This window comes from Oncorhynchus kisutch, linkage group LG4 (genome assembly GCF_002021735.2).
Source record: "Oncorhynchus kisutch isolate 150728-3 linkage group LG4, Okis_V2, whole genome shotgun sequence".
NCBI classification, from domain to species: Eukaryota; Metazoa; Chordata; class Actinopteri; order Salmoniformes; family Salmonidae; genus Oncorhynchus; species Oncorhynchus kisutch.
The window spans coordinates 22,313,130-22,457,308 of NC_034177.2; the positions used below are offsets into that span (position 1 = coordinate 22,313,130).

Sequence of the window (144,179 nt, forward strand, 5' to 3'; positions counted from 1 at the left end):
GCAGTCGTCCTGTCCCCTTTGCAGAAAAGCATTACCAAAGAATGATGTTTCCACCTCCATGCTTCACGGTTGGTATGGTGTTCTTGGTTGTACTCATCCTTCTTCTTCCTCCAAACTTGGCAAGTGGAGTTTAGACCAAAAAGCTCTATTTTTGTCTCATCAGACCACATGACCTTCTCCCATTCCTCCTCTGGATCATCCAGATGGTCATTGGCAAACTTCAGACAGGCCTGGACATGCGCTGGCTTGAGCAGGGGGACCTTGCGTGCGCTGCAGGATTTTAATCCATGACGGCGTAGTGTGTTACTAATGGTTCTCTTTGAGACTGTGGTCCCAGCTCTCTTCAGGTCATTGACCAGGTCCTGCCGTGTAGTTCTGGGCTGATCCCTCACCTTCCTCATGATCATTGATTCCCCACAAGGTGAGATCTTGCATGGAGCCCCAGACCGAGGGTGATTGACCGTCATCTTGAACTTCTTCCATTTTCTAATAATTGCGCCAACAGTTGTTGCCTTCTCACCAAGCTGCTTGCCTATTGTCCTGTAGCCCATCCCAGCCTTGTGCAGGTCTACACAGCTCTCTGGTCTAGGCCATTGTGGAGAGGTTGGAGTCTGTCTGATTGAGTGTGTGGACAGGTGTCTTTTATACAGGTAACGAGTTCAAACAGGTGCAGTTAATAGAGGTAATGAGTGGAGAACAGAAGGGCTTCTTAAAGAAAAACTAACAGGTCTGTGAGAGCTGGAATTCTTACTGGTTAGTAGGTGATCAAATACTTATTTCATACAATAAAATGCAAATTAATTACTTAACAATCATACAATGTGATTTTCTGGATTTTTGTTTTAGCATCCGTCTCTCACAGTTGAAGTGCACCTATGCTAAAAATTACAGACCTCTACATGCTTTGTAAGTAGGAAACACTGCCAATTTAGCAGGTTATCAAATACTTGTTCTCCCCACTGTATTTACAGATAACGATGTGCAAGTAGAAACAAATCATACTGGTTTGCACAAGAGCAGAAAAGCAAAAACAAAATGGGGATGAGGTAGGTAGTTGGTTGGATGGGCTATTTACAGATTGGCTGTGTACAGCTGCAGCGATCGGTAAGCTGCTCTGACAGCTGACGCTTAAAGTTAGTGAGGGAGATATACGTGTAAGTCTCCAACTTCAGTGATTTTTGCAATTCGTTGCAGTCATTGGCAGCAGAGAACTGGAAGGAAAGGCGGCCAAAGTTGGTTTTGGCTTTGGGGATGACCAGTGAAATATACCTACTGGAGCGCGTACTACAGGTGGGTATTGTTATGGTGACCAGTGAGCTGAGATAAGGTGGAGATTTACCTAGCAAAGACTTATAGATGACCTGGAGCCAGTGGGTTTGGCGACGAATATGTTGCGAGAACCAGCCAACGAGACCATTCAGGTCACAGTGGTGGGTAGTATATGAGGCTTTGGTGACAAAATGGATGGCACTGTGATAGACTGCATCCAATTGGCTGAGTAGAGTGTTGGAGGCTATTTTGTAAATTACATCGCCAAAGTCAAGGATCGGTAGGATAGTCAGTTTTACAAGGGTATGTTTGGCAGCATGAGTGAAGGGGTCTTTGTTGCGAGATTGATAGTTGATTCTAGATGTAACTTTGGATTGGACATGCTTAATGTGAGTCTGAAAGGAGTTTTTACAGTCTAACCAGGCACCTAGGTATTTGTAGTTGTCCACATATTCACATTGTCCAAAGAAGGATCCAGATGTATACAGAAGGGTGTCGTCTAAGTAGAGGTGGATCAGAGAATCACCAGCAGTAAGAACGACATCATTGATGTATACAGAGTAAAGAGTCGGCCTGAGAATTGAACCCTATGGCACCCCCATAGAGACTGCCAGAGGTCCTGACAACAGGCCCTCCGATTTGACACACTGAACTCTATCTGAGAAGTAGTTGGTGAACCAGGCGAGGCAGTCATTTGAGAAACCAAGACTATTGAGTCTGCCGATAAGAATGCGGTGATTGACAGAGTCGAAAGTCTTGGCCAGGTCGATGAAGACTGCTGCACAGTACTGTCTTTGATCGATGGCGGTTATGGTATTGTTTAGGACCTTGAGCGTGGCTGAGTGCACCCATGCCCAGTTCTGAAACCAGATTGCATAGCAGAGAAGGTACGGTGGGATTTGAAATGGTCGGAGATCTGTAAATTAACTTGAATTTCAAAGATTTTAGAAAGGCAGGGCAGGATGGATATAGGTCTATAACAGTTTGGGTCTAGAGTGTCAACCCCTTTGAAGAGGGGGATGACCATGGCAGCTTTCCAATCTTTGGGGATCTCAGACGATACGAAAGAGATGTTGAACAGGCTAGTAATAGGGGTTGCAACAATTTTTGCAGATCATTTTAGAAAGAGAGGGTCCAGATTGTCTAGCCCAGCAGGGGGTGCTCAGATGTTGGCCGAGGTAGGGGTAGCCAGGTGGAAAGCATGGCCAGCCATGGAAAAATGCTTATTGAAATGTTCGTAGATTTATCTGTGGTGACAGTGTTTCCTATCCTAACTATCCAGTGCAGTTAGCAGCTGGGAGGAGATGCTCTTGTTCTCCATGGACTTTACATTGTCTCAAACCTTTTTGGAATTAGTGCTACAGGAAGCAAATTTCTGTTTGAAAAAGCTAGCCTTAGCTTTCTTAACTGACTGTGTGTATATTGGTTCCTGTCTTCCCTGAAAAGTAGGATATTGCGGGGGCTATTCAAATCCAATTTATTTATATAGCCCTTTGTACATCAGCTGATATCTCAAAGTGCTATACAGAAACCCAGCCTAAAACCCCAAACAGCAAGCAATGCAGGTGTAGAAGCACGTATTCAATGCTAATGCAGAACGCCACAGGATGTTGTTGTGCTGGTCAAGGGCAGTCAAGTCTGGGGTGAACCAAGGGCTATATATGTTCTTAGTTCTACATTTTTTAAATGGGACATGCTTATTAAGATGGAGAGGAAATAACTTTTGAAGAGCAACCAGGCATCCTTTACTGAAGGGATGAGGTCAATATCATTCCAGGATACCTGGGCCAGGTCGATTAGAAAGTGTTTTAGGGAGCGTTTGACAGTGATGAGGGGTGGTCGTTTGACCACGGACCCATTACGCACGCAGGCAAAGAGCCAGTGATCGCTGAGATCCTGGTTGAAGACAGCAGAGGTCTATTTAGAGGGCAAGTTGGTCAGGATGATATCTAAGAGGGAGCCCATGGTGTCGGATTTAGGGTTGTACCTGGTAGGTTCCTTGGTCATTTGTGTGAGATTGAGGGCATCTAGCTTAGATTGTAGGATGGCCGGGGTGTTAACCATGTCCCACTTTAGGTCACCTAACAGTACGAACTCTGAAGATAGATGGGGCAATCATTTCACATATGGTGTCCAGGGCACAGTTGGGGGCTGAAGGGGGTCTATAACAAGCGGCAACGATGAGAAACTTGTTTCTGGAAAGGTGGATTTTTAACAGTAGAAGCTCGAATTGTTTGGGCACAGACATGGATAGTATGACAGAACTCTGCAGGCTATCTCTGCAGTAGATTGAAACTCACTCCCTTTGGCAGTTCTACCTTGTCGGAAAATGTTATAGTTTGGGTTGGACATTTTTGGTGGCCTTCCTAAGCCAGGATTCAGACACAGCTAAGACATACGGGTTGGCGGAGTGTTGGCGGAGGAGGCTTCTAATTTTAACATGCATGAAACCAATGCTTTTAAAGTTACAGAGGTCAACAAATGAGAGCGCCTGGGGTATGGGAGTGATGATGGGGGCTGCAGGACCTGGATTAACCTCTACATCACCAGAGGAACAGAGGAGGAGTAGGATAAGAGTACGGCTAAAGGCTAGAAGAACTGGTCGTCTAGTGCATTCGGCACAAAGAGTAAAAGGAGCAGGTTTCTGGGCGCAGAAGAAGAGATTCAAGGCATAATGTACAGACAAGGGTATTGTAGGATGTGAGTAGTGGCGATGAGAGAGGTTTTGTCTCTAGATACACCATTTAAGCCAGGTGCGGTCACCGCATGTGTGGGGGGTGGAACATAAGGGCTAGCTAAGGAATATTGAGCAGGGCTGGAGTCTCTACAGTGAAATAAGATTAAATTACTAACCAAAACAGCAATAGACAAGGCATATTGACATTAGGGGGAGGCATTTGTAGCTGAGTAATCATAGGGTCCATTGAGTAGCTAGGTGAGCTGGAGGCACGGCGATTCAGACAGCTAGAAGGACGGGGCTAGCAGCAGGCTAGCAGATGGGCCTCAGGGGGATGTCGCAATGGGAGAGTCTGTTGAAACCCCCTTGGATGGTTACGTCGGCAGACCGGTCGTGATGGATCAGCGGGTCTCCTTGTCGGCAGCAAAGGGTCCAGGCCAATTGGGAAAAGCGGTATTGAAGCACAGAAATTATCTGATGGATTTCTTTGGCTAGCCAGGAGATGGGCCTAGCTCCAGGCTAGCTCCAGGCTAACTGGTGTTTGCTTAGGGACAGAAACCCCATCGGACGGTTACGTCGGTAGACCAGTCGTGATGGATCAGCGGGGCTACGTTTCGGCAGCAAAGGGTCCAGGCCAATTGGCAAAAGAGGTCATTGAAGCCCAGGAATTGCTTGATGGATCTCTTCAGCTAGCCGGGAGATGGGCCTACTTCGAGGCTAGCTCCAGGTTTACTGGTGCTTGCTTCGGGACAGAGATATTAGCCAGGAGTAGCCACTGCGATAGCAGCTAACTAGCTGCGATGATCCAAAGTAAAGGTTCAGAGCTTGCAGTAGGAATCCGGAGATGTGGTAGAGAAAAGCAGTCCGATATGCTCTGGGTTGATATCGAGCTGTGCAGGCTGGCAGGAGTTGACCGGGCTGAGGCTGGCAGATGTCCGAGTTAACGGTGATGACTGCCTGCAGTGGCTAACTGACTACTAGCTAGTAGCTAGTTTGCTGGCTAGCTTCTGAAGGGGGTTCTGGTTCTAAAGTGTATAAATTAGCAGATCCATACCACATTGGGTGAGGTGGGTTGCAGAAGAGTATGTTCAGTCCGTAGATGGAAAATTTGATTTAAAAATATAAAAAATATATACAAAGAAAATTGATATATACAAGGGACTGGACAAGACAATCAAAACAGACATCCCACTGCTACGCCGCCTTGGTTTTTTCACGCAAAACAGCCACAACTGCGGCAGGTAGTCTAGTGGTTAGAGTGTTGGACTAGTAGCCAGAAGGTTGCAAGATTGAATCCCCGAGCTGACAAGGTAAAAAATGTCTGTCGTTCTGCCCTGTGAACAAGGCAGTGAATCCACTGTTCCTAGGCTGTCATTGAAAATAAGAATTTGTTCTTAACTGACTTTCCTAGTTAGGTAGAGAAACTGAAAATGAACTGTTACTGAAAGTGTCCATGATTGATTCTTTGAATGAAGAGATGGAGATAAAACAGCTTTTTGCAGCTCGTTCCAGTACCAAGCTGCAGCGAACTGAAAAGAGTGACCCAGGGATGTGTGTGCTTTGGGGACTTTTAACATAATGTGACTGGCAGAACGGGTGTTGTTTGTGGAGGATGAGGGCTGCAGTAGGTATCTCAGATAGGTAGGAGTGAGGGCTAAAAGGGTTTTATAAATAAGCATCAACCAGTGGGTCTTGTGACGGGTATACAGAGATGACCAGTTTACAGAGGAGTATAGAGTGCAGTGGTGTGTCCTATTAGGAGCATTGGTGGCAAATCTGATGGATAAATAGTAAAGAACATCTAGCCGCTCGGGATCATCCTTACCTGCCGATCTATAAATTACGTCTCCGTAATCTAGCATGGGTAGTAGAATGGTCATCTGAATCAGGGTTAGTTTGGCAGCTGGGGTGAAAGAGGATCGATTACGATAGAGGAAACCAAGTCAAGATTTAAGCCTGCAGCTTTGATATGTGCTGTCTAGCCATACTCCCAAGTACTTGTATGAGGTGACTACCTCAAGCTCTAAACCCTCAGAGGTAGTAATCACACAGGTGGGGAGTCAATAAAAATAGCAGCACAACATTGCTTAGTATTTTTATTTATGTATTTTATTTCACCTTTATTTAACCAGGTAGGCTAGTTGAGAACACCTTTATTTAACCAGGTAGGCTAGTTGAGAACACCTTTATTTAACCAGGTAGGCTAGTTGAGAACACCTTTATTTAACCAGGTAGGCTAGTTGAGAACACCTTTATTTAACCAGGTAGGCTAGTTGAGAACACCTTTATTTAACCAGGTAGGCTAGTTGAGAACACCTTTATTTAACCAGGTAGGCTAGTTGAGAACAAGTTCTCATTTGCAACTGCGACCTGGCCAAGATAAAGCAAAGCAGTGTGAACAGACAACACAGAGTTACACATGGAGTAAACAATTAACAAGTCAATAACACAGTAGAAAAAAAGAAAAAGTATCAAAAGCAATGGTGACATAATTAAGGTTGCAGTGACACATCCATAACCTGAGCAGAAACCAGATTGCATACCAGAGAGAATACAGAGAGAGAACTGCTCCTTAAAGCAAATAACCTTGCCCTTAACCTGAGTGCACTTATTTCTCATTTGCCTGAACAAGAGCCAGTCAACCTGAGTATGCATATGCCGATCCTTTCGCCAAATGGAATTCTTGAGGTGGAGTAACTCTTTTTAACAATACCACTGAAAATATAAAAAAAGAAGGTCCATGCGTCTTCGAAGCTGATTCTATACCAATTTACAGAGGCCAGGTCATGAAGGAAGGCTTTGCTCCTAAAAATGTTTTGCAAGCGTATGACAAATCAGGACAGGTCATTTCACTGAGCAGCCATTACGAAAACAGGCTGTAAAAGAGTGATCACTAAGGTCATAGTTTTAAACGTTTAGAAATCTCACAGTAACAACTTTGCTGTTTCTTTTTTTTTTACGTCTGCTACATTACTGCAGACATGGAAATCTCAGACATCCGATTGGCCAGCGATAGGCCTATAGAGCACTTGATTTGCTCTCCGGGCCCACCGGGAAGGCTGATTTTGAACCTTCAGACACATAAAATGGGAACACTTCACCTACCCGGTGCGCAGTGCACCTGAATTGGGTGGACCTACTGCGAAAAGTGTAATACTTTTTTTTTTTTAATAGGAATGCAAGGCTTTATCGTTGGGTTTTTTACAGAAATATTTAGTGATCGACTAGGAATGCCTTGGAGATTGACAAGTCGATTGTGATTGACCAGTTGATGACCACTGATGTAGTTCTCTGTCTAGGAGTTTTTAGTTTCAAGGTTGTGACCGTTAACTTTAAATGGGACTTCTGTTTAAAACAAAAATTGGTGAATGTAAATATTTTGTAGATTTTGATTTAGATGCTTCCTATTGGGCATACCTCCATGGTTACCAGGCTGTCGACACACAATGGCCAACATCTCCTCAGTGACAGCTGCTTGGCAAATACCACCCTGTAATGAAAAAGAGGAGAGAAAGAAGACAAACATATTGCTTGAGAGAAACTTGGCTGGAGGTCAGAGCCATAGCCAGGGCAGGGCACCTTGACTAGTCTGAAGTATTGGAATTTCATGATCTGACCACTCAAGACTTCTAGTCATTAGGCATTCAAATTGTTTAGCCTACTTTGAATGGGGTAGAGGAATTGTCTTCTGCACAGCAGGTTGACACAAAAAAAACATATGGAACTGGTGGGATTGTTCATTATATTCATTCTAACAGTATGTACAGTATACAACAGTATTCTCCCCTTTCACTTTCAAGAAATATATTTTGTCATCAATAATTAATAATTGCATTTTGAAGTAAGACAAACTATCTTGAAAACCGAAGTGAAACCTGTTGATTCATGTCTGTAGTGACAGGTAGATGAAGTTGGGGGGATGAAGTGATGCACAGAGGGGCCTTGGATCCTGCTTTGTATAATAGGAATGAATGACATTAGTGAGACTCAGACTGTTATGAGGATTTTGTTCTCAATGTTCATAAACTGAACTTCACTTAAATTACTCTGTCTATTACTTAAGAATTTGTAAGGTTCTTATTGAAATGAAATATGCAGAGGCCAGTTTACAATAGTCAGTAAGGTTTATTTACGAGAGCGCTGCTGTACATATACAAAGACATTCCCCTTTTATAACTTTCTCTTACCCTACACACATACATACACACCAACATAGGGATTTTCTCATGAGTCTCACCACAGTTTATTACCACTCAGCTGACAGTTCCAGTCTCCCCCAGATATGAGTGCTCTGGAGGGGCTCTCCCTGTCTTATCTAATCTCCCCAGAGTTACAGCCAGGTTGGTTCAAACATAGCGTAATGCCCCTCTTCGTTCTCTTTCGACACACACATACATTCCTTTCTTCCTAGGTCTAAGCTACATAACCCCTTCCTAATGAACAAATATTATTTATCATTATAGAAAGACAGGGTAGAATTCTGTTAGTTATAATTCTACGTTAAATGTGTACATCATTTAGTCATTATTCATAATAATCATAACACAGACAAAAGGCTCTTTTCAGCCACAGGCTAATACAGGAGAATAGTTTGGTTGTGAAGGAAACCTCTGCTTCTCACCAACGGGCAAAGTCCTCCTTGTTTTCCCCTCCTCGGCCCTAGGGTCCTTCAGTTTTTATTCAAATGCTAATCTAGAGGAGGAAAAAAACACTTGGCCCTACTAGGCATCAGTTCTAGTGTCCTCCCTGACTGGCTGGTAATCATCCTAAGGCCCTTTCAGGGTAAAACAAAAATAGGGGGAAAAGATGCTATAGGTTTAAGCCAATCAGTGTCCGTTTTATGGAACATCAACTGCTAAATGCTTTGGAATGGAATGAAGCGAGGAGAGGACAGGAGTCACATTCTTTGAAGGAGCATTGTGAGGACGCTAGGGTTCTGACATCTCAATGTTAAGTCCCAACTCAGACCATGCCAGGGTCCCAGTCAGCCTATACCAAGGTCCCAGGCAGGCAATTTAATGATCAACTACAATCACACACCTGATAGGCTATGGATAGGACCAGGAGTGTTTCTTCCACATGTAAACTAACCAGGAAAAACTCTGGGACCTAGTTTTAGCCTTTGATAATAATTCTTAACTAGTTGTCCTGGTCACTTAAGTCTCTCATTAAAAAGTACGCCATAGGGCACACTGATTCTGCTATGTTCACATCCCTACATACAGCGGACCATATGGCATGCAAATACCTTGAAACAGTTTGATAAAGTGAACATTTCAAACACAGCGGACCGTTTTTTTCCTTGAGGACCCAACATCGGCACATTTTGCCGCTCAAGGCCCCCACACCAGTCCATTTATTCCTTGAGGCCCCGATTATTAGCCAGATATTTATAATTTTGTGCAAAAAAACTAGTTAGACAGGCCCACTAGGCAAACAATTATCCAGCCTATCTGGTGTTTCGGTCTGCCCCTGCCAGACTGTAATATTTGCTATAAAGTGCACTATTTATCTATAAGCTATGGCTCACCAAAGGGGTGGAAGCCAAGTCAGTCCAGCTCCTGCAGCAGCTTAGAAACAAACATTGTTTTTGGAGAGAGTTTATTATTAGTAAGTTTCATATTCATAACCGTAGACATAGTAATGCATCTGCCACCTGTAGACATAAAATGTAGGAATGCATCTGGTTGGTCAGTCTGATCACACAGCCATGAAAGCCAGTCCTCTCCCGTCCTTGTCAGCCGGGTCCAGAGCATGATTGATTGATTACACTTGGAAGACCAGTGGCCAGGGAGATAGGAGTAATTAAGCCTGCTAATAGGGTGTGACTAATGAAGATGAGAGATCATTCTAGAGAGCCTTTCACTACTTAACAATGGCATTCTCTGTCTGCTCCTCTTCTTTTTGGGTGCCTTTGTGATAACGGACGTGTTTCCACTCCATCAATTACTTCTTGGGCTGTAAATCCAGACAGAGAGTGTGTCTCAATAGAACAGAGAACAGAACGGCCATTGAGTATCAAAAACAGCATGTTCACCATTGCCAGCCTTTGATTTCCCCCGGATACCCTCAAGCGTGTTATATCTTTTTTTTTATGCTAGATGTTGATAAAGATTAAACATCTTTTTCATATTGTGTCACATTGGAGGGAGTCAGTTTCTTAGATTGTGTTGTTCCTCTTCCAAATAGGCTTGTATAATGCCCATCCGCTCTCTCTCTCCCCTATCCTGCTCCCCTCACAGTCCAGCCACAGGAGGAAGGAGACAGGTGAGTAATAGAAAGCAGGGTGTTATTATTATTGTGGAGAGGAACTTCAATCTCTCCACAATAAAAAGTGCCGACATTTGTTGTCAGGTCGTGTATGTTCCCATCAATGTTTGAACAATGAATACTAATGGCACTATGCACTCAGATAGGCTGTTTTTCACAGAAAGGATGAGTGAGTGAGAGAGAGGTAGAGAGAGAGAGAGACAGAGGACCAATGGTGTGCCACCCCCTCTCCTTTATTCTTTATCCATGCATATCTCTGAGTCTGCCAATGGTCATTTATAACCTATTAGAGATCAATAGGGATCTCTGATAGGTTCAACGGTTGGGCTAAAGGATTACACAGCAGCCATTCTCAGTCTGTTGCTGTTGCACATGACATTATTGATTTGATTTATAACAGTGATGAAACACTCACCACATAGAAACATCCCAACCAAGCTACTGTACTAGTACTGTGCTGATTCTGTATACAGTGCATTCAGAAAGTACTCAGACCCCTTGACTTTTTCCACATTTTGTTATGTTACAGCCTTATTCTAAAATTGATTCAATTAGTTTTTTCTCATCAATCTGTACACAATACCCCATAATGACAAAGCAAAAAAGAATCCCTGAAATATCACTTTACATAAGTATTCAGACCCTTTACTCAGTACTTTGTTGAAGCACCTTTGGCAGCGACGACAGCCTTGAGTCTTCTTGGGTATGACGCTACAAGCTTGGCACACCTGTATTTGGGGAGTTTCTCCTATTCTTCTCTGCAGATCCTCTCAAGCTCTGTCAGGTTGCATTAGAAGCATTGCTGCACAGCTATTTTCAGATCTCTCCTGAGATGTTTGATCGTGTTCAAGTCTGGGCTCTGACTGGGCACTCAAGGACATTCAGAGACTTGTCCCGAAGCCACTCCTGCATCTTGGCTGTGTGCTTAGGGTCGTTGTCCTGTTGGAAGGTGAACCTTTGCCCCAGTCTAAGGTCCTGAGCGCTCTGGAGCAGGTTTTCATCAAGGATCTCTCTGTATATTGCTCTGTTAATCTTTGCCTCGATCCTGACTAGTCTTCCAGTCACTGCTGCTGAAAAACATCCCAACAGCATGATGCTGCCACCACCATGCTTCATCGTAGTGATGGTGGCAGGTTTCCTCCAGACGTGACGCTTGGAATTCAGGCCAAAGAGTTCAATCTTGGTTTCTTCAGACCAGAGAATCTTGTTTCTCATGGTCTGAGAGCCTTTATGTGCCTTTTGGCAAACTCCTAGTGGGCTGTTGTTCCTTTTACTGATGAGTGGCTTCCGTCTGGCCACTCTAACATAAAGGCCTGATTTGTGGAGTACTGCAGAGATGGTTGTCCTTCTGGAAGGTTCTCCCATCTCCACAGAGGAACTCTGGAGCTCTGTCAGTGACCATCAGGTTTTTGGTCACCTCACTGACCAAAGCCCTTCTCCCTCGATTGCTCAGTTTGGCCGTGCAGCCAGATCTAGGAAGAGTCTTGGTGGTTCCAAACTTCTTCCATTGATGAATGATGGAGGCCACTGTGACAATCCTGTTTCTGAGCTCTACGGACAATTCCTTTGACCTCATGACTTTTGCTCTGACATGCACTGTCGACTGTGGAACCTTATATAGTTATTTGTACTCTGATTGAATGACAGGAATCTTTCATATCCATCATATATCCTCTTCGGATCCCTGTGGATATGAAATGGTAAGTTTAGGCGGAGGACAGACATCAATGTTCATTATGATGAGATGCATGACCTTCGAGTGTTTCTAAAAATCCATGCCAGACCAGTAATACGGTGTCTTTGATGTGAATAGAGTTTTATGGTGAATCCATCCCGTTTCCTGTTTCCCCTTCCGTCTGACAGTACAGCGTGTTCTCTCTCTATGATTTCATCTGAAAGGTGTGAAAGTGGATAGTACCCTATGCTGACGCACGGCAACACCTCGCTTGTGAAACTACCGAAAGTTGTTTTCTAGATAGTATCCTCTCAGAAATCTTATTTTGTCACTCAATGTTTGTGTGTGCCTGTGCTATGTTCTCTCCTTTTCTTAATATAATTTCTCCACATTTTACCCAACATCTGACCAAATACCTTTCTTTGGCCTTCATGGAAACCTAATATCTTAGCTGTGATCACCGTCAGTCATTGTCATTCTCCAGCTTGTAGGGAAGTGGTTCCTGAACTTTTTCACTATTGTCACGTTTACATTGCCTTCAGAAAGTATTCATACACCTTATATTATTCCACATTTTGATGTGTTACAGCCTGAATTAAAACTGTATTCAAAAAAGAATAATCTCACCCATCTACACACAATAGTCCATAATGGAAAAGTGAAAACATGTTTTTTGACATTTTTGCTAATTTATTGAAAATGAAATACAGATATTGAATTTACATAAATATTCACAACCCTGAATCAATACTTTGTAGAAGCACCTTTGACAGTGATTACAGCTGTGAGTCAGCTCCATTTTTTTCTTTATGCTGAAAGACTCCCCAATCCCTAATGATGAAAAGCATACCCATAACATGATGGAGCCACCACTATGCTTGAACATTTGGAGAGTGGTACACTGTAATTGGATTTGCCCCAAACATAGCTCTTTCTATTCAGGACAAAAAGTTCATTTTTCTCAATTTTTGCAGTATTACTTTCGTGCCATGTTGCAAACAGGATGTATGCTTTGGAATATTTTGTATTCAGTACAGGTTTTCTTCTTTTCACTCTGTCAATTAGGTTAGTAATGTGTAGTAACTACAATGTTGTTGATCCATCATCAGTGTTTCCTATCATAGCTAATAAACTCTAACTGTTTTAAAGACACCATTGGCCTCATGGTGAAATCCCTGTGCAGTTTCCTTCTTCTCCGGCAACTGCTTTAGGAAGGATGCCTGTGATTTTGTACTGACTGGGTGTATTGATTCACCATCCAAAGTGTAATCTGTACCTTCACCATGCTCTAAAGGATTTTCAATCCCTTTGTGAGGCGTTGGAAAACCTCCCTGGTCTTTGTGGTTGAATCTGTGTTTGAAATGCACTGCTCGACTGAGGGACCTTACAGATAATTTTATGTATTTGGTACAGAGATGAGATATTTTGCTTATAAAAAATCAACACTTATTGTACACAGAGTGAGTCCATGCAACTTATTATGTGACTTGTTAAGCAAAATTTTACTCTTGAACATATTTAGGCTTGCCATAACAAAGGGGTTGAATACTTATTGACCCAAGATATTTAAGCCTTTCATTTTTAATCAATTAGTAAACATTTGAAAATAAGAATTGCACTAAACGTAATACATGTTAAATTCAGGCTGTAACACAACAAAATGTGGTACAAGTCAAGTGGTGAGAATACTTTCTGAAGGCACTTGTATTTCTATGGGCACAAGCACTGTCAACGAGACAAACTTTTCACACCCCTCTTGTTGGCGGTGAGAATTCTGCAGGTTTAAAGCTTATTTCCTGCAATTCCATACATTTTGCCATGGTGTGGAAATGTTTTTAATTTTTTTTCTTCATTTTAAAGCTAATTTAAAGTTAATTTCCTGCAATTATACAACATTTGTCATTGGGTGGAGAGAACATTTCGCATATTATTCTGACATTTCACATTCTTTAAAATATTGGTGATCCTAACTGAATTAAGACAGGGAATTTTTACTAGGACTAAATGTCAGGAATTGTGAAAAACTGAGTTTAAATGTAGTTGGCTAAGGTGTATGTAAACTTCCGACTTCGACTGTATAATTTAATATGGTCAATGTAATTTATTAAACATACTGTTGACACGTAGGCTATGGTGTAATGGAATGTTTTGCCTCGTGTGGTAGGCTTTGTGGGTTTTGAGACTCTTATGTAGGAGTCATAACCGGCCTTAAAATAACGCAATATATGTCACAACAGGTCTAAATATGTGTCATGACAATGTTATGACCATATTACAGTTAATGACAAGTTATGTCAGCGGTTATGACATATTATGATGTGTTGTGACACTGAGTGTCAAGTAAAGTGTTACCATTCATTCTACTATTACAACTTTCAAGAGTGGTACCAAAATTACAGCTTCAGGCGAGTACTATCGCAGACATTCCGGTGGTTACCCCTCTAAACACTGGGTTTATACCCGGTCCCACCCCCTCCTCAGGACAGTTATAATACCTAGTCACAGTGTCATACGACTGTTATACAAACACACAGCTACTAGGACTGGACAGACTGACGCCCTGAGCCCATCCCCCCCCTCGGCCCCAGCAGTTGGCTCGGTCTGGCCATATAACCTACTGCTGGAGGGAGAGGGATGGAGAGGAGGAGGAAGGGAGCAGCAGCTGTATTTACCCTGAACACCGCAGTAGACAATGTGACAGGGTGGTTACGTGAGCCATAGTAATGTGTTCCACTGAATTACAGTCAGGGGAAACCAGGGAGAGAGGAGAGGTCACTCAGAGAAGAAGGGGAGAGGAGACTAAAGAATAACAGCAGTATGGCTGCTCTGATGCCTGAGGTTTCAGGATACTGTTCTTCAGCTATTATGGCAAATAGATTACTGTGCACCAACAGTGACCTCTTGACGATTATTGTCACAACAACTGAACACCATACTTTATACATTACTTTATTAATGACCTTATAATTTGCTAGTGTCCTTTGCACTGTGTCCTTTGCAGTGACATGCTATATATGACACATTTACTGTAAAGAGCTTACATTATGCTATGATGTATTATGACAGCATTCCTACAGTATTCTTGAAAGGCACCGTGCCCTTTAATCATCTGTATAGCGTAGTGATTCAGCATATAGCAGGGTTGGGTTCTAAAGTGCAGAGTGATCTGATAAAGGACAGGAATGCCAGGTAAGGTCCATTAGGGTGGATGTGTTATGCTGCATATCCTGTCTTTGACACACTGGCTCTGCTCTACTCTACTCTGGCACCAAGGCTGGCTGCTGTTGATTTCCAGAGGTAGAACAACTCCTCTCAGAGAGTGAGAGAGAGGCAGCAGCTTCTCTCCTCTTTTCCTCTCGTCTCCTCTCTTCTCTTCACTGCTCCGTACCCCAGAGATCTCCCTCCAACAGGCCGGGTATCCCACCTCTTCAAAGGCTGTTAATTGCATTGTTAAAAATGTGTGGGATGACTCATCTGTCAAGGGGACCACACCTCTCTTGTCTCCTGTCATGTCCTGACCAGGCCTGTCCATCGGGCCCCTGGGAGCCGCGGTGCTCTGGCTGGTGCATGGCCCTGTTCACTGCAGACTGTACTACACCTACCTTGACTAACAAGAGGCCATGTCCTGTCACACTGTTGGCAGAAGGGGAGGGATGGGAGACCTTTGAGATTCCATCCACATTAGAGTATACAGTCCACAGAGTCCTGAAATGTGGAAGTGGAATCCCTGCATAGCGCACAGAGCACTGTAAGTATAGTGCTCTTCCAGTGACATATTTACCATATTTGGGGAGTCTATAGAGCAAGACCACAAACAAGAAAGGAAGAATACTGCCCAATGGGCACACCACGCCATTTAAACTTGGATAATTGGGTATTACATTATATATACAAAAGCATTTGAACACCCCTTCAAATATGTGGATTCGGCTTATTTCAACCACACCCGTTGCTGATAGGTGTATAAAATCGAGCACACAGGCATGCAATCTCCAAAAACAAACATTGGCATTAGAATTGCCTTACTGAAGAGCTCAGTGACTTTCAACGTGGCACCATCATAGGATGTCACCTTTCCAACAAGTCAGTTTGTCAAATTTCTGCCCTGCTAGAGCTACCCCAGTCAACTGTAAGTGCTGTTATTGTGAAGTGGAAACATCTAGGAGCAACAACAGCTCAGCCGCGTAGTGGTAGGCCACACAAGCTCACAGAACGGGACTGAGTGCTGAAGCTCATAGAACGTAAAAATTGTCTGTCCTCGGAAGCAACACTCACAACCAAGTCCAAACTGCCTTTGGAAGCAACGTCAGCACAAGAACTGTTCGTCGGGAGCATCATGAAATAGGTTTCCATGGCCGAGCAGCAATGCCAAGCGCAATGCCAAGAGGCTGGAGTGGTGTAAAGCTTCCCACCGTTGGACTCTGGAGCAGTGGAAATGCGTTCTCTGGAGTGATGAATCACACTTAACCATCTGGTAAAATCTGGGTTTGGCGGAAGCCAGGAGAACGCTACCTGCCCAAATGAACGGTGCCAACTGTCTAGTTTGGTGGAGGAGGAATAATGGTCTGGGGCAAATTTTTATGGTTCGGGCTAGGCCACTTAGTTCCAGTGAAGGGAAATCTTAACATTACAGCATACAATGACATTATCAACGATTCTTTGTGGCAACAAAGTTTGGGGAAGGCCCTTTCCTGTTTCAGCATGACAATCCCCCCATGCACAAAGCGAGGTCCATACAGAAATGGTTTGTCGAGATCGGTGTGGTAGAACTTGACTGGCCTGCACAGAGCCCTGACCTCAACCCCATCGAACACCTTTGGGATGAATTGGAACTCCGACTGCGAGCCAGGCCTAATCTCTCAACATCAGTACCTGACCTCAATATAAACTATTGTGGCTTAATGGAAGCAAGTCCCCGCACCAATGTTCTAACATCTAGTGTAATGTCTTCCCAGAAGAGTTGAGGCTGTTATAGCAGCAAAGGGGGGACCAACTCCATATTAATGCCCATGATTATGGAATGAAATGTTCGACGAGCATACTTTTGGTCAAGTAGTGCACTTGGTTGAGACTTTGATCAATAAGACTACAACCTATATTCACCCACTCAAAAATACAGCCAAAAGTTAGTTGAATTTCCAATGTGGTATCACTATGCTTCCAACAAATGTCTATCACTGCACTTTCAACCATTTAAAAGCACAGCTAAGTTCAAATGGGAATACAACATCAGATATTTTGTTTATTCATACAACAGATGAATATGTTATCACTATGCTTAATCTAATAGAAGAACCAAATGACTTGGATGGATTGCAGTTGAGATTACATTATAAGTGCAATGTGCAGGTGACTAATGTTGTTCGAGATTCTGCACAGATTATTACAGGAATTGTGAAGATCTCCACAGACCTGTAACCACCTAGGCATGCTCTCTTGAACATGCACACTTTATATGGTTTCATAAGACATTTAGAGTTACAGTAACCTCGAAATGTGGCCATGGATGGATGGTTACTCATTTTAAAATAGAATGTTACATTAGTTTGTAAAATAGCCTTAACCTTAGGCTTTTTACTGTATTACAGAAGTAATATTGAAGTGTGTTTGGTTGACAATGCAAGCAAATATCAACAATTAAAGGAGATGTAACTACTGCTTGGATAGTTCCATCTGAGACACTGGCTTAATCCCATTCTTAAATTTGTATTTTAGGTTGAGTTGGAAACATGAATCCAACATATAAATGGTTAACTTGTCGACAAGTAAATAAGCTATTGTATTTCAAAAGTGATATTGAATTATGTTTGTTTTCAATGCAACCAAATATCAACATTTGAAGGAGATGCATCTTCTGCTTGGATACTTCCATCCGTGTCTTAAATTCCAGTTTCTATATAAATGAATAATTGATGTTGGATTCAGGTCTCCATCTCAACCCAAAAAAATTGAATTGAATGAACAGGGCTAAATCAAATCAAAGTTTAAATGCAAGTCCTATTCTTCAACTTTGATTTTTGGTTGAAATGACGATGTGAATCCAACACATCAATTATTAAGTTGAAGATAAGCTGTAATTAAAGTAAGTAGCACATATGGAACTATCCAAGCAGAAGATTCATCTCCTTCAAATGTTGATATTTGGTTGCGTTGACAACTAAACACAATTCAATATTACTAAATATCATTACATTGGAAATCAACCAGAGCTAAAAACCCAAGGCCTACTCTTAAAAAAAAGTTGCTATCTAGAACCTTAAAGGGTTCTTCGGCTGTCCCCATAGGAGAACCCTTTAATGAACCATTTTTGGTTCCAGGTAGAACCCTTTTGGTTTCCACAAAGAAGCCTTTCCACAGAGTGTTCTACATGGAACAAAAAAGGGTTCAACCTGGAACCAAAAAGGGTTCTCCTATAGGGACAGCCAAAGAAGCTGTCCCTATAGGAAGTGTTTTTTTGTATTGTCTATTGTTAGTTGATTTCTGAGTTAAATTGAAACTATAGCTGTTGATGACTTTGCAAATGATATGAGTGATAAAGTATGGCCACATTTCATTCGCTCTGATAAACCTACCCTTAGGAATGACTTCACTAGAAACAGGGAATCTATTTCGTTTTTAAGTGGAGATCTCTCAATAATCATTCTCACTATAGCACATTGGTAATAGTCAGTGACAAATATCCTATCTAAGCTGGGCTTGGTTAAATCCCTGGATGGAAGACCAAATGGATAGCTGTAGATAGATCAATTCTCCAGTAGGAGGTGCTGCCCGGTCTATCATTTTTGTCTGGTAATGGATATAATGTTGAAAATCTGACATTGTTCTAAAGGTAAATTTGACATATTTTATTCAAGATTTGTCTATGTTGAAATTTGGTTACCATGATGACATAACCCTGTGGTTGAAATTTCACCCTCAAACAACTATTTTCAAATCCAATGTTTTTTCCACGTAGATTCCATAATACATTTACAAATTACATTGGTGATAACTGATGACTTCCATGCTCTTTGTACAGTATTCCTCTCGGGGTAGAACATCAGGCTACACTTCTTCAGGTTGTGCTTTCTATAAGAGGACGCATCAAACCCCCACTGGGCCCTGTTCACACGCTGAGTCTGTGGCTGACATGACTGCCTCCAAAATATATTTCTTCCATGTGGTGTGAGGCTTGAAACAACTCCCTCCTCCATTCCCTCCCTCCCTCCTCCCTTCTGCCCACTTCACATCTCCCCTCTCCCGCTCTTTCACCAGTGAACATGGTTTACATAACATGATTCCCCCTCAGGAGAAAATGGAAACAGCAATGCAAACAATGACAACAAAGTGTCCTACTTTGAAAGGCAGTGCAGCAAAGAGTGACTAAACCCTGTGCTGTTGACGTGTGAACACTGTTCTCCCCTGGCATGCTGTTCCTCTACTCAGCTGCAGGAGATGTGTACTTGAAGATAATCTCTCAAGGATTAGCAAAAATGAAAGAGTTTTATATTGTACTTTGTTGTGTGTGAGTGTGCGTGCATGGGATTGTGCGCATGCGAGTGTGTGCATGCATGCATGTGTGTGAGAGAGAGCGTGTATATGCATTTTTGTGAGAGAGAGCGCGTGTAAGACAGAGTGTGACATCCAGCACAAACTTTGTTGTTTCAGCACTGCTCTGGGAGGTCACCTCTGATTTTACAGCTTCATTTCTCGCATAGTTCCTTCCCACACTTGGCACGTTTACTGCCAGACAGACAGACAGATGACATTACCCCAGAGTAATGCACAGACAGAGATCCTGGGCTGTCGAGCCCTGGGCTTACCTATACCCGGCAGCTCCAGACTCCTGTTATGTAAATTTGACAATCTTAAGGAGCCAGGCTTCCCATTGAACCTGGGTGGAGCGTGTCACAGCATGTTTCTGTGGAAATGCTATGTTAGCTCCTACATTCCCCTCTCTCAAGCTGTCATTACACAGTAGGCTATACAGTAAGTAATGTTGAGAATTTTCTCAGCAGGTTTACATAAAATGATTCACTTAACCGTAACAAATTATGAAAGAAAATATAAAATATGAAATGATCCACTGAACATGTAGCTATGTAACTATACTGTTATATGGGATTAGATTAGGAGAGAGCATAGAAATACATCACTTTTTGAAGATCACAGTAGTATCTGAGATAAGTAAAGTTCAGGCAAGGGAGACGCTGATGACTCGCCAGTTTCTCATTAACTCATTTGGATATGACCACTGACTAAGGTAAGTTCCAACAGAATCCCTCCCATGTAAACAGTCCTGGTGTGTCCTGAGGTCAGGTTGCCTGTATTGTAGAGGGGGAGGGTCCTGTAGAAAGGAGTGAGCTCAGTCCCAGCAGCAGCAGCGATCAGGTCTTATTTATTACACTGGCCTCTGAGTTATAGTGGAGCAATAGCTGAATAAGGAAGTGCTGCCACCATCAATCTGTGTATTTGTGTAAACACAGAGACTCCGTGTACAGCTTCTGCTTCTGCAACTAGAGCCCTGTCTATGAATTTGAAGGGGTTCTATTTCAAGTCTGAGAGGCAGCAGCCTCTCTTTGTTAGTGATGGCTGTTAACAGTCTGATGACCTTGAGATAGAAGCTGTTTTTGGTTCCCAGCTTTGATGCACCTGTACTGACTTCACCTTCTGGATGGTAGCGGGGTGAACAGACAGTGGCTTGGTTGGTTGTTGTCCTTGGTGATCTTTTTGGCCTTCCTGTGACATTGGGTGCTGTAGGTGTCCTATAGTTTGGCCCCGGTGATGCGAGAGCCCTGCGGTTGTGGGCGCTGCAGTTGCCATACCAGGAGGTAATATAGCCCGACAAGATGCTCTCAATTGTGCATCTGTAAAAGTTTGTCAGGGTTTTAGGTGACAAGACACATTTCTTGAGGTTGAAGAGGCGCTGTTGCGCCTTTTTCACCACACTGTCTGTGTGAGGTGAACCATTTCAGTTTGTCCGAGATGTGCCGAGGAACTTATAACTTTCCACTTTCTTCACTGCTGTCCAGTCAATGTGGATAGGGGAGTGCTCCCTCTGCTGTTTTCTGAAGTCCACGATCATCTCCTTTGATTTGTTGATGTTAAGTGAGAGGTTGTTTTTCCTGACACCACATTCCGAGAACCCTCACCTCCTCCCTGTAGGCTGTCTTGTCGTTGTTGGTACTCACGTCAGCCATGGAGAAGGAGAGGGAGGAAACACAGCCCTTAGTAGCGGGCCATGTTGGTGGCACTGTATTATCCTCAAAGCGGGCAAAGAAGATGTTTAGTTTATCTGGAAGTAAGACGTCAGTGTCTGTGACGTGGCTGGTTTTCCCTTTGTAATCCGTGATTGCATGTAGACCCTGCCACATACTTCTTGTGTCTGAGCTGTTGAATTGCGACTCCACTTTGTCCCTATACCGACATTTCGTCCTGTTTGATTGCCTTGTGGACGGAAAAACGACACTTTTTGTATTCAGCCATATTCTCAGTCATCTTTCCATGGTTAAATGCGATGGTTCGCGCTTTCAGTTTTACGCGAATGCTGCCATCTATCCTGTCACGTCCTGACCTTAGTTCCTTTTTTATGTCTCTATTTTAGTTTGGTCAGGGTGTGAGTTGGGGTGGGCTTTCTATGTTTTTGTTCTATGTGTTTGGCCTGGTATGGTTCCCAATCAGAGGCAGCTGTCAATCGTTGTCTCTGATTGAGAACCATACTTAGGCAGCCTGTTTTCCCACTATGGTTTGTGGGTAGTAACAGCGTGGTAACAAGGAGCAGAGGGTTTTGGACTCCTGGACTTGGGAGGAGATACTAGACGGTAAGGGACCCTGGGCACAGGCTGGGGAATATCGCCGCCCTAAGGAAGAACTGGAGGCAGCGAAAGCTGAGCAGCAGCGATATGAGGTAAGACAGCGCAACAGGCACAAGAGGCAGCCCCCCAATTGTTGGGGGGGAGGGACACGGGGAGATTGGCGGAGTCAGGTAATAGACCTGAGCCAACTCCCCGTACTTACCAGGAGAGGCGTGGTACTGGTCAGGCACCGTGTTATGCGGTAAAGCGCACGATGTCGCCAGTGCGCGCTCATAGCACGGAGCGCTATAGGCCAGCCCCCCGTAAGTGCCATGCGAGAGTGGGCATCCAGCCAGGGCGTTTTGTGCCAGCTCAGCATGTTTGGTGTCCGGTACGCCGTTTCGGCCCAGGGTATCCCTCTGCTCTGCCCGTGCCGGGCGAATGTGGACATTGAGAGGTGCGAGTGGTATGCACCAGATCTTGTAGGTCTCCCCAGCCTGGTGGGTCCTGTGGCAGCCCCACGCACCAGGCTGTCTCTCCATCTCCTCCCTCCAGGTTCTCCCGCCTGTCCGGCGCTTCCAGAGTTTCCCTCCTGTCCAGAGCCGCCCGTCAGTCAGGAGCCGCCCGTCAGTCAGGAGCTGTCAGGAGCCGCCCGTCAGTCAGGAGCTGCCAGAGCCGCCCGTCAGTCAGGAGCTGCCAGAGCCGCCCGTCAGTCAGGAGCTGCCAGAGCCGCCCGTCAGTCAGGAGCTGCCAGAGCCGCCCTTCAGTCAGGCGCTGCCAGAGCCGCCCTTCACTCCGGCGCTGCCAGAGTCGCCCGCCTATTCGGGGCCCGATGTAAGAGTCCCCAGTCCGGGGTCGCCGGCGGGGATCGCCGCTCCAAAGGCGCCACCTAAGTAGGCCAAGACTAAGGTGGAGTGGGGTCCACGTCTCGCGCCGGAGCCACCACCATGGACAGATGCCCACCCAGACCCTCCCCTATGAGTTTAGGTTTGCCGGCCGGAGTCCGCACCTTTGGGGAGGGTACTGTCACGTCCTGACCTTAGTTACTTTTTTTAAGTCTCTATTTTAGTTTGGTCAGGGAGTAAGTTGGGGTGGGCATTCTATGTTTTTGTTCTATATGTTATAGTTCTATGTGTTTGGCCTGGTATGGTTCCCAATCAGAGGCAGCTGTCAATCGTTGTCTCTGAGAACTATACTTAGGCAGCCTGTTTTCCCACTATGGTTTGTGGGTAGTTGTTTTCTGTGTCTGTTTTCACCATACAGAACTGTTTCGATTTTCGTTGTTTCACGTTTGTTATTTTGTGTTCAGTTGTAATACATTTAACATGGACACGTACCACGTTGCATATTGGTCTGATCCTTCCCATTCCTGTTCCTCAGATGAAGAAGATCGTTACATATCCACGGTTTCTGGTTAGGGTAGGTTTTAATAGTCACTAAGGGTAGGCACATTTTGGAGTGGCCTTTTACTGTTCCCAGCATAAGGTGCATCTGTCTAATGATCATGCTGTTTAATCAGATTCCTGATATGCCACACCTGTCAGGTGGATTAATTATCGTGGCAAAGGAGAAATTCTCACTAACATTTGAGAGAAATCATCTTTTTGTGTGTTTGGAACATTTCTGGGATCTTTTATTTCAGCTCATGAAACATGGGGCCAACACTTTACATTTGTTGTTCAATATATATATAGATTGTAAACATTAGTGGGGCATACTGGGCCGAGTATCAAACCTTGGGGAACCCCTTTATGTAACTAAAGGAACTCAGATTTGACCCCATCTACCTTGATGGCCTGAGTTCTGTCAATTATGAAACCATCGGCAAGCATCAGTACCCAACCCTATTGAGGATAGCTTATTCAACAGAAAAACATGGACTACAGTATCAAAAGATTTTAACAAGCTACAAAATAGGCAGCACAATTCTTTCTATCATCTAAGGCATTTGCAATTTAATTTGCAACAACAATGGTAGCCGTAGTGGTGCTTAACTGGCTGGCCAAGACCGGTATGACTACCATTTCTTTCAAATAGGAAACCAGGAATAGGAAATATGAAGCCAAACAGGAAGCCAGAGATAAAATGCTGATTTAAAAGCATTACATAACTTTTTCAGTAATGATGGAGTCTAAAACTACTTGCTTAGGCAGGGAAATAGAGGAATTACCAAGCTTCAGTGAATTAACATTTTTCCAGAATTTAGAGGGATCACTAACAGAGCATTTTTTGGGGGGGTTCTGTGGTTCGTATTGACCAGCAGGGATGTTCCTGTCCCACCGCGCACTAGCGACTTCTGTGGCGGGCCTGGCACAATACACGCTGACATGGTTGCCAGGTGTACAGTGTTTCCTCTGACCCATTGGTGCGGCTGGCTTCCAAGTTAAGAGGGCATTGTGTCAAGAAGCAGTGCAGCTTGGCTGGGGTTGTGTTTCGGAGGATGCATAGCTCTTGACCTGTAACTACCTATTGGATAACACGAAATAATAACAAAAATAATAAAACCTCTCGAGCCAGCTAAGGCATCCCTGGTTTCTTCGGCAGTGGCACACGGACCCGACTTCACCAACCAAAACAACAAACAACAAAACTCCCTGATGCTTCCAATATTGGTGTCAGCATTCTGTGAGGACAGACACTGGGAGAGGGGAAGCAAGTACAGGGACTGAATATTTTATAAATAACAGACATGAAACAAAACACGGGCGCCTGGACAAGGGAAACATAACGACATTAATGCTGACATGGGGATCAAATTGAGGAATAGACAGATATAAAGGAGGCAATCAACAAAGTGATGGAGTCCAGGTGAGTTCAATGAAGTGCTGATGTGCGTACCGATGGTGACAGGTGTGCGTAATGATGGGCAGCCTGGCACCCTCAAGTGCCAGAGAGGGGGAGCAGGAACAGGCGTGACAGATACGCCATTTCTACCCTGTTTGCAGCTCAAATTGTCAGGATTTGCCCAGGATTGTTCAGGTTTTGGTCACTAGATGCCCCCATTGTGCTTTTTTGACCCTTTTGTTTTTCCCTTGTTCTAGTTATTAGTTGCACCCGTGCCTCATTTCCCTTGAATGTATTTAAACCCTTAGTGTTCCTTAGTTCTTTGCTCTGTGTTTGTATGTTAGCACCCAGCCATTCTGTGAACTTTTGTTTCTCTAGTTGGATTTTCTTGAGGTACTCTGGTTTTGTTCTTGTTTATTTTTGATTATTCTTTTGAGGTTTGTTTTTTGCCCCTGCTGTTCTTACCACTTTGTGGATTTTCCTTGTGTCTTGGAGGATATACATTTTTTCTCTTGGAATTACTTTTGACGTTGTGGATTTATATTTTTGCCTGAAGATTTTTTTCTTTATTAAATCACCGTCTCTAGTACTGATGTGTCTGCCTCATCTTCTGGGTTCTGCCGACTATTAGTGGCTCAGTTTCTAAGTGACTGTTTCTCACATCGGAGACCTGAGTTCATAACCAGGTCCTGACACAAATCAATAATAAAATGTAAATCCTCAAACGGTATTGATGTGGGATCTAAAAGTGTGATAGACAACAAACTGAGGGGTGTTGCTTATGGGAAGAAAAAAAACATTTTATGCCTTATACAAGCTGGTTGGCATCTCCTCCTCAAACAACAACATCACTGCTCAGTTATGTTGGGAACAGGACTTGGGTGTATCTCTCACTGCAGTACAGTGGGATGCAACATGGAAAAGCACAAAATCGAGGTTGGTACACCAATGCATCTGTTATGGAAATGTCCAGCCGTCAAAAGACTTTGGACTGAGGTAGGTGATATGTTGAATTTGAATGTACAGTATGTTAGTATGTAGGGTGGACAATATCTAACCTAGAACCACGCAACATACAGTATCATTGCACTGGCCTTCCATTCAGTCAAAACAACAAATGGAAAAACCTAAGCCTGTAACAAATAGGAACATCCATTAAGTCATCCAGAAGCATCCTACTAATTCAATTTCCCAGGGAAGGGGGAGACCCTTTCGTGGAGGGATCCCTGCAGAACACTGGCCAGTCGTTTATGGAGAGACGACATGGCGGCAACACACCCATCAGGTCAGAGTGGTGTCCAGCTACTGGAGTAGAAGAGAAAGTAGGTGGATGTTTTATTTAGTTATATTGAACTTTTATTTACCTAGGCAAGTCAGGTGATGTGGATTCCCCAGTAGCTTGTGTAAGTTCACTACTTGTTTGCTAAGAGTAGCCACTTCACCTCTGCGAGCAAACAGTTGCTACATTGAAAGTCCGGGGGGACCACGTTATCTGGGAATAAAACAAAATATCACAGCTCCTGCAGCATTGAAACTGTTTGTTAGCGACCTCCATTTCAAACTTTAGGCTAACTGTGCTTCTGAGTCTCTTTTCTTGACAGGAATTTACAAAAAAACAACAACATGCATGTCAATCTCTCATGACTCAAAGTGGAGGAGAGATTGACTGCATCACTACTTGTTTTTGTCAGAGGTATTGATGTATTGAAAGTACCAAACTGTCTGTTTCAATCAGTTAAAACACAGCACAGAATCCCATACATACCCCACTGAAACAAGACATGCTACCAGTGGTCTCTTCACAGTCCCCAAGTCCAGAACAGAGGCTAAGAAACGCACAGTACTATATATAGCAATGACTACATGGAACTCTCTCCCACCTCAGGTAACTCAAGCTAGCAATAAAATCTGATAAAACCCCCCAGATAAAACAACTCACAGCACAATGTGAGAGAGAGACACATACACATTATTCTTAGTAATGTAATAATGGAGCAATGTACATATGATGCACAATGTTTTGTATAATGTAATGTTTTATTTCTGACCCTGGGAAGAGTAGCTGCTGCCTTGGCAACAGCTGATGGGGATCTTAATAAAATACTAAATGTTATTATATTTATAAAAGTTATTACATGAATTAACCAGTGTTACTACATACACCATTATTACAGGGACTAATTAATACATTCAGCTTAAATTGAATAAATTCAACTAGAGACCTGGCTCAGCTCACATGTTGTTAATTCTCATGGCTGCTATACATGATTTATAATAGGGGAGGGCAACAGTTGTGTCCTGGATGGAATATTTGATTGTCTTTATGATGTTTGGTTCTGAATTCCAGCTCAAGCTTAAAGTCCATGGATTGTTGAAAGAGATTTAGTGTTGGGGAAGCTATTCTGAAAATATAGTTTTCCAAGGTACCAATTACTTCACACTGGAAGAATTAAGCTACACTAAAGCTACCCTTCAGAAAAATATAGTTTATTAACTAAAGATACATTGAAAAAGTAGTTATCTACATCCAAACTACTTTGTGAAAAATGATCATATGCAAATCTAAAATGTCATATAATACAAATAGCAAAAACGCTCTCGAGTCCCTTGTTAACAGGATGTGTTGAGTCTATTAAACACAAACCTGTTTCAAGTGAAAATTACGCAGGTATTATGCTAACAAAGAAAGGAAATTCTTGCCTACAATTTTGGAAGAAAAACCAAAAACCTAAAAGGGTTCTTTGGCTGTCCCCATAGGAGAACCGTGAAGAACCCTTTCGGAACCCTTTTTTCTAAGAATGTAGACCCATCTTAACTTTTTGCAAAAAAGTAATTTATTAGTAATTCCAGTGGTTTTCTACACCGCTACATGGCAAAATAGTAATTAACTACTGAAAACACTAACTATATTTGAATTTAGTTCAACTACCACCAAGCTACTGCAAAATGGAGTATAGTTACTAGTGGAGCTAAATGTACAGTAGCTCACTACTCCCTATCACTAGAAAGACTACACAATGGTATTTCCAAGTGGCTTTACAACCTTACACAACTTGCTTCTCCCCCCCCCCCCCCCTTAATTTGACCTCTTATACTTTCTCCAGAATTTGTGAGCCATTGTGAATGCGGTAGCTAGCAAATTTTACAACACAACACTATCTATGTTGTAGCCTACTGTTCAGTGTAGGGTTTGTTGTAATTGTAGTTTTGTCCTCAACTGTTCCTGTTTGTATGCTCTATGCCAGTAGTGCAGTCAGGCCAGTCCTAGTCTGCTGCTCTCTGCTCCACAATGACAACACCAACCACCCCTTACACACAATATTGCTGCAGCCAATCCTCAGCTTGACGTTTAACCTCTCAACTCCCAGGTGTATCCAAGGCACTCACTGAGAGAAGGTCAATAGACTTTCTGCAGAACATGTCTGCATACTAAGCAGTGAGTGCAGCAGACCACTGACAATCCCATCGCTGGGGAGTGAGATTCGCTGTTCAAAGTGTTTATTTAGTTTTACACAGACTTATAGGGCTAATGGAATTTATTGATTTCACATGTCTCTCTTAATCAGTGTTAAATAAAATATGAGATTGTGGAGTATCTGACAAGCCCTGATCTATGTTTGGCATTAGAGGGAGGAGTGAGTGTGTGAAAGGCTCTCGGTCTTCTTAATGTACACGGACCAAAAATATAAACGCAACATGGAACAAAGATTTTACTGAGTTACATTTCATCTAAGGAAATCAGTCAATTGAAATAAATAAATAAAGCCCTAATCTATAGATTTTGCAGGCCTGGGAATACCGATACGCATCTGTTGGTCACAGATACCTTTAAAAAAATAAAAAACGTTTGCATCATGCAGTGCATCTCTTTCGCATAGAGTTGATCAGGCTGTTGATTGTGGAATGTTGTCCAATTCCTCTTCAATGACTGTTCGAAGTTGCTGGATATTGACGGAAACAGTGAAATGCTGTCGTACATGTTGATCCAGAGCATCCCAAACGTGCTCAATGGGTGACATTTCTGGTGAGTACGCAGACCATGAAAGGAACTCTGACATTTTCCGCTTCCAGGAATTGTGTATATATTTGTATTCAGCTTAAATTATTATCTCACCGGCATGCATTGTTTCCCCACTCAATTGTGTATGTTCATGACATTTCTGGGAAGCTGCCAAACTAGGTTATTAGCCTGACTGTACGTACAGTATAGCCCACAGTATGGTGGTCATCAACAGTGTGGCTCACAGTATATGTCAGATCCTTGTACTTGTACATTTACAGTAGGGCAATTGAGAGATACTGCCTGAAAAATCGTGTAAACTTTCTCTAACAGTTGCCTGTGCGGCTTGTCTTTCAGTTGCTCTAAATTTTGGACAAAATATCCACAGGAAAGTATTGCTTAACCAACTTTTTAGGGAGCTGGTAGGTATGGTTTGATTAGGCACCGAGGTAAAGTTGGTTTTATATTGGATATTTGGTTTTCTCTCATCTATAGCTATTGAACCAAGCATTCCATGAACAATGAGTTGGCAGGTAGCCTAGTGGTTAGAGCGTTGGACTTATAACTGAAATGTTACAAGATCAAATCCCCAAGCCGACAAAGTAAAAAATATGTTATTCTGAAGAAGGCAGTTTACCCATTGTTCCTAGCCTGTCATTTAAAAAAAAAACTGTTCTAAACTGACTTGCCCAGTTAAAGGTAAAAAATCAGGAGAGGATGGAGAACACCCCAAAAAATGAGCATTTTTTATTTTTTTTGGTAGATTTAAATCCTAATAAACATTTAAAAAAGGTGTTGCTTGTTCTCCATCCTACTCTGATATGCCTACCAGCTCTCTAAAAAGTCAGGTAAACAATACTTACCTGTGGATATTTTGTAAAAAATGTAGAGCAGCTGAAGGACAAACCGCACAGACAAACGGTATGTGCGGTTTGTAATTTTATTCAACATTCTGGCTTGTAAGGAACATTTTACATGATTTTGCAGGCAGTATATACAGTTGAAGTCAGAAGTTTACATAAACCTAAGCCAACTACATTTAAACTCAGTTTTTCACAATTCCTGACATTTAATCCTAGTAGAAATTCCCTGTCAGTTAGGATCACCACTTTATTTTTAGAATGTTAGAATAATAGTAGAAAGAATTATTTCTTTCAGCTTTTATTTCTTTCATCACATTCCCAGTGGGTCAGAAGATTACATACACTCAGTTAGTACTTGGTAGCATTGCCTTGAAAATTGTTTAACTTGGGTCAAACGTTTTAGGTAGCCTTCCACAAGCTTCCCATAATAAGTTGGGTGAATTTTGGCCCATTCCTCTTGACAGAGCTGGTGGAACGGAGTCAGGTTTGTAGGCCTCCTTGCTCGCACACGCTTTTCAGTTCTGCCCACACATTTTCTATAGGATTGATGTCAGGGCTATGTGATGGCCACTCCAATACCTTGACTTTGTTGTCCTTAAGCCATTTTGCTTAAGTACGATCTTTGTCTCCATGTGCAGTTGCGAACTGTGGTCTGGCTTTTTAATGGTGGTTTTGGAGCAGTGGCTTCTTCCTTGCGGAGTGGCCTTTCAAGGTATGTTGAAATGTGACTCGTTTTACTGTGGGTATAGATACTTTTGTACCTGTTTCCTCCAGCATCTTCACAAGGTCCTTTGCTGTTGTTCTGGGATTGATTTGCACTTTTCGCACCAAAGTACGTTCATCTCTAGGAGACAGAACGCAACTCCTTCCTGAGCGGTATGACGGCTGCGTGGTCCCATGGTGTTTAAACTTGCATACTATTGTTTGTACAGATTAACTTTGTACCTTCAGGCGTTTGGAAACTGCTCCCAAGGATGAACCAGACCTGTGGAGGTCTACAATTTCTTCTCTGAGGTCTTGGCTGATTTATTTTTATTTTCCCATGATGTCAAGCAAAGAGGGACTGTGTTTGAAGGTAGGCCTTGAAATACATCCACAGGTACACCTCCAATTGACTCAAATGATGTCAATTAGCCTATCAGAAGCTTCTAAAACCAAGACATCAGTTTCTGGAATTTTCCAAGCTGTTTAAAGGCACTTAGTGTATGTAATCTTCTGACTCACTGGAATTGTGATACAGTGAATTATAAGTGAAATAATCTGTCTGTAAACAATTGTTGGAGAAATGACTTGTGTCATGTACAAAGTACATGTCCTAACCGACCTGCCAAAACCATAGTTTGTTAACAAGATATTTGTGGAGTGGTTGAAAAACCTAAGTGTATGTATACTTCCGACTTCAACTCTACCAATGAATTGGGTATGACAGGCTGATTAATCAGACTAGGTGACACCCAGAGTTCTAAAGCTGGGATTGTTCATGTTCAAGTCTTATGAACAGAATCATTTCAGAAGAGATTTACTAGATGTCAAACGAAGTTCTCCTATGCCAATTATCTCAAATGGATTCATGGTAACACTAAAGGACAGGATTGACATGAATGAATGTACCCATATAATTGCACCTTGAGGGATAATACATATTTATTGTTAGCAGTAGCTCAACTCAAATCAAAGTGTATTGGTCAAATACACATGGTTAGTGGATGTTAATGTGAGTGTAGCGAAACGTTTGTGCTTCTAGTTCCGACAGTGCAATAATATCTAACAAGTAATCTAACAATTCCCCAACAACTACCTAACACACACAAATCTAAAGAGATGAATATGTACATATAAATATATGGATGAGCGATGGCCGAGTGGCATAGGAAAGGTGCAATAGATGGTATAATGGTATACTGTATGTACAGTAGACGTTATACATTATGTACATATGATATGAGCAATGTAAGAAAGGCAAACATTATGAAAGTGGCATTATTTAAAGAGGCATTAGTTAAAGTGACAAGTGATCCATTCATTAAAGTGGCCAGTGGTTGGGTCTCAATGTAGGCAGCAGCCTCTCTGAGTTAGTGATTGCTGTTTAGCGGTCTGATGGCCTTGAGATAGAAGCTGTTGTTCAGTCTCTCGGTCCCAGCTTTGATGCACCTGTACTGACCTAGCCTTCTGGATGGTAGAGGTGTGAACAGGCAGTGGCTCGTGTGGTGGTTGTCCTTTTTGGCCTTCCTGTGACATCGGGTGCTGTAGGTGTCATGGAGGGTAGGTAGTGTGCAGTCTGCACCACCCTCTAGAGAGCCTTGCGGTTGAGGGCGGTGCAGTTGCCGTACCAGGCTGTGATACAGCCCGACAGGATGCTCTTGATTGTGCATCTGTAAAAGTTTGTTAGGGTTTTGGGTGACAAGCCAAATTTCTTCAGCTTCCTGAGGTTGAAGAGGCACTGTTGCGCCTTCTTCACCACACTGTCTGTGTGTGTGGACCATTGAAGTTTGTCTGTGATGTGTACGCTGAGGAATTTAAAACTTTCGTCCTTCTCCACTGCTGTTTCTTCGATGTGGATAGGGGAGTGCTCCCTCTACTGTTTCCTGAAGTTCACAAGCATCTCTTTTATTTTGTTGACATTGACTGAGAGGTTGTTTTCCTGATACCAAACACAGAGTGCCCTCACCTCCTCCCTGTAGGCTGTTTCTTGTTGTTGGTAATCAAGCCCACTGCTGTTGTGTTGTCTGCAAACTTGATGATTGACTTAGAGGCGTGCATAGACACGCAGTCGTGAGTGAACAGGGAGTACAGGAGAGGGCTAAGCACGCACCCTTGTAGGGCCCCAGTGTTGAGGGTCAGTGAAGTGGAGATGTTGTTTCCTACCTTCACCACCTGGGGGCGGCCCATCAAAGTCCAGGCCCCATTTGCACAAGGCGGGTTGAGAGGATACTATGGTCTTGAACGCTGAGCTGTAGTCAATGAACAGCAGTCTTACATAGGTTGTCCAGATGGGATAGGGCAGTGTGATGGCGATTGCTTTGTCTGTGGACCTGTTGGGGCAGTAATGAAACTGAAGTGGGTCTAGGGTGGCCGATAAGGTGGAGGTGATATGATCCTTGACTAGTCTCTCAAAGCACTTCTTGATGACAGAAGTGAGTGCTACGGGGCAGTAGTCATTTAGTTCAGTTATCTTTGCCTTCTTGGGTACAGGAACAATGGTGGCCATCTTGAAGCATGTGGGGACAGTAGACTGGGATAGGGAGAGATTGAATATATCCGTAAACATACCAGCCACCAGGACGCGGTAAGGGATGCCGTCTGGGCCGGCAGCCTTGTGAGGGTTAACACGTTTAAATGTCTTACTCGCGTTGGCCATGGAGAAAGGAGAGCCCACAGTCCTTGATAGCCAGTTGGTCTGCGCATGCTCTGAGGACGTGGCTAGGGATGCCGTCTAGGCCAGCAATCTTGCAGGGTTAACACGTTTAAATGTTTTACTCACATCGGCCACGTAGAAGGGGGGGGGGGTGCAGTCCTTGTTAGCGGTCTGCGACAATGGCACTGTATTATCCTCAAAGTGGGAAAGAGGGTGTTTAGTTTGTCTGGAAGTGTGTCATTGGTGTCCGTGACGTGGCTGGTTTTATTTTTGTAGTGATTTCCTGTAGACCCTGCCATATACCTCTGGCTGTATTATCGGTGGGGATGTACTGTAGCATGTAGTCATTGAGCAAATGCAATGCCAAAGCATAAGTATTCTGTTAGAAAACATGAAAGGACACTGAAACAAGGCATTTTGTGTTCCCTTCTCTGAACAGTGAGAAAGGTTGTTGATATTTATTTATTCAAAACAGTAGGCATTCATTGCATTTTGAAATCCTGTGAAGTTTAGCAAGACTTAAGTGTTGCTTGAGGGTTTTCTGAACTGGGAAGAGAGGGGTGGATATGCTAAAATATACATAAGTGAAGATCCAGGATTGCTCAATTATGAAGCAGCTTATGAAAACACCTGTAACAACTCTGATGCTGCATTTCAATTAGAGAGCAACCTCCCTGTGAATGCTAACATGCTATTAGGGCCATACACAGAACATTTCATGTAGCAGTTTGGAAGTACGCAGCCTGAAAGTAGTTAGGTATAGACTTTATTATATGGTAACACTTGTAGTCAGGAGTAAATTTGTGTGGGGGTTACAAGGGACGTCCTGGTGCAGTGCCACCATCTCAGGATGGAAAACAGCATATAGTGTGAATTGATTACATGGAAAATCAACTAGTTTTATGAACAGTGCCATCCCAATCTAACATGCAGGACAAGCCCACATCCTTGGACACATAAATTAATAAATGAAAAAGGAATGTGATATTTGCAGTCTCTTGTAAAACCCTAAGGAAATTAAAGTATGTGTTGGAGGGAGGGTGATCTTGGATGATATTGGATATCAGCGATGATGATGGGCAGCAGGTGGTCTGTCCAGACGGCTGAGAGGCAGGTGGGATCGTCTCCTGGCAGAAGACTCACCTTCCACCTGCCCAGAGGACTTGCTACGCTGCCTGGCGATGCCTGCCTGTGCCCTTCATTGGCTGCCTTTTGGAACTCCTCCTAAAGCTTCTGGGCTGACAGCCACACAGGCAGATTAGAGGTGAGGGTAAATGTGTCTGTAATGAGCTAAAAACAGAGTTGCAACAACCTTGTGGACATACTGTCACTCTGAGTGTCAGGTTGAGAGATTGGTGAGTGGGTTGGTGTTATTATTTGGACGGGTATAAGGATGAGTGGATATCTAGATCAAATATTCCCATTTCCACTACTTAAAAAGTGGCCGGGGACAATACTTCTGTTTTTAAACTTTCCTTTCAGCAAAAAAAAAATTCTGTGAAATCTACAGTTTGCATTTATTTTCCGAGGGGCCATGACTGAGCTGGAAATATCTCTGTTGTGGTCCGCTTCCACACCTGTCACTCCCAGCCTAATGGGTCATGCTAATAGCTTCTCGCTGTAGCAGAGCAAACGTTACAGGATAAGACCCTTGTATCCCGGGAAAGAGAGGGTTGCAAGGCAAACAGAAATAGAACTCTAAATAATTGATTTAGGCAGACAACATATTCAGCAGAGCGAGGTTTATTGTTACTGTTGCCTTCACCGGGCTAGCTTTAGGGTCTTTATATTGGTGCTCATGAAGGAGGGATTCTATATACAAGTGAAAATACAGAATGGGTCATTTGATGCAGCATACTGCAAGTGTGTTTTGAATCCTAAAGTAAAATAAAAAATATCGACCGAACTGTGCTTCCAAAAAACCTTGCATTAAATAATGAATCTTAGCTTTCAAGAGAACATATTTCTTGCATTGTTGTTGCTACAGCCAGTGAAGTGGACACCTTCTTCGACTACTTGGCTGACTTGGCTGTGCCTATTACCTCTTCTATTAACGTTCTCATCAGACTAACCACATCAGAAAAAGGATGAAATTCCGGAATAAATCCCCACTGCTCTTAATCTAACTCTAATTACGATCATAAGATGATTTTGTCTACTTCAAAGCCCTCTGGAATGTCTGCATTAGAGGTGTGACAAATCAGGACGGCAGGCTGAGGCACTCAATTAATCCCCGTCCCTGTACTTATGGAACCAACCAGTAGTCAATGTAAATGAAAAAGTAATTTATTCAAACATTTTAACAGAGTGAATTTATGACAAACCTTTCTACCAGTATTAGGCACAAGGAATTCAGTTCACAAGGAGGCCTTATTACAGTCCTTGAAGGCACCCCCCACATGGAAAAGTAACTGTAGTTTAAAAGTGAGTCTTTATCATTTAAAAAAAAATCCCCCCTCCTACGGGGCTTCTGAAGAAAAAGGTTGTAGCTTCTGGGCGGCTATCATTCCACAAATAAACTCCAGATATAAACCAAATTCACCCCTGGAAAAATCCCAATATCAAAGCTTAGTACCCTCATTGACATATTATCAAATGTATAATGCCAAGGTTGTATAACTAAAACACACATCAACCACAATGTACCCAGTGGGTACAGATGCAATTTCAACATCTAGTTTTGATTTTAAATTTAGTTGAGTTGTCAACAAATGTGAATTCAACTTGAAATCAACAAGAAATGTCACCATGTCCATTGGATTTAGATTAAAAGGTGGGTGAAAAAAAAGACAATTCCCCTACGTTGATTACTTTTTGCTAATCCAAATCAGTTTTCCATGTTTCCAATGTAATCACATTTAATTTGGGGGTTGAAATGACATGGAAACAATCTTAATTAAACCAGTGAGTAATGGGTATCTTTTCATACCTTCAAGAAATGCTTCAATGATAAGAGCAAATTGTGCTGTGGTGTTGACAGGAGTCCCAGGCTGAATTGTTTCATAGATAAAGTAAATACAGTACAACTGCTTATACTTTAACATGTACTTCCCCTGAAAGTTAGATGATACGTGTTGTGTTTCTTTGATATACAGTATCTCATTGTTTTAAAGAGTTGACTTGCAATGTAGTGTAGGGCTGCTTGTTGGATCTGAGTGTCTGCTGAGGCTCATTAACAGTGTGTGCTGAGAGCCTACAGCAAAGCGCTAACAAACAGTACCACATTTTATGATGGAAGGGATAGTGTTCCTGCTTACTGTAGTTAATTAATTGTAATTTACAAAAAACAATCACCCCTTAAGACTACATCGTCTGGGTTCAAAGCTGGAATGATCTAATAGGGGATCCCTCAAATAATAAGACATTTAAAAATGGCCTCAGTTAGAAATATTGAGCAATAATACCCAAATCGGTTGTCTGTCTATAAAGGGTCTGTTTCTCTCCATGGTCATGAATAAGACGGTTAGGAAGCATGGTATGGATGTCTCCTTGTGATGTGAGGGAGAGGATCCAGCAAATGGCATCCCTCTTGGAGGACCTTGTGATCTGCCGTTGGACCCCTTAGATAATCTGGTACAGTCTTTACCTCCGATGGGGTGTTTGGAGTAACAGCTAGCGACGGGCGACTCCGGCGGAACCAAACCCTTCACTCGCTTGACACATCTCGTTGGTCTACAGGCAGGCAAGCCCCAGCAAGCCTCTGCTAGTCACTATGGCCGGAAACATGTGACATCTGTGAACAGAGAGGCGGATGGATACACAGTGAAACCAAAGTCTCATGTCTCAGAGGCAAAACACTAAAATAGACAAAACAGCGCCAATGAGGAATACAGACTCAACACAACTTATTCGTTTATTCAGATCCCCATTAGAAGCAGCTATTCTTCCACAGATACACTGATAGACAAGAACGGTCACACAAATGTAAAATACAACGATATACAAACAATACAACTAAATAATGTGTAGACTGTTAGTGTGTGCATAATTTCAGTCCCTATTGTGCCATGAGATGTTTTATCCATTTTTAATGGTCATTTTGCTTGAGTAATTGGAGATGGAAGGGAGTTCCATGCAATCATGGCTCTGTATAGTAAATACTGTGTGTTGGCATGAATTCGTTTTGGACTTGGACTGTGAAGAGACCCCTGGTGGCATTTATTGTGGGGTCTATATGGGTGTCTGAGCTGTATGTTATTTGATTATGCAGACAATCTGGAATTTCCATCACAGTAATATTTCTCATAAAAACTAGGAGAAGCAGTTCATCTCTCGTCAACCCTCAGGGCTCCTTAGTGGCGCAGCGGTCTAAGGCACTGCTTCTCAGTGAAAGCGATGTCATTACAGTCCCTGGTTTGAATCCAGACTGAATCACATCTGGCCATGATAGGGAGTCCCATAGGGCGGGGCACAATTGACCCAGCGTCGTCCAGGTTTGGCCAGGGTACGCCGTGATTGTAAATAAGATACATGTAAATAAGAATTTGTTCTTAACTGACTTGCCTAGTCAAATAAAGCAGAAATGTCTGGCATGCATGTTGTTAATGTTAGTTCTGTATGTGCAATTAAACCCCCTGTAGGTTTAAGTCCTTAGATCACAATATCTACTAAGCTAACGTATGGAAATGTTATAAGTTGTTCATAAAATGTGTCATTTAGCCATTTGATTTAGAATTTTTTAGGACCTATGTAGGTATCAAAAAAACATTTAACATTGAATATAGCCTTAAAAAAAACTGGAATATCCTATGCTTCACGGAATTGTGGCTGAATGACGACATGGATATTCAGCTAGAAGGATACACTCTGCACCGGCAGGATAGAACAGCACACTCTGGTAAGACGAGGGAGGGGGGCGGTCTGTGCATATTTGTAAACAACAGCTGGTGCACGAAATCTAAGGAAGTCTCTAGATTTTGCTCGCCAGAAGTTGAGTATATTGTGATAAACTGCAGGCCACACTACTTGCCTAGAGAGTTCTCCGCTATACTTTTCGTGGCTGTTTATTTACCACCACAGACAGATGCTGGCACTAAGACCGCACTCAGTCAGCTGTATAAGGAAATAAGCAAACAGGAAACCACTCACCCAGAGGCGGCGCTCCTAGTGGCAGGGAAACTTAAATCAGTTCTACCAAATCTCTATCAACATGTTAAATGTGCAACCAGAGGGAAAAAATTATAGATCACCTGTACTCCACACACAGAGACGCGTACAAAGCTCTCCCTCGCCCTCCAGTTGGTAAATCCGACCACAACTTTATCCTCCTGATTCCTGCTTACAAGCAAAAATGAAAGCAGGATGCATCAGTGACTCGGTCTATAAAAAAATGGTCAGATGAAGCAGATGCTAAACTACAGGACTGCTTTGATATCACAGACTAGAACATGTTCCGGGATTCTTCCAATGACATTGAGGAATACATCACATCAGTCACTGGCTTTATCAATAAGTGCATTGAGAACATTGTCCCCACAGTGACTGTACGTACATACCCCAACCAGAAGCCATGGATAACACGCAACATTCGCACTGAGCTAAAGGGTAGAGCTGCCGCTTTCAAGGTGCGGGACTCTAACCCGGAAGCTTACAAGAAATCCCGCTATGCCCTGCGACGAACCATCAAACAGGCAAAGCGTCAATACAGGGCTAAGATTGAATCATACTTCACCGGCTCTGACGCACGTCGGATGTGGCAGGGCTTGCAAACTATTACACACTACAGAGGGAAGCACAGCCGCGAGCTGCCCAGTGACACGAGCCTACCAGACGAGCTAAATCACTTCTATGCTTGCTTCGAGGCAAGCAACGCTGAGGCATGCATGAGAGCATCAGCTGTTCAGGACGACTGTGTGATCACGCTCTCTGTAGCCGATGTGAGAAAGACCTTTAAACAGGTCAACATACACAAGGCTGCGGGGCATGACGGATTACCAGGACGTGTGCTCTGGGCATGTGCTGACCAACTGGCAGGTTTCTTCACTGACATTTTCAACATGTCCTTGATTGAGTCTGTAACATGCTTCAAGCAGACCACCATAGTCCCTATGCCCAAGAACACAAAGGCAACCTGCCTAAATGACTACAGACCCATAGCACTCACCTCCGTAGCCATGAAGTGCTTTGAAATGATGGTAATGGCTCACATCAACACCATTATCCTAGCTCATCGTTCAACACCATAGTACCCTCAAAGCTCATCACTAAGCTAAGGATCCTGGGACTAAACACCTCCCTCTGCAACTGGATCCTGAACTTCCTGACAGGCCACCCCCAGGTGGTGAGGGTAGGTAGCAACACATCTGCCACGCTGATCCTCAACACTGGAGCTCCCCAGGGGTGCGTACTCAGTCCCCTCCTGTACTCCCTGTTCACCCACGACTGCATGGCCAAGCACGACTCCAACACCATCATTAAGTTTGCTGACGACACAACAGTGGTAGGCCTGATCACCGACAACGACGAGACAGCCTATAGGGAGGAGGTCAGAGACCTGGCCGGGTGGTGCCAGAATAACAACCTATCCCTCAATGTAACCAAGACTAAGGAGATGATTGTGGACTACAGGAAAAGGAGCACAGAGCACATCCCCATTCTAATCGAAGCCTATTCCCCCTCAGGAAACTAAAAAGATTTGTCATGGGTCCTGAGATCCTCAAAAGGTTCTACAGCTGCAACATCGAGAGCATCACTGCCTGGTACGGCAATTGCTCGGCCTGCGGGCGCAAGGCACTTCAGAGGGTAGTGCGTACTGCCCAGTACATCACTGGGGCAAAGCTGCCTGCCATCCAGGACCTCTACACCAGGCGGTGTCAGAGGAAGGCCCTAAAAAGCCACAGACTGTTCTCTCTACTACCGCATGGCAAGCGGTACCGGAGTGCCAAATCTAGGACAAAAAGGCTTCTCAACAGTTTTTAACCCAAGCCATAAGACTCCTGAACAGGTAACCAATGGTTACCCAGACTATTTGCATTGTGTGTGTCCCCCCAACCCCTCTTTTACTCTGCTACTACTCTCTGTTAATCTAATATGCATAGTCACTTTAACTATACCTACATGTACATTCTACCTCAATAAGCCTGACTAACAGGTGTCTGTATTTAGCCTTGCTACTCTTTTTTTCAAATGTCTTTCTACTGTTGTTTTTTATTTCTTTACTTACCCACACACACCTTTTTTTGGCACCATTGGTTAGAGCCTGTAAGTAAGCATTTCACTGTAAGGTTTACACCTGTTGTATTCGGCGCACGTGACAAATAAACTTTGATTTGATTTACTGTTAGAGCCCATAGAAACGCATTGAATAATTCATAAATAGCAAAACACAGTAAAATAAATAAATAATACGGAACAAGATTTTGAAGTGTCTGTCCTATATCCGAGAGATATAATAAAACTCAGGTTTGGTCACATTATTTTTGCCTCATTTTACCCCATATGCACTTTTCGCAATTTTTACAGCCAGGTCCTGGGTTACCTTCAGATGAATCCCCTGAAGCTTGTGTGCGTCGTAGAGCAGATCAACCAACATCTTCATGCATCTTTTGCCTGCTTACCTCGGTTTATTTAAATAAAAAAAATAAAAAACCTTGCCGATGACAAGCATACCCATAACATGATGAAGCCACCACCATGCTTGGAAATATGAAAAGTTGTACTCAGTGATTTTACCCAAACATAAGGTTTTGTATTCAGAACATAAAATGAATTTCTTTGCCACATGTTTTGCATTTTTACTTTAGTGCCCTATTGCAAACAAGATGCATGTTTTGGAATATTTTTATTCTGTACAGGCTTCCTTTTCACGCTGTCATTTCGGTTAGTATAGTTTAGAAATTACAATGTTGTTAATCCATTCTCCATTTTGTCATATCCCAGGCCAATTTTACTCTAACTGTTTCCTTCCTATTCGGTAACTGAGTTAGGAAGGACACCTGCATCTTTGTAGTGACTGGGTGTATTGATCCACCATCCAAAGTGTAATTCATAACTTCATGCTCAAAAGGGATATTCAATGTCTGCATACATTTTTAGCTGCCCTTTGTGAGGCATTGGAAGACCTCCCTGGTCTTTGTGTTTGATACTCACTGCTCGACTGAGGAACCCTACAGATAATTGTATGTGTGGGGTACATACAGTTGAAGTCGGAAGTTTACATACACTTAGGTTGGAGTCATTAAAACTCGTTTTTCAACAACTCCACAAATTTCTTGTTAACAAACTAGAGTTTTGGCAAGTCGGTTCGGACATCTACTTCGTGCATGACACAAGTAATTTTACCAACCATTGTTAACAGACAGATTATTTCACTTACAATTCACTGTATCACAATTCCAGTGGGTCAGACGTTTACATGCACTAAGTTGACTGTGTCTTTAAATAGCTTGGAGGTTACAGGTTTTTGTTCCAGCCCTTTACCAACACCTCATTCAACTAATTGTGGTCTAAATGTAAGACTTTCACACAGTGCAATCCCCCAGAAGTCACATCTGTATTTTAGAATGAGCGTCATAAATTACAATGACCTGAACAATCTGCATGACAAACAATAACCTGGATGAATCTATTTCTATATCAAATAAAAGTTTATTGGTCACGTCACAGATTAGCAGATGTTATAGCTGGTGCAGCGAAATGCTTATGCTTCTAGCTCCAGCAGTGCAGTAAGTATCTAACATTGTGATGTTGCACACCCCTGAAACAAATCCTGCGATATGGTGATTGTCCTGGTGGCTGGGGGGTTCTCAAGTTCTTTACATCTGCCCAGGTGTCAGGGTAGGATATCCTTCAACCTGGAACAAGCACAGATAAGAGGGGAGATATTAACCTCACTGCTCAAATTCCAGTGCTGGTTCAAGTTGCTGAAGCCACAACAACCTCTTAATGTGCAATTGTTTTGTCAAGTTTTGCATATTTATACACTTGATCAAGTTGTTTACATTAAGAGTAGTAAAATAACTTATCCTCTAATTTTAACTAGTAAAGACAAACCCAACGGTACAACACAATATCGTAAGAGAAAGTCAGCAAACGTTAGGTAAACAGACTCAACAGAATGCACAAAATAACTTAGATTAGATTGAACACAATTGGCTGCATTTACATTTTTCCATCAGATGTTGAAATGTCTTACCTCCAAATGAGTTAAGCATAACTCTTTCCTCCTGCTAAGCCAATTGCGTGAAATGCCAATCAGGTGCCCTCTTTAGTCCCTGAAAACAAATGGGAAAACTAATTTGCCACATGTCTTTAGCTGGCTAGCAAATTAGCCAATTCATGATAAAAAAATAAAAAATCTGTCTGGGTCTTTACAATTAACACTACTGAATCTACGATTAGTGTTAATTTCCGGTCACAACTTGTAGACTTGTTTACGTGCTGCTGTGCGGTTTGTTGCTCACCTTACTTTGCTACCTGCCAACTTCACTGTTTCTATTTTTTAATTACTGTTTATATTTGAATTTCTTCTCCTTGCTCGACTTTTTTCATTCCATTTTTTTCCACCCCGGACTCTTTATCTGGACGTGGTTCGTCAGGACCTTCACCAGCCGAAGCGAAGTAATAACATTAACATGATGCTTTCTAATTGCAGTCGCTGTACTCATAATATACAGGAGAACGATCACCTTATGGCGAAGATAGCTGTGCTGCAAGCCCAGCTTCAGAAGCAATCGTTAGGCAAGGGCAATTTCAGTGTAGGAAAGGATGAAACAGCGTCTGTGCCACCAGTAAGTACAGATAGTAGTATAAACCCCTCACACAGTCCCCACAGCCGGACAATGTTCTCATGGCTTCTGGAAGGAAATGCTGTAGGAACGCTCAACCGGTGTCGCTCATTCAGCCAACAGAAACTTTCAACAGGTTCTCCCCATTAAGCAGTGGGTCGGAGTCAGAGGCCGAGCCTTCTCTTGTCTCTATTTCTCCCTCTTAGCTCTGACAAATTGAAAACCCTAGTCATTGGCGACTCCATTACCCGCAGTATTAGACATAAAATGAATCATCCAGCGATCATAACATTTTTACTAGGGGGCAGGGCTGTCGACATTAAGGCTAATCTGAAGATGGTGCTGGCTAAAGCTAAAACTGGCGAGTGTAGCGTGTATAGGGTTTAGAGGTCGACCGATTAACCGGAATGGCCGATTTAATTAGGGCCGATTTCAAGTTTTCATAACAATCGGAAAATGATATTTTTGGGCGACGATTTGACTTTTTTTTTACACCTTTATTTAATCTTTATTTAACTAGGCAAGTCATTTAAGAACACATTCTTACTTCAATGACGGCCTAGGAACGGTGGGTTAACTGCCTCGTTCAGGGGCAGAAAGACAGATTTTCACCTTGTCAGCTAGGGGAACCAATCTTGCAACCTTATAGTTAACTAGTCCAACGCAATAACGACCTGCCTCTCTCTCGCTGCACTCCACAAGGAGACTGCCTGTTACGCAAATGCAGTAAGCCAAGGTAAGTTGCTAGCTAGCATTAAACTTATCTTATAAAAAACCATCAATCATAATCACTAGTTAACTACACATGGTTGATGATATTACTAGATATTATCTAGCGTGTCCTGTGTTGCATATAATCTTACTGAGCATACAAGCATACAAGTATCTAAGTATCTGACTAAGCGGTGCTAGGCAGAAGCAGGCGCGTAAACATTCATTCAAACAGCACTTCCATGCGTTTTGCCAGCAGCTCTTTGTTGTGCGTCAAGCATTGCGCTGTTTATGACTTCAAACCTATCAAATCCCGAGATGTGGCTGGGGTGACCGAAGTGAAATGGCTGGCTAGTTAGCGCGCGCTAATAGCGTTTCAAACTTCACTAGCTCTGAGCGGGTGGTTGTTTCCCTTGCTCTGCATGGGTAATGCTGCATCGAAGTGGTGGCTGTTGTCGTTGTGTTGCTGGTTCGAGCCCATGGAGGAGCGAGGAGAGGGACGGAAGCTATACTGTTACACTGGCAATACTAAAGTGCCTATTAGAACATCCAATAGTCAAAGGTATATGAAATACAAAATGATATAGAGAGAAATAGTCCTAAAATAACTACAACCTAAAACTTCTTACCTGGGAATATTGAAGACTCATGTTAAAAGGAACCACCAGCTTTCATATGTTCTCATGTTCTGAGCAAGGAACTGAAACGTTAGCTTTCTTACATAGCACATATTGCACTTTTACGTTCTTCTCCAACACTTTGTTTTTGCATTATTTTAACCAAATTGAACATGTTTCATTATCTACTTGAGGCTAAATAAATTTGATTGATGTATTATATTAAGTTAAAATAAGTGTTAATTCAGTATTGTTGAAATTGTCATTATTACAAATACTTTTTTTTTAATCGGCCGATTAATCGATATCGGCCCCTTTGGCCCTCCAATAATCGGTATCGGTGTTGAAAAATCATAATCGGTCGACCTCTAATAGGGTTATTGTTATCCAAGTCGGCACCAACGATGTTAGGATGAAACCGTCAGGTCACCAAGCGCAACATAGCTTCAGCATGTAAATCAGCTAGAAAGATGTGTCGGCATCGAGTAATTGTCTCTGGCCCCCTCCCAGTTAGGGGGAGTGATAAGCTCTACAGCAGAGTTTCACAACTCAATCGCTGGTTGAGAACTGTTTTCTGCCCCTCCCAAAAGATGGAATTTGTAGATAATTGGTCCTCTTTCTGGGACTCACCCACAAACAGGACAAAGCCTGGCCTGTTGAGGAGTGAAGGACTCCATCATAGCTGGAGGGGTGTTTTCATCTTATCTACGAACATAGACAGGGCTCTAACTCCCCTAGCTCTACAATGATATAGGGTGCAGGCCAGGCAGCAGGTTGTTAGCCAGCCTGCCAGCTTAGTGGAGTCTGCCACTTGCACAGTCAGCGTAGTCAGCTCAGCTATCCCCATTGAGACTGTCTGTGCCTCGACCTAGGTTGGGCAAAACTAAACACGGCGGTGTTCGCCTTAGCAATCTTTACTGGAATAAATACCTTCTCCATTCCTGCCATGATTGAAAGAGATTGTGATACCTCACATCTCATAATAGGGCTACTTAATGTTAGATCTCTCACTTCCAAGGCAGTTATAGTCAATGAACTAATGGCTGATCATAATCTTGATGTGATTGGCCTGACTGAAACATACAGTAGTGACCATATCCCCCACACATCCCGCAAAGGCAGAGGTGTTGCTAACATTTACGATAGCAAATTTCAATTTACAAAAAAAACTGAAATGTTCGTCTTTTGTGCTTCTAGTCATGAAATCTATGCAGCCTACTCAATCACTTTTTATAGCTACTGTTTACACGCCTCCTGGGCCATATACAGCGTTCCTCACTGAATTCCCTGAATTCCTATCGGACCTTGTAGTAATAACAGATAATATTCTAATCTTTGGTGACTTTAATATTCACATGGAAAAGTCCACAGACCCACTACAAAAGGCTTTCGGAGCCATCATCGACTCAGTGGGTTTTGTCCAACATGTCTCCGGACCTACTCACTGCCACAGTCATACTTTGGACCTAGTTTTGTTAACTGGAATAAATGTTGTGGCTCTTAATGTTTTTCCTCATAATCCTGGACTATCGGACCACCATTTTATTACGTTTGCAATCGCAACAAATAATCTGCTCAGATCCCAACCAAGGATCATCAAAATTCGTACTATAAAATCTCGGACAACCCAAAGATTCCTAGATGCCCTTCCAGACTCCCTCCACCTACTCAAGGACGTCAAAGTACAAAAATCAGTTAACCACCTGAGGAACTCAATTGAACCTTGCACAATACCCTAGATGCAGTCGCACCCCTAAAAACATGTGTCATAAGAAACTAGCTCCCTGATATACAGAAAATACCCGAGCTCTGAAGAAAGCTTCCAGAAAATTGGAACGGAAATGGCTCTACACCAAATTGGAAGTCTTCCAACTAGCTTGGAAAGACAGGACCGTGCAGTACCAACTTAATCGAGGAAAATAAGAACAATCCAAAATGTATTTTTGATATTGTTGCAAAGCTAACTAAAAAGCAGCATTCCCCAAGAGAGGATGGCTTTCACTTCAACAGTGATTAATTCATGAACTTCTTTGATGAAAAGATCATGATCATTAGAATGCAAATTACGGACTCCTCTTTAAATCTTGATATACCTCCAAAGCTCAGTTGTCCTGAGTCTGCACAACTCTGCCAGGATCTAGGATCAAGGGAGACACTCAATTTTTTAGTACTATATATCTTGACACATTGATGAAAATAATCATGGCCTCTAAACCTTCAAGCTGCATACTGGACCCTATTTCAACTAAACTACTGAAAGAGCTGCTTCCTGTGCTTGGCCCTCCTATGTTGAACATAATAAACGGCTCTCAATCCACCGGATGTGTACTAAACTCACTAAAAGTGGCAGTAGTAAAGCCTCTCTTGAAAAAGCCAAACCTTGACCCAGAAAATATTTTAAAAACTATCGGCCTATATCGAATCTCCCATACCTCTCAAAACATTTTGAAAAAGCTGTTGCGCAGCAACTCACTGCCTTCCTGAAGACTAACAATGTATTCTTAATGCTTCAGTCTGGTTTAAGACCCCATTATAGCACTGAGACTGCACTTCTGAAGGTGGTAAATTACCTTTTAATGGCGTCAGACTGAGGCTCTGCATCTGTCCCGTGCTCCTAGACCTTAGTGCTGCTTTTGACACCATCGATCACCACATTCTTTTGGAAAGATTGGAAACGCAAAATGGTCTACACAGACAAGTTCTGGCCTGGTTTAAATCTTATCTGTTGGAAAGGTATCAGTTTGTCTCTGTGGATGGTTTGTCTTCTGACAAATCAACTGTCAATTTCGGTGTTCCTCAAGGCTCCGTTTTAGGACCACTATTGTTGTCACTATATATTTTACCTCTTGGTGATGTAATTTGAAAACATAATGTTAATTTTCACTGCTATTCGGATGTCATACAGCTGTACATTTTGATGAAACATGGTGAAGCCCCAAAATTGCCCTCCCTGGAAGCCTCTGTTTCAGACATAAGGAAGTGGATGGCGGCAAATGTTCTACTTTTAAACTCAGACAAAACATATATGCTTGTTCTAGGTCCCAAGAAACAAAGAGATCTTCTGTTGAATCTGACAATTAATCTTGATGGTTGTACAGTCGTCTCAAATAAAACTGTGAAGGACCTCTGCATTACACTGAACCCTGAACTTTCTTTTGAAGAACATATCAAGACTGTTTCAAGGACAGCTTTTGTCCAACTACGTAACATTGCAAAAATCTGAAACTTTCTGTCCAGAAATGACGCAGAAAAACTTATCCATGCTTTGTCACTTCTAGGTTAGACTACTGAAATGCTCTACTCTCCGGCTACCCGGAAAAAGCACGAAATAAACTCCAGTTAGTGCTTAACACGGCTGCTAGAATCTTGACTAGAACCCCAAAATTTGATCATATTACTCCAGTGCTAGGCTCTCTACACTGGCTTCCTGTTAAGGCAAGGGCTGATTTCAAGATTTTACTGCTAACCTACAAAGCATTACATGGGCTTGCTCCTACCCATCTTTCCGATTTGGTCCTGCCGTACATACCTACCCGTACACTACGCTACGGTCACAAGACACAGGCCTCCTTACTGTCCCTAGAATTTCTAAGCAAACAGCTGGAGGCAGGGCTTTCTCCTATAGAGCTCCATTTTTATGGAATGGTCTGCCTACCCATGTGAGAGACGCAGACTCGTTCTCAACCTTTAAGTCTTTATTGAAGACTCATCTCTTCAGTAGGTCCTGTGATTGAGTGTAGTCTGGCCCGCCCAGAAGTGTGAAGGTGAACGGAAAGGCACTGGAGCAAGGAACCACCCTTGCTGTCTCACCTGGCCGGTCCCCCTTTCTCCACCCCTATTACAGGGCCTGAGTCACTGGCTTACTGGTGATCTTCCTGTCCGGGTTGGCGCCCCCCCTTGGGTTGTGCCGTGGCGGAGATCTTTGTGGGCTATACTCGGCCTTGTCTCAGGATGGTAAGTTGGTGGTTGAAGATATCCCTCTAGTGGTGTGGGGGCTGTGCTTTGGCAAAGTGGGTGGGGTTATATCCTTCCTGTTTGGCCCTGTCCGGTGGTATCATCGGATGGGGCCACAGTGTCTCCTGACCCCTCCTGTCTCAGCCTCCAGTATTTATGCTGCAGTAGTTTGTAGTGGGGGGCTAGGGTCATTCTGTTATATCTGGAGTATTTCTCCTGTCTTATCCAGTGTCCTGTGTGAATTTAAGTATGTTCACTCTTTTTCTCTCTTTCTTTCTCTCTCGGAGGAACTGAGCCCTAGGACAATGCCTCAGACCTACCTGTCCTGATGACTCTTTGCTGTCCCCAGTCCACCTGGCCGTGCTGCTGCTCCAGTTTAAACTGTTCTGCCTGCGGCTATGGAACCCTGACCAGACCTGCTGTTTTCAAATCTCTACAGACAGCAGGAGCGGTAGAGATACTCTGAATGATTGGCTATGAAAAGCCAACTGACATTTACTCCTGAGGTGCTGATCTGTTGCACCCTCGACAGCCACTGTGATTATTATTATTTGACCCTGCTGGTCATTTATGAACATTTGAACATCTTGGCCATGTTCTGTTATCTCCACCCGGCACAGCCAGAAGAGGACTGGCCACCCCTCAAAGCCTGGTTCCTCTCTAGGTTTCTTCCTAGCTACCGTGCTTCTACACCTGCATTGCTTCTACATTGCTTGCTGTTTGGGGTTTTAGGCTGGGTTTCTGTACAGCACTTTGTGACATCAGCTGATGTAAGAAGGGCTATATAAATAAATTGGATTAAATTAGATTGATTAGTTAGTTTAGTTGTTCATCATAGCTTTCACGTCTGACATGTCCGAGATTCTTTTTAACACGTAAATTCAGATGGAGACACTTGCTTCGCCCTCATGTTGGTGCTAGCAAGCAGGCTAGGTATAAGCCAATCCAGTAGGATCTGGAAATTATATTGAGCTTCGATTGGTTAATAGCAAAAGGATGTCGGAGTATTTGCATAAATTTCAGCTTTCCCCCAACTATGGCCCCGCCCTGTTTATGTCCCTCTCCCATTTTCGCCGCTCGCGTCGTCCAACAGTTCCATCGCCCACTTCGCTTCAGTCATTAAAAATGGGCTTCTGTTATTTCATCGTCCCCAACACGGATCTTGGGTTAGCTAGCTTGGCAACAGGCTGATAAACACCAGTGACTCAACATTGGAAATAATATGAAATAATTTTAACATTAACATAATTTGGTGAATAAATGTTTTACAGTTGGAAGTGTTATTACTTATCCTTTTGGATTTCTCTCTCCAACGAGGGGACTTATGTCCGCCAGCAAGCAGGAGGATGAATACAAACTCGACAACCCAACCTTCATCAAATATACAAGCCCTTATTAAGATAGAAGGGGTGAGGGTAGTCACTAGTTACCACAGCCACAAAGTATGAGTTTCAGCTGAACCCCACCTAGTTCTACAATATATTTACCTTTTCAATGCACTCACTGTTCCAAAATGTGACTGACCAGTTCAAATCAGTCTTATGTAGCAACATTTGAAATTGAATAAAAGTAGAGACTCAGAGATACACAATGGTATAGCATACACTGCAATTAGGAACAATGGGCAAGTAATTCTGCTTTGAAAGTTGATCAACTTGTAAACTCACTTTTGAGAAAAGGACCAACTGGGAGTTCTCGCTTGTCTACACCCATTCAGCATTGTTCACACCCTCTTAAACCAGCCACACCCATCTCTTTAAGGATTCACAGTGAGTAGTGTAGTAAAGACTAAGACTAAAAAGGTAATAGTAGCCTACAATAAGGAACAAATCCAGGTAAACAGTGTCCAGATAAATATTATAGACACTTACCCAGAGACAATTGTATAAATTGATGGGTTATGTGAAATAAATGCTATAACCCCCAGCCACACTCAGTGGTAAAAAAAACAACTAAACTGTCAAGAGTAAAATCATAAATCACTTCAAATTCCTTATATTAAACCAGACGGCACAATTCCATTTATTGGAGTGTGCCCCTGGCTCTCGTCAAACACTCAAGACAATTTACAAAAAAAGCATGTGTTTAGTGAGTGGGCCAGATCAGAGTTCTCTTGATAAGTGTGAATTTGACAATTTCTATCAAAATGTAACAAGTAGTTTGGGTGTCAAGGAAAATGTATTGAGTAAAAATAATTTTCTTTATGAATGTAGTGAAGTAAAAGTAGCCCCAAAAAATATAGAAAAAAGTAAAGTAGTGTACAGGTACCACAAAAAAGTACTTTAATAAAAATACTTCACCCCACTGCCCAAATTCTTTCACACCAGTACATTTACATACTTTATAAACTGTTACACATGCACTTTTCACAGTATTCCATACATAAGTTAAGGCCATGCAACCTGAGTGAGTTACTCATGTACAGTACATAAAGATGCATGCGCCAAATATTTCTGTAAATGACAGTTGATACGGTCACACAATATTGTTGTGGTATGTTACGACCACACATACCAATATTTTGCTAAGTGGGTGGTCTCTACAGACGGTGAAAACTGTGCAGCCAAATGGTTACTTGCATAGTAGCAATATCAGAAATAGACATTTATATTAACACTATCAGTGATTGATGAGGTAGTTATATGTATACAATCAGGGGTAAAGTGGGTGAGCAGCAGGATAAAAACATTTAATATTAGCAGCAACGTATGTGTTAGGAGAGAGTCATGTTAAGAGGCACTGCAGATAGTGCTGATGACTGGTCCGTGCAAACCACGCATGAACAAGAGAATGTATATTTTGGAGAGCCTGTTTCAGTCTTGCCCTTGACTTTGGTGCAGGGCATGTGATGTCCATGGCTTCTTCGTCGCAAAACTCCCTGATCTTGTTAAAAATATACATTTGTCTAGCTGTGTCCAGTCCAGGTGGTGATTTTATAGGCAGACTATCTATGTGAGGAAGGATGCGCAGAAGCTTAAACATGTTCCCGACCTCCCGAAAACCCCTTGGTGACAACACCAGGAACCAGAGCATTGAAGCTGTAAAACAGGGAATAACAAAAATCAGAAGACATTACAACCCTGCACAAGATCAATTCACCTCCCAAGTATTGATAAGAATAACCTTAATGAAAATATTTTTTTACCTGATGTGCTGGAACTGCTTGCTCTGTGGCAGCAGACTGAAGTACGGAGTCAGGTGTTGTTGCCAGCCATAGCTTTCCACCAGCACCGTACCATCCTCCAGTCCAACCAGCTGTGAGATGTTGACCCGTCACAGTGTTGTCCTTCACAACACTAGAAATCTCAGACATTGTTCACTCTGGTCTTTCTGAAGCGCCGCTTGATAAGGCCGAAGCACCAGTCGGGGGGAAAACTTGGTGAGATTTGGTAACTGTATGACTGGTGGATTAGAGTCAGGCGTATTCTACTGATTGATGCTGAAAGACAAATTCCAGATAAATATTTTAGCCTTATTATATAGATGCGAAATGGTATTCTGAGATATCACTACACAGTTCATACAGGGAATGTTAGCTACTGTAACTAGCCAGCCATCTAACATCAGCTGGCTAGCTAACAGCAAGCAATACAAACCGATTGCCATAGCTAGCTAAAGTTAACCCAATAGGTTCCATGTTAGCTAGCTAACATAAGGCTATAACTAGCCATGCGGAATGGCATTCTGAGAACTACACTAACGTTACACACACACACACACGTTAATGTTAGCTGGGTACTGGACTTCCTGACGGGCCGCACCCAGGTGGTGAGGGTAGGCAACAACATTTCCACCCCGCTGATCCTCAACACTGGGGCCCCACAAGGGTGCGTTCTGAGCCCTCTCCTGTACTCCCTGTTCACCCACGACTGCGTGGCCACGCACGCCTCCAACTCAATCATCAAGTTTGCGGACGACACAACAGTGGTAGGCTTGATTACCAACAACGACGAGACGGCCTACAGGGAGGAGGTGAGGGCCCTCGGAGTGTGGTGTCAGGAAAATAACCTCACACTCAACGTCAACAAAACTAAGGAGATGATTGTGGACTTCAGGAAACAGCAGAGGGAACACCCCCCTATCCACATTGATGGGACAGTAGTGGAGAGGGTAGTAAGTTAAGTTCCTTGGCGTACACATCACAGACAAACTGAATTGGTCCACCCACACAGACAACATGTCGAGCCCACTTGTTATCTCAGCTAATCATGGCTAGCGGGAAGGTTGCAGTCTTTCTGTGGCTAAACCAACTAGGCTCGTAATTTAACAACCTCAGGAGGATGAAGAAATTCGGCTTGTCACCAAAAGCACTCACAAACTTGTACAGATGCACAATCGAGAGCATCCTGTCGGGCTGTATCACCGCATGGTACGGCAACTGCTCCGCCCACAACCGTAAGGCTCTCCAGAGGGTAGTGAGGTCTGCACAATGCATCACCAGGGGCAAACTACCTGCCCTCCAGGACACCTACACCACCCGATGTCACAGGAAGGCCATAAAGATCATCAAGGACAACAACCACCCGAGCCACTGCCTGTTCACCCCGCTATCATCCAGAAGGCGAGGTCAGTACAGGTGCTTCAAAGCTGGGACCGAGAGACTGAAAAACAGCTTCTATCTCAAGGCCATCAGACTATTAAACAGCCACCACTAACATTGAGTGGCTGCTGCCAACACACTGACTCAACTCCAGCCACTTTAATAATGGGAATTGATGGGAAATGTAAAATATATCACAAGCCACTTTAAACAATGCTACCTAATATAATGTTTACATACCCTACATTATTCATCTCATATGTATATGTATATACTGTACTCTATATCATCTACTGCATCTTTATGAAATACATGTATCACTAGCCACTTTAACTATGCCACTTTGTTTACATACTCATATGTATATAATGCACTCAATACCATCTACTGTATCTTGCCTATGCCGCTCTGTACCATCACTCACTCATCTTTATGTACATATTCTTATCCCCTTACACTTGTGTCTATAAGGTAGTAGTTTTGGAATTGTTAGCTAGATTCCTTGTTGGTTATTACTGCATTGTCGGAACTAGAAGCACAAGCATTTCGCTACACTCGCACTAACATCTGCTAACCATGTGTATGTGACAAGTAAAATTTGATTTGATTTAGCTAGCCACTTAACCTCAGCTGACGTTAGCTACCTAACAGCAAGCTTTAACTTGGTCTTTTGTTTAGTCACATTAACTAGCTAAAATATGAAATATAATCCCAATCCAATGAGTAACGTTACTAGCAATACAAACCAATTGTCATAGCAAGCTAAAGTTAACAATGAAACTAACGTTATTTGGTTAGCAAGCCAGCCATCGAACTTCAGCTGGCTAGCTAACAGCAAGCTTTAGCCTGCAATGAAAATGTTAACAAAATTAGAAACATATAATTTCTGAATCTGTAGCTAGATTCTTACCTGTATACACATGGATGAAATCTTCATGGCAGACTACAACCCCTGTGTTTCTGTTTAGTTTACACAGCTTGTTTGGCCGGTTGTGTTCCACCGATTTCAAAACGTGTTATTTTCAGAGACAGCATTGCATGGCACGATCGTCATCCAGAATTTTTTCCCCACTGGCCTTTGTCGATAGCATCTGATAAATTCAGGGCAGCAATGTTGAGAGCAGCAGCAAAATATTTGCAGTTCTCCGTGGTTAAAGTTCTATCTTTCGAAAACTGCATTACGAGCAGCTCATTGTATAGACAAGATGCAACACTGCAGACCAATCCACACTCATCACTCAGCATGTCGAGCCCACTTGTTATCTCAGCTAATCATGGCTAGCGGGAAGGTTGCAGTCTTTCTGTGGCTAAACCAACTAGGCTCATAATTTAACAATTTTATTCATATTTAGAGATTACATAGTTTGATATTAAAAAGGCACATGAAAGTTCACATGTTCCAGAAGGCATTTTATGGCTGGCACTCGCATTGACTTTGTTTTCCTAAGAGGTATAATAACTTTGGACATGTTTGTTCCTATCAAAGTGTATGCCTTATTTTCTGTATATCGTGTTGTTTCTACTGTAGCATAACCAAATGTATGCATATATGGAGCATAATATATTTAGTTTTAAGTACTGGTGAAAAATGATGCGTTCCAATTCTTGCATAGATTGTAATGGATGTGTGTAAAATACTTTGACAGTTGTACTAACCCAAAGCTGTTCGCCAGCTACGTGTGGCACCTTGTTTGTTGACATTATACCATGCATTCTGGGTGTCACGTAAACATCTCAGACCAAAGATATTATAACAAATTCATGTGAAGGGACGGTTCACTCATCTTTGAATGAAAGGAAAGGAATGATCGTAGACACACCCTCTTCAACATGGATACTGCAAACAGACGAAATTCATGTCTTATCTTAAGTTGACACGGGGAAGAAAAAAAAAAGTGACATGTTAGATTTCTTTAATGATTTTGATCAATGTTGAGCTCACCCGTGATGTGATTCATTGTAAATAGTAATTGCCATTAGCCAATTCATATTATGGTTTGTCAGCCGAAAGTTACCCAAAGATGACCGTTGTGTTAAGTAAATCTTTCCTCAGATAACACTAAGAATAATGCAGCATACATTTTCCGGTTTGGATGATTGTGTTCTGCGGACACAGCTTCTGAGGATGTCTGAACATTGCATGCATCCAAATATAAACTGGTCACATTTAGGACATTACGTTTCGAAACAATGTTCTAAATAAGCGTTCTAATCACACAAGTTTGAGAGTATGCTGCAGGGACCACTGTATAATGAACACACCCGTGTTAACGACATTGCTAACCTTAAATTAAGGCCAAAAAGCAAATTGTTTTATGAATGTTTACGATATAGCCAATTCTGACTGTGGCAACCAGGGGAGAGAGCTGAATGTTGCGAGGCTTTCTGGCAAATGTAGGAAACTGCAAAGGCAGAGGAAGCTTGGGGAGAGGATTGCACAATCTTGGAGGATAAAGGAAAATGCTGTTTTATAAAAATAAACGGTAAGATATTAAGTGATTTAGCGGGTGTATTTTCACTACAGTACATGTAACGATGCTTGTAATGTATTAAATAAAATAAGAATATTTTCCTATAAATATCTGCAATCAAACAATTTCAGAGCACACCGGTGTACTGGCTATCCAGATATCTAGGAGAAGGATAAATCTACAGAAAGTATGGAGGGCTGTTATTTTCATGTCATTCAAATCTGTTCGCACACAAGAATAAAGCCATAAGGTTTCCCTCACGTTGGCATATTCATTGGAAAACAGCAGCATGTTACGGATCTGACTTTTCTGCTGCAATTCTAATTACCGCAACGCGTCCAGCTCTGTCTGAATGTATGTTGTTGTTATGTTGTAATTTAAAACGGAGTAAAATTAAAATATCCTGAAAAAATAAATGGATGTTATAATAGATGTTTTCAAATGATAAATTATTAACCGAATATTCATGTATAAAAATGAAAAATTGGTGGAAAAAGTGTCCATGACTGATGTTCTCATCCTACGCAACATTTGGACTGTTTACACAGAGAATTTTAAATAACGTTTGATTTTGAATGAAGCAGCAAATCTGCCAGTACCTTCAAGATGGCTACCAGGTAAGCAGATCTTTATATTTCTCCAGTTAAAAGTTAAACAATCTCGTCAGACTGCGTACACCACAGTATTGATTATCATTACCGATACAGGTAGTTTCTCACATTTAGACAAATGTTACGTTTTTAAATCTATGAAAATATAATTCATTAATGTCTAATTATGTACATTGAGTGATAAAAATGTGCTTAGTCATCATGTCTTCTCCATTGTTAGCAAAACATGCTACGGTTCCTCATCCTCCGCAACGCCATTCTCACTTACCACTGCAATTTAAGGCTAGTTGTGGTAGAGAGAACTTCTGTTTCGGTAATGAGAATTGAATCATACAGACTATTTAATATATATAATGAACTATTAAATTGAAATATTATTTACTAACTGTTGATATTTTTCTTTATGTCCTGTTTAATTGCAGACAATCAGCAAGTGACAAAAAGAAAGCTTTACTGTAGGCTGACAAAATTCAGAGAAAGCTAACACCAACCCAGAACTGCTGGAAGAGTACAGAAAGAAGACAAGAGAGGTTAGGGGATGGAGAAGTTACAGCAAGAGTAATTAGCATATAGGCCTACAGGAAGCCTATGCCCTCACAGTGTCTATAAGAAGTCAATACCCTACAGTGTTTAGAAGTCTACACATGCACGCGCACACATCCACCACACACAGAATTAGTAAGCCATTTAGATACTATAGGATGTCCACACAGTCTGTAAGCCATTCAGTCACTACTATAGGATGTACACACACGTCAGTAAGCCATTCAGTCTTCACTATAAGATGACGTGTCCATAACAGTACAATTTCCCCCATGTTTTGAGACATGCTCCTTTCATGCTTCCTTTCCATTTCTAGATATCAAAAGAAAAATGGTAAAATCAAGAAAACTCCAGATCTGACAAAGCAGCAACATAAATGAAGCACAGTGGCGGGAAAACTCAAGAGGTATTACAGAAAAAACATCTAAAAGCTGTATTGGACATAATACCATCAAGCGAGGAAGACGATACACTTCAACATGTTCAAGAGGCAAAATTAAGTTATTCAAAGTCTTCAAGAAGACAGCCTCCTCAAGAGAACTGCCATTCTCACCTCAGCAGGTAAATGTCCCTGCCATCAACTCAACTCAACTCCTAAAAGAAGAGACACAAGCACCAAGAAACTCACCCAGAAAGAAGAACCGAAGAAAGAAAACAATCCAAATTGAGGTCAGTTACGCTACACAGAAAAGCTGCTGGAGAAGACCAAAGAGATTGTCAACCTAAAGAAAATACTTGAGATGATGGCCAAGAGGAAGCAGGTAATTGACAACATGGAAGGCAGATAGGTCCAGAAGAAAACTACAAAGAGAGGTCATCAGAGAACATTATACAATAACAGCCAGAGAAGACTAATGCGCAAACTCATTAGCCGCTTCCTTCATCAAGATGAAGTCTCCACTGTAATAAATGGGAATCCAGAGAAATTCGGAAAAGAGCCAGATATTCCGTAAGAGAGCCCTGACAGACACTATGGCAAATCTTCATAGAAGTCTGAGAATCCAAGGCACAACCTTTCCAAGGCTCTACTTGCACATCATCATCATCTGCACATCTATCACTCCAGTGTTAATGCTAAATTGTAATTATTTCACCTCTATGGCCAATTTATTGCCTTACCTCCCTAATCTTCTACATTTGCACACACTGTACATAGATTTTTCTATTGTGTTATTGACTGTACGTTTGTTTGTGTAACTCTTGTTTTTGTCGCATTACTTTGCTTTATCTTGGCCAGGTTGCAGTTGTAAATGAGAACTTGTTCTCAACTGGCCTACCTGGTTAAATGATGGTGCAATAAAAAATAACAATCTTTAAACTTAAGCCACTTTGGATTGGCCAGCAAAGAGTCAGACAGAAACATGTGCTTGCAAAACGCATGAAAACTTTGGCTTAAAGATAAAGAAGCTGCACCAGAGCTTGGGGTCATAGAAACGTCATCCCAAGGGACTCTGTACAGCCCAGTGTGTGTAGTGATATGTGCTCTAATGTTTTTGTATGTGTTTATGTGTTTTGTTTTTAGCCTGTTATGTACTTTTGAAGCACTGCAAAATGAAATGGATTTAAGTTCAATCCATGGTTGTGCCAATATCTAATTTTCTACATTAACATGTCATGTTTTTAACTATACCTCAGTCTTAGTATCATTACCAAAATCAACCTCATTTCCGAACCCGTGTCCATTTAATGTTAATTTAATGAATGGAAAACTTTGCTTTCAAATGCATATGCAGAATCTATACGTTACGTTCTTTCAGGCTTGCCACATTTTGAAAGTATGTCAGGTGTCAATGAAATGTCAAAAATATTAGGTTGAAGATTGAGGAAGGTGTTGATGTAATGAGAGAAGTCAGTCAAAATAAAATAAACATAATAATTTAAAAAATATATATTATTTCAGAGTTTCAAGTAACAAATCTATTTTTTTTTTTATGTGAAAATGTATTAGCTTTCCTAATGGTCTTGATGTTTTCAGACCGTTCATGTAATGAGATTAAGGACTTGTTTTGGAAAATATGTCCAAAAAGGTGTTAAATTGTCAGTAAATGTTTTAAAAATTTATGCTCAAACACTTCAGACCTTGATATTAATGCCTAAAAAGGAAATTTGTTGATGCATGTCTTTAAAGATTTCATGTTTGAAATAAAATGAAATGTTAAATCGGCTTGGCAGATTAATTAGGGCCGATTTCAAGTTCTCTTAAATCGGAAATCAGCATTTTTGGACACCGATTACGAGGAGACTGCGTGGCAGGCTGACCACCTGTTATGAGAGTGCAGCAAGGAGCAAAGGTAAGTTGCTAGCTAGCATTAAACTTATAAAAAACAATCTTAACATAATCACTAGTTAAACTAGTAATATCAACTATCTTTAGTTAACTAGCTTGTCCTGTGTTGCAAATAATCAATGTGGTGCCTGTTAATTTTATCATCGAATCACAGCCTACTTCCATCTTCACCAAACAGGTGATGATTTAACAAAAGCGCATTCGTGAAAAAAGTGCAATCATTGCACCAATGTACCTAACCATAAATGCCTTTCTTAAAATCAATACACAAGTATATATTTTTAAACCTGCATATTTGTAAAAGACTCATGTTAGCAGGCTCGTAAGCATTCATTCAAACAGCACTTTCCTGCGTTTCCCAGCATCTATTCGCAATGCTTGAAGCGCAGCTCTGATTATGACTTCAAGCCTATCAACTCCCGAGATTAGGCTGGCAATACTATAGTGCCTATAAGAATATCCAGTAGTCAAAGGTATATGAAATACAAAAAATGGTATATAGTAATAGTCCTATAATAACTACAACCTAAAACTTAACTGGAAATATTGAAGACTCGTGTTAAAAAGGAACCATCAGCTTTCATATGTTCTCATGTTCTGAGCAAGGAACTTAAACGTTTGCTGGCACATTGTACATTTACTTTCTTCTCCAACATTTTTTTGCCTTATTTAAACCAAATTGAACATGATTTATTATTTATTTGAGACTAAATTGATTTTATTAATGTATTAAAATAAGTGTTCATTCAGTATTGTTGTAATTGTCATGAAAAGGGAAAAACATTTATGTTTATAAAACGGCCGATTAATCGGAACTGGCTTTTTTTGGTCCTCCAATAATTCGGTATCGGCGTTGAAAAATCATAATTGGTCGACCTCTAGTGACATTAACAAGCTATTTAGAAATGCATAGTCTTTCATTGTATGTAGCAATGTCACAGAATTGAATACAATTTTAGACAAAGCCTTTTAATTAAAATAGGCATTTATGTACTCAAATTAGTCTTGCAAGTAAATCAAATACTAACGTCCGTTTGGGTATGCGAATAACTGCCCAATAACTGCCCATCCCTTCTTAAACAGCGTCTAACAAGAGACTACGATGAGTTTAGCTTTTTCTGTTGATGAAATAGGTTAAAGCATTTTAGAGGATAATATTTATGAATAATCCTGCAGATTTAACCTTCAAAGTTAGTAGACTGTCAGACGCTGGACTGCATTCCTTTACATTCTAAATGAGTAAAAGGCGGAGGACAGGCAATTACCTTTTAACATGTTCTGCATCAGCCTACTATTGTGTAAGGCTCTCAGACAATATGGAACATGCCCTGGAAGTTGGTACCAATAAGGTTTGCTTAACAAGTCTCAATGCTTTGTATTTTTAACATCTCTGCACATCCTGCTTTCACACCCCACACAGTGTGGAAGAAAGGGAATTTTCTTTAAATAAGAAACAATAGCGGATTTGGCATATCACCGGTTCATGATAATTGTATGATGAAGGATCTCAGCCTCCTATTACAGTGTAATGGCTCATGATATCCTTATCTGGACACCGGTCTAGACTGGAGCAGAATGAACATAGCTCTGCTGCATAATGCGATAAGGTTTGAAATTTCAGGGCGGGTAGGGATAGCAACGAGCCAGTGGATTTCAGGAAAGCCTGTTCAGACTACTGCCAATATACACTGCTCAAAACACTAAAATAACACATCCTAGATCTGAATGAATGAAATATTCTTATTAAATACTTTTTTCCTTACATAGTTGAATGTGCTGACAACAAAATCACACAAAAATCTAATTTATCAACCCATGGAGGTCTCGATTTGGAGTCACACTCAAAATTAAAAGTGGAAAACTTTACACTCCTGGCTGATCCAACTTTGATGCAATGTCCTAAAAACAAGTCAAAATGAGGCTCAATAGTGTGTGTGGCCTCCACTTGCCTGTATGAACTCCCTATAACGCCTGGGCATGCTCCTGATGAGGTGGCGGATGGTCTCCTGAGGGATCTCCTCCCAGACCTGGACTAAAGCATCCGCCAACTCCTGGACAGTCTGTGGTGCAACGTGGCGTTGGTGGATGGAGCGAGACATGATGTCCCAGGTGTGCTCAATTGGATTCAGGTTTGGGGAACGGGCGGGCCAGTCCATAGCATCAATGCCTTCCTCTTGCAGGAACTGCTGACACTCCAGACACATTAGATCTAGCATTGTCTTGCATTAGGAGGAACCCAGGGCCAACCGCACCAGCATATGGTCTCACAAGGGGTCTGAGGATCTCATCTCTGTACCTAATGGCAGCCAGGCTACCTCTGGCGAGCACATGGAGGGCTATGCGGCCCCCAAAGAAATGCCACCCCATACCATGACTGACCCACCACCAAACCGGTCATGCTGGAGGATGTTGCAGGCAGCAGAACGTTCTCCACAGCGTCTCCAGACTCTGTCACGTGCTCAGTATGAACCTGCTTTCATCTGTGAAGAGCACAGGGCTGTAAGCACAACCCACCTGTGGACGTCGGGGCCTCTTACCACCCTCATGGAGTCTGTTTCTGACCGTTTGAGCAGACACATGCACATTTGTGGCCTGCTGGAGGTCATTTTGCAGGGCTCTGGCAGTGCTCCTCCTGCTTCTCCTTGCACAAAGGCGGAGGTAGCGGTCCTGCTGCTGGGTTGTTGCCCTCCTACGGCCTCCTCCACGTCTCCTGATGTATTGGCCTGTCTCCTGGTAGCGCCTCCATGCTCTGGACACTACGCTGACAGACACAGCAAACCTTCTTGCCACAGCTCGCATTGATGTGTCATCCTGGATGAGCTGCACTACCTGAGCCACTTGTGTGGGTTGTAGACTCCGTCTCATTCTACCACTAGAGTGAAAGCACCGCCAGCATTCAAAAGTGACCAAAACATCAGCCAGGAAGCATAGGAACTGAGAAGTGGTCTGTGGTCACCACCTACAGAACCACTCCTTTATTGGGGGTGTCTTGCTAATTGCCTATAATTTCCACCTGTTGTCTATTCCATTTGCACAACAGCATGTGAAATTTGTTGTCAATCAGTGTTGCTTCCTAAGTGGACAGTTTGATTTCACAGAAGTGTGATTGACTTAGAGTTACATTGTGTTGTTTAAGTGTTCCCTTTATTGTTTTGAGCAGTGTACTTAGGGCAGGCTGAACAAGCATAGCCTCACACCACCACCCCCCCCCTCGCCCCCTATTCTGGGGAGAGGAAGCTGTGTTTAATGTATGTAGATTTGTGAGGGAGAGTCTAGTCCCCTCTATGTTCCCTGTCTAGCTACCAGCTGCATGGCGTTAAAGTTGGAGCACCAGTACATTGGGCCAAAACACCATGTTTCCTGCGACAGTAACGTGCCACAGAGAGAGAAGATTAATATCCACAAAATCTGATGTAGTGCCTCTGCAACAGCCACACAATTAGCTGGTTTAGTCTTTCTGGAAGCAGGGGGTACTGGTTGGCATGGTGTCACGACTGCTTGTTCTGGCAAATTAACTGGATTACTGATCTAGGCACAGTCACAATGCAGCTACCCAATACAATCCCTCTGGACTGGAGGTAAGAGAAGCAGTAACATAAGTGTACCATGCTTTCAAACACAATGTCACGTGGTGGGACTGGGACACACATGGAGCTGCAATTTTGCTTTAAAAGCAGCAATATGCTAATTTTGGGGCATCCCGACCAAATTCACATAGAAGTGTTATAGATCTTTAATTCTCATTGAAAGCAACATAAGCACAATATCTATTGCCATTTATATGCTTCCCGTTAAGTCTAGTTTGAGTCTTAATCGGTCTTAAAAAACAAAGTAAAAACAGCTGGAAAATATATTTCACAGCGGTTTACATGGTGCATATCAAATGTCACATACGCATGGTTAGCAGATGATAATGCGAGTGTAGCGAAATGCTTGTGCTTCTAGTTCCGACAATGCAGTAATAACCAAAGAGTAATCTAACCTAACAATTTCACAACAACTACCTTATATATACACACACACACACACACACACACACACACACACACACACACACACACACACACACACACACACACACACGTGTAAGGGATGAAGAATATGTACATAAAAATACATGAATGAGTGATGGTACAGAATGGCATAGGCAAGATGCAGTAGATGGTATCGAGTACATTATATACACATGAGTAATGTAGGGTATGTAAACATATTAAGTGGCACTGTTTAAAGTGTCTAGTGATATATTTTTTACATCAATTTCTCCATTATTAAAGTGGCTGGAGTTGAGTCGAGTGGCTGCTGCCAACATACTATGTTAGTGGTGGCTGTTTAACAGTCTGATGGCCTTGTACCTATGTTGGGCATAAAAATTTTGAAATGAATTATTCTGTCATGGTTAAGAACAAATTGTCATCCAACCCGGTTCGTGGAGAACTACCTTCCTGTTGGTTTTTGGTCCAACCACAGTAACTAACCAGGTTCAGCTTATCAACCAACTAATTATTAGAATCAGGTGTGCTAGAGTCGGGTTGGAGTGAAAACCTACAGGAACGCAGCTCTCCAGGAACCGGGCTGGAGAGCCCTGCTCTACACAATGCTTGCTTTTTTAATCAAACTGAAATTAGGTGAACTATTAGAATTTTGGCAACCAGGAAATGGCAGAGCAATTTCTGCATAGTGCATCTAACTAGAAAAGCTCCACCAGTGCCATGTAAAGTTTTGGTCCCATGTTTCTTGAACTGAAATAAACGATCCCAGAAATGTTCCATATGCCCCAAAATCTTACTCTTCTCAAATTTTGTGCACAAATTTGTCAAGATAATCCATTCCCCTGGCAGGTGTGGCATATCAAGAAGCTGATTAAAACAGCATGATCATTACACAGGTGCCCCTTGTGCTGGGGACAAGAGGCCACTTAGAAAATGTGCAGTTGTAACATAATGCCACAGATGTCAAGATTTGAGGGAGCGTGCAATTGGCATGCTGACAGCAGCAAAGTCCACCAGAGCTGTTGCCAGAATTTCTCTACCAGAAGCCTCAAATGTCATTTTAGAAAATTAGGCAGTACCATCCAACCGGCCTCACAATCACAGACCATGTGTAACCACACCAGCCCATGACCTCCACATCCAGCTTCTTGATCTGCAGGATCTTCTGAGACCAGCCACCTGGAGAGCTGACGAAACTGAAGAATGTTTGTCTGTAATAAAGCCCTTGTGTGGGCAAAGAAAAATAATAATTGATTGGCTGGGCCTTGCTCCCCAGTGCATAAGCCAGTCTCCCAATTTCAATTGACTGATATCCTTGCGATCAGCCATAACACAGCAAAGCTGAAAGTAATACCTTTCGAAAAAAAGGCAGAGACACTATTACACATGGCTATGAGAACTGTCATAGTATGTATGGTCAGACAAAATCATTGATACTTGCAAAACAGAGATTGTACAGCTTTTAAAAAAGGAGAACTCACCCCAGTCAGTCACTTTGGAACGGTTTTGACAAACTGCCTACTTGGAAAGGAAGCATCCAATAATGGTGCCACATTGAGTTCTTCAGTATGGGCCATTCTACTTCTAATGTTTGTCTACGGAGAGTGCATGGGCTCGATTTTATACACAGGTCAGGAACTGCTGGGGCTGAAATGGCTAAATCCACTAATTTGAAGGGGTGTTAACATAATTTTGGCCATGCATCTCAGTGCTAGAGGCGTCACAATAGACCGGATGTGATGCAGCCTGCATTCAAACCAGGGACTGCAGTGACGCATCTTGCACTGAGATGCAGTGCCTTAGACCGCTACGCCACCCGGGATCCCAGAATTTATAAATCAATTGGGCTCACAAGCAACGACTGAATCAATTATTGTGGTGAGATGATACGGTTAGGGATCTCAATGGATCTTAAAAGAAATCACTCTCATGCACTTATGGAGATCACAAATATCATGGATACATTAGAACTAGTGGATATATGGAGGCTGAAAAACCCTGACCTAGTGAGATATACAGTGGGGCAAAAAAAGTATTTAGTCAGCCACCAATTGTGCAAGTTCTCCCACTTAAAAAGATGAGGCCTGTAATTTTCATCATCGGTACACTTCAACTATGACAGACAAAATGAGGGGGAAAAAAATCCAGAAAATCACATTGTAGGATTTTTAAATGAATTTATTTGTAAATCCCAATCTGATATCTTGCTCTTATTTCTCTTCCTGAGGGTCCCAGTGATCAAATGAAGTGCCGTTTTCTTTGATAAAATAAATTTTTATAGCCTAAATCGAAACATTTTGTAAACCGTTTGTGCCGTGAATTCCATCTCTATCATTTTTTTACGGAGCATTCGACATAATTACACACGGCAAACCATCGTTTATCTAGTCATGGTTGGTTTCAGTGCATTCCTCTGGATGTCTGCAACACAGCCAAACGTCATTGTTTTTTTTGCAGGGAGTATTGACCGAAGTGAACTGATTTGAAGACAACGAGCAATGACTTCATTGCGCACCAATCATTTTAGCAAAGCTTCGTCGATTGACTGTATTTCTGACCAATGACCACTGATCTTCTTGAAATCTAGCTGGGTAGATAACCAATGAGCTGAGGTAAACGCCAGTATGTAATGGTTTTGGGTTGGACCACCATTGTTTGTAATCGCACGCGTAACGAACGCCATTCTCGCTTTGACGATCAGAGGAGTTGCTGTGAGGCTTGTTACGGGCAGCAGTATTTCGTAAAGTTGTATTTTCAACGATTTCATTGAAGATATGGCGAATAAATCAGGAAAAGCGAAGTCAAAGTCGAAAGTGAAAGTGAGAGATTTTTTGTTTGAGGAATCTGTTTCTACAAGGACAGGACGTACTTCTGGACGGGTAAGTGCTAATGCCGTTTTATGAAATATATATATATTTCTTTATATATATATATTTTTCTTGTTTTTTTATTAAAGATGATATTTTCCATATTTTTATTCAAACGGAATGGAGTAGAACAGCAAACACACACATGGCCACTGCGCCTGCTACTCCTCCCCATTTCCATATGAAATAGCCATTGGGTGCTGTTCAGGGGAGGGCAGGCCCACAACAATGGCCGGAGTTGAATGGAACAGCACTTCACCTTAGTGACTGTTCCCTCTGCTCTATACAATACATAGCTGTTTATTTTATGTGATGATAAAAGGCTCATACAATACAATTATTTTTTTTATGTTTTCTTTCACAGTGATAGCGACTCCGACTGGGAGCCCCCGGTGCCAAGCTGCCCGCTCTACCTCTGCCCCCAGTGGTTTTCATATGCAACAGTTCATTACTGCAGGCATGACTGTGCCTCAGGGCCAAAAGGGCACAGCATGGAGGCATTGTGTTCTGTGTCACATGAACTGCACCACTTGTTCAGTTTGCCCCTGCTTTACATCAGAAAGAGACTGCTATGGGATATGGCACAGGCAACAAAATAGTGTCGAGGACTTCCAAAGGGTGTACTGTTTAAAAAATAAATAAAAAATTATTTTATTTTTGTGTGTGTGTGTGTTAGAATTGCTTTTTGATATGTTGTATATAGTTATTTGCACTGTTGTATATAGTTATGTCATTTCACCAATTCGGCCACTTGGGTACATTTGGACACCTGGGTGACTTCATGCTAAATGTCATGTAGCTCACCCATTCCTGAAGTTATCAGTCTGAAACCTTTGCACACCTACAGTTGCCCTCTTGTGTTATCCATCAAAATTATCTCCAGCATCCTATTCTAGTACATGTGAAAGATGCTACAACAATAAAAGACAGAAAACGTATGCTCTTTCTTGCTCTTTTCTTCCACCAGATATACTGTGTTATATTCTCCTACATTCAATTAACATTTCCACAAACTTCAGAATGTTTCCATTAAAATTATACCAAGAATATGCATATCCTTGCCTCTGGGGCTGAGCTACAGGCAGATAGATTAGGGTATGTCTTCAGGCGGAAATTGAGAAAAGGGATGCAACCATAACAGGTTAAAACACTGTTTCCCATGCTTGTTCAATGAACCATAAACAATTAATGAACATGCACCTATGGAACGGTCGTTAAGACACTAACCGCTTAAAGACAATAGGCAATTATGGTCACAGTTATGAAAACTTAGGATACTAAAAGAGGCCTTTCTACAGACTCTGAAAAAGAAAGATGCCCAGGGTCCCTGCTCATCTGCGTGAATGTGCCTTAGGCATGCTGCAAGGAAGCATGACGATTCCCGATTATCGTCTAAGGAATGAGCGTTACACCGGGGCCTGTACTCTGGAGTGGGATCGATTTGGAGGTGGAGGGTCCGTCATGGTGTGGGGCGGTGTGTCACAGCATCATCGGACTGAGCTTGTCATTGCAGGCAATCTCAACACTGTGCGTAACAGGGAAGACATCCTTTTCCCTCATGTGGTACCCTTCCTGCAGGCTCATCCTGACATGACCCTCCAGCATGACAATGCCACCAGCCATCCTGCTTGTTCTGTGTGTGATTTCCTGCAAGACAGGAACGTCAGTGTTCAGCCATGGCCAGCGCTGAGCCCGGATCTCAATCCCATTGAGCACGTTTGGGACCTGTTGGATGGAAGGGTGAGGGCTAAGGCCACAATCCATTTCTGTTAGTCACGTCTGTAAAACTTGTTCAGTTTACGTCTCAGTTGTTGAATCTTATGTTCATACAAATATTTACACATGTTAAGTTTGCTGGTAGATCTCAGCTCTGTAGACTTTGCTCAGAAGAGACGAGCACTAGATCATTTATTCTGATATTGCCCCTACGTAGCATGTTCCTGGTCACAGGTTCAGGACTGGTAAAATAAAACCGCAGGCCTACTCAGATGTGGCGGTAATTAATGCCCATGCAGCGTTCAAGGTAGAATTGTTCATCAATTTAGAAAATTCCAAGGAATGGGCATAAACTAAACTGAATGTCTATATCGAAAAGAGATATAGACATGAGATGTCGACGCACTATTCTGTTATGTTTTTTTTACTATAAAATAGGAGTCTTGACCATAGGAGTCCAGGAAACAAGTGTTTTGTCTGCCAAATTAAAAAAGGGCCACACTGCTGAGGTTACTACCTTTTTGAAGATTGTGTGCCACGACATACCCAGTTGATATTACGTTTTCAATAATTTAATCATAAAAAAATGGCATACACAAACGTGTTTCTTTTTCTTCACCCTTCCCAGAGTACTTGGACTCGAACAGTCAAAAGGTCAAATGCCTATCCCGATCAGACAGGAAATCTACAGAGATGAGATGAAATAATGAAGTTATGAAACAAATCTAATATAGACACGGAGGAATTTTGGTAAAGTAATGTGAATTAATTATGGTTAATAAGTGATAAGCGGTCACTACCATCATGGGACTATTAATGGTTTTATTCTGCGTTACACTATTCAGCCCACATAATAGCACATGTAACTTTTTAAATGTATCTTTGAAACCAAAGTGTTATACAATATAGAACAGAAACTGAACCAATCTCAAAAAGCATTAACAGTAAAACTAAAGCAGAGGAAATGGCCATGTGTTTAACGTTGCCCTTTTAGTAAAGCCATTAAGTATTCTCTACAGTGTGGCTGCTTGCGGTGGAAATTTCAGGTGAAAGAACAGGCAGACTGTAGCCTGAGGTGTGTAGCAGCCTGGCAGGCTCCCTCCGAGGACCATTTACTGTAGTGGAGCTCAGATGTCTGACTGGGTGCTGGGCATCTGTCCTACATCTCTGCAACTTCGTCAAATTGCCCAGGGTATCGGTGGTAAACTCAGATTGGTTCTTAAAGAAAGACACCATTACTGTATATCTGTTCAGAATTATGGTCAACCATCATTATATAGTTGCCTCTGGGTCTAAGGTTCATAAAAACATACTTTAAAATATAATAGCATTGGGTGGGAGCAGAAGACCTTTGATTCATACAGTATTATTTTTATAATTTAACCAAGCAAGTCAGTTAATGACAAATTCTTATTTACAATGACGGCCTACACCGGCCAAACCCAGACGACGCTGGGCCAATTGTGCGCCGCCCTATGGGACTCACCGCCGGTTGTGATACAACCTGGATTCGAACCAGGATGTCTGTAGCGACACCTCAAGCACTGAGATGCAGTGCCTTAGACTGCTGAAGCCACTCGGGAGTACTGTAAATAGGTTACTTTAGTTTGCTGAGAGTGAAAGAGATCACGATGTTATAGTATCCCCTTATTTTCTGCTCGGGCGTAATTCAATTAAATCTGAACTCACTGTGGAGCCTAACCACTGAGCTGGAAAACCCCCATCTCCAAGCCAAGCAAGACAGAGACACCTCTTCATAGCTTTAACACTATTTTTTCCTCTTCCTCCCACAACCAACCACTATCACGCTATACAGGAAGGAGTCAGCTGTAAGCCACACTCAGGCCAATAAAAACCATAAGCTCAAGGCCCTGTGGGTGACTTTCACAAACAAATGTCAGGAATGAGAAGAGGATACAGGCCTTTGTACAGTCACCATGTTGAACTGAGGAGAATCCACCCCTAGGACACAGCGAAGCCAAGAGAGGTATCTTCCCTGTGCCAAGAGAGCATTCTAAAAGGTCTACACCTCCCTATGGACATTCATTAGATTCAAAACGACAAAGCGCTTTGGGAGGGCAAAGCCTGTGAGACCAACATGGTAGAAACACTATGTAAAATGTATCTTGCGTACTGATTTGCTTCATTTGTCCAGCTAGGGTGAATGCGTTGGTGTGGAGAGCAATTTACAGGACTCTTCACAGTAGAGGTCGACCGATTATGATCTTAACACCGATACAGATTGGAGGACCAAAAAAGCAGATTCCGATTAAATCGGACGATTTTTTAAATATATTTGTAATAATGACAATTACAACAATACTGAATGAACACTTATTTTAACTTAATATAATACATCAATAAAAATCTATTTAGCCTCAAATAAATAATGAAACATATATTTAAACCAAATTGAACAATGCAAAAACAGTGTTGGAGAAGTGCAATATGTACCATGATAAAAAGCTATCGTTTAAGTTCCTTGCTCAGAACATGAGAACATATGAAAGTTTGTGGTTCCTTTTAACATGAGACTTCAATATTCCGAGGTTTTAGGTTGTAGTTAATATAGTATTTATAGGACTATTTCTCTATACCATTTGTATTTCATATACCTTTGACTATTGGATGTTCTTAAAGGCACTTTAGTATTGCCAGTGTAACAGTATCGCTTCCGTCCCTCTCCTCGCCCCTACCTGGGCTCGAACCAGGAACACATAGACAACAGCCACACTCGTGGAGCGATGGGTAAGCTGCTTCAAAAGCCGCGGCCCTTGCAGAGCAAGGGGAATAACTACTCCAAGTCTCAGAGCGAGTGACGTTTGAAACGCTATTAGCGCACACCCAGCTAACTAGCTAGCCATTTCACATCGGTTACACCAGCCATTAGCTGTTTATGACTTCAAGCCTATCAGCCTATGTCATCTGGCAAATTAGTTCGCAATGATCCAGGCTGCCCAAACTGTTGCATATACCCTGACTCTGCGTGCAATGAACGCAAGAGAAATGACAATTTCCCCTGGTTAATATTGCCTGCTAACCTGGATTTCTTTTAGCTAAATATGCAGGTTCACAAATATATACTTCTGTGTATTGATTTAAAAGGCATTGTTGTTTATGGTTAGGAACAGTCGTCCAACGATTGTGCTTTTTTCCCGCAAATGTCAGTTTGTTTAATCATCCCCCAGCGTCGCATCGATTATATGCAAAGCAGGACAAGCTAGATAGTTGTGTAGTTATAACTAGTGATTTTGATAGATTTTTTTTTTTTTTTACAAGATAAGTTTAATGCTAGCTAGCAACTTACCTTGGCTTCTACTGCATTCTCGTAACAGGCAGGCTCCTCGTGGAGTGCAATGAGAGGCAGGTGGTTAGAGCGTTGGACGAGTTAACTGTAAGGTTGCAAGATTGGGACCCCTGAGCTGACAAGGTTAAAATCAGTCATTCTGCCCCTGAACAAGGCAGTTAACCCACCATTCCTAGGCCGTCATTGAAAATAAGAAATGTGTTCTTAACTGACTTGCCTAGTTATTTTATTTTTTTAAAGGGAAAAAATACCGATTTCTGATTGTTATGAAAACTTGGAAATCGGCCCTATTTAAATCGGCCATTCCGATTAATCGGTCGACCTCTACTTCAGACACACAGGCAGGCCAAATTAAGCACATCAGTACTCCAGATACATTTTCCATACAGTGTTTCTACAATGTTGGTATTGAAAAGGGTTCACCTAGGGGTCATGATACGGGCTATACCAAATGTTTGATATATTATAATAATCGATTATGCTTATGTTGTATTAATAGAAGGGGAGGGGTTATAAGACCCCACCCTCCTTACATTTATAGGGTCCTAGACTACAGATTAACAATATATATTCATTATAGAGGTTTAGTATTGTTCCACATGTGTTTTCTAGGCTCTCTGCCTCTTACGAAACTTTCTGAGAAATGTGTGAATGAAGACAGAACTCTGCAGGGGAGTGTAAGACATTTGTCAAACATTCCACTATAAAATCAACTTGGACATTTACTGCTAAGCTTTTATATAGCTATATAAACAAGAGTTTGTGTTGAGTAGGCATGGTTTTGGTCTCAGGAGTAGAAGATAATGACGTATGCAGTGACATCACTAGGGCTGGACTACGGGTTTAAGAAAATAACTTGGGACCTTTTACAGAACTTACTCAGAAACATGCGCTGTGTTCCTCTTGTCAACAATTGCATTAAAGGTTTTAATGATTTAATTAAAGATAGTCATAATGCTAATTCCACTAATGATTGACAAGGAAACGAACCAACAGTATCAAAGGCTTAATATTATGGACCAATGATTCAAATTTCCTAAATTATATTTCATAGAATCATTCCTCATATTGGATTGGATTAATAATCATGCCTATTCGACCACCCAAAACCATCCAGAGTAACCCTAGTCCTCACAGGCTGGCTACTAGTCCTCACAGGCTGGCTACTAGTCCTCACAGGCTGGCTACTAGTCCTCACAGGCTGGCTACTAGTCCTCACAGGCTGGCTACTAGTCCTCACAGGCTGGCTACTAGTCCTCACAGGCTGGCTACTAGTCCTCACAGGCTGGCTACTAGTCCTCACAGGCTGGCTACTAGTCCTCACAGGCTGGCTTCTAAAATAAAAAAATAAAAAGTCCTCATTAAAATGTGAGCGCTTCAAGCCCTGACATCTGATTAAGTGTAAGAGGGTACCAAAATGTCTGACAAGAGGCTCCAGTCGAATCTAAAATGTTTAGGATACGCACTTCTGGCATAAAAAGGTGCCTACTGAGTACTGACATGCTTTTCTGTTCACTGGTTTGGTCCAACACTATGGCTCAACCATATTGCTGGGGAGTCGAGACTGTCTTAAAGTTCAGGGGCAGTACCAGAGAGATACTTGAATAGCAGGTGGAGTGTAGCTAGACGCAGGCAGGTAGTCTACTCTCCCCTTTAACCTGCTGTAGTTGTAAAAATAAATATTTAAAAAATAAAGTAAATAACAAACAGGATTCACAGGCCTGCTCACAGACCAAAGCATGTGGGTGTCTGTACTGTGACCACCTCACCTCTGACTCCTTTACAAGGGAAGTTGGTTGCAGTCATTCAACAAATTGTGTTTAGGGAGAAATGGATATGTGGAGAGGGTGAGGATGTAACAGCAGCTGTAAGTTAAAATCAAAATCAAATTTTATTTGTCACATACACATGGTTAGCAGATGTTAATGAGAGTGTAGCAAACCGCTCATGCTTCTAGTTCCGACCATGCAGTAATATCTAACCTAACAATTTCACAACAACCAGAGTCACCCAGCTACAGTCTCCCAGGCAGCCCAGCCGCCACATTCATCAGTCAGGGAGAGAGGAAGGGCAGCCACCCTGGGGATCCAGCCTCTCTAGCCTGGCCCCCAGGGGCTAATTATGAAGCTGGGCCATCTGCTCCTTTGAAATGGAGCCCTGCGATGTTTGCTGTAAGGTGAGTGTTAATGATTACACACAGGAGACTAAACCTCAACTCACAGCACAGGGGTAATGTGAACTAAGTTAGTTGCTTCTGTTCTCACCAGCCTGGTAGATGACTGGACACTGACTTGAGCCTCCCTGTCCCCTGTAGCAACATCATCCATTAAGACTACAGGGGTTATTGGGTTTGAAGGTCTTTTCAGCAATACTCCAATTCCACTATAGTAGCTCAGCATCAGCAAACACACTCACCTACCTTTCAGATAAGAACCACAGCATTGGGTTAAATAACATTGCACAATTCAGGCACATGCATAACTGTAAATAACTGCGATGGTCTCATTTATTCATGATAAAAACAGGACATCATGTCAGTTTAGGAAACAACTACAGGGCTGTACTTTAGACTATATTTAATGGGGTTAAGGTACATTTGGGATCTACGGGCTTTCACAACTGAACAGCACCCACCCCCATTAGAGTATCTCTTGGTTGCTCTCTGGTCATGCCATGTAAAACCGATTGAGCCCCAGCATGTTCTCCAATAGGCTAATAGCCAATTGACTGGAAAACCTCTAATGCAGCTCACAAATAAATGTCTGAGTGGCTTACTGCTCTGCTGATCCTGACAGAGGCACAGCGATTTCCCCCTGATAAACCTTCTAGCCTTTACTGCTACTATAGTACTAGCTAACACTCCCAAAAGCCATCATCATCCAGGTACTGCAGAGTTTGTACTTTTCCAAATCATTGCTAAGAATAATGAGAATGACTGCAGGTTGTACTCGTCATTGTTTTCAGGCTGGTTGTATTGGTGCTATCTAGGTACCAAGCTAAAGCTAGCTACCCCAGAAGTTGCGGTCGAACAAAATGCTTTCTTACCAACGCAGTATTGTAAACACATCGTTCGTGGCCGGTGTTTGCAGACTGTTCTGTACAGCTTTGACAGTGCTACTGTATCTTTTTTGACACGCAAAGACAAACGGTGTTCTATAGTATGTATGTCGTGAAGCTAATAGCAGTGACATCATTACTGTGTAACTCCGGTAGTGCAACATCTGAAAAATACCGCACCTGGTAGTGTGTACCAGTGCTCAACAAGTCTGCGAAAGCCAACATCACCCACGACAGAGAACGGTTGGTTGTCAAGAGCAATGAATTCCATCATCTTGGCTTTTAACGGATTTCGCCCGAGTGGTCTCGCTGAAATTATTACTCTTTCAAATGACTGCTCAATTCACACAGCAGACATTGTTGGCTAGTTTAGGACTACTGTGTTGCACTTAGAGCACAAACTTTTACGTGGAATCATTAAATTATGTACCTATGTTATATAGGTATGCACAGCAGCTTTGACATTGGTTTTGCACATTCCAATATGTTCCGATTCCAATATGTTCACCGATATATCGTGCATCCCTACCCCTTTCATTGAGTAGCAACACCTCTCCTCAGTACACAAAATACAATACGGATTCCCCTAATGACTTTAAACTAGAGGTCGACCGATTAATCGGAATGGCCAATTTCAAGTTTTCATAACAATCGGAATTTTCAGGAGCCAATTTGCCGATTATATCTTTATTTAACTAGGCAAGTCAGTTAAGAACACATTCTTATTTTCAATGGCCTAGGAACGGTGGGTTAACTGCCTTGTTCAGGGGCAGAACGAAAGATTTTCACCTTGTCAGCTCGGGTGACCCAATCTTGCAACCTTACAGTTAACTAGTCCAACACAATAACAACTTGCCTCTCGTTGCACAACAGGAGACTGCCTGTTACGCGAATGCAGTAAGCCAAGGTAAGTTGCTAGCTAGCATTAAACTTACCTTATAAAAAACAATCATAATCACTAGTTAATGATATGGTTGATGATATTACCTAGCGTGTCCTGTGTTGCATATAATCTGACTGAGCGGTGGTAGGCAGAAGCAGGCGGGTAAACATTCATTCAAACAGCACTTCCGTGTGTTTTGCGAGCAGCTCTTCGTTGTGCGTCAAGCATTGCGTTGTTTATGACTTCAAGCCTATCAACTCCCGAGATGAGGCTGGTGTAACCGAAGTGAAATGGCTAGCTAGTTAGCGCGCGCTAACTAGAGGGACGGAAGCTATACTGTTACACTGGCAATACTAAAGTGCCTATAAGAACATCCAATAGTCAAAGGTTAATGAAATACAAATGGTATTGAGGGAAATAGTCCTATAAATCCTACAACCTAAAACTTGTTACCTGGGAATATTGAAGACTCATGTTAAAGGAACCATCAGCTTTCATATGTTCTCATGTTCTGAGCAAGGAACTGAAAAGTTAGCACATATTGCACTTTCTCTCTTCTCCAACACTTGGTTTTTGCATTATTTAAACCAAATTGAACATGTTTCATTATTTACTTGAGGCTACATTGATTTTATTGATGTATTATATTAAGTTAAAATAAGTGTTCATTCAGTATTGTTGTAATTGTCATTATTATTTATTTATATATATATTTAAATCGACCGATTAAGTCGGTATCGGCCTTTTTGGTCCTCCAATAATCGGTATCGGCGTTGAAAAATTATAAAATCGGTCGACCTGTACTTTAAAAAGCAGAACTTAGACAAGCTTAGCAGTCTGGCGTTCACTTATCCTGAGATCAGTCTGCCGAGTGTGTACATATCAACAGCTAGCAGACTTGATTCGCTTTCACTTGAAAGCCTTTAAAATCAGAATTTGGGGAAATATAGTACACATCTTATGGAAAGTGCTCCTTGAATATGTTCAAAGGATTACAATGTATAGATTTAATTATAACTAATTGAATTCTACCCTGTTTTATTATATCTGATTAATAATGTTAGTTCATAAGAAAGAGGTTGTTTGGCATGGACAAGGGGTAATTGGAAATGATAACCATTGTGGAAGAAGGAATGTATGTGTCTAAAGTAAGCAAAGAGAATCCTTAACCTGTTTGAACCGACCCGGCTATAACCATGTGGAGAAAAAAATAAGACATCTGAGGGGTGACTGGAACTGTCAAGTGGTAATATACTGTGGTGAGACTTCAGGAGATAATCCAGATATAGTGTGTAATGTATGTGCGCTAGTGGGTTGGAATGGACTTTAGAAGCAGCTTTGTCCTTGTCGGAAAGAAGGAGGGGCATTCAAGACGCTATGACAAAATGTGAGATATTTAAACCAATGTACATGGTATTATGACCAGTGCTCTCGAGAATAAACGCTATTGGCCAATTTCGGTTGACTGGTCTCTGTCCATTTTATGCAGATAAGGATCTTACAAATTCTTAGAAATGGACAGAGTATTTTAAATTGGTTAATGAACACATAAGAACTAAATTAATCTAACACTTACCCAGTTCTGGAGACCACTCCTTGTTCATGTCAAGGTTGCTAGGCAGGTAGATGTTTCCAGGTGCTTACAAACGCAGTGGGAATTAGTGAGTAAGGCACTGTGGTTATACTGTTCCAGCTATCAGACGTGGGGTCATAACAGTCTAGTGTCTTGCAGCGCTGCGTCCCAAAGTAGCCTCCCACCACGTACAGTTTGTTCCCAGAGGCCACCGCATGGCAGCTCATTCTTTTAGAAGTCATGTCCCCAACACGAGACCACTGGTTGGTCTCACAGTCAAAGCGGTAGGCGGAGGCGGCAGTGAACTCAGTGTCTCCGCCCATTATGAAGATCTGGCTGCCCAGAACAGCAGCGGCTGTGTATCTCCACGGTTGCGGACATTCTGCTGCGATGGCCCAGCGGTTCTCTAGAGGGTCGTAGCACTGCACCTTTGAGGCCTTGTCTCTGTGTATGGTGGTACCACCAAACACAAACAGCTTTAGCTTGGCGCTGACCACAGCTGCATTGCTAACACCATCTCTGAGCGGCGCCATCATGGTCCATTTGTTGGTGAGTGGGTCATACCGCTCTACCTGTTTGAGGGAGACTGAGGGGGAGGCTGGGAAGATGCCTGCTATGGCAGTGTGGCCACCCACCACATACAGCCAGTTCTCCAGTTCAGCTGAACCATGGCCAAACCGTGCTATCAACATGGGAGCTCCTTTAGACCACTCCTCGTGGACCGTGTCATAGATCCAAACATCCTTGGACACCCCGTTCTCAGAACCCCTCCCCCCAGTCACGTAGACCTTACAGCCAATTGCACAGGCGCTGAACTCTTTCCTGGGACTGGGCAAGACAGACTTGGGAATGATCTCCTTGGCTTTGTGGTCCACCTGGTAGATCTTATCACACATGAAGGTCTGTCCTCCCAAGATGAGCAACGTGTGGCCTGCCTTGCGGGGCCGGGCACATGGGCTGGTGACCACCCCATCGTTTTGCAGGATCTTCTTCTTGCACTGCATGGCCTCCTCCACTATCTGCCGGCTCCTCTTGTCTGACATCACCAGCTCCTCGCAGGCCACCGCCTCAATCAGACACTCAGAGGGCAGCAGGGCCAGGCGGATTCCACCCAGCAGCTCAGGGAGGTCGTCTCTGCGGCCGTCCAGGTCGTAGCGCACCCAGCGCATCACAGCATTGAACACGATATGCTCGTCCTCGATCTCCAGCTCGTCGCTGAGGATCAGGTTCAGCAGCTTGTCTTTGTTGAGGCCATAGAAGTCCTCTGTGTCCCGCAACGCCTCAAAGTGCACCAGGCACATCCTCCAGGAGAGCTCATACAGCTGTTTGCATTGGTGGGCATCAGAGAGTAGCATCATACCCAGGCAGTTGGACAAGTGCAGGTTCTTCTCCAGGAACTCCGCAGCAGCGTCTCTGATGTCGTGGAACTGCAGCATGTCTCCCGCCTCCAGCAACGACTCCGCGTTCTCCTCGTTGATGATGACACGTGATGAGTAGGCAAAGTCCAGCAGTAGCTCCAACACCTCTGGATGCACACTGTCTCTGAAGTTCACCTCATTGTCCAGGCTCTCACGGAGCCCGCCGCTGAACATCGCCTCAAAGTAGCGGCTGCATGCGGCCAGTACCGCCCGATGGCAGGGGAAGGAGCGGTCCCCCGCCCACAGCGTCACGTCAGTGAACATGCACTGCTTACGGAGGGTGTTGAGGTGGGTGAGCACGCTGTCTGGATGCGAGGGCTTATGGAACAGTGAGATGTTCATGGAGCCCGTGCTGGTCCGGGACTTACGGTTTTCATGGACGCTGACTGACATGGTTTCAGAGACCTCCAGGGAGTCGCTTGTCCTAATTTCTCCAACTACTGAAAAACAAAAACCGAAAATGAGATGCAAAACAAACTGGTGGATATTTTTCCCAACACACAATTTTCTTCTAAAGTTGAGCTCAAAATGGGGATTTACTGTTAAATTAAATAAACTTAACAGATTCTTTACATCTACTCATTGGCCCAAAGTTAAGGGCAGACTTAAAATATAATTTGAAAAAAACTATTATTTATCCAACTGATCATAGACAACCAAATGGGGGAAATGTATTCAATTACTAGGCAACATCTAGATCATGTGATAACGTGCTGCTTATTTGAATGCCATTCCTACATTGGAATAATGCCTATTACAACACCTCTAAGCCTAATTGCAGAAAATTGATCATCCTAAGGTGGATATGCCTATTGAATCAAACAAGTTAGGCCTATGATTTGGGTTAGGCCATTTAAAGTGTTTTTTATTTATTTTTTATTCTTCAAAGTCACTCATGTAAATGAACCGTGCTTAGTAGGTACAACATTATGATATCACTTGATGTCTGAAATTATTCAGCAGTCTCAGCATTTTTTATTAATAGAGCTCACACACACAGCAGAGAAGGCCCACAGAGTAATGCGGCCAGAATGCGCCCCTCAGCTAAATTGCACAGTCAAGCCACTTAATGAATCTCCTGAGTAAAGCATAGCCTAATTGTTAAGGGTTTGTGGGAAAGCCTTTCAAAATAAACCTTTCAAAGTAACCAAATCCTATTTATTAAATTGTAGTAGATACAGTTCCTAGCCTATGTTATGTCTTATCGATGGCCTACATGCATATTAAATGATTAAGCAGACTCCCTGGCACGTTTCATAGCATATCAGCAAATCTACAGTTGAGCCGGTTTATTAATAATGGTCAGTCAACACAGGGCATCCCTTTTTAAAACGGTCTCTCCAACTTGTCATCAAAGTCCACAAAACACTAACAGTAATTAATATAAACCAATTCAGAGATTTCAAACCATTATATACCACAGAGCATTCGATTAGTGAAGTCATTCCAATCTCAGACAAGCAGACATTGCACTCAATATTCATTAGAATGCTTTTCTTTTTCAACAGAGGGGAAATATTGTGGGGTGCACACTGCTGCTCAATCACTGTTAGTACTTCTACCGCATAGCAACACTCCAATCCCAAAAGGATCAAGTCTTCTTTTAACTACATGGAATGGAAACAGACGAGTATATAAAAGCCCTGTTTCAGCAACTTAATTTTAATAGTAGTATGTGTGTGCTGACATGCATTTTGGGGTCCATAGCAGACAGGTTTGGGTTCAGTTGTGGCAGGTTGGAGGGCACAGACAGGCATACACACATCAGCAGGGCATTTAAAAAATGTCAATGTCAGGTTGACAGGGAACACAATGCAGCAGGTCAGTCACAAAAATGGGGCACACAGCAAACCATGAAATTTAGTAAATGCAAAGCAGTGCGATTGTCCTGTACCAATTACACCAGCAAATACCGCTGATCCAGGCACAGACTGAAGAGGGTTGGGGGGGCAGCATCAGATCCCAAAAAATGCTCCCTCTAGAGGCCAGTCTGATTAGGGCTGGGTGATATTTCATGTAGTCAGGAAAAATGCTATGCAGCTTGTTAGCTGGTACATTACTTAGGCCGGGGAACCACAAAATTGCCAAAGGAGTTCTGATGGTGGTTTATGTTACTCAAATAAAATAAAACGTTTATTGGTCGGGCTAACAGTTTTGAAGATGTTATCACAGGTGCAGCAAAACGCTTGGGTTTCTAGGTCCTATAGTGCAGTAATGAAGCAATACAATAAACAAAATTTCAACTTAAAAAATTAAGACATATCAGAACCAGCAATATCAGAGTCCGCAATATAAATATGTGAATGGTGTGTGTGTGTGTATATAGACAGTATGACTAGAAAAGGTGTGTACAGCAGTAGTCATATAGGATGAGCAATGACTAGAATACAGTAAATAAATAAAGTGGGTAAAACAGTACGTAAACATTTAAGTGAGCAGTGTTGGCTATGTACATACGACAGCAGTCCAAGGTGCAGGATAGAGTACCGAGTGGTAGCCGGTTAGTGATAGTGTCTAAGGTTCAGGCCAAGGTACTGGACGGAGGCCAGCTAATGATGACTGTTTAGCAGTCCGATGGCCTGGAGATAGAACCTGTTAATCAGCTATTACTGCCAATAATAACTGCCAGTCATGCCCAGCATGATCAGGACGATGCTTAATCATTCTCTGAGAGACTAAATACCAAACTTCCAGGACATTCACACATGAATGGGGCCTATTAATTAGATTGCCAATAGGCAACTTAGAAAAGAAAGGTCCCTATTTTCCCATCTTGTTTCTTCCCTCCGTAAACATCTCAGCCCTTCTGACTAAAAGCCTTTCCAGGATCTTTTCACATGGTGTTTGTATTCCAGTGCTACTCCTTTTTATTAGACACAGGGAGGATGGAGGAGAACCGGGGGTTCAGGAGTCTGAAGCAGGGAACTTCTCTGCATTTGTGATGCTGAATGGATCACCAGCTGGTTTGCAGTCCTAATAACCAAGAGCTTCTATCAATCCGTAGGGACTCTACATGGCCCATTGGGAAATGGCTGGTGTCTGTGCAACTGAGGGCATGTGGGTTCAAATCCTCATGCTACTTTGACAAGCCAGTGAGTGAGTCTAATGAAAAAGTGTTTGAAAGAACAGCTCCAGGGAGTCAGGGACCTTATAGCCAGGAGCTTTCAAAGATGAAAATTCTTCTCTTAGTAGAAGACTTAATCCTTTATGGCTGAGAAACAATTGTTTTGGAGGCCACTTTGCCATCCTGTTCCAGAAGGACCAGAGAGAAAAGCCAAAGAGTTACATTTTGGACTGAATCTGCCATCTAAAGTGGGATGAATTTATTAATGTGTCTGGTCTGGTGTGACTTGGAAAATGAAGATTTTAATTGTAAAAGTTGTAATTGTAAATGAACTTATTTTCCACAACTAAGTCTAATAAAGCTATTTTGTTTTACTGCCTAACTTTAAAATTATTTTAGTCACCAAGGTCCCAGTTTACTCCTAGCCTATTATGCTATAGCCCTGGAATTATGCATTTTGCTTTCAACGTCTCAGTAGGGTGCCAAATAACATTTATTTTTTCAAACTTATTTATGAATGGAAATCAACCCTGTTTAGTGTGTTATGATTATTATTAAACAGAGACATCAAAATACACCCCTCTATGTGACAGCCAGCAAAATATAAATAACTACGCTGATCAATCATATTGAAATCCTGGGTGGTGGCTACTTTCAAACAAATAACTTCAATAATTATCACGTTAACGAAGTTTCACCTAGGCTACAACAGCCGTTGAGTGAATCAATTTAAATTGTAAAACTCCTATAAAAGAACAAAAAGTTGAATTCAAGACATCAAAAGGTGGCGTGGTTAGATAGCTTCGATTTCCTTCAGACAATTGAACACAAGCCACATGTGGAATCATGTCATGACGTCAAAGCTGGCATTCCAATAAACGTTGCATTGTAAGCTAGCTAATGAAGTCCGATTATAACGATAGCGAAATTCATTTAAACGCTCACATTGTTAAGGCAAGCTAACCTGACAGTCTTAGCCCCCCAAAATATCTTCAGACTGATCTGGTCAGGCCTTGCACGTTAACGCTAGCTAGCTAATTATCAATGGTTTCGCCAAAGGACTAGATAGCTAGTTTGCTAACTGGTTAACTCTAACGTAACATTGTTTTTTTCCCTTCTATTTCTAGAGTACCACCCATTTGTATCAAAGAAACCTGTTTAACCCTATGTTCTGTCAAGCTAACTAGCTAGTTATATATATATATATATATATGAAAATAAGTTTAACAACTAATTTACCTAGCCAGCCAGTTAACTAACTAGCAAACAAACTTTAGCTGAAGTAACGACGTCCACCTAGTTACTCCTTCTGTCAAGACTTCAGATGACAAGCTAGCCAACATTCAGATAAACACTTGCAAAGTAGCCTAATAACAATTGACTGCATACTCACATACATATGGTTGTTAAACGGGAATCCAAGATGTGTATAGTTTCTGGTTGATTGATTAAACCATGATTTTACTCTAAGTAGTTGAGGTCCTTTCACGCCACTTTGTCTGCAACTGGGTTCGGTCTGAGGTGGGAAATCAGGAAAAAATGCATATCCAGTGGTATGTTTCTTTACCCAATTCCGGCAACCTATTTTATGCAATTCAGCACAACAACCAATAAAAGTAGATCTTTGGGTGCGATTTTGACAACTAATAGACCAATCGGATTAAACGACAGATTGGGATCCGCCCTCTTCCTCTTGGTGGTAACAGCAAAACAATAGTATGCCCACTGACAATTAATAAATTACAGTACATAGATAATTTGTAAGGGAAAGTGGATATCTAGTCAGTTGCACAATTAATGTGTCTAATGCATTTAACCCAATCCCTCTTGCCTCAACCTCTTTCAAGTCTCCCCACAAAGATGAGGGCACTCCCTCTCTCCCTAGCAATGATATTACTCTAAAGACAAGTCTTGTAAAATGTTCCAGAAAAACTCAACAATGAAAATGAACATGAAGTTCAACCATTGAACAAGGAAAAATACATGTTACTCATTCGGTTCATGTTTTGCACTACATTGACTTAAAAAAAAAAAACTTGGTGTGGCTTCATGTCTATAATTTTGCCTTTGTCTAGTGTAGAGTTCCCTCTAGTGGAAGTAGGCCTACAACTGTACACCACTGCAGATACTGTGGCATATAGCGTAGAGTAAATACAACTTATCTGTTCACAGAAACGCCATCTCCAAGGGAATGAATAAGGCACTTCAGAAGGAGGTAAGCAAGCAAGGTGCATTATGCAGTCCAATACTCCAATATAGAGTATAGAACTGCAATGATATCCCTTGAATGCCAGAGCGCAGCAAAGAAACATCTCTAATACTGGTACTTGCTAATTAGGGACACTTGAGATCAAGTAGTCAATGTAAGCTGTTGTTTTGAAGGTAACATGTTTTCAACACAAACAAACTTTGTATAAAATATGTTTCATTTCAACCTTTGAAACAAGGTCAGATCTTCAATGTTATATCCACTATCAGAAAAAAAAGAGAATAAGATGAGCAGCACCTCCTACTGGATAGTTAATCTATCTGCAGCTATCCATTTGGTGTCCCATCCAGGGTTTTAACTAAGGCCAGCTCTGCTTAGCTTTGATATTTGTCACTGACTACTACCTATGTGCTATCGTGAGAATGATTACTGAGAGATCCCTTAATAAATAGATTTACTGCTATCGAAGTCATTTCAAAGGGTAGGTTTAACAGAGCAAATGAAATGTAACTTTACTTCATAAGTCATATAACATGAATTATAAACTGGATTGTTTGAGCTCTGAATGCTGATTGGCTGAAAACTGTAGGGGACCGTATACCACGGGTATAACAAAACACTTATTTTACATTGGTAACCACTTTATAAAAGCAATAAGGCACCTCGGGAGTTTGTGGTATATGGCCACTATACCACGGCTAAGGTCTGTTTCCAGGCACTCTGAGTTGTGCATAAGAACAGCCCTTAGCCGTGGGAAATTGGCCATATACCCCCCCTTGTGCCTTATAGTTTAGTGATACAAGGTCTATATATATATTTTGCGAAGTCATTAACAGCTATTGTTTCAATTAAATCCAAACTTCAACTAAAAATAGACAATACATATAGGCCTAGGGTTTCAAGATTTGGTTGATTTGAAATGTAATATTTACGTTAATAATGAATATGTTGGATTTATGTCGCCATCTCAACCAAAAATCTAAGTTAAAGAATAGGATTAACTTTATTTAAAGTGCCTTTAAGGTTTGATTTCATTTGGTTGTGTTATTGGTTTTTGTCTTCCCAGTCAAGTCCTGTACTGCACTGAAGTCAAGCCTCTGAACACCTCAACTCATTCCTCATACCCTCATTCAATCACTGCTGTGATCCCTTCCTAAAACGGTGTAAGTAGCCCTCTCATTTCCATTCTAGTCATCAGCCTCCACTGATCCATGGCCACATGTTGAGGTTACTGTGACTATACATGTCTTCTTATGTAATCATAGAAGCCTGCATGTTCAAGATAGCAGGTTACAGGTCTGTGGAGATTTTTTGTAATTGCTATAAATATCTGTGCAGTATCTCAAACAGTATTGATCACTTGCCCTATGTACTTTGAATGTAATCTCAACTGGAATCCATACAGGTCATTTGGTTGTGCTATTAAATCAAACACATTAAGTTGTTCTATCCATACAAAATATCTGACATTGCATTCCCATTTGAACTTTGCTTTTAAATGGTTGAAAGCGCGGTGACAACTAAACAAAAAAATCAGACATTGTTTTTGATTGGGAATTTGGTTGTGTTTTTAGATAGTTGAAAGCATAGTGATAGCACATTGGTAATTCAACAAACTTCTAGCTGTCTTTTTGAGTGGATGAATAAAGGTTGAAATCTCATTAATAAACGTCTCAACGAAGTATTACCCAAATGTCCATGTTGAAATGATGTGGTGTGTCCAGTGGGACACAACCAAGCCCTTTTCAAACCTCAATGGTTGGTCATTATAGCATGAAGAAACATAGAAGGGGGAGGGCGATGACTGAGGATACATATGAGGACATGGAGACACCAACCTTTCCCCTTGGACCCCTATCTCTTCATTGTTGGCAGACTGGATGGAACTGCTAATGGGAGCTGAGGAGCTGTAACAGAGTTAAGAACATAACTGCATTACTCCACAGCTAGCTTGAAGTGCCGCTGATGCAGCCAAGCACAAGTTACTTTTTGTTTACATGTTGTCAAGGAGGGCGGTCACATGTGTTGCAAAGCAGAAGTACAGTGGTTCGAGCACAGTATGGGGCAGTCGGACAGTGGAGTAAGCTAAGCTGTTAGCAGCACACTGACCCCCGCAACACAACCATGCTTGATATTGTGCTGTAATATCAGACCGAGGTGTGCTCCCAAATAGTTGTTGGTCTTTATATGGCCCCAGCAGTCTTAAGAGCCATACTGGTTCAGGTTAGGTTCAGGGTGCTGAGTGGGGTGTTTCTCACAGCTGATAGTAAAGTAGAACATTTCAGGTAATTGAGCTTGTTGTGGTTTGGCAGCAGTCCTTTATTTAGATGTCTGATACCTATCAGGGAAACTGAATAATGTGTTGAGAACAGCCTGTGATCTGGCACCAGATGGATTATCAAAATACATCTATGGAAGTAAGATTTGAACAGCTGGGAGGGGTATTTGCACCGTTGATTGCCATATTATACAGCCGATTTGGCACCAATGGTACTTTTTTTCAGAAAACAATGTTTATTGCGTAATGGTTTAATGGCGTGGCTCATAGTTTGTGAGCAGATTCTCATATTTGTGATTGACAATGTTGTTCTGGTTTTCCATGAGAATTCTGTACATGGAGGCAGAAAAAATGCCAGTGCATCCCAAATGAAGGCAGCAAACAATGTACCAGGCCAGCTGTGGTTTATAACCTGATAGCAATATTTGTTGGACTACCAAGAAATGTATTGGTGAATTATATTAATCATGCATTGAATTGCATCCCTCTATTCTGCCAACATTGCCTTAGTGTACGTCATGCAACATTGAGTCAAATACAGTTCCTTGCGAAAGTATTCGGCCCCCTTGAACTTTGCGGCCTTTTGCCACATTTCAGGCTTCAAACATAAAGATATAAAACTGTATTTGTGAAGAATCAACAACAAGTGGGACACAATCATGAGGTGGAACGACATTTATTGGATATTTCAAACTTTTTTAACAAATCAAAAACAGAAAAATTGGGCGTGCAAAATTATTCAGCCCCTTTACTTTCAGTGCAGCAAACTCTCTCCAGAAGTTCAGTGAGGTTCTCTGAATGATCCAATGTTGACCTAAATGACTAATGATGATAAATACAATCCACCTGTGTGTAATCAAGTCTCCGTATAAATGAATCTGCACTGTGATAGTCTCAGAGGTCCGATAAGAATGCGGGTGAACTTTCGAAAGGCAGGGCAGAATGAATATAGGTCTGTAATAGTTTGGGTCTAGAGTGTCTCCCCTTTGAAGAGGGGGATGACCGCGGCAGCTTTCCAATCTTTTGGAATCTCGGATGATACGGAAGAGAGGTTGAACAGACTGGTAATAGGGGTTGCATCAATGGCGATGAATAAGTGTAGAAAGAGAGGGCCCTGATTGTCTAGCCCAGCTGATTTGTATGAGTCCAGGTTTTGCAGCTTTTTCAGGACATCTGCTATCTTGTTTGGGTGAAGGAGAAGCTGGGGAGGCTTGGGCAAGTAGCTGCGGGGAGTATGGAGAGGTTGGCCAGGGTTGGGGTAGCCAGGAGGAAAGCATGGCCAGCCGTAGAGAAATGCTTATTGAAATTCTCAATTTCTGTGGATTTAAAAATCGGTGGTGACAGTGTTTCCTAGCCTCAGTGCAGTGGGAAGCTGGGAGGAGGTGCCCTTATTCTCCATGGACTTTAGTGACCAAGGGCTATTTCTGTTCTTAGTTCTACATTTTTTGAAAGGGGCATGCTTATTTAAGATGGTGAGGAAATTACTTTTAAAGAACGACCAAGCATCCTTTACTGACGGGATGAGATCAATATCCTTCCAGGATACCTGGGCCAGGTCGATTAGAAAGGCCTGCTTGCAGAAGTGTTTTAGGGAACGTTTGACAGTGATGAGGGGTGGTCGTTTGACCGCGGACCCATAGTGGATGCAGATCGCTGAGATCCTAATTGAAAACCGCAGAGGTGTATTTGGAGGGAAAGTTGGTCAGGATACTATCTTTGAGGGTGCTCATGTTTATGGATTTAGGGTTGTACCTGGTGGGTTCCTTGATTATTTGTTTGAGATTGAGGGTATCTAGCTTAGATTGTAGGACTGCCGGGGTTTTAAGCATATCCCAGTTTAGGCCACCTAACAGAATTAACTCTGAAGATAGATGGGGGGCAATCAATTCCCATATGGTGTCCAGGGCACAGCTGGGAGCTGAAGGGGGTCTATAACAGGCGGAAACTTGTTTCTGGAGGGAAATTAAATTAGATGCTTGAACTGTTTGGGCATAGACCTGGAAAGTATGACATAACTTTGCAGGCTTCCTCCCCCTTTGGCAGTTCTATCTTGACGGAAAATGTTGTAGTTGGGGATGGAAATCTCAGAATTTTTGGTAGCCTTCCTAAGCCAGGATTCAGACATGGCAAGGACCTCAGGGTTGGCGGGGTGTGCTAAAGCAGTGAGTAAAACAAACGTAGTGAGGAGGCTTCTGATGTTAACATGCATGAAACCAAGGCTTTTACGGTTACAGAAGTCAACAAATGAGAGCGCCTGGGGACACACATGGCCTGGGTTAACCTCTACATCACCCGAGGAACAGAGGAGGAGTAGGATGAGGGTACGGCTAAAGACTATCAAAACTGGTTGTCTAGTGTGTTGGGGACAGAGAATAAAAGGAGTAGATTTCTGGGCGTGGTAGGATAGATTCAAGGCATAATGTACAGGCAGGGGTATGGTAGGGTGCTGGTACAGTGGAGGTAAACCTAGGCATTGAGTGACGATAAGAGATTGCATCTCTGGACGCACTAGTTGTGCTGGGTGAAGTCACCGCATGTGTGGGAGATGGGACAAAAGAGGTATCTGAGCATGTTGAGTGGGACTAGGGGCTCCACAGTAAACACAGTATACTGTAGCTAAGAAAGGAATTCTAAGCGTATGTTGTGTAGTAAGCTGTTAGTAGCCCATGTGCCTCACCCTAATAATTTGGTCCCGTTTCCCAATCTAATTTTGCTTACTGTTCTGACTTGGTGGTGCACATGTAGCCTATAACCTGTTTAAGAGAAGAGTAATCATCGAATATTGTAAGAGCTTTCATTGTCTGCTTATAAGCCCCTTTTTTATCCTATGGTTCTGACTTGGTGTACAGGTAGAATACTGTAAGAACGGCCCATGTTCTGAATTCTGTTGGTGTACATTTAAAAAGTGAACAAATAGTTATTTTGACTACGTCCATCTTAGCTTGCTCATTGTCTTTATCGAAATTACGGATTGCCTCTTATCCGCTAGGCGTCTCCTTATGCCATAGTTTCTACATCTCAATTGTCATTAGAAACCTCATTTGTTTAAGCAAGTTATCCATATCAGCTATGTTTTTTTAAAGGCAGTAAATAAGGCTGAATTAACTGTTTCGCTGCCAGACAAGGCTCAGATGATAGTCAGGTGTAGCAGTGGTAAGATGTTTGGACTATGCTGTTGGGACAGCTTTATGTAGGCACTAACAGTGTGTGGGCACCGTTTGTCACCATTATAGTGCAATTTATGTATTGTTTAGTATTGTGTAGTGGGTTTGCTGCCATGCATCTGTATAGTTTCTTTTTTGGTTTGGCCCCACCAAGATATACATGCTAAAATTCTATCTGAGAATAGGCATTGGTATGAAGCTGAAAAAGGAAATTAACATGAGCAACATTATATTGCCCTGGCTGTGTGTTTCGGGTCGTTATCATGCTGGAAGACCCAGAAGACTCAATGCTCTTACTGAGGGAAGGAGGTTGTTGGCCAAGATCTCACGATACATGGCCCCATCCATCCTCCCCTCAATACGGTGCAGTCATCCTGTCCCCTTTGCAGAAAAGCATCCCCAAAGAATGATGTTTCCACCTCCATACTTCACGGTTGTGATGGTGTTCTTGGGGTTGTACTCATCCTTCTTCTTCCTCCAAACACGGCGAGTGGAGTTTAGACCAAAAAGCTCTATTTTTGTCTCATCAGATCACATGACCTTCTCCCATTCCTCCTCTGGATCATCCAGATGGTCATTGGCAAACTTTAGACGGGCCTGGACATGCGCTGGCTTGAGCAGGGGGACCTTGCGTGCGCTGCAGGATTTTAATCCATGACGGCATAGTGTGTTACTAATGGTTTTCTTTGAGACTGTGATCCCAGCTCTCTTCAGGTCATTGACCAGGTCCTGCGATGTAGTTCTGGGCTGATCCCTCTCCTTCCTCATGATCATTGATGCCCCACGAGGTGAGATCTTGCATGGAGCCCCAGACCGAGGGTGATTGACCTTCATCTTGAACTTCTTCCATTTTCTAATAATTGCGCCAACAGTTGTTGCCTTCTCACCAAGCTGCTTGCCTATTATCCTGTAGCCCATCCCAGCCTTGTGCAGGTCTACAATTTTAGCCCTGATGTCCTTACACAGCTCTCTGGTCTTGGTCATTGTGGAGAGGTTGGAGTCTGATTGAGTGTGTGGACACGTGTCTTTTATACAGGTAACGAGTTCAAACAGGTGCAGTTAATACAGGTAATATGAGTGGAGAACAGGAGGGCTTCTTAAGGTCTGTGAGAGCCGGAATTCTTACTGGTTGGTAGGTGATCAAATACTTATGTCATGCAATAAAATGCAATTTAATTACTTAAAAATCATACAATGTGATTTTCTGGATTTTTGTTTTAGATTCTGTCTCTCACAGTTGAAGTGTACCTATGATAAAAATTACAGGCCTCTCTCATATTTTTAAGTGGGAGAACTTGCATAATTGGTGGCTGACTAAATACTTTTTTGCCCCACTGTACATGCTTTGTATGTAGGAAAACCTGCAAAATCGGCAGTGTATCAAAAACGTGTTCTCCCCACTGTATCTCTATCAAACTGTGACTTTTAAAAGGTTTTCGTAAAAGGAATTGCAAAATGTTGATATTGTACTGGGAACTTTGTGTAATACGTCATTCATTTTGAGTGCCATTACAGATTTTATTTTGTAGTTTATTTTCAAGTGTATAAAAATAACTGGTGTTTCTTTCACTCTCTTAAAACCATTATGCTCTTGATCTGACAAAGGCACCCTTTGCCAGATCTGAGTAAAGCTGTTCTAATTCTATTTGTAAAGATTTAAATACGGACTCTTCTTCTTGGAATAGATTATCTTTCTTTAGAAAACTGTCAAGCTTTCTCCTCAAATCTTGTTCTCTTAGGTTCTTCAGGTGCTTCAGCTCTTTGGCACGTTTAATGGCTACAACTCTAACATTATATTTGAAAAATTCCCATCTCCTTCCATGACCCAAGTCTTTTCTTGCAAAAATATATTTGGCTATCGTTTTGATGTTGCCAATGAAAATAGGATCTTTGTGCTGTTTCATTTCCAATATCCTTGAATACCTTTTAGATTTTTTTAGTAGCTGTAACGGTTTTCTTCTGTGGACGAAGGATCGGACCAAAGCGTGGTTAGAGTTCAAAATGTTTAATAAAGACCATAAATGTGAACACTACAAAATACCAAAACAACAAATGTGAAAAACCGAAACAGTCCTATCTGGTGCATAGACACAAAGACAGAAGACAGGAAACAACCACCCACAAAACAGGCTACCTAAATATGGTTCCCAATCAGAGACAATGACGAACACCTGCCTCTGATTGAGAACCATATCAGGCCAAACATAGAAATAGACAAACTAGACATACAACAGAATGCCCACTCAGATCACACCCTGACCAAACAAAACATATAAACATACAAAGAAAACTATGGTCAGAGCGTGACAGTAGCTTGTAAATTCAAAGATATCAAATGATGATCAGAAAAGGGAGCCAACTGATGATCAACATCTATAACAAATTGTAACAAAAAGGGGTAAATTAGGAATAAATCTGTTACATTTTCGTGACAGTTTTGTTCGTCCTGGTATAACCCTTTGCATCCATTTTGAAGTAATACCAGGCATCAACAGAGAAATCCCTGCGCAATATTGTTATGATATTGCTATTTGGAGAGTTTTGATTCAGTCTCGGAGGAAAACGATCAGCAGAGTCATCAGGTGTTTCGTTAAAATCCAAGTATTTGTTGTGTAAATCCTGTAATTTGATGGTAAATTGTGCAAAAAGGTCTTATTTGGAGCATGTGCATTATGTCCATACACATTACTGATGATGAAAATAGCATTATCAAGTTACTATGATCGAGTGGCTCAGTGGTCTAAGACATCTCAGTGCAAGAGGTGTCACTACAGACATGAGACAAGACAGTCTGTGTTAGTGGTAATGAATCCAGTTCAGTGATGCCTAGAAAGCCGGTAAACTAGACCTCCAGAACTGGAGCACGGAATGAGCAGCAGTACCGGGGGAATGCGTGACAGTACCCCCTCCCCCCACCGACGGTAAAAAATACCTGGTCACGAAGCGTCCAGGATGTCCACCGCAGAAACCCAGCATGGCTTCTCTGTGCCATACCCTTCCCAGTCGATGATGTACTGGAGACACCCCACCCGACGCCTCGAATCCAGAACTTCATCGACCGAGTACGCCAGACGTCCCTCAATATCCAGAGGAGGCGAGGCATCACTGCAGCCAGCCTCAGCGACGGGACCAGGGACCACTGGCCTGAGGAAAGACACATGAAAAGTCGGGTTAATGCGGTAATCAGCAGGGAATTGCAAACGGTACGTTACCTCATTAACCCTTGTCAGGACTTTAAAACAGCCACAAAAACCTTGCGCTCAGCTTCCAACAGGGCAGGTCGGGGGGGGGGCAGGTTCCGGGTGGAGAGCCAGACCTGGTTGCCTGGAAAGAAAACGGCGCCTTACTGCAGTGGCGGTTGGCCTGTTCCTTGTGCCGACTCACAGCCCGCTGGAGACGAGTGTGCGCAGCACTATCCTCCGCGCTCCAAAACCTCTCCTCCACTGCAGGGACCTCAGTCTGGCTCAGATGCCAAGGTGCCAGAGCCAGCTGATACCCCAACATGCACTAGAAAGGAGTGAGGTTAGTGGAGGAGTGGCGGAAGGGAATTCTGCGCGTACTCAGCCCAAGGTAGAAAATCCGCCCGCTACCCGGCCGGTCTTGACAGTAACACCTCAGGAACCTGTCCGGTTCCTGATTGACCCTCTCCACCTGCCCATTAGCTTGAGAATGGTACCCGGAGTTAAGACTGACCGTAACCCCCAGGCGTTCCATTCACGCCTTCCTTACGCGTGAGGTGAACTGAGGACCACGATCTGACACAATGTCCTCCGGGATCCCGTAGTGCCAGAAGACATGCGTAAAAAGAGCCTCCACGGCCGATGGGAGCCGAGGCAAATTAAGGAGGTGACAAGCTTTGGAAAACAGGTCCACAACGATGAGAACAGTGGTGTTCCCCTGGGAAGGGGGAAGGTCAGTGACAAAGTCCACCGTGAGGTGAGACCAGAGTCATTGTGGAGCCGGCTGGGGAAGGAGCTTTCCTAAGGAAGGTGTGTGGGTGTCTTTCACTGAGCACAGATGGAGCAGGAAGAGACTTCAATCCTGGTGTCCTTAGCCAAGGTGTGCCACCAGTACTTCTCAGACAGGCAGGTGATGGTACGGCTTATCCCAGGATGACACGACGCAGGCGCCGTGTACGCCCAGATAAGGAGGCGGTCCCGCACACCTGTGTGCACATAGGCATGGTTCTCCGGGCACTGTGCAGGTTCGGGTTCCGTGAACAGGGGACAGCGCACTGGGACAGCACTGCCCCGACTCCTCCTTCGGATGCATCCACCTCAACGATGAAGGGGAGGGAGGGATCGGAATGTACCAGTACGAGAGTAGTGGTGAAGCGTGCCTTCAGTGTCTCCAACGTTCTCTCCGCCTCCGCCGTCCAACAAAGGTGCTGGGGACCTCTTAGCAGGAAGGTAAGAGGTGCAACCACTGTGCTGAAGCCCCGGTTGAACCTCTGGAAATAGATGTCGAACCCAAGGAATTCGCTGGACTGCTTTCACGGAGTTGGAGACGGGCCATGACCTGACTGCGCAGATGTGTTGCTCCTCCATCTCCACTCCTTCCGTGGATATGAGGTAGCCCAAAAATAACATGGAAACACTGTAAAAACAAACATTTCTCTTGTTTGACAAAAAGATCATGCTCCAGCAGTTTTCCCAGCACAGACCTGACTGACGAGACATGCTGGGTGCGGTCAGCAGAATAGACCCAAATGTTGTCTACATAAACCACTATGCCCCGTCCCAGCATGTCCCGAAACAATTAGTTAATAATGGCCTGGAAGACTGAAGGAGCATAAGACAGGCCAAAAGGCATTAGGAGATACTCGTAATCGCGGAAAAGACCGTTTTCCATTTGTCGCCTGCACGAATGTGCACCAGATTGTAGGCACTCCTCAATTCCAGTATCGTGAAATACTGCGCATTTGTTTGATGATGGTTGGGATAAGGGGTAAAGGTTTGCTGAACTTCAGAGTTTGATAATCAATGCAGGGGCGCAGTCCCCCATCTTTCTTTTTTACAAAAAAAAAGCTTGAGGAGGCTGGTGATGTAGAGGGGTGGATAAAATCCTGCTGGAGGCTCTCCTGTACGTAGATCCATGGCCTTAGTCTCAGCATAGGAGAGCGGTATATACACGTGTCCTCTCGGGAGTGCTGCTTCAGACAACAGGTCAATGGCACAGTCCCAGGGGTGATGAGGCAGGCGTGTAGCCTGGGTCTTAGAGAACCCGGTGCAGATCCTGGTATTCCTCCGGTAAATCCACTTGAGGGGCGTGGTCCAGACTTTCCAACGTGGTGGTGTTGACAGACACCTCCCCTGACACTCCTGGGTGGGAGCAGGAGAATTCCCTGGCTTGTCACCTCCTCGCCTATTTGTGGATAGAGGGCAGGTCGGGGAGAAATGACCCCTCTCTCCAGAATAGGAGCAGGCCCAGATTCTTCCTTCTCCTACACTGTGCCTCGGGCAAACGTGCAGAGCCCACCTCCATCGGCTCTGGCCACGGAGCAGGTGTAGCCTTGTGCTCCAGATTCCGCACAGGTCCTTGTCAACCCACAGGAGGTTGTCCAACCGGATTGCCATGCTGATGAGCTGATCGAGTGACAGGTTGTCATCACGACAGGCTAACTCCAGCTGCGATGGTCCAGAACTCCAGGGCGAGCTCCGAGGTGGTCCAAGATCCTTGGCATAGTCAGAGTAGATGCTCACCCCCCTCTTGGCGCTCCACAGGATGATACAACACCTAGCGGAAGAGGAGAGTGAAGGGCTCGTAGGACTGGACCTTGGGTCCACCCGTTTCCCAGACTGGCATCACGAGGACTGTCTCTCCAGACTCGGCAGCGCCATTGACAGTGTGCTGGCAACCATCCTGCATTTGGAGAGGAATGTGCAGTCCCTCCAGTCTCCAGCACAGGTTCCTCTCCAAATGCAGATGGTTGCCAGCATGCTGTCCATGGTGTTGCCGAGTCTGGAGAGACAGTCCTCGTGATGCCAGCTCTGCCTTTCCCGCTGTCTCCATTTTGCGGATCGGTTATTCTGTCACATTGTATAAGAATCGGAGACAGTTGCAGCAATACGTAATAGGGGGTTTTATTACTCCACCCAAAATACAACATTTCATGAAAAAGGCACAGGGACGACACCCAAAACAAACAAGTATATAAAATACACAGGGATGTAACCCAAACAAAAGAACGAGGTCTAAGCCTCTAACAATTACACGGGACGAGACCCGTAATAACACTACACGGAACGAGACCCGAAATAACAAGTGCACAATACACGTAGCACGAAAGCCCAAACAACAAAGCACAGGTACTCACAAGACCAATGGACATGGGAACAATAACCGACAAGGACAATGTGAAACAGAGGGCACATATATAACATACTAATCAGGGGGAATGGGAACCAGGTGTGCGTAATGAGACAAGTGTCACGTTCTGACCTTAGTTCCTTTGTTTTTGTCTTTGTTTTAGTATGGTCAGGGCGTGAGTTGAGGTGGGCAGTCTGTTTGTTTTTCTATGTTGGGTTTTGAGTTCCACCTAGTATGGTTCTCAATCAGAGGCAGCTGTCAATTGTTGTCCCTGATTGAGAATCATACTTAGGTAACTCTCTATCTAGGCAAGTAGTGTGGTCTGCAGTTTATCACATTATACTCTACTTCAGGCGAGCAAAATCTAGAGACTTCCTTAGATTTCATGCACCAGGTGTTGTTTACAAATATGCACAGACCGCACAGAAATCAAGATTCCCAATGAAATCAGTGACCTCAAAAAAAACTAATCTGAATGGTTTGTCCTCTGGGTTTCGCCTGCTACATAAGTTCTGTTATACTCACAGACATGATTCAAACAGTTTTAGAAACTTCAGTGTTTTCTATCCAAATCTACTAATAATATGCATATTTTATCTTCTGGGGATGAGTAGCAGGCAGTTGAATATGGGCATGCTTTTCATCCAAAAATCCAAATGCTGCCCCCTATCATAGAGAAGTTAAAGGTGCTACACCAATAATTTCTCCTGTATGTGGAAGATTGGTGAATTGCAACAGCAATAGGCTGCATTCAAAACAAAATCAAGCCCCTCCCTCGCTTTCCATTCCCCGTAACATGGCGGAGACTCGCACTTGAGCCTTTTACTTTCGGTTTTGGTCGACCAACTATAAATAGTTGTAAAACAATCCTATTTGTTTTTGAAAAATACATTTCACAGCGATTTTGATGGTACAATGATTCCCTACACTATTGTTTTCTCACATAAACTGAAATTTAGCGAATAGTGTAGAATTTCATCAACCAGAAAATCATTGGCCACTGCCACTTGACTCGATTTCCACTATATAACACAGCCACAAGGTCAAAAAAGCTTTCCCATTTTGACTAAAAATGCCGCTCCTGCGGGAGAAATCAATAGATTTATACTGTTAGTACTAAACCAGTGTGCCCTAGGAGGAAGTCCACCGTGAGCAGCTCACCCTGTACTAACGTAAATAACATGAGCACATCTACTAAGCTTCCCAGTAAAGCAATGAAAGCAAGTAAGCATCCCAGAAGAAAAGTGCTCAAAATATCCCACGTTAATATATGTAGCTTAAGAAACAAGGTTCATGAAATAAATAATTTGCTAGTAACAGCTAATTACTAGCTAATTATTAACAGATGACATTCATATTCTGACTATCTCTGAAACTCACTTAGATAATACCTTTGACGATACAGTGGTAGCAATATAAGGTTATAACATTTATAGAAAATATAGAAATGCCAATGGTGGAGATGTTGCTGTTTATATTCAGAACCACATTCCTGTAAAGATTAGAGACGATCTCTTGTCAAATACTGTTGAAGAAATATGGCTATAGGTTCAACAGCCTCACCTAAAGCCCAATCTGGTGGGAAGCTGCTGTAGACTACCAAGTGCTAACAGTCAGTATCTGGATAACATGTGTGAAGTGCTTGATAATATGTGTAATATCAAAAGAGAGGTGTATATTCTGGGTGATTTAAATATTGACTGGCTTTCATCAAGCTGCCCACTCAAGAAGAAGCTTCAAACTGTAATCAGTGCCTGCAACCTGGTTCAGGTTATCAGTCAACCTAGGGTAGTTACAAACAGCACAGGAATGAAACCATCAACATGTATTGATCACATCTTTACTAATGCTGCAGAAATTAGCTTGAAAGCAGTATTCAGATCCATTGGATGTCGTGATCACAATATAAGTAGCCATATCTAGGAAAACCAAAGTTCGAAAGGCTGGGCCTAATATAGTGTATAAGAGGTCATGCAATACATTTTGTAGTGATTCCTGTTATTGATGTAAAGAATATCTGTTGGTCCGTGGTGTGTAATGAGGAGCAAACAGACACTGCACTTGACACATTTATGAAATAGCATATTCCAGTTGCTAATAAGCATGCACCCATTAAGAAAATGACTCTAAAAACTGTTAAATCCCTGTGGATTGATGAGGAATTGAAAAATTGTATGGTTGAGAGGGATGAGGCAAAAGGAATGACAAATAAGTCTGGCTGCACAACCGATTGGCAAACTTATTGCAAATTGAGAAATCGTGACTGAACTGAATAAAAAGAAGAAGAAACTACACTAAACCAAGATTAATTGAATAAAGAATGATAGTAAAAAGCTTTGGAGAAATTTTCTGTCCAAAAATGATGCAGAAAAATGAATCCATGCTTTTGTCACTTCTAGGTTAGACTACTGCAATGCTCTATTTTCCAGCTACCCGGATAAAGCACTAAATAAACTTCAGTTAGTGCTAAATACGGCTGCTAGAATCCTGACAGAACCAAAAAATTTGATCATATTACTCCAGTGCTAGCCTCTCTACACTGGCTTCCTGTCAAAGCAAGGGCTGATTTCAAGGTTTTACTGCTAACCTACAAAGCATTACATGGGCTTGCTCCTACCTATCTCTCTGATTTGGTCCTGCCGTACATACCTACATGTACGCTACGGTCACAAGACGCAGGCCTCCTAATTGTCCCTAGAATTTCTAAGCAAACAGCTGGAGGCAGGGCTTTCTCCTATAGAGCTCCATTTTTATGGAACGGTCTGCCTACCCATGTCACAGACGCAAACTCGGTCTCAACCTTTAAGTCTTTACTGAAGACTCATCTCTTCAGTGGGTCATATGATTGAGTGTAGTCTGGCCCAGGAGTGGGAAGGTGAACGGAAAGGCTCTGGAGCAACGAACCGCCCTTGCTGTCTCTGCCTGGCCGGTTCCCCTCTTTCCACTGGGATTCTCTGCCTCTAACCCTATTACAGGGGCTGAGTCACTGGCTTGCTGGGGCTCTCTAATGCCGTCCCTGGAGGGGGTGCGTCACCTGAGTGGGTTGATTCACTGTTGTGGTTATCCTGTCTGGGTTGGCGCCCCCCCCTTGGGTTGTGCCGTGGCGGAGATCTTTGTGGGCTATACTCAGCTTTGTCTCAGGATGGTAAGTTGGTGGTTGAAGATATCCCTCTAGTGGTGTGGGGGCTGTGCTTTGGCAAAGTGGGTGGGGTTATATCCTTCCTGTTTGGTCCTGTCCGGGGGTGTTCTCGGATGGGGCCACAGTGTCTCCTGACCCCTCCTGTCTCAGCCTCCAGTATTTATGCTGCAGTAGTTTATGTGTCGGGGGGCTGGGGTCAGTTTGTTATATCTGGAGTACTTCTCCTGTCCTATTCGGTGTCCTGTGTGAATCTAAGTGTGCGTTCTCTAATTCTCTCCTTCTCTCTTTCTTTCTCTCTCTCGGAGGACCTGAGCCCTAGGACCATGCCCCAGGACTACCTGACATGATGACTCCTTGCTGTCCCCAGTCCACCTGGCCATACTGCTGTTCCAGTTTCAACTGACCTGAGCCCTAGGACCATGCCCCAGGACTACCTGACATGATGACTCCTTGCTGTCCACCTGGCCATGCTGCTGCTCCAGTTTCAACTTCCACCTGACTGTGCTGCTGCTCCAGTTTCAACTGTTCTGCCTTATTATTATTCGACCATGCTGGTCATTTATGAACATTTGAACATCTTGGCCATGTTCTGTTATAATCTCCACCCGGCACAGCCAGAAGAGGACTGGCCACCCCACATAGCCTGGTTCCTCTCTAGGTTTCTTCCTAGGTTTTGGCCTTTCTAGGGAGTTTTTCCTAGCCACCGTGCTTCTACACCTGCATTGCTTGCTGTTTGGGGTTTTAGGCTGGGTTTCTGTACAGCACTTTGAGATATCAGCTGATGTACGAAGGGCTATATAAATAAATTTGATTTGATTTGATTTGGAGCAACTTAAATTAAATTCTGGGAAAAAGATTAACTCAGCTCCATCATTCATTGAAACAAATGTCTCATTCATCACAAAACCAACTGATATTGCCAACTACTTTAATTATTTTTTTAATTGGCAAGATTAGCAAATTTAGGCATAACATGCCAGCAACAAATACTGCCACTACACATCCAAGTATATCTGACCAAATTTTGAAAGACAAGCATTGTCATTTTAAATTCCGTAAAGTTAGAGTGGAAGAGGTGAAAAAATTATTGTTGTCTATCAACAATGACAAGTCACCGGGGTCTGACAACTTGGATGGAAAATTACTAAGGATAATAGCGGACGACATTATCACTCCTATTTGCCACATCTTCAATTTAAGCCTACTAGAATGTGTGTGCCCTCAGGCTTGGAGGGAAGTAAAAGTAATTCCACTACCTAATTGGAAAGCCCCCTTTAATTGCTCAAATAGCGTACCAATCAGCCTAATAATAACCCTTAGTAAACATTTGGGAAAAAATGTGTTTGACCAGACACAATGCTATTTTACAGTAAACAAACTGACAACAAATTTTCAGCATGCTTATAGAGAAGGACATTCAACAAGCACAGCACTTACTCAAATGACTGATGATTGGCTGAGAGAAATTGATGATAAAAATATTGTTGGGCTGTTTTGTTATACTTCAGTGCAGCCTTTGACATTATCAATCATATTCTGCTGCTGGATAAACATGTGTGTTATGGCTTTACACCCCCTGCTATATTGTGGATAAAGTGTTACCTGTCTAACAGAACACAGAGGGTGTTCTTTAATGGAAGCCTCTCCAACATATTCCAGGTAGAATCAGGAATTCCCGATGGCAGTTGTCTAGGCCCATTATTTTTTCAATCTTTCCTAATGAATTTCCACTGGCTTTGAGGAAAACCAGAGTGTCTATGTATGCGGATGACTCAACACTAAACATGTCAGCTACTACAGAGACTGAAATGACTGTAACACTTAACAAAAGAGTTGCAGTTCGTTTCAGAGTGGGTGGCAAGGAACAAGTTAGTCCTAAATATTTCTTAAACTAAAAGCATTGCATTTGGGACAAATCATTCACTAAACCCTAAACCTCAGCTAAATCTTGTAATAAATAATGTGGACATTTGGTAATGCCCGGGGTGTAGTGGAGGAAGGAGTCAGACGCAGGAGACACAGAGTTCAGAGTAGCGCTACTTCTTTATACACCGATCAGGTGAAAACAGACGCCACTCAAAACAAATGCCCCAAAAACACAGGGGAACTAAACAGTCCCAAAAACAACTCACGTACACGAACAACCGTGACTTACAGGCGTGTATAATGAGTACACATAAAACAATCCCGCACACCCAGCAGGCGGGCCGGCTGGCTAATAAAGCCCAACTAATAAACCTAATTAACAACAGGTGTAACTAATAAACAGACAAGGAGGGGGAGGAAAAGATTAGTGGCAGCTAGTAGGCCGGTGACGACGACCGCCGAGTGCCACCCGAACGGGAAGGGGAGCCACCTTCGGTAGGAGTCGTGACAACATTGAGCAAGTTGAGGTGACTAAACTGCTTGGAGTTACCCTGGATTGTAAACTGTCATGGTCAAAACATATTGATACAATAGTAGCTAAACTGGGGAGAAGTATGTACAGTGCCTTGCGAAAGTAGTCGGCCCCCTTGAACTTTGCGACCTTTTGCCACATTTCAGGCTTCAAACATAAAGATATAAAACTGTATTTTTTTGTGAAGAATCAACAAGTGGGACACAATCATTAAGTGGAACAACATTTATTGGATATTTCAAACTTAAAAAAAATAAAAAAATGAAAAATTGGGCGTGCAAAATTATTCAGCCCCCTTAAGTTAATACTTTGTAGCGCCACCTTTTGCTGCGATTAGAGCTGTAAGTCGCTTGGGGTATGTCTCTATCAGTTTTGCACATCTAGAGACTGACATTTTTTCCCATTCCTCCTTGCAAAACAGCTCGAGCTCAGTGAGGTTGGATGGAGAGCATTTGTGAACAGCAGTTTTCAGTTCTTTCCACAGATTCTCAATTGGATTCAGGTCTGGACTTTGACTTGGCCATTCTAACACCTGGATATGTTTATTTTTGAACCATTCCATTGTAGATTTTGCTTTATGTTTTGGATCATTGTCTTGTTGGAGGACAAATCTCCGTCCCAGTCTCAGGTCTTTTGCAGACTCCGTCAGGTTTTCTTCCAGAATGGTCCTGTATTTGGCTCCATCCATCTTCCCATCAATTTTAACCATCTTCCCTGTCCCTGCTGAAGAAAAGCAGGCCCAAACCATGACGCTGCCACCACCATGTTTGACAGTGGGGATGGTGTGTTCAGGGTAATGAGCTGTGTTGCCTTTACGCCAAAGATAACGTTTTTGCATTGTTGCCAAAAAGTTCAATTTTGGTTTCATCTGACCAGAGCACCTTCTTCCACATGTTTGGTGTGTCTCCCAGGTGGCTTGTGGCAAACTTTAAACGACACTTTTTATGGATATCTTTAAGAAATGGCTTTCTTCTTGCCACTCTTCCATAAAGGCCAGATTTGTGCAATATACGACTGATTGTTGTCCTATGGACAGAGTCTCCCACCTCAGCTGTAGATCTCTGCAGTTCATCCAGAGTGATCATGGGCCTCTTGGCTGCATCTCTGATCAGTCTTCTCCTTGTATGAGCTGATAGTTTAGAGGGACGACCAGGTCTTGGTAGATTTGCAGTGGTCTGATACTCCTTCCATTTCAATATTATCGCTTGCACAGTGCTCCTTGGGATGTTTAAAGCTTGGGAAATCTTTTTGTATCCAAATCCGGCTTTAAACTTCTTCACAACAGTATCTCGGACCTGCCTGGTGTGTTCCTTGTTCTTCATGATGCTCTCTGTGCTTTTAACGGACCTCTGAGACTATCACAGTGCAGGTGCATTTATACGGAGACTTGATTACACACAGGTGGATTGTATTTATCATCATTAGTCATTTAGGTCAACATTGGATCATTCAGAGATCCTCACTGAACTTCTGGAGAGAGTTTGCTGCACTGAAAGTAAAGGGGCTGAATAATTTAGCACGCCCAATTTTTCAGTTTTTGATTTGTTAAAAAAGTTTGAAATATTCAATAAATGTCGTTCCACCTCATGTTTGTGTCCCACTTGTTGTTGATTCTTCACAAAAAAATACAGTTTTATATCTTTATGTTTGAAGCCTGAAATGTGGCAAAAGGTCGCAAAGTTCAAGGGGGCCAAATACTTTCGCAAGGCAATGTATGTGGTAGTGGTGGAGTAGGGGCCTGAGGGCACACAGTCTGAATGTATTGTGATGTTTTTAAAATGGTATAAACTGCCTTAATTTTGCTGGACCCCAGGAGGAGTAGCTGCTGCCTTGGCTTATGAGGATCCATAATAAATACAAATACAAATAGGCAAATATCACCGGCAATCATAACACTGGCGGGTAAGTAATGCCGTAAAACACAATAGACATTTTCTGTTATTAAAGTGCAAAAATTCTAAAGAATCCTGAAACCTGTAGGAAATGTTATGTTGAAGTACTGTTACTCCCACAGAAGAATGTCAAACCATTTGAAAAACGTTACTAGAACATTACCAAAATTGAAATTATATTTACTGGATTACTGTTTTTTTGTTTGTTGTTGCTCTGGTTCCTGGCACCTAGTCTGACAGTAAAAAAGGTTTGTGGTGTGGCAGTGAGTTATGTCTGTTTAGTTACTGAGGCAGCATTGCTTTAAACATTGTTCATTCGTACTGAGGGTTTGATGACTTTCACTTTAGCAGTGATAAATTCATGAACTTCTTTGAGGAAAAGATTATGATTATTAGAAAGCAAATTACGGACTCCTCTTTAAATCTGCGTATTCCGTCAAAGCTCAGTTGTCCTGAGTCTGCACAACTCTCCCAGGACCTAGGATCAAGAGAGACGCTCAAGTGTTTTAGTAATATATCTCTTGACACAATGATGAAAATAATCATGGCCTCTAAACCTTCAAGCTGCATACTGGACCCTATTCCAACTAAACTACTGAAAGAGCTGCTTCCTGTGCTTGGCCCTCCTATGTTGAACATAATAAACGGCTCTCTATCCTCCGGATGTGTACCAAACTCACTAAAAGTGGCAGTAATAAAGCCTCTCTTGAACAGGCCAAACCTTGATCCAGAAAATATAAAAAACTATCGGCCTATATCGAATCTTCCATTCCTCTCAAAAACTTTAGAAAAGGCTGTTGCGCAGCAACTTACTGCCTTCCTGAAGACAAACAATGTATACGAAATGCTTCAGTCTGGTTTTAGACCCCATCATAGCACTGAGACGGCACTTGTGAAGGTGGTAAATTACATTTTAATGGCATCGGACCGAGGCTCTGCATCTGTCCTCGTGCTCCTAGACCTTAGTGCTGCTTTTGATACCATCGATCACCACATTCTTTTGGAGAGATTGGAAACCCAAATTGGTCTACACGGACAAGTTCTGGCCTGGTTTAGATCTTATCTGTCGGAAAGATATCAGTTTGTCTCTGTGAATGGTTTGTCCTCTGACAAATCAACTGTAAATTTCGGTGTTCCTCAAGGTTCCGTTTTAGGACCACTATTGTTTTCACTATATATTTTACCTCTTGGGGATGTTATTCGAAAACATAATGTTAACTTTCACTGCTATGCGGATGACACACAGCTGTACATTTCAATGAAACATGGTGAAGCCCCAAAATTGCCCTTGCTAGAAGCATGTGTTTCAGACATAAGGAAGTGGATGGCTGCAAACTTTCTACTTTTAAACTCGGACAAAACAGAGATGCTTGTTCTAGGTCCCAAGAAACAAAGAGATCTTCTGTTGAATCTGACAATTAATCTTAATGTTTGTACAGTCGTCTCAAATAAAACTGTGAAGGACCTCGGCATTACTCTGGACCCTGATCTCTCTTTTGAAGAACATATCAAGACTATTTCAAGGACAGCTTTTTTCCATCTACGTAACATTGCAAAAATCTGAAACTTTCTGTCCAAAAATAGTGCAGAAAAATTAATCCATGCTTTTGTCACTTCTAGGTTAGACTACTGCAATGCTCTACTTTCCGGCTACCTGGATAAAGCACTAAATAAACTTCAGTTGGTGCTAAATACGGCTGCTAGAATCCTGACTAGAACCAAAAAAAATTGATCATATTACTCCAGTGCTAGCCTCTCTACACTGGCTTCCTGTCAAAGCAAGGGCTGATTTCAAGGTTTTACTGCTAACCTACAAAGCATTACATGGGCTTGCTCCTACCTATCTCTCTGATTTGGTCCTGCCGTACATACCTACACGTACGCTGCGGTCACAAGACGCAGGCCTCCTAATTGTCCCTAGAATTTCTAAGCAAACAGCTGGAGGCAGGGCTTTCTCCTATAGAGCTCCATTTTTATGGAACGGTCTGCCTACCCATGTAGGTAGGTCTCAACCTTTAAGTCTTTACTGAAGACTCATCTCTTCAGTGGGTCATATGATTGAGTGTAGTCTGGCCCAGGAGTGGGAAGGTGAACGGAAAGGCTCTGGAGAAACGAACCACCCTTGCTGTCTCTGCCTGGCCGGTTCCCCTCTTTCCACTGGGATTCTCTGCCTCTAACCCTATTACAGGGGCTGAGTCACTGGCTTACTGGGGCCCTCTCATGCCGTCCCTGGAAGGGGTGCGTCACCTGAGTGGGTTGATTCACTGATGTGGTCATCCTGTCTGGGTTGGCGCCCCCCCTTGGGTTGTGCCATGGCGGAGATCTTTGTGGGCTATACTCGGCCCTGTCTCAGGATGGTAAGTTGGTGGTTGAAGATATCCCTCTAGTGGTGTGGGGGCTGTGCTTTGGCAAAGTGGGTGGGGTTATATCCTTCCTGTTTGGCCCTGTCGATGGGTCCACAGTGTCTCCTGACCCCTCCTGTCTCAGCCTCCAGTATTTATGCTGCAGTAGTTTATGTGTCGGGGGGCTAGGGTCAGTGTGTTATATCTGGAGTACTTCTCCTGTCCTATTCGGTGTCCTATGTGAATCTAAGTGTGCGTTCTCTAATTCTCTCCTTCTCTCTCTCGGAGGACCTGAGCCCTAGGACCATGCCCCAGGATTACCTGACATGATGACTCCTTGCTGTCCCCAGTCCACCTGGCCGTGCTGCTGCTCCAGTTTCAACTGTTCTGCCTTCTTATTATTCGAACATGCTGATCATTTATGAACATTTGAACATCTTGGCCATGTTCTATTTTAATCTCTACCCGGCACAGCCAGAAGAGGACTGGCCACCCCACATATGCTCTCTCTAATTCTCTCTTTTTTTTCTCTCTCTCGGAGGACCTGAGCCCTAGGACCATGCCCCAGGACTACCTGACATGATGACTCCTTGCTGTCCCCAGTCCATCTGACTGTGCTGCTGCTCCAGTTTCAATTGTTCTGCCTTATTATTATACGACCATGCTGGTCATTTATGAACATTTGAACATCTTGGCCATGTTCTGTTATAATCTCCACCCGGCACAGCCAGAAGAGGACTGGCCACCCCACATAGCCTGGTTCCTCTCTAGGTTTCTTCCTAGGTTTTGGCCTTTCTAGGGAGTTTTTCCTAGCCACCGTGCTTCTACACCTGCACTGCTTGCTGTTTGGGGTTTTAGGCTGGGTTTCTGTACAGCACTTTGAGATATCAGCTGATGTACGAAGGGCTATATAAATAAATTTGATTTGATTTGATTTGTGTCCTAGATATGTTGTGAATGGAACAGGCCCATGGTTTTCCTCGATCGCCCTGGAATGTTCAGGTTGAATAGTTTGGTACATTAGGGTCGTGTTTATTTTGATTGTTGCCATATCTCTAGCAAGCTGCCACAATTCACTGCACAGGTACAGTGAAACAACTGCATATGCGTTGCTTTGACTTACATAATCTTACATAATTATTGTTATGGATACAGGTATCCTGTGTCTGTGTGTATATGTATCCTGTGTTGTTTTCTCTCCTTCTCCCCTCACAGGTGAAAATCATCACTCCCCAATCAGTCACCAATCCTATCATCAATCAGAAGACACACCTCCTCCTGTTTCCTACCCTATCACAGTATCTTTCCCTTGGTTTAAAAACCCCATCAGTTGTTTGCTTTAGAGCTCAATCTATCTGTAAATGCCATGTCTGTAGTCTCTGTGTTTCACTCTCTCGTTGTGTAGTAACCTCTCTTTTGTTTGAGCACCTCCATAGCACTTTGTCATCACCTGTGAGTATTGTTTTGGTTAGGGTGTTTGTTTGATTGCTGGTGGAAAAAGGGGAAACCAAGACAAGTCGCCCATGGGCATACACTACCCGCAGGTAGACTTTGTTAAATACACTAGTTAGAACTGGGCGGACCACCCACTGTATTTTTGGTTAGTTAGCTGTTGTTAAAGTAGGCTAGTCTAGCTTAGTTTTTTTTTGACTACTTATTGTTTCTTTCCTTGGGTCCAGCTCAGCCCCTTTGCCTGCTCCCCCCATTACTGTGCGTTTACAAATAAACCTTGAGTTTGACGGTAGATTTCAGTTGTCCTGATTATTTCGTTCACACTTTTTTACTTTGTCACTATTATAATTTGCATGAGTTATGTTACGGTCTCATTACCATCCCCCCCCTAGACTGTCGGGCCAAAAGGGATTGTAACAATTTGTCACGCCTTGGTCTTAGTGTTTTGTGTTTTCGTTATATATTTTGGTCAGGCCAGGGTGTGACATGGGTTTGTGTGTTGTGTTTCGTATTGGGGTTTTATAGGATTTGGGATTGCTATGATTAGGGGTGTGTCTAGTTGGGCTTGGCTGCCTGAGGCGGTTCTCAATCTGGAGTCACGTGATTCTCGTTGCCTCTGATTGGGAACCGTATTTAGGTAGCCTGAGTTTCGCTTTGTGTTTCGTGGGTGATTGTTCCTGTCTCTGTGTAGTGTTCACCAGATAGGCTGTATTAGGTTTCACGTTCCGTTTTCGTATTTATTAGTTATTTCATGTATCGTCACTTTTTTCTTCATTAAAGACATGAGTAACCACCACGCTGCATTTCGGTCCGACTCTTTCAACAAACGAAGAACGCCGTTACACAATTATGATTGATTACAAAAGTTTTAGTTAAAAGGATAAGTGTTGCCTGTCTGCATATTGTATATCCCATGCAATTTTGAACTTTTTCCATTCCACTATTTGTGTTGTGAGGAAGGCACAGGAATTGCATGCATGTTGAGTTTGAGTTTTTGCCAAAGATAGATTAAACACACACTCTCTGTAACAGAGTGTGCTACAACCTGGAGCCCACAAGCTGATCTTGATGACAAGGGAGTGTGCTGGGTGATTTACTCCCCCTACACTCGAGTTCACTTATCCGTGTCACTGTTTGACATTTGGGCTGTGGTTCAATGGTAGAGTTAACGCACAAGGGCAATTTTAACACAGCCAGGTGTGTTCCAGTCATAGCTCAATGGGTGGGCTGCCCCTGACACACACATACACACAAGTAAGAGGAAGGGGAACTGACTGAGTCCCCATTTTACATGTGTCCTTTATTCCCCGTCAGGGTTTAGAAACAACACAAGCCATGCACAGCTACAGCAAATGCAGTAATTCTTTACCTGGAATGGAACCGTAAGAGAGCTGGGTAACTAATCCTGCAGTGGTAAGCAGGATGTGCATCCTTGATACAGTATGCATCCTTGATACAGTATGACTTGTGCAATAACATTTCATGCTGTTACGTATGCCTTTTGGATGAGAGAATGCAACACCCTGCTACCTTATCACCACTCAATCACTGAGAGCTCAGAGCAGCGGGGTCCTGTGGATTTAATAATCCCAGATGAGCCCTCATTATGTTACTTACACCACTTGTAGGAGGGAACGCAACACATTTCAACTCCCTGTGAAGTGAAAAAGTATGTGATCGTAGGTGCGGGGAAGGACGACAGAGGCAGATTAAATACTGTTTACAGGGAATTTTATTATTCCTTAACACTAATGTGGGGAAAATTGCCTGGACAGAACCAAAGCAAAGAAAGTAAAAATGAAAACCTTTAGCACCACCTGGCGCGCTAACCAAAATACAGGGGGTGGTCCACCCAGGTCTTACCTAGTGTGCATAGACAGATTAAATAAACTCAGCAAAAAAAGAAATGTCCTCACTGTCAGCGTTTATTTCAACAAACTTAACGTGTAAATATTTGTATGAGCATAAGATTCAACAACTGAGACAAACTGAACAACGTGTCACTGAACAAAGGGGGGGTCAAAATCAAAATTAACAGTCAGTATCGGGTGTGGCCACCAGCTGCATTAAGTCCTGCAGTGCATCTCCTTCTCATGAACTGCCCCAGATTTGTCAGTTCTTGCTGTGAGTTGTTACCCCACTCTTCCACCAATGCACCTGCAAGTTCCCAGATATTTCTGGGGGGAATGGCCCTAGCCCTCACCCTCCGATCCAACAGGTTCCAGATGTGCTCAATTGGATTGAGATCCGGGCTCTTCACTGGGCATGGCAGATCACTGACATTCCTGTTTTGCAGAAAATCACGCACAGAACGAACAGTATGGCTGGTGGCATTGTCATGCTGGGGGTCATGTCAGGATGATCCTGCAGGAAGGGTACCACATGAGGGAGGAGGATGTCTTCCCTGTAATGCACAGCGTTGAGATTGCCTGCAATGACATAGGCAACGTTGTTTCCGGTGATGTCTGGTGAGGTCCTGCCTTACAACAGGCCTACAAGCCCTCAGTCCAGCCTCTCTCAGCCTATTGCGGAGAGTCTGAGCACTGATGGAGGAATTGTGCTTTCCTGGTGTAACTTGGGCAGTTGTTGACATCCTGTACCTGTCCCGCAGGTGTGATGTTCGGATGTACCGATCCTGTGCAGGTATTGTTACACGTGGTCTGCCACTGCGAGGACGATCAGCTGTCCGTCCTGTAGCGCTGTCTTAGACGTCTCACAGTACGGACATTGACTCATGCCTTCTTGCAGCATGCCTAAGGCACGTTCACGCAGATGAGCAGGGACCCTGGGCATCTTTCTTTTGGTGTTTTTCAGAGTCAGTAGAAAGGCCTCTTTAGTGTCCTAAGTTTTCATAACTGTGACCTTAATTGCCTACCTTCTGCAAGCTGTTAGTGTTTTAACGACTGTTCCACAGCTGCATGTTAATTGTTTATGGTCCATTGAACATGCATGGGAAACAGCTTTTAAACCTTTTCGAATGAAGATCTGTGAAGTTATTTTGGATTTTTATGAATTATCTTTGAAAGACAGGGTCCTGAAAAAGGGACTTTTCTTTTTTAGCTGAGTTTACTATAGGTTATATATGCCCGCAGGCCTCTTGCCTAAACCCCCCAGGGAACAAATGAAACAATAATCAATAATTTACATGACCACTTTCAATTAACCAAAAACACAAAGTCCTATTGGCGTACACATACCTCTGAAGGAGTAGCTACAAAATAATATCAACAAAACTTTCCCTGACCATCAACCACCTGACATAAAAATAAGCTCTCCTCCCTGAGGGAGGAACACTGGCTTTTATCAAGCTGGAGAAGGAGTTGGTAATTGAAGAGACAGCTGTTTCCCCTGACAAGAGGGAGGGATCAGATCTCCAATCAGCAATGGGGCCGACCAATCAGCTGCTTTAGGATTCCAGAAAGCCATTTCCTGAAATACACACACACACATACATGCATATAATTGTTTTATGTCACAGACATTATTTTTGTATCAGTGCAAGCATGGACCCCAGCATAGATTTGAATTTCACATTGTTAGCTTACATGCTACTTAGTTATGTGATTCAAATTCATTTATGGGTTCAGTTTAATTAGTCTGCATGCCATTGCCTCTCCCAACTTCTGTCTCCACAATAAACTCTGCAACCACCTATGCGCTTGCAAGAGTTTTAGCTTACTGATATCTAGCCTAGTAGTTTCAATGTAAATCTTCCCAATTACAGTTTATTCCTTATTTAATGAGGTGTGTAGGAAAGTTAGTATTTTCTATAAAAAGCAGTTGCTCTTCAATGAGGCAACGGCATGCAGACTGTTACCTAAAGGAACAGATACATACTCTAAAGTATATACAGTATGGTGTCAGCTATTATGCCTTCTTGGCAATATTTACAGTAACATATGGGCTGCCGAGTGGTGCAGCGGTCTACGGTACTGTATCTCAGTGCACGTCTTTGCTAGGTAAAGCTCCGCCTTATCTCAGCTCACTGGTCACCATAACAACACCCCCCCGTAGCACGCCTTCCAGCAGGTATATCTCATTGGTCATCCAACACCTCCTTTGGCCGCCTTTCCTTCCAGTTCTCTGCTGCCAATGACTGGAACAAATTGCAAAAAAGTTGGAGATTTATTTTTCCATCACTAACTTTAAACATCAGCTATCTGAGCAGCTAACCGATCACTGCACCTGTACATAGCCCATCCAATCGAACTACCTCATCCCCATATTGTTTTTATTTCCTTTTCGCTCTTTTGCACACCAGTATTTCTACTTGCACACTCATCATCTGCACATCTATCACTCCAGTGTTCATTTGCAGAAATTGTGATTACTTCGCTACTATGGCCAATTTATTGCCTTACCTCCTCACACCATTTGCACACACTGTATATAGACTTTTTTCTATTGTGTTATTGACTGTATGTTTGTTTATTCCATGTGTAACTCCGTGTTGTTGTTTGTGTCACACTGCTTTGCTTTATCTTGGCCAGGTCGCAGTTCTCAACTGGCCTACCTGGTTAAATAGAGTTTAAATAAAAAAGAGGCGTCACTACAGTCCCTGGTTCAAATCCAGGCTGAATCACATCCGGCCGTGATTGGGAGTCCCATAGGGCGGCGCACAATTGGCCCAGCATCGTCCGGGTTTGGCCGGGTAGGCCGTCCATTGTGAATAAGTATTTGTTCTTAACTGACTTGCCTGGTTAAATAAAAAAAAGATATGCTACTTAATTAACTTCCTGTTGGCACCCAAGATGTTGCACAACAGCAGTATCATTTATTTGGAGATACACTTGGGACTATATACAGAATGTCCCGTTGAAATATAATGGATATGTATAGAAATGTGTATTATCTTGTCCAGTATCTTTACAGACCCATGCATTATAAGAAATATCCACTCAAAAACTATGTTTTGGTCTCAAAATGTTTTGCATGTCAGAAGTAACATTTAAGTTATTGGATTTTCAAGAAGCACTTGCTACAGTTTTCCTTTCAGGAGGCTTCTGTGAATTCATTTAACTGGGAACTCAGTTCTCAGATGCACCTCACTAGCAAGCTATCGTGTCAGGCTTTGCAATACAAATGCCCTTCTCCTCTTCACCCAATTTCTTCTATGGCGCTATCCCTGTGATCTGTTTCCATATTGTAAAGTCACAATAGTTATACTGTATGAGTCAAGTGTTTAACACAGTGTTGTGACATTACTTTCATTAATCTGATGACTGTTATTTATCTAGTCAACTAACTATGTATAATTGTTAGGAATTGGGGCACCACAATTGTGTTTTTTAAAGAGTTACCATCTCCCGAATTAATCTATCACATCCATAAACAGTCAACGTATTAATCACGATCTCATATCATATCATCATTCTGAACAGTCGTAACCGCCTGCATCTGCAAAAACCACAGCCTTATGATTCAGTACTACACACACTGGTTTCATTATTTATTTACTAGCTAACTAAATGGTAACACAGGATAAACATACACACAATACATTAGAACTAGTGGACTGACACAATATTGTGTCTTGTTACAAAAGAGAGGGGGCAGAGAGGGAGGGGGCAGAGAGGGACAGAGACGTAATACTTTGGGACATTTAGAAACTACTCTCACAGTAATCATATACTCTGCACCCGAACCACCGTCTGCTTGGAGTAAGAAATCATGAATGTATTTATGTGTAAATGCCTTGGTTTGCCGTATTATCTCTGTTGGAACACGGCTTCTTGGAAGATTGTTGGGCCTTTCCGCAGCATGCTTGTAAGTTTCTGATTGTCCAAAAGGGGTCCCCACCCGTCTCCTACTATTGCTCTCCTCTGCTGGCATCTATTGACCAATTGTGTAGTCCTGAACAGCACCACAGAGCTCACTCTACTTCCACTTGCTCTGGAAGATAATTCTTTGAAGATAGGCTAGCCAGCCATGTCGATGGATCGCAGTGTGGTGATGAGAGTAGCATATTATGGTGAGAATGGACCCACTTAAATGAGCTTTTCTAGATAATTTACTTAGGACAGCTAATCAGCCGTACCAGTGATTGTCCGGGAGGTTACGTTAAATCCTTTCTGGTTGGATATGTTAATTCTTAACCCACCGTTTTATACAGTTCATTCAAAAGGGGTGGTTCGTGAGGCTTACTCGCTCTCTGACCTCACTCAAGGGGTGGTGACTACTCACTTGTACAAAGTTATAGAAAGAATTTCCTCTTATATTTTCTAAGATCACATCCCTCTCTTAACAAAAACACAAATTTTTCATACAACATTGAGGATGGAGACTTCCTACATGTAGTGTATATACTTTTCAAGTTACTGTATTTCCTCTAACATTTTTAATAACATCACAAAATAACAATCAAAATGCCATTTTATTCTTTAGATCACCTCTGACCATTCCCCATGTTCTATGTGAGAAATACTCTTACAGTATTCACTTGAGAACATGTTAGACTTTTGGTAGGAAAACATCTGAAACAAAGGCCTATTCCTGTGTGAATTTGGAGAGGGAGATAGCTGAAAGTTCTAATCCTTGATTTACAACAGGGTGTGAACTGTCAACGGGTGAGAGGGAGTCTGTCCTCACAGGACAGTCATGTCAACGGTGTCTAGGAGGTGTAGGTCATAACTCATAGACCATGTGTGGATTAGGGAGGGAAATTAGTTCTGTTGTGACAGGCAGTCAGTCACCTAGCTTCATTTGCTGGCCTGTAGGGATGAGAGTTTAATGAAATGGTAGCAACTCCTCCTTAAGAAGAAGTAATTGGGTTGTGTGTGTCTTTGTCATTGAAAAAACCTGAACTTAACACTGACTTGTGCCGGGGTAATTCAACTCTAGGGACAGATTGTTTCTCATTAATACCAACTTATTCGAAGGCCAAAAGTTCTCTCTGTGTCGTTCGAGAGGAAGCAGTTTGATGAAAGATGGCTCCCATCATATCCCACTGCTAACGGGCCGGTTAAGTCCTGGGTTAGCTTTTATTGTGCTAATTTGCTAGGATTTACGTTACCTGTTATACATGCACCAACCAGATGGGCATCATGAGATGGCCATAAACATTAACTGGTCATGTTGCATAGTTTTTGGAAGGTCTGGAAGTCACCTTTCAGGTTAAAATAGTTATAAATTGCTGAGGTGTACTCACATTTGAGGACACAAGCTCAAGTACATAGTACAAATATTATGAAAATGTTTCTTTTTCCAATTCAATAAAAGTGGGCCAATAGGGCTTGCTAAATATAATAATACAATTATAGACAAATAAATGTGATCATACCTAATGACAGGACAAAATTGCAACTATTTCATATAACTGACAACAGGGAATTGACTCCTAGACATCCACATCCTCTGTGACCAGGAGAAAGTGGTTTTGTTTAAATTCTATGAAATGATTTAGTATTTTTTCATGTTGAGAGCTCTAAATCCAGCGGAGAATATCATGAAACCACAACGGTTGAATTCGCTAGACTGGTTGTGCTGTCATTCAGAGAAAGAGAAAATTGATTATTTGTCTGGATAGGCCAGAAAATGTGACACGTCACTCCTTAATGCAAATGTAGGGTCTGAAACCTGACATTTCAAGTCAGCTCCGTGAGAGAGTGGAAGCGGAGAGCAGACAGATGGGGCTTTCTAGCACTATAAGACACGGGACCCTACGGTGTTCAGAGATATTTGTACACCAAAATGTCTGTCTGAACCTGGCCAGAACCACTCAAATTTTTCCATATACAGTTGAAGTCAGAAGTTAACATACACCTTAGCCAAATGCATTTAAACTCAGTTTTTCACAATTCCTGGCATTTAATCCAAGTAAAAAATTCCCTGTTTTAGGTCAGTTAGGATCACCACTTTATTTTAAGAATGTGACATGTCAGAATAATAGTAGAGAGAATTATTTATTTCAGCTATTATTTCTTTCATCACATTCCCAGTGGGTGAGACATTTACATACACTCAATTAGTATTTGGTAGCATTGCCTTTAAATTGTTTAACTTGGGTCAAATGTTTTGGCTAGCCTTCCACAAGCTTCCCACAATAAGTTGGGTGAATTTTGACTCATTCCTCCTGACAGAGCTGGTGTAAGTCAGGTGTGTAGGCCTCCTTGCTCGCACATGCTTTTTCAGTAATGCCCACAATTATTTTTTTCTATAGGATTGAGGTCAGGGCTTTGTGATGGCCACTCCAATACCTTGACTTTGTTGTCCTTAAGCCATTTTGCCACAACTTTGGAAGTATGCTTGGGGTCATTGTCCTTTTGGAAGACCATTTGCGACCAAGCCTTAACTTCCTGACTGATGTCTTGAGATGTTGCTTCAATATATCCACATTTTTTCTTCCCTATTTTGTGAAGAGCACCAGTCCCTCCTGCAGCAAAGGACCCCCACAACATGATGCTGCCACCCCTGTGCTTCAGGGTTGTGATGGTGTTCTTCGACTTGCAAGCCTCTCCCTTTTTCCTCCAAATATAACAATGGTCATTAGGGCCAATAAGTTCTATTTTTGTTTCATCAGACCAGAGGACATTTCTCCAGAAAGTATGATCTTTGTCCCCATGTGCAGTTGCAAACTGTAGTCTGGCTTTTGTTTAAGGTGGTTTTGGAGCAGTGGCTTCTTCCTTGCTGAGCCGCATTTCAGGTTATGTCAATATAGTACTTGTTTTACTGTGGATTTTGATACTTTTGTACCTGTTTCCCACAGCATCTTCACAAGGTCATTTGCTGTTTTTCTGGGATTGATTTGCACTTTTCGCACCAAAGTACATTCATCTCTTGGAGACAGAACGTGTCTCCTTCCTGAGCTTTTTGACAGCTGTGTGGTCCCATGGTGTTTATACTTGCGTACTATTGTTTGAACAGATGAAGGTGGTACCTTCAGGCATTTGGAAATTGCCCCCAAGGATGAACCAGACTTGTGGATGTCCACAATTTATTTTCTGAGGTCTTGGCTGATTTCTTTTGAATTTCCTATGATGTCAAGCAAAGAGGCACTGAGTTTGAAGGTAGGCCTTGAAATACATCCACAGGTACACCTCCAATTGACTCAAACAATGCCATTTAGGCTATCAGAAGCTTCTAAATCCGTGACATTATCTTCTGGAATTTTCCAAGCTGTTTAAAGGCACAGTAAACATAGTGTATGTAAACATCTGACCCACTGGAATTGTGATACAGTGAATTATAAGTGAAATAATCTGTCAGTTAACAATTGTGGGAAAAATTACTTGTCATGCACAAACTAGATGTCCTAACCAACTTGCCAAAACTATAGTTTGTTAACAAGAAATTTGTGGAGTGGTTGAAAACAGACTTAGTGTACAGTTGAAGTCAGAAGTTTACATACACTTAGGTTGGAGTCATTAAAACTTGTTTTTCAACTACTCCACAAATTTCTTGTTAACAAACTATGGTTTTCGCAAGTCGGTTAGGACATCTGCTTTGTGCAGTCATTTTTCACCTTTGTTTTATGACAGATACTAGGTTTCAATCTGACCTAAATATAACAATAAAACAAAACAGGAATTTACTATCTGATCACCTTGTCATCAGTTTTGACCTGAGGAACTGGATGTTTAACTTACTAAACGTACATGATATGCTTCAGCGATTTCTGAACCAGTAAGCAGTAATTTGACGTTTACAGCCTCAATCTCCGAGCAAGGCCTTACTCATTCTCAGCCACAGGTTGTAGGCTAGATTTATGCTGCAGTAGTTTATGTGTCGGGGGGCTGGGGTCAGTTTGTTATATCTGGAGTACTTCTCCTGTCCTATTCGGTGTCCTGTGTGAATCTAAGTGTGCGTTCTCTAATTCTCTCCTTCTCTCTTTCTTTCTCTCTCTCGGAGGACCTGAGCCCTAGGACCATGCCCCAGGACTACCTGACATGATGACTCCTTGCTGTCCCCAGTCCACCTGGCCATGCTGCTGTTCCAGTTTCAACTGACCTGAGCCCTAGGACCATGCCCCAGGACTACCTGACATGATGACTCCTTGCTGTCCCCAGTCTACCTGGCCATGCTGCTGCTCTAGTTTCAACTGTTCTGCCTTATTATTATTCGACCATGCTGGTCATTTATGAACATTGAACATCTTGGCCATGTTCTGTTATAATCTCCACCCAGCACAGCCAGAAGAGGACTGGCCACCCCACATAGCCTGGTTCCTCTCTAGGTTTCTTCCTAGGTATTGGCCTTTCTAGGGAGTTTTTCCTAGCCACCGTGCTTCTACACCTGCATTGCTTGCTGTTTGGGGTTTTAGGCTGGGTTTCTGTACAGCACTTTGAGATATCAGCTGATGTACGAAGGGCTATATAAATAAATTTGATTTGATTTGATTTGATTTAGGAGTGGACATCCTTTATGATTTGACACCTGTCTCTCTTAGTGTGTTAGGTGCATGGATGGGAAACATTGATGTGATGTAAGCTGTTTTAGTAAAAGTAGAGTGCTTACCAATGATGGTTGAGATGGGGCCTCTGGATGTAATGACTAGCAAGATGTGTTTCACATCATAAAGTGAGTAGCCCAGGAGATGGTGTAACTTTTCAGATGACGAGACAACCTGATCACCTGTGTTATTTTCCAGGGCGTTTTATTGGGTGCTCCTGGTCATGGAGAGCAATGAGAGCAGAGGCACTGTCTGGATGCTAGTATCACTACAACTAGGCCTATAGCTATTACATGGCTCAGAAATTATGTGAAATATTAGGATTCTCACTTTAGCTGGATTACAATATTTTATGAGGCATGCATGTAGCTTTATAGGAACAATGTATTTTTCATCCATTACATTTCAGAATTATACAACTCATACTGCCATTAATGTTTTATTGCCTGCATATACTTGATGACTGTATTCAATGCCCTTTTTGGTGTTGGGGGGGGGGGGTGAAGATTATTTTCACTGCACACATTTCACAGGCCAAACTAATTGGATAACATTGTTGATGTTTAATAACATGTGAGGTGTCTGTCTACATATGAAGTTATACAATTTTGTTAAAATGATAGGGTCAGCCATTGGCTTGGTGTACAAAAGGGAAGTGGGGGTCGACTGAGATAAGACAACACACAGTTGATAATTATAACAATTGACATGCTTATCCTTTGCACATGAACGCTCACTCATTCGGGAACAATTGCAATCAATATGTATATTTACGCTCAGTGTGTCGTCGGGGTCTCTGTTGAAAAGTTTGTTTCTGTTGGAGAGTGTCCTCTCTCTCTCTCTCTCTCTCTCTCTCTCACTCTCTTCTCAAAGTGGGGTTTTTATTCGGGAGTTGCAGAAAAGGGCCTGACCCAGGATGCCCGACCCTAACTGGGCTCATGGGCGGTCCTCTGATTTAGTTAAACTCAAAAGGGAATTGGAGTTTCCTTCATTTAACAGTCCAAAATCACATTACACAATTTTACAAACAGTATCATCCTCACTCATTCATCTTATACATCAATTAGATGTAAACCTCATATCTGAGGCTATTATATAAACAGCGTTATGGTAATGTGGTCGTATTGTCTCCCATGAGTTTCACCAAAATGTACCAAACGGACCAGTTCGTAGCTGGATTCTTCACCGATATTTTATACCTTCTCCAGAACATAAATGTTGTTCGGACCTCAAGTTCTGTGAGGTGGAAGAAATTCCTTTGTTCTCTATGAAAATTCACTCTGTCTCTATACTGTGGCCATGAGGAGATAATCTCCTCCAGGAATTTATGACCTATCTGACCACAGCAGCCTGTGTGTAGGAGACAGGGAGAGGGGGATGGGGCTTGCTGTACCGAAAGAGGGCAACGTCATGACACAATCCATGTCTCAGCGGTGTCAAGGCTTAAAAATCATTCTTTAACCTGTCTCCTCCCCTTTCATTTTACTGATTTGAAGTGGATTTAACAAGTGAAATCAGTATGGGATCATAGTGTTCACCTGGATTCACTTGGTCAGTCTGTCATGAAAAGAGCAGATGGTCCTACTGTTTTGTACACTCAGTGTGTGTTGTATGTACAGTAGAGTTTTATCCACCCTATTTCTTATTCATTCTTATTCAAGCCCTGTGTCCTACCCTTCAGCCTGACCCCCTGAGATCTTTGAAGCCTTAGCTCTCTCCCCTTTCCCACCTTAGTTGTTTGCTGTCACCCACCCAGCTTACTGCCAACTCTTTAGCCCATGAACTTCACAATGCCCTTTGCTTCACCGTTAAAAGTTCACAGCATTAATCCCAACCTGACATCATTCAAGCCATTCTGTCCAAGGAATCCTGTCTGTCAGCATTTCCCCGCTATGGGTCCTGCTACAGGTCCAACAGACAGTTGTGATTGATCTCTGAAGATAGCAAAAACATGGCCGTGGCTTAGCATAGCGGAGAGAGTATTACATAACATTTTGTGTCTCCTTATGTTACGGGGTGAAAACAGTTTTCATGGGCACACAAATCCGTAGTACTACTTCAAAAAAAATGCTAAACACACACACACAAACACTGCACATTGTTATAAAACTTCTACAAAACACACTAAATTTGTCATTATTGAGCTACCTCACATGAAGCCTAGAGTGAAAGAAACTCAAAAAAATACACAATACTCACCGAGAAATAGAACTGTAACTGCTGCTCAGGGTCAGCTGGCTGGCTTTAAGTCATGGGAGTGCACCTTCTAAAAAACAATGGTTGAACACCTCTCCAAACATAGAACGTTGTAAGGGCACAGGGCGAGACCCATATGCAGACACAGGAGGCAGATGGTTCGAGTTTCTGATATTTAATATAATCCATGGGGCAGGCAAGAGAATGGTCGTGGACAGGCAAAAGATCATAACAAGGTCAGAGTCCAGGAGGTACAGAGTGGCAGGCAGGCTCGAGGTCAGGGCGGACAGTATGGTCAGGCAGGTGGGTTCAGAGTCAAGGCAGGCAAGGGTCAAAACTGGGAGGACTAGAAAAAGAGAGATAAGAAAACCACGTTGGTTGACTTGACAAGACAAAATGGTAACAGACAAACAGGAAACACCGGAAAAAAATACCCAGGGACTAAAGGGGAAAATGGGTAACACCTGGAGGTGAGTGGAGACAATCACAAAGACAGGTGAAAGAGACCAGGGCGTGACCAACATAACCTGTAAGAGAGCAGCACAAGCCATCATGAGTCATGATTCATCTACATCACCTGAAGCCTGGAGTAAAAAAAAAAGATGTTATAATATCCACAATACTCACTTTAAACATAGAACTGTCTAACTGCTGATCAAGTATTGGATAGCAATATTACAGACAGGAAAAAGAGTCATTAGAAATGTATGAGTAAAATAATGGTAAGTAAGCAAGTTATAGGAAATATTTGCTTGAAACTCATGCAACTCATCATGTCAGTATCCAGGGCCATTAGGATGTCCTTCTCGGTGGCCATCAGCATGAAGGCCTCTAGGTGTTCTTGTGAGATAGTGCTCCTGAGTCTGCTCTTTATATACTTTAAAGTAGAGAAACTTTGCTCACAAGCTACCTGTGTAACTGAGAAGGTGAGTAAGAACTTGTATCCAAGGCCAAGGATATGGTATGCATCAGTCAGCAGGTTGTACCGTGTCAGAATCTGGTAACAACACAGTGGACATTCTTTGCAGGATGAGCAACATTTATTCTTCATTTCCACCTCATCTTCATTTCCATCGGGGCCATCCTCCACTGTCCTGGTCATGTATTCCTCCAATCCTGAACTTTTCAGTCTTTCACACTGCAAATTGTCAACAGTTGCTCGGCTATCAAATCGAAGCAAACATTTGCTGAGCTCTTGAAGGGCTGTCTCTGGAAGACCATTGGATGTTATTGAGGGAGAAGTTTCTAGGGTCCAGAAGGGCTAAGTCAGCATATACATGTAGAGTGCCATGAGACAGTATCCATAGGCGCATTCTATTTGTGACTGTATCCATAATTTGATTATGGACTTTATAGGCACTCTCTGCCTCTGTCAAAGCTTCATCTTGAGACATCTCTCCAGACATGATTTTCTTCTTTCTTGCCCTTTTCTGTGGCAGAGTGGCTTCTACCTCCTCCATCTCTGTGTCCTCATCCTGTTCATTAATCTTCTTATTTGCAAACTGAACAAATGTGTCTGTAGTTGCCTTAATGGTGTCAGTCTCTTGACATCCCTTTCAGGGTTTCCTGTGTAGCCACAACCACTTGATCGGCAGACAGGATGTCCATCCCACTTGTCTGCAGGTATTTGGACAGTGGTGATGTGTTCTCAAATATCCGAAGAAACATTTTTATATTCAGTTTTGTCTCATACCAAAGAAGAGCCTCAGTAAATCCCCTTGCCTTCACCCAAACAGTTGTCTTCATGTTGGCCTGTCCTTGTATGGCTGATGGTGTGAGGAGTACTTCAACATAGAGAAAATGTTTTTGTTGTTGATTGCTCTTCTCAAACAAAAGCATGGTATTTGTTCTCTAATAGCTATTTTAAATTGGAAAACGTAGTTTGATTACCAAGATTCTAATCTTTTGAAGGATGTAAGACACTTGCATTTTCAAGAATGTTTAATGTTACGACGTTGTATTTGTGAAATTTCCCCTGATGTTGATCGCTGTACGGGGATCACAGCCATAACAGGTTAAAGGACCTTAAAAAGTATTAAGGAGGGAAAGGACTTGATTGGTTTTACAATTGTAGCTCCCTTCAGTAACCACGAGCACAACCGTTCCTTGATTTTAACTGGCGGCTTTATTCTGTAGTTTTAGTCAGAATTATCACCTTTCATGAGAACTACAAAGTAAATGAAAAATACAGTTAAGCACACTCTTACAACCTCCTTATCTTACGAGTGACTTATTAGCTTGGTATAACTCTGAAGTGCTTACATACATAACAGTTTAACCGGCGTTATAACGGGTTCAGATTAAACACATGAATAAAGGAAAAATACCTCATTGGCTGCTTATTACAGAAGGGAGGAAATCAAACTTCACACTTATTTTTCCTGGCATGAATTCACACTTCATCCTAACATACAATGTTCAACCTTTATGAACTACACCCGATGACATGAAAACTTAGCTAACGCAGTGCAGGATTGCCTTCCCTCCAAAAGTCTGTTGCTACAATAAGAATCCCCATTACAACAGTATTAGCTACGTAGTTCCGCTTGTATTATCATTTCCCCCGCACAGCGGACACGTAAACAATTCAAACAAAAGACAACGACATAACCTGTAAGTCTAACTGTCAGTTACAACAAGATGTATACTATTTGCAACCAATGGCTGTATAGACATGAAATAAAATGAGCTAATTAACGTTTGTATATGTCTAATGCAATTTAGCGTTTAGAACAACAAGGCAAAAGCAATAAGAATCAAATGAAAATGCTTATTTTAGCTAAGTAAAATGTATACGGCACTAAATCACTGATACTCAAGTGATTGCCATTTCCCACAAAATCCCCACAGGATGGCGAAATCTAGGCATTCAGAGCTTTGTTAGGCGTCAGATTTGAGTTTTTCCGCTAGCCGGTTTGAACACCCAGTTACTGTATGTCTTTACCTTAATTCTTTCTTTCTGGTACATTTACACAGCAGTAGCTGACCAATAGTATTTGCTTTGCATTTCACTCAAGTTCTGATATAACATGTTGTATTTGTAACACATTTAGGCACATATCTACCACTTCGGCTGCACTATCTTTGGCTTCGCTGTCCTCTCCGTCTACTCTTTTGATTATTTTTTTAACCTGTAACCAGGTTGTGGCATCTTCCTCTTGCCGGTCTAGCACTTCAATGTTAGCGTCAGTGGCAATGGTACTAGTACTACTGCTGAATAAGTAGGTTTTTATTTATTTATTTACTTGCATTTGACTTTTGACTCTTTTTGTCTCTTAACTTTTCATCCCCACCCCCTTATGTTTTTTTACTTAACTTTTCCATTTTCTATTGTAGCTAGTTTTCGAGGTGTGTGCGAGACAAAGGGGGTGGGGCAAGGGTTGCATAAACGTTAGTTTGGAATAGACCAATGGGCCAGGGGGAAAGGGGGGTTGACCCTGTGTCGCTTTTTTCAAAATTTTTATGACAACAAAATGTATAATGCAGGCGGGCCCACCGGCCCAGAGACTGACCAGCCCACCTGGAATTCTCCTGGTGCTCCCAGTGGCCAGTCCACTACTGTTTGTGAGGAATGTCCAGAATATTTTGGTGTTTCATTCATTATGCCAGTGAAGACAGTTGTGCCAAGATCCACATTGGATCTAATATCCCTAGTGAATTGAGGTTGATCATCTGTTGTTGTATGCTTAATTTACAGCATGGTCTCGTTACATATTACAGAAAGCATCCAGGTAATATGTTCATGTTTTTGTGCCTCTGATTGGACACCGATTCTACTGTGTGCATGTGTGTAGGATAGCACAACACCCAACGCTATTCCTATTACTTATTCTGGATATAATGACAAAAAATGACATAGCCTCGTGGGCTTATTCACATTATGATCTGGTAATGAAATTATTTGACAAATACATTTTATTTTCCATGTTACACCTGCAATTTTAAACAATACAAGGGGCCTGAATTAGCCTACTTGAATTTAAATGTGGAGCTCAGAAATGCAAGTACTGGAATAGACCTATCTTGAAACTCAATTTGGTGCTTGAAAATTATTGTAGCCAATTTATACATTTCCCTGCTCCCTTATTGTCCATGATTTCATTTTTTAAAATCCGTTTTGTAAGAGATGTGGCCACTTTCGTTTGTTTACCGCTGCTTCAATTGAAGGGTGTTGCGCTACTCTGTTACGGTGAAACCACATGCGGTTATTATGAGGACGACCACATCTAATGTTGGCTTCAAGTTGGTGTGATGCACGCAATGTATGGTCACATTTGTGTTTTTGTATTGTTTCTTTGGTCACATTTGTGTTCATGTATTGTTTATTTGCATTGGGGAGAATGCTTTTAATGAAATGTTAATGATGCCGCTATTCATGCCTTTATTTTGTGGATCTGTGTTGCCCACATAGGCTACACAGTTGTATCAAGTTGGTTGGATGTCGTTTGGGTAGTGGAACATTCACACAGGTAAACTGTTGAGCGTGAAAAATCCAGTAGCTTTGCAGTTCTTGACACAAACTGGTGCGCCTGGTACCTTCTACCATGTCCTGTTCAAAGGCACTTAAATATTTTGTCCTGCCCATTCACCCTCTGAATGGCACACATACACAATCCATGTCTCAATTGTCACAGGGCTTAAAAATGTTTTATTTTATATACTGATTTGGAAGTGGATTTAACACATTTCACCAATAAGGGATCATAGGTAGCCTAGTGGTTAAAGCTTTGGTATAGTAACTGAAAGGTTGCTAGATTGAATCCCTGAGCTGACAACGGGAAAAAATCTGTCTTTCTGCCCCTGAACAAGGCAGTTAACCCACTGATCCTAGGCCGTCATTGAAAATAAGAATTTGTTCTTAACTGACTTGCCTAGTTAAATAAAGGTTAAAAAAATGCTTTCACCTGGATTCATCTGGTTAATTTATATAATGGAAAGAGCAGGTGTTATACATATTTTGTATACTCCGTATTGGAGATGCACAATATATCTGTAAGCATATCGGAATCGGACGATATTAGCTAAAAATGCCGGCATCGGCCCAATGTGCAAAACCGATGTGCATACAGTTGAAGTCGGAAGTTTACATACACTTAGGTTGGAGTCATTAAAACTGTTTTTTCAACCACTCCACAAATGTCTTGTTAATAAACTATTTTTGGCAGGTCGGTTAGGACATCAACTTTGTGCATGACACAAGTAATTTTTCCAACTATTGTTTCCAGGCAGATTATTTCACTTATAATTCACTGTATCACAATTCCAGTGGGTAACATTTTTGACTGTGCCTTTAAACAGCTTGGAAAATTCCAGAAAATGACGTCATGGCTTTAGCACCCAGCTTCTGGCTGGTGGGTGGGGTGCTCGTGGAGAGGACGGTAAAGGAAATCATACCAACTCTGGAAAGCAATAAAGAACAGATCTCAAAGATTGTCGAATCCCTCAATACACAGATACACGGGAGCTCACAGAGTACCGGGAAAAATACAACGTCTGACTGGTGGGAGAAATGGTGGAAGGCCAGGGCAAATATGCAGCATCCTCCAATGGGGGCGAATGGAGCGCGTCTATAGGCGGTGCCAGCGTTCTAGTTTCGTAGCTTTGTGTAAAGGCTTTAGTAAAATAGGAAATTGTGCAAAATGCCATCAAGCATCGAGTCAGCACAGACCCTGAAAGGCATGTCAAGGGCCTGAGTTTTACATATGTCTTGAATGAAGGTTATAAACCAATGTTACAAGGGCCAGATTCTCAAGACCATTCAATTGGTCTTGAATCCTTTTCACCTATAGTTAAACAAAACGTATGCCAACCATTGACTTACTCTGGTTTATTTTCTCTTCAGACATGAACAAGCCTTTCGAATTTTACTCGAGGCAGTGTTTCATCAAAATCTTACGGGATGATAGTTGTATTAAACAACATGCCTTCTTGGGGACCATATATTGTCTGTCACATTTATTTGATGTTTATTAATACTCTGTTGTCATATTTCAATGTACATTATGATCATATTGTTGGCATTTTGCCTTTGAGAGGTTTATCTCTGGCATGCCATAGAACAACACATGCAAAAATAATGACAATCTGATTGGGAAAGCACTGTTCAACACAACACACCGCATCATTTTGATCTGTTTCGGAAAGAAACATTGCTCTGAGCATTGGTTTTAGATGGATAACATAAAAAATGCATCAGAAATGGCACCCTATTTCCCACATAGTGCACTACTTTTGAGAGGATACGGTGCCATTTGCGACACACCTCCAGTCTGATACAGTACTGGTCTTAAGTGCCCCCAAATGATCTGAAGTACACTGTCCTAGCCTACATTAACTTTCACCATGTAGTTGTGTATTTTATTTTTTTTCATGGTAGGAATACAAATAATAATTGTAATAATATATTATTCAGTCCATACGGTTTGCTGGTCACTGTTTTAGGCATTTATGAGCTGGCCTGCCAGCAGTCTTATACTGTGGGGACCATTTCGTGGGTGAAGACAACATGAAACCTACCTGGACATTATCTTCCGATACACTATTCTCAACAGAGGACCTTCCTACCAGCTGTTATAAACAACATTGCTATGGCATGCCATACTCTGGAGCAAGTAAGGTATAGAGTACCCAAAAAAACAGCACACGAATGGTGTATAGTGGGGGCATGACTTGGGGCTATAAATAAGTTTTGCATGCTTTATTGTCTTATTTTGTTTCTAGTTTTTCATTGTGACTTTGTATTCGTGCAAGAAGGTGTCAATTTGATGTGGTTATTAGGCAGGGTTTCATATATAAGTACTATGTGACATCTGCGGATGTTAAAAGGGCTTTATAAATAAATGTGATTGATTTAGAAGCTTCCGATAGATTTATTGACATAATTTGAGTCAATAGGTGTACCTGTGGATGTATTTCAAGGCCTACCTTCAAACTCAGTGCCTCTTTGCTTAACATCATGGGAAAATCATAAGAAATCAGCCAAGACCAAAAAATTGTAGACTTCCACAAGTCTGGATCATCCTTGGGAGCAATTTCCAAATGCCTGTAGGTACCACATTCACCTGTACAAACAATAGTACGCAAGTATAAACACCATGGGACCACGAAAAATTTGATCCAAGATGGCGTAGCAGTAAGTCGTCCTGTCGTGTCCCCTTGTATATATCGTTTATTTTTCATTGTTTACATATTTTTTTTGCATATCTCTTTAAAAACATTTTGCTAAACCTAAGCTTCCAAATACTCTCCTGCAACCCGCCTCACCCAATGTAGCTATTTTTCCTAAAGTATTTATATTTACTTCGGAACCCCTCAACTGAAGCTAGCCAGCTAACCACCAGCTATGCTAGCGGTCTTCAGCTAACCGGTCATCAGCTAACCTTTAGCTCGGAAAGCTCTCGCCAGTTCGAACAACGCGACTCTAACCAGAGCATAACAGACCTAGTTATTTTTCATCCCCGGATTCATCCCCGGATTCCCACCGCAAACGGAACATTTTTCAGCTGGATCTTCACAACTAGCTATCTAGCTAAACCGCAACCCCGGATGATTACTCCTGGCTAGCGTTTCCACCCACTTAGCTTGAAGCTAGCCCGGCCAGCGCACCTGTGCTACCACCGTAGCATACTCCTGGGCTACAATACCCGGGCCCACGACCGGTCTCATGAAGAGGAATAAACAGACTCACCCTATCGCGACGTCCCCCAAAGGCTAACTCTCTAGCCCTCGCTCTCTCCCTGCTTGCTAATTCGGCCTGCTAACTGCTAGCTTGTCTAGCTCCGGTCTGCTAACTGCTACCTTGTTTAGCCCGGGCCTATGAACTGTTAGCTTGTTAGCACAGGCCTGCTAACCGTCTGAATCGCCGCGCCCCAAACACTCACTGGACCCATATTTACTTTCTATCTCTTTTTGATTTTTAATTTGTTTATACCTTCCGGAAACCTGCCTCACCCAATGTGATACGGAATCGCTATTATTTTTAATTTTTAGAACACACTCAAGAACCTCCAGAAGCTAACCAGCTAACTAGCTACAAGCTATCTAGTCATTGTTAGTTTTTCTTTAACCTGGATAACACTCGCCAGTCCAGCTTCCCTGCCCCATCCACCGCTGCCCCCTGGACACTGATCACTTGGCTACATAGCTGATGCACGCTGGACTGTCCATTTATCACGGTACTCCATTCTGCTTGTTTGTTTTATCTGTTGGCCCCGTTGCCTAGTCAACGCCATTTTACCTGCTGTTGTTGTGCTAGCTGACTAGCTGTTGTTGTCTCACCTACTGTTTTAGCTAGCTTTCCCAATTCAACACCTGTGATTACTGTATGCCTCGCTGTATGTCTCTCTCAAATGTCAATATGCCTTGTATACTGTTGTTCAGGTTAGTTATCATTGTTTTAGTTCACAATGGAGCCCCTAGTTCCACCCTTCACACCCCTGATAACGCCTTTGTCCCACCTCCCACACATGCGGTGACCTCACCCATTACAACCAGCATGTCCAGAGATACAACCTCTCTCATCATCACCTAGTGCCTGGGCTTACCTCCGCTGTACCCGCACCCCACCATACCCCTGTCTGCGCATTATGCCCTGAATATATTCTACCATGCCCAGAAACCTGCTCCTCTTATTCTCTGTCCCCAACGCTCTAGGCGACCAGTTTTGATAGCCTTTAGCCGCACCCTCATACTACTCCTTCTCTGTTCCGCGGGTGATGTGGAGGTAAACCCAGGCCCTGCATGTCCCCAGGCACCCTCATTTGTTGACTTCTGTGATCGAAAAAGCCTTGGTTTCATGCATGTCAACATCAGAAGCCTCCTCCCTAAGTTTGTTTTACTCACTGCTTTAGCACACTCTGCTAACCCTGATGTCCTTGCTGTGTCTGAATCCTGGCTCAGGAAGGCCACCAAAAATTCAGAGATTTCCATACCCAACTATAACATCTTCCGTCAAGATAGAACTGCCAAAGGGGGAGGAGTTGCAGTCTACTGCAGAGATAGCCTGCAAAGCAATGTCATACTTTCCAAGGCCATACCCAAACAGTTCGAACTACTAATTTTGAAAATTACTCTCTCCAGAAATAAGTCTCTCACTGTTGCCGCCTGCTACCGACCCCCCTCAGCTCCCAGCTGTGCCCTGGACACCATTTGTGAATTGATCGCCCCCCATCTAGCTTCAGAGTTTGTTCTGTTAGGTGACCTAAACTGGGATATGCTTAACACCCCGCCAGTCCTACAATCTAAGCTAGATGCCCTCAATCTCACACAAATCATCAAGGAACCCACCAGGTACAACCCTAACTCTGTAAACAAGGGCACCCTCATAGACGTCATCCTGACCAACTGGCCCTCCAAATACACCTCCGCTGTCTTCAACCAGGATCTCAGCGATCACTGCCTCATTGCCTGTATCCGCTATGGAGCCGCAGTCAAACGACCACCCCTCATCACTGTCAAACGCTCCCTAAAACACTTCTGTGAGCAGGCCTTTCTAATCGACCTGGCCCGGGTATCCTGCAAGGACATTGACCTCATCCCGTCAGTTGAGGATGCCTGGTCATTCTTTAAAAGTAACTTCCTCACCATTTTAGATAAGCATGCTCCGTTCAAAAAATGCAGAACTAAGAACAGATACAGCCTTTGGTTCTCTCCAGACCTGACTGCCCTCGACCAGCACAAAAACATCCTGTGGCGGACTGCAATAGCATCGAACAGTCCCCGTGATATGCAACTGTTCAGGGAAGTCAGGAACCAATACACGCAGTCAGTCAGGAAAGCTAAGGCCAGCTTCTTCAGGCAGAAGTTTGCATCCTGTAGCTCCAACTCCAAAAAGTTCTGGGACACTGTGAAGTCCATGGAGAACAAGAGCACCTCCTCCCAGCTGCCCACTGCACTGAGGCTAGGTAACACGGTCACCACCGATAAATCCATGATTATCGAAAACTTCAATAAGCATTTCTCAACGGCTGGCCATGCCTTCCGCCTGGCTACTCCAACCTCGGCCAACAGCTCCGCCCCCCCCGCAGCTCCCCGCCCAAGCCTCTCCAGGTTCTCCTTTACCCAAATCCAGATAGCAGATGTTCTGAAAGAGCTGCAAAACCTGGACCCGTACAAATCAGCTGGGCTTGACAATCTGGACCCTCTATTTCTGAAACTATCCGCCGCCATTGTCGCAACCCCTATTACCAGCCTGTTCAACCTCTCTTTCATATCGTCTGAGATCCCCAAGGACTGGAAAGCTGCCGCAGTCATCCCCCTCTTCAAAGGGGGAGACACCCTGGACCCAAACTGTTACAGACCTATATCCATCCTGCCCTGCCTATCTAAGGTCTTCGAAAGCCAAGTCAACAAACAGGTCACTGACCATCTCGAATCCCACCGTACCTTCTCCGCTGTGCAATCTGGTTTCCGAGCCGGTCACGGGTGCACCTCAGCCACACTCAAGGTACTAAACGATATCATAACCGCCATCGATAAAAGACAGTACTGTGCAGCCGTCTTCATCGACCGTGCCAAGGCTTTCGACTCTGTCAATCACCATATTCTTATCGGCAGACTCAGTAGCCTCGGTTTTGGATGACTGCCTTGCCTGGTTCACCAATTACTTTGCAGACAGAGTTCAGTGTGTCAAATCGGAGGGCATGCTGTCCGGTCCTCTGGCAGTCTCTATGGGGGTGCCACAGGGTTCAATTCTCGGGCCGACTCTTTTCTCTGTATATATCAATGATGTTACTCTTGCTGCGGGTGATTCCCTGATCCACCTCTACGCAGACGACACCATTCTATATACTTTCGGCCCGTCATTGGACACTGTGCTATCTAACCTCCAAACGAGCTTCAATGCCATACAACACTCCTTCCGTGGCCTCCAACTGCTCTTAAACGCTAGTAAAACCAAATGCATGCTTTTCAACCGATCGCTGCCTGCACCCACATGCCCGACCAGCATCACCACCCTGGATGGTTCCGACCTTGAATATGTGGACATCTATAAGTACCTAGGTGTCTGGCTAGACTGCAAACTCTCCTTCCAGACTCATATCAAACATCTCCAATCGAAAATCAAATCAAGAGTCGGCTTTCTATTCCGCAACAAAGCCTCCTTCACTCACGCCGCCAAGCTTACCCTAGTAAAACTGACTATCCTACCGATCCTCGACTTCGGCGATGTCATCTACAAAATGGCTTCCAACACTCTACTCAGCAAACTGGATGCAGTCTATCACAGTGCCATCCGTTTTGTCACTAAAGCACCTTATACCACCCACCACTGCGACTTGTATGCTCTAGTCGGCTGGCCCTCGCTACATATTCGTCGCCAGACCCACTGGCTCCAGGTCATCTACAAGTCCATGCTAGGTAAAGCTCCGCCTTATCTCAGTTCACTGGTCACGATGGCAACACCCATCCGTAGCACGCGCTCCAGCAGGTGTATCTCACTGATCATCCCTAAAGCCAACACCTCATTTGGCCGCCTTTCGTTCCAGTACTCTGCTGCCTGTGACTGGAACGAATTACAAAAATCGCTGAAGTTGGAGACTTTTATCTCCCTCACCAACTTCAAACATCAGCTATCTGAGCAGCTAACCGATCGCTGCAGCTGTACATAGTCTATTGGTATATAGCCCACCCATTTTCACCTACCTCATCCCCATACTGTTTTTATTTATTTACTTTTCTGCTCTTTTGCACACCAATATCTCTACCTGTACATGACCATCTGATCATTCATCACTCCAGTGTTAATCTGCAAAATTGTAATCATTCGCCTACCTCCTCATGCCTTTTGCACACATTGTATATAGACTCCCCCTTTTTTTCTACTGTGATATTGACTTGTTAATTGTTTACTCCATGTGTAACTCTGTTGTCTGTTCACACTGCTATGCTTTATCTTGGCCAGGTCGCAGTTGCAAATGAGAACTTGTTCTCAACTAGCCTACCTGGTTAAATAAAGGTGAAATAAAAAAATAAAAAACCGCTCAGGAAGGAGACACGTGTTGTCTCCTAGAGACGAACGTACTTTGGTGCGAAAAGTGCAAATCAATCCCAGGCCTTTTACCACGATACATGGTTATAGGTTTGGTTGATCACGCCTCTAATACGGGCAGCTTAAATAAAAACCCATTTAAATTTTCAACACTTCAATGCAGAGTATGTAGCTCTCTGTCAGGACGGACGTCAGGTCCCTGCTAAGGTTTTCCAACCACAATTTAATGACAACATATCTGTGCGAGAATTTTATAATCTATTCCTGGCTACCGGGAGGCATCTAAAAGATCTCTCTTTACCTATTGACAGAAATGATTTTGCAGAGGATTACACATTGTATGCTTTCAATTTATCACCTGATGATGACACCTCAGGAAATCTTTCGGTGGTGTCCCAAGGTAACCTCAGGCTGGAAATGCGTTTCTGTGCACCTTTAGCCTTTACCGTTAGCATGATTGTTTATGCATCCTCTGATTCAATCTTGGAAGTGAATACCCGAAGACAGGTTTTAGTAGATTATTATTAAGAATCGTTGAGCAAAGACATGAATACCCAAGAGTTGGAAGGGCTCATGAGCCGACTGATTGGACATTTTTTGGGGGGAGTGTTAGCTTGTGATGAATTACCTATTGAGAAATGGCCAGAGCGGCCTGCCATGTTTATTGTCAATACCCAACCTAAACACATGCCGGGTGTTATGTCATTGTTTTAGTATGGTCAGGGCGTGAGTTGGGTGGGTTGTCAATGTTCCTTTTTCTATGTTTGGCCTGGTATGGTTCTCAATCAGAGGCAGCTGTCAATCGTTGTCCCTGATTGAGAACCATACTTAGGGAGCCTGGTTTCACTTTTGAGTTGTGGGTGATTGTTTCATGTGTCTGTACCACACGGGACTGTTTCGATTTTCGTTTGTTCATTCACGGTGTTATTTAGTATTTTTATAGTGTTCAGTTTTATATATTAAAATGGACACTTACCACGCTGCGCATTGGTCCGACCTCTCTTACTCCTCGTCAGAAGAAGAGGACAATCGTTACAGACAGGCTCTCTTGCACGCTCCATCAAAGCTCTGTAAGTTTTCGCTCCAGCGAAAGATCCGCCGTCGGGCGTGTGGGTCCTGCGTATGTCTTAAGGATAGCGCAGTAATTGTTCACGATTTTGGAAAAGACTGTCCAGCTTATTCATAAGGGTTATGAATATGGGATGATCAATCCATTTAAAGCTAAACACCGGCATAAAAAAGTTTACATCCTTGCATGCTTTGGAAAATACATATGAACTGACAGATTTCACCGCATTTGCGCTATCAAATTGTTCACATGCTAAAATTGTCACTTTGGAGTCAGGGCTATACGCCATTGAAGCGATTCTTAGGGTCTTCAGATCACTGCTTCTGCAGACTAGTTCCTCCAGTGCATATCCGGGGAGAGTTGTACCACTCAGGGCCTGTTCAATTTGACAGAGCGCAAGCCTTATCTTAAGCCTTTCTCTCATCAAAATGTTAGACATATGTCCCTAACTCGTACCCAAAACTCCTTTAAAACATTCTGGGGTCTCACACAACTTCCTTGAGGCTTTTGTCATTGGGTTCATGACATGAGACGCATAGCACCCCGAGAATTGGCCTAGGAGACATAATTTTCTGTTTAATATTTTTAGTTTAGTGTTCTGGGGCCACATGTCTTTTTCTGGGCTTTATTTATAATGTGTCTGCCACACCCAATACCCCCGGACATTCATGTTTGATAGACAACAGCCCTAAGGTCAATATAACAGGGGGTGGTGGGGCCATACTCTTTGAAATGTTCAAACACACCCCCCCCCCCAATTCAAAGAGGTCCCTAGACATCAATCATCATGACAACTTCAAAGGAATAGATGCAATATATGCACAAATTAACACACCCTCTAAAGCGTGAGAACATATTAACACACCCTCTAAAGCGTGAGATCCCCATATTTGGGCATAAGCACGTGATAAGTTCCCGCCAGGATGTCCTGGCCGGATGCCCAAATATGGGCATGCACATGTCATCCTGACATAGGGTCATAAATCAAAAGTTTGACATGTGCCGTCTACTTTATTCTCTCCATCGATATTTTGGTTCCATGGCCAGGAAATTCCCCAGACCTTAATCCCATTGAGAACTTGTGGTCAATCCTCAAGAGGCGGGTGGACTAACAAAAACCCACAAATTCTGACAAACTCCAAGCATTGATTATGCAAGAATAGGATGCCATCAGTCAGGATGTGGCCCTGAAGTTAATTGACAGCATGCCAGGGCGGATTGCAGAGGTCTTGAAAAAGAAGGTTCAACACTGCAAATATTGACTCTTTGCATCAACTTCATGTAATTGTCAATAATAGTCTTTGACACTTATGAAATGCTTGTAATTATACTTCAGTATTCCATAGTATCATCTGACAAAAATATCTAAAGACACTGAAGCAGCAAACTTTGTGAAAATGTATATTTGTGTCACTCTCAAAACTTTTGGCCACGAGTGTACAGCTGCAAGTCTCTTGGGGTATGTCTCTGTAAGCTTGGCACATCTAGCCACTGGGATGTTTGTCCATTCTTCAAGGCAAAACTGCTCCAGCTCCTTCAAGTTGGATGGGTTCCGCTGGTGTACAGCAATCTTTAAGTCATACCACAGATTCTCAATTGGATTGAGGTATGGGCTTTTACTAGGCCATTCCAAGTTATTTAAATGTTTCCCCTGAAACCGCTTGAGTGTTGCTTTAGAAGGATGCTTAGGGTCATTGTCCGTAGGTGAACCTACATCCCAGTCTCAAATCTCTGGAAGACTGAAACAGGTTTCCCTCAAGTATTTCCCTGTATTTAGCTCCATCCATCATTCCTTCAATTATGACCAGTTTCCCAGTCCCTGCCGATGAAAAACATTCCCACAGCATGATGCTGCCACCACCATGTCCTCACTGTGGGGATGGTGCTCTCAGGGTGATGAGAGGTGTTGGGTTTGCGCCAGATGTATAGTTTTTCTTGATGGACAAAAATCACAATTTTAGTCTCATCTGATCAGAGTACCTTCTTCCATATGTTTGGGGAGTCTCCCAGATGCCTTTTGGCAAACACCAAACGTTTTTTTTGTTGCTTTTAAGAAATTGCTTTTTTTCTGGACACTCTTTCGTAAAGCCCAGCTCTGTGGAGTGTTCGACTTAAAGTGGTCCTATGGACAGATACTCCAAACTCTGCTGTGGAGCTTTTCAGCTCCTTCAGGGTTATCTTTGGTCTCTTTGTTGACTCTCTGATTAATTCCCTCCTTGCATGGTCTGTGAGTTTTGGTGGGCGGCCCTCTCTTGGCACATTTGTTGTGGTGCCATAATCTTTCCATTTTTTTATAATGGATTTAATGGTGCTCCGTGGAATGTTCAAAGTTTCTGCTATTTTTTATAACCCGACCCTGATCTGTACTTCTCCACAACTTTGTCCCTGACTTGTTTGTAGAGCTCCTTGGTCTTCATAGTGCCGCTTGCTTGGTGGTGCCCCTTGCTTGGTGGTGCCCCTTGCTTAGTGATGTTGCAAACTCCGGGGCCTTTCAGAATAGGTGTATATATACTGAGATCATGTGACACTTATATTGCACACAAGTGGACTTTATTTAACTAATTATGTGACTTCTGAAGGTAATTGTTTGCACCAGATCTTATTTAGGGGCTTCACAGCAAAGGGGGTGAATGCATATGCACGCACCACTTTTCAATTTTTTTATTTGTTTTTAAACAAGTTATTTTTTTCATTTCACTTCACTAATTTTGATTTTTTTTTTGTGTACGTCCATTACATGAAATCCAAATAAAAATCCATTTAAATTACAGGTTGTTATGAAACAAAACAGGAAAAACGCCAAGCGATGTTGTTATGAAACAAAACAGGAAAAACGCCAAAACGCAGCTCATCCCGTTTGCTCAAAAATGTATGAATGGTTAAAAACAGTAATGCCAGCATCCATAGAGACACATACCCGCTCTACTGGTAGTACTGCTACTACCAGCATTACTACACCTGCACCTGTCAATGACACAAGTTGTTCTGCTTCCATGAGTACATCCAATACTAGCATCAGTAATTCTACATTTGTTGTTAGCCCAGTGTCACGAGAATTGTTATCCCAATGGTTGAACTCAACTATCACTATAGCTTTGACCAATTCCCAGAAGTTCGTAAGACCCTGGTTAATGAAGAATTAGACAAAGCCCCCAGTCTGCAATAGATCAAGCCTTTATTCAGAGGGTACTCTGAAGTCAAAAATGAGAACACAGTCATTTTATAATTCCCCCACACACACATCAGTAGAAACTTCACCTCTCTTTAGGTGAGCTGTATTGTTCCACAATACTAACACATCATTTCTCATTAGCTTGTACAAGCCTAGCCATTCCTAACAGTTACTCCCCCTACCTACGTTGGGGAGTCCTCTTTCTTGTTATTTTGTTTCAGAGTTATCACAAGTTGACAGTTCAGTTGGCCTTGAATGTCTCAACTCTAACCAGCTCATATTGCGAAATAGCAACACAATTGTCTAGTCAGACACATTATTAAATTATGACTCTAACACATTTCATACAATTACATGATTTCAGGGTGGAATACTTTAATCATTACTTTAAACATATAAATTCATTTATCACCCAGCTAAACTCAGCAAAAAAGGAAACATCTTTTTTTCAGGACCCTGTCTTTCAAAGATAATTCATAAACCCAACGAACTTCACAGATCTTCTTTGTAAAGGGTTTAAACACTGTTTCCCATGCGTGTTCAATGAACCATAAACAATGAATGAACATGCACCTGTGGAACGGTCATTAAGACATTAACAGCTTACAGACGGTAGTCAATTAAGGTCACAGTTATGAAAACTTAGGATACTAAAGAAGCCTTTCTACTGACTGTTTCTAAAAACACCAAAAGAAAGATGCCCAGGGTTCCTGCTCATCTGCGTGAATGTGCCTTAGGCATGCTGCAAGGAGACATGAGGACTGCAGATGTGGCCAGGGAAATAAATAGCATTGTCCGTACTGTGAGACGCCTAAGACAGCGCTACAGGGAGACAGGACGGACAGCTGATCATCCTCGCATTGGCAAACCACGTATAACAATACCTGCACTTGATCGGTACATCTGAACATCACACCTGCGGGACAGGTACAGGAAGACAACAACAACTGCCAAGTTACACCAGGAATGCAGAATCCCTCCATCAGTGTTCAGACTGTCCGCAATAGGCTGAGAGAGGCTGGACTGAGGGCTTGTAGACCTGTTGTAAGGCAGGTCCTCACCAGACGACATCACCGGCAACAACGTCGCCTATGGGCACAAACCCACCATCGCTGGACCAGACAGGACTGGCAAAAAGTGCTCTTCACTGACGAGTCTGGGTTTTGTCTCACCAGGGGTTATGGTCGGATTCGCGTTTATCGTCGAAGGAATGAGCCTTATACCGAGGCCTGTACACTGGAGCGGGATCGATTTGGAGGTGGAGAGTCCGTCATGGTCTGGGGCGGTGTGTCACAGCATCATCGGACTGAGCTTGTTGACATTGCAGGCAATCTCGATGCTGTGCGTTACAGGGAAGACATCCTCCTCCCTCATGTGGTATCCTTGCTGCAGGCTCATCCTGACATGACTCTGCAGCATGACAATGCCACCAGCCATACTGCTCATTCTGTGCGTGATTTCCTGCAAGACTGGAATGTCAGTGTTCTGCCATGGCCAGTGAAGAGCCCGGATCTCAATCATATTGAGCACTTCTGGGACCTGTTGGATCGGAGTGTGAAGGCTAGGTTCATTCCCCCCAGAAATGTCAGGGATCTCGCATGTGCTTTGGTGGAAGAGTGGGGTAACATCTCACAGCAAGAACTGGCAAATCTGGTGCAGTCCATGAGGAGGAGATGCACTGTAGTACTTAACTTTTTATGGCTGCAGGGGCAGTATTGAGTAGCTTGGATGAAAGGTTCCCATATCAAACGGCCTGCTCCTCAGTCATAGTTGCTAATATTTGCATATTATTATTAGTATTGGATAGAAACCACTGAAGTTTCTAAAACTGTTTGAATTATGTCTGTGAGTATAACAGAACTCATATAGCAGGCAAAAACCGGAGAAATTCCACTTCCAGTTTTTTTTCTGGGAGGTGGCAGATTTTCAACCAAGGTCTCATTGAAATTACAGCAAGATATGGATGAGTGTTCACTTCCCACACCTTCCACTAGATGTCAGGAGTCAATAGAACTTTGTCTGAATACTCTAATGTGAAGGGGGGTCGAATGACACAGGAAATAGTCACCACAGCCATGAGTGGACCATGCTTTCACCAGGCGCTTTCACATGGGAAGGACTTGCGTTCCACCGCTCATCTGAAGTAATTATAATTCTCTGTTTGGAACGTTATTCAAGATATTTGTAAACAGCATTCTAAAGACTGATTCAGTACATCGTTTGACATGTTTCTACTGACTGTTACGGAACTTTTGGACATTTCGTCACGTTATAGTGGACGCGCTTTGTGACTTTGGAATTGTTTACCAAATGCTCTAACCAAAGTAGCTGATTGGACATAAATAACGGACATTTTCGAACAAATCAAGCATTTATTGTGGACCTGGGATTTCTAGGACTGCATTCTGATGAAGTTCATCAAAGGTAAGGAAACATTTATCATTTCTTTTCTGGTTTCTGTTGACTCCAACATGGAGGCTAATTTGGCTAATGTTCTGAGTGTCGTCTCAGATTATTGCATGGGTTGCTTTTTCCGTAAACCTTTTGAAATCTGACACAGCGGTTGCATTAAGGAGAGGTATATCTATAATTCCATGTGTATAACTTGTATTATCATCTACATTTATGATGAGTATTTCTGTTGAAATGATGTGGCTATGCAAAATCACTTGATGTTTTTGGAACTAGTGAATCTAAATAGCCAATTTAATTGGCTATATAAATATGAACTTTATCAAACAAAACATGCATGTATTGTGTAACATGAAGTCCTATGAGTGTTATCTGATGAAGATAATTCAAGGTTAGTGATTAATTTGATCTTTATTTATGCTTTTTGTGCATGCTATATTTTGCAGGAAAATGGCTGTGCTTATTGTCATTTGGTGGAGACCTAACATAATCGTTTGTAGTGCTTTCGCTGAAAAGCCTATTTGAAATCGGACAATTTGGTGGGATTAACAACGAGAATAGCTTTAAAATGATACAAGACACATGTATATTTTAGGAATTGTAATTAGGAGATTTCTGTGGTTTGAATTTGGCGCCCTCTATTTTCACTGGTAGTTGTCATATCGATCCCGATATCGGGATTGCAGCCATAACAGGTTAATGCAGCTGGTGGCCACACCAGATACTGACTGTTAATTCTGATTTTGAACCCCCCCTTTGATCAAGGAACACATTATTCCATTTCTGTTAGTCACATGTCTGTGGAACTTCAGTTCAGTTTATGTCTCAGTTTTTTAATCGTATTATGTTCATACAAATATTTGCACATGTTAAGTTTGCTGAAAATAAATGCAGTTGACAGTGAAAGGACATTTATTTTTTCGCTGAGTTTAGTATGGACACTGATAGTTGTGAATCTGATGCAGCCGAAGATCTACAGCCCCCTTACCCGGGAAAGCCCCGAAGAACAGACATGGACGTTGGACCATCGAAGAGGCGCAAATATGATGAGAACTACATTGATTTGGGGTTCACTTATATTGGGAGTAGTGCCTTTCCTCAGCCACAGTGCGTTATATGCACAAAAGTACTATCTCACGATTCTATGAAACCTTCAGTCTTGCACAGACATTTAGAAACAGAACATGCCAATTTGAAATTTCCGCTAGCGGAACCCCTCGCAAACAGCCAATGAAATTGCAGGGCGCCAAATACAAATCAACAGAAATCTCATAAATCTAATTCCTCAAACATACAAGTTTTAAGCACCATTTTAAAGATACAATTCTCGTTAATCCAGCCACAGTGTCTGATTTCCAAAATGCTTTACAGCGAAAGCTCCACAAACGATTATGTTAGGTCACCACCAACTCACAGAAAAACCCAGCCATTTTTCCAGCCAAAGAGAGGAGTCACAATAAGCACAAATAGAGATAAAATTAATCAGTAACCTTTGATGATCCTTATCAGATGACACTCATAGGACTTTGTTACACAATACATGTATGTTTTGTTTGGTAAAGTTCATATTTATGTCTAAAAATCTTATTTTACATTCAGTCATTCCAAAACATGCAGTGATATTGCAGAGAGCCACACAAAAATACTCATTAAAAATGTTGATGAAAATTCAAGTGTTATGCATGGAACTTTAGATACACTTCTCCTTAATGCAACTGCTGTGTCAGATACGGAAAAAACATAATCTGAGAACGGCACACAGAGCCCAAACCAGCCAGAGAAATATCCGCCATGTTGGGTAGTCAAAATTATTCATAAATAGCATTATAATTATTCACTTAACCTTTGATGATCTTCATCAGAATGCACTCCCAGGAATCGCAGTTCCACAGTAAATGCTTGTTTTGTTCGATAATTTCCATAATTTATGTCCAATAGCTTCTTTTGTTAGGGTGTTTGGTAAACAAATCCAAAAGCGCGATCTGGTCCAGTCCGACGAAACGTTCCAAAAGTTATATTACAGGTCGAAGAAACCTGTCAAACTAAGTATAGAATTAATCGTTAGGATGTTTCTATCATAAAAGTTCAATAATGTTCCAACCGGAGAATTCCATTGTCTGTAGAAAAGCCATGGAACGCAGGTCGCTCTCATGTGAAATTGCGTGACTGAGATCGAGGCTGCGGGCAGACCCCTTAGTCAAACAGCTCCTATCCGGCCCCCCTTTACATGAGAAGCCTGAAACAAAGTTCTGAAGATGGTTGACATCTATTGGAAGCCTGAGGAAGTCCAAAATAACCCATATCCCACTGTGTATTCAATAGGGGTGAGTTCAAAAATGGCAAACCTCAGATTTCCACTTCCTGTTTGGATTTTTTCTCAGGTTTTTGCCTGCCATATGAGTTCTGTTGTACTCACAGACATCATTCAAACAGTTTTAGAAACTTCAGAGTGTTTTCTTTCCAATACTAATATTAATATGCATATATTAGCATCTGGGACTGAGTAGGAGGCAGTTCACTCTGGGCAGGCTATTCATCCAAAAGTGAAAATGCTGCCACCTGTCCCAAAGAAGTTTTTAAGAAAGACATCCTCTTCTGCAAACCACTGGAAACCAGGACAATGTGAGAGGATATTTTTAAAGTACAGGACAGCTTTGTGACATCAAATGGACTTTGATGTTCAAGATGTGTTGGTATCGGTATTGATGGCGCAAAAGCCATGACAGGGAAACATAGTGGAGTGGTAATGCGTGTGAAAGCAGTTGCACACGCAACTTGGGTACACTGCAGCATCCACGAGAGGCTCTTGCTGCCAAGGGAATGCCTGACAGCTTGAAAGACGTTTTGGACACTACAGTGAAAATGGATAACTTTGTTAAAGCAAGGAAACTGAACTCACATGTATTTTCTGCACTATACAGTGATATGGGCAGCGACCATGTAAAGCTTTTACAACATACATAAGTGCGTTGGTTATCAAGGGGCAAAGTATTGACAGTTTTTTTTTAAATTGAGAGACAAGCTTAACGTTTTCTTTACTGACCATAATTTTCACTTGTCTGACCGCTTGCATGATGATGAGTTTCTCACACGATTGACCTATCTGGGTGATGATTTTTCTCGCCTGAATGATCTGAATCTAGGGTGACAGGGACTCTCCGCAACTATATTCAATGTGTGGGACAAAATTGAGGCTATGATGAAGAAGTTGGAGCTCCTCTCTGTCTGCATTAACAAGGACAACACACTGGTCTTTCCATCATTGTATGATTTTTTTGTGTGCAAATGAGCTCAAGCTTACAGACAATGTCAAATGTGGTGTAGCGAAACACCTGAGTGAGGTGAGTGCACAATTACACAGGTACTTTCCCAAAACGGATGACACAAACAACTAGATTTGTTATCCCTTTCATGCCCTTCCTCCAGTCCACTTACCAATATCTGAACAAGAGAGCCTCATAAAATTGCAACAAGTGGTTCTGTGAAAATGTAATTTAATCAGAAACCACTGCCAGATTTCTGGATCAGGCTGCGCCCAGAGTATCCTGCCTTGGCAAAGTGAGCTGTTAAGACACTGATGCCCTTTACAACCGCGTACCTATGTGAGAGTGGATTCTCGGCCCTCACTAGCATGAAACTAAATACAGGCACAGACTGTGTGGAAAATGATTTAAAGCTGAGACTCTCTCCAATACAACCCAACATTGCAGAGTTATGTGCATCCTTTCAAGCATACCCTTCTCATTAACCAGTTGTTCACAATTTTTGTTGAACAAATAAGCTTTTATGTGTAAGATGGTTAAATAAATAATGATTGATTATTATTATTATTATTTGTGCCCTGGTCCTATATGAGCTCTTTGTCACTTCCCAAGAGCCGGGTTGTGACAAACTCACACTCATTCTTATATTTAATATATGTATCGTATAATGTGTATGTGTGGCAGGCTTACAATGATGGCAAAAAAACTACATTTGAGAGTGTGCTGACCCTGGTGCTAGAGGAGGTATGCAGCTGGAAGTTGAATATTTGAAGGGGTAGGGGACTATAAAAGTTTGGGAACCACTGGTGTAGGTGATCCATTCACACTTCACCACCATGACTGTTTAGGTGCTGTCTTTCTACAAATTGCCGCCAAGCGAGACAGATGGTAGAAGCTCCATCTGTGGCTCATTGAGTGGATCACAAATAGCACCTTATTTCCCATGTAGTGCACTACTTTTGACCAGGGCCCATAGTAGTGCACTCGATAGGGTGCCATTTGCGACTCAGACCATCACTCTGGGGATTAGTACCCCACCCTACAGAATGTCTGTCATCTGCTGCTGCTTTTGAACATAGCACCCAAACCCCTGCTGGGCCCAGGGCATTCAGTTTCCTGTCCCTGGGCTGGCTGCAGTATTTGGGACCCACACATCGCTGGGTTTTTGTGACCTAAGGGATCTCGCCACCTAACTCATCAGCAAAATTAGATGTCCGAATTATAGGTCCCTGGCTGGATTTTGGGAAATGAATTTGTGTTGCAACTCGATAGCAAGGTCACATAGTTAAAATAGGTATGGAAATGTAACAACAATGTCAATGTCAGTTCTCTCTTTCAAGTTGCCACTGTACAGCCAACATTACAGACAGCAACAGCAGCAGCCTGGCTGAGGTTTTGACGCAGTGTTGATCTTTTCTCCTCACAGAATGCAGGGGACATTGAGAGCTACCTCAATATCATTGACATGCTGGATGAGCTGCTTTCAGCCGGTGAGTCTTTGTTGTTGATTCAGATTCATAGTACAGATTCATAGTCATTCCATTCAGCTATATAACGCTACAGTACCTCTACTCCCCTTTGAGATCTACAGTCAATTACCCTTCTTTGGTTTCGTTGCCTTTAGCCACTGTGTTGTGTGACAAAACTTAACTGACATGGATGTAACCCTCATATCTTCATTAGTGACATGTAGTTGTTGGAACCATGTTGTTGTCATGTTGTGTTCCTGCCATGCTATGTTGTTGTCTTAGGTCTCTCTTTATGTAATGTTGTGTAGTGTCTCTTGTCGTGATGAGTGTTTTGTCCTATATTGTTTTTTAATTTAGCTTTAGTTTTTAGCCCACGTTCCCGCAGGAGGCATTTTTCCTTTTGGTAGGCCGCCATTGTGAATAAGAATTTTTAACTGACTTGCCTAGGGACGATGCTGGGTGATAGGCTTTCTCCATTCATAGTCATTGAGATGTTTATTCTTACCCAACCCAAACTAATGAAGTGTTTATGGTAACTGGTGTCAGCAGCATAAGCTGGTCTCTAAAAACATATTTTGGTCTCAAGCTATTTCGACAAGAATGAGAAGCAAGGGTCAAATTTAAGCGCTGAGTTGTTGTGATCTTTCCACCTAATTCACCAGCAAATTTAGACGTCCGTGTCAAAGGTCCCCAGCTAGCTTTTGGGAAATGCATTTGTGTTTCCACTCGAGAGCAAGGTCACATAGAAGCAACAGTCGATTTTATATGGTGCTGTACGATACAATTTATTTGAGCTTGCATTACTATTTGCATTAGATCCCAAATCACTTTATTTTATTGCTTTCATTATGTTATTGCTAAACAGTACATAGTGTATTTATTGGTCTCATCTGCTTCACGATGAAAGGAAAGCTTTGCTCCTCATGTCAAGGCCTGATGAGCCTGTTGTGTCTGCGCTCCAAAACATACAGTACAGCCATCTAATGAATTCCTTTGACGGGACACTTCACATTTAATGGGTGTCCTCCAATCATAAAAAATTCCAGCTATGAATATTTATGCACAAGGCATTATCCAATAATGCCATTGAAGCTTTTTCCACACTAATTGCTGTGCCTGGTTAAGCAATCTATTCCACTCCTCGGACCAACAGGCAATTCATATGTGTAAAAGCACCATGAAATCATTCAAGCAAATTGACAATTTATGATCATTTGCATTGCATATCATTCAGTGCAAATGTTGCCCTCATGCTACCAAGCTAAATGTATTAATGCCTTCATGTTATTATGGTGATTCTCACTGAGAAGTGTTTTCTTGTTATTTTAAGTGATAGATGAAATAATCAAAACATACAGTATACACAAACTGTTTAAATTCCACTAATCAAATATTTATTTGATCAGTTATCACTGCCGGGGCCGCAGGGTAGCCTAGTGGTTAGAGCGTTGGACTAGTAACTGGAAGGTTGCAAGTTCAAACCCCCAAGCTGACAAGGTACAAATCTGTCGTTCTGCCCCTGAACAGGCAGTTAACCCACTGTTCATAGGCAGTCATTGAAAATAAGAATTTGTTCTTAACTGACTTGCCTAGTTAAATAAAGGTAAAATAAAACATTTATTTGCTCGATCACTTTTTCTACCTCATAGAATGTGAATATTTGCATCGGTGTAAACAGTGTCTGTGGGTGGTCAGTCAGTTTTCAGTAGATCTGTGGGTTACTCATAGCTGTGTGTCTGTGGTGTTTTGTGTGTCTCGGTCAGACCGTCGTATTGGGATGAAGGCAGAGAAGGCCGAGGCTGTGCTGCTGACACTGACTCTGCTGAAACAGAATATCAAATATACCAGGAAGACGGCAGCCTGCCTTTGGGTACTCCAGGTCTTCTTCTCTGGTAGATAAATGGTCAATGTCCTTAAAGCTTCAATCACACTTTACTGCTTTGTCCATCTGATTTATTCTCAATGTCAACAGTATCCAGAAGTAATACAAAGGTTTCTATGTAACTTTGGGAGTTCAGAGAATATGAAGGAGGTCTACATTCTGATGTGGCACTTAAACATTTGGCTTGGGTATAGACATATGCTGGTGCCCTTCATTTAGGATAGTAATGAGGATTTGTTAAAAACCTACTCTATCTAAATATTGACCAGTGAAATTGTCAAATAACATGTCTGAGGTCACATGGTCAAAGCTGAAGCAGCTTTAATGTTGGGGCAAGGAGTTCCCCTCAGGGAACTCCACCCCCCCCCGTTCAGCAGAAAAGGTGGCGTAGGGAATTCAAAAATATTCTTCAGAAATATTTAACTTTCACACATTAACAAGTCCAATACCTCAAATGAAAGATAAACATCTTGTTCATCTACCCATCATGTCAGATTTTTAAAATGTTTTACAGCGAAAACACAACGTATATTTATGTTAGACCAGCACCAAACCAAAGAAAAAACGCAGCCATTTTTTCCAGCCAAAGATAAAATCACAAAAGCAGGATTAGAAATAAAATGAATCACTAACCTCTTGAAAATCTTCATCAGATGACAGTCATATGACATGTTACACAGTACATTTATGTTTTGTTCGATAATATGCATTTTATATCCACAAATCTTGGTTTACATTGATGCCATGTTCAGAAATTCCTCCAAAATATCCGGAGGAAATATAGAAAGCTACGCCAGATAACAGAAATACTCATCATAAACTTTGACTAAAGATACATGTTCTACATATAATTAAAGATACACAGGTTCTTAATGCAACCACTGTGTCAGATTTTTTTTTTACGTTACGGAAAAAGCCTAACATTGCAATAATCTGAGACGGCGCTCAGACGTAACCGCCATGTTGGAGTCAACAGAAATACGAAATTACAACATAAATATTCCCTTACCTTTGATGATCATTCATCAGAATGTAGTGCAAGGAGTCCTAGTTCCACATTAAATCGTTGTTTTGTTCCATAATGTCCAATACTAGTGTCCAAGTAGCTGCATTTGCTATCATTTTCAGCTCACGTGCCCAAAAACTGACTGCTGG

At 42.4% G+C, this 144,179-nt stretch overlaps 1 protein-coding gene across 16 annotated transcripts; it reads right to left on the reverse strand.

Moving 5' to 3' along the window:
* Positions 1-34,393: 34,393 nt before the first annotated feature.
* Positions 34,394-93,990, reverse strand: LOC109889243 (kelch-like protein 25). 16 transcript variants are annotated; one of them, XR_004209675.1, is made up of 6 exons: positions 93,970-93,990; positions 90,586-90,797; positions 84,050-84,118; positions 75,524-77,378; positions 50,819-51,112; positions 49,928-50,711 (listed from the first exon to the last, which is right to left on the reverse strand). XR_004209675.1 is itself a non-coding variant. In XM_020480540.2 (3 exons), exon 2 carries the CDS (start codon positions 77,329-77,331, stop codon positions 75,562-75,564), a length of 1,770 nt encoding a protein of 589 aa, XP_020336129.1. In that variant the 5' UTR covers positions 77,332-77,378; positions 81,396-81,609; the 3' UTR covers positions 34,394-36,399; positions 75,524-75,561. The 16 variants fall into 16 exon arrangements, 9 of the variants coding, with proteins under 9 accessions (XP_020336129.1, XP_031678529.1, XP_020336128.1 ...); XR_002255249.2 differs by lacking the exons at positions 49,928-50,711; positions 50,819-51,112; positions 84,050-84,118; positions 90,586-90,797; positions 93,970-93,990 and adding exons at positions 34,394-36,399; positions 41,360-41,458; positions 41,800-41,878; positions 81,396-81,597; XR_002255248.2 differs by lacking the exons at positions 49,928-50,711; positions 50,819-51,112; positions 84,050-84,118; positions 90,586-90,797; positions 93,970-93,990 and adding exons at positions 40,981-41,458; positions 41,800-41,878; positions 81,396-81,597.
* Between the last annotated feature and the right edge of the window lie 50,189 nt (positions 93,991-144,179).

Coding starts and splice junctions, on each gene's coding strand:
- LOC109889243 (XM_020480540.2), bottom strand. CDS start 77,331: ATGTCAGTCAGCGTCCATGAAAACCGTAAGTCCCGGACCAGCACGGGC.